The 139279-nt window shown below is 36.1% G+C and overlaps 16 protein-coding genes across 20 annotated transcripts in view; 5 read left to right on the top strand and 11 right to left on the bottom strand.

The window, feature by feature from the left end:
• HEMB2 (Aldolase superfamily protein) overlaps positions 1-1431 on the bottom strand; it is a 3464-nt gene extending 2033 nt beyond the window's left edge. The window contains exons 1-6 of the mRNA XM_086249897.1: positions 1283-1431; positions 895-1207; positions 687-798; positions 513-586; positions 235-303; positions 82-165 (exon numbers count right to left, since the gene is read on the bottom strand). Of these exons, the coding sequence (XP_086106023.1) occupies positions 82-165; positions 235-303; positions 513-586; positions 687-798; positions 895-1179 (624 nt within the window). The 5' untranslated portion in view covers positions 1180-1207; positions 1283-1431. The remainder of the gene's footprint in view (positions 1-81; positions 166-234; positions 304-512; positions 587-686; positions 799-894; positions 1208-1282) is intronic.
• An 8252-nt stretch (positions 1432-9683) lies between these two features.
• Positions 9684-13140, top strand: LOC147279285 (two-component response regulator ARR17-like). Its single transcript, XM_086249552.1, has 5 exons — positions 9684-10095; positions 10479-10600; positions 11900-11980; positions 12422-12489; positions 12653-13140. The coding sequence occupies exons 1-5, from the start codon at positions 9945-9947 to the stop codon at positions 12978-12980; spliced, it is 750 nt and encodes a 249-aa protein (XP_086105678.1). The 5' UTR covers positions 9684-9944; the 3' UTR covers positions 12981-13140.
• A 7556-nt stretch (positions 13141-20696) lies between these two features.
• On the bottom strand, positions 20697-25426 carry PDIL1-1 (PDI-like 1-1). Its single transcript, XM_086250787.1, has 11 exons — positions 25190-25426; positions 24662-24692; positions 24255-24542; positions 23973-24161; positions 23680-23805; positions 23061-23198; positions 22782-22901; positions 22525-22642; positions 21997-22109; positions 21478-21682; positions 20697-21050 (listed from the first exon to the last, which is right to left on the bottom strand). The coding sequence occupies exons 1-10, from the start codon at positions 25360-25362 to the stop codon at positions 21482-21484; spliced, it is 1497 nt and encodes a 498-aa protein (XP_086106913.1). The 5' UTR covers positions 25363-25426; the 3' UTR covers positions 20697-21050; positions 21478-21481.
• Positions 25427-27129: 1703 nt separating this feature from the next.
• LOC147279283 (uncharacterized) lies at positions 27130-33552 on the bottom strand. The gene is made up of 5 exons (XM_086250819.1): positions 33322-33552; positions 31404-33025; positions 30010-30224; positions 29096-29319; positions 27130-28346 (listed from the first exon to the last, which is right to left on the bottom strand). Exons 2-5 carry the CDS (start codon positions 32911-32913, stop codon positions 27545-27547), a joined length of 2751 nt encoding a protein of 916 aa, XP_086106945.1. The 5' UTR covers positions 32914-33025; positions 33322-33552; the 3' UTR covers positions 27130-27544.
• Positions 33553-44283: 10731 nt separating this feature from the next.
• TAPX (thylakoidal ascorbate peroxidase) lies at positions 44284-47551 on the bottom strand. Of its 3 annotated transcripts, none has more exons than XM_086250435.1 (11): positions 47096-47546; positions 46885-47005; positions 46705-46805; positions 46530-46617; positions 46296-46363; positions 46119-46205; positions 45744-45818; positions 45538-45615; positions 45359-45463; positions 44811-44885; positions 44284-44503 (listed from the first exon to the last, which is right to left on the bottom strand). In XM_086250435.1, the coding sequence occupies exons 1-11, from the start codon at positions 47486-47488 to the stop codon at positions 44351-44353; spliced, it is 1344 nt and encodes a 447-aa protein (XP_086106561.1). In that variant the 5' UTR covers positions 47489-47546; the 3' UTR covers positions 44284-44350. The 3 variants fall into 3 exon arrangements, with proteins under 3 accessions (XP_086106561.1, XP_086106562.1, XP_086106563.1); XM_086250436.1 differs by having other exon boundaries at positions 44284-44660; positions 47096-47544; XM_086250437.1 differs by lacking the exons at positions 44811-44885; positions 45359-45463 and having other exon boundaries at positions 47096-47551.
• Positions 47552-52594: 5043 nt separating this feature from the next.
• ALDH3H1 (aldehyde dehydrogenase 3H1) lies at positions 52595-65298 on the top strand. Of its 2 annotated transcripts, none has more exons than XM_086250878.1 (10): positions 52595-52928; positions 61786-61854; positions 61988-62084; positions 62202-62408; positions 63192-63307; positions 63425-63529; positions 63611-63783; positions 63925-64015; positions 64465-64614; positions 64877-65298. In XM_086250878.1, the coding sequence occupies exons 1-10, from the start codon at positions 52698-52700 to the stop codon at positions 65114-65116; spliced, it is 1479 nt and encodes a 492-aa protein (XP_086107004.1). In that variant the 5' UTR covers positions 52595-52697; the 3' UTR covers positions 65117-65298. The 2 variants fall into 2 exon arrangements, with proteins under 2 accessions (XP_086107004.1, XP_086107005.1); XM_086250879.1 differs by lacking the exon at positions 52595-52928 and adding an exon at positions 59488-59983.
• Positions 65299-65441: 143 nt separating this feature from the next.
• Positions 65442-67219, bottom strand: LOC147279280 (uncharacterized). The gene is made up of 3 exons (XM_086252018.1): positions 67070-67219; positions 66349-66725; positions 65442-66135 (listed from the first exon to the last, which is right to left on the bottom strand). Exons 1-3 carry the CDS (start codon positions 67217-67219, stop codon positions 65691-65693), a joined length of 972 nt encoding a protein of 323 aa, XP_086108144.1. The 3' UTR covers positions 65442-65690.
• Positions 67220-68275: 1056 nt separating this feature from the next.
• Positions 68276-72148, top strand: LOC147279279 (aspartic proteinase Asp1-like). Its single transcript, XM_086250880.1, has 9 exons — positions 68276-68670; positions 70039-70156; positions 70249-70475; positions 70731-70958; positions 71055-71193; positions 71280-71474; positions 71599-71671; positions 71783-71870; positions 71955-72148. The coding sequence occupies exons 1-9, from the start codon at positions 68480-68482 to the stop codon at positions 72052-72054; spliced, it is 1359 nt and encodes a 452-aa protein (XP_086107006.1). The 5' UTR covers positions 68276-68479; the 3' UTR covers positions 72055-72148.
• A 177-nt stretch (positions 72149-72325) lies between these two features.
• On the bottom strand, positions 72326-82735 carry LOC147279278 (P-loop containing nucleoside triphosphate hydrolases superfamily protein). The gene is made up of 26 exons (XM_086250876.1): positions 82315-82735; positions 82081-82178; positions 81788-81877; positions 81510-81562; positions 81160-81225; positions 80977-81030; positions 80769-80828; positions 80345-80423; positions 80031-80098; positions 79594-79656; positions 79326-79430; positions 78830-78934; positions 78557-78664; positions 78312-78458; positions 77653-77835; positions 77320-77490; positions 76804-77043; positions 76322-76462; positions 76107-76232; positions 75278-75328; positions 75126-75173; positions 74735-75040; positions 73853-74602; positions 73107-73196; positions 72846-72924; positions 72326-72456 (listed from the first exon to the last, which is right to left on the bottom strand). Exons 1-25 carry the CDS (start codon positions 82536-82538, stop codon positions 72904-72906), a joined length of 3447 nt encoding a protein of 1148 aa, XP_086107002.1. The 5' UTR covers positions 82539-82735; the 3' UTR covers positions 72326-72456; positions 72846-72903.
• An 868-nt stretch (positions 82736-83603) lies between these two features.
• On the top strand, positions 83604-87708 carry LOC147279277 (replication factor C subunit 3). Of its 2 annotated transcripts, none has more exons than XM_086251453.1 (9): positions 83604-83892; positions 84172-84388; positions 84550-84629; positions 84718-84877; positions 85312-85393; positions 86242-86371; positions 86483-86546; positions 86626-86694; positions 87234-87708. In XM_086251453.1, the coding sequence occupies exons 1-9, from the start codon at positions 83703-83705 to the stop codon at positions 87331-87333; spliced, it is 1092 nt and encodes a 363-aa protein (XP_086107579.1). In that variant the 5' UTR covers positions 83604-83702; the 3' UTR covers positions 87334-87708. The 2 variants fall into 2 exon arrangements, with proteins under 2 accessions (XP_086107579.1, XP_086107578.1); XM_086251452.1 differs by having other exon boundaries at positions 84541-84629; positions 87234-87706.
• A 693-nt stretch (positions 87709-88401) lies between these two features.
• On the bottom strand, positions 88402-98135 carry LOC147279276 (CELLULOSE SYNTHASE INTERACTIVE 3). Its single transcript, XM_086250881.1, has 8 exons — positions 97991-98135; positions 97438-97699; positions 96768-96866; positions 93434-96500; positions 90793-93337; positions 89700-90154; positions 89329-89445; positions 88402-88988 (listed from the first exon to the last, which is right to left on the bottom strand). Exons 3-8 carry the CDS (start codon positions 96833-96835, stop codon positions 88827-88829), a joined length of 6414 nt encoding a protein of 2137 aa, XP_086107007.1. The 5' UTR covers positions 96836-96866; positions 97438-97699; positions 97991-98135; the 3' UTR covers positions 88402-88826.
• An 11945-nt stretch (positions 98136-110080) lies between these two features.
• On the bottom strand, positions 110081-112057 carry NAC032 (NAC domain containing protein 32). Its single transcript, XM_086252307.1, has 3 exons — positions 111771-112057; positions 111407-111681; positions 110081-110981 (listed from the first exon to the last, which is right to left on the bottom strand). The coding sequence occupies exons 1-3, from the start codon at positions 111928-111930 to the stop codon at positions 110505-110507; spliced, it is 912 nt and encodes a 303-aa protein (XP_086108433.1). The 5' UTR covers positions 111931-112057; the 3' UTR covers positions 110081-110504.
• An 8439-nt stretch (positions 112058-120496) lies between these two features.
• On the bottom strand, positions 120497-121613 carry LOC147279274 (RING/U-box superfamily protein). The gene has a single exon (XM_086252308.1). It carries the CDS (start codon positions 121333-121335, stop codon positions 120670-120672), a length of 666 nt encoding a protein of 221 aa, XP_086108434.1. The 5' UTR covers positions 121336-121613; the 3' UTR covers positions 120497-120669.
• A 918-nt stretch (positions 121614-122531) lies between these two features.
• LOC147279273 (proteasome subunit beta type-3-A-like) lies at positions 122532-125223 on the bottom strand. The gene is made up of 7 exons (XM_086250423.1): positions 125081-125223; positions 124797-124978; positions 124585-124692; positions 124340-124429; positions 124059-124143; positions 123462-123556; positions 122532-122888 (listed from the first exon to the last, which is right to left on the bottom strand). Exons 1-7 carry the CDS (start codon positions 125084-125086, stop codon positions 122840-122842), a joined length of 615 nt encoding a protein of 204 aa, XP_086106549.1. The 5' UTR covers positions 125087-125223; the 3' UTR covers positions 122532-122839.
• Positions 125224-125775: 552 nt separating this feature from the next.
• BGAL16 (beta-galactosidase 16) lies at positions 125776-135539 on the top strand. The gene is made up of 20 exons (XM_086250902.1): positions 125776-125785; positions 128633-128796; positions 130730-130825; positions 130928-131040; positions 131257-131323; positions 131459-131551; positions 131669-131812; positions 131956-132050; positions 132209-132317; positions 132456-132540; positions 132636-132754; positions 132870-133031; positions 133152-133333; positions 133423-133514; positions 133846-133955; positions 134115-134207; positions 134307-134414; positions 134628-134773; positions 134940-135279; positions 135403-135539. The coding sequence occupies exons 1-20, from the start codon at positions 125776-125778 to the stop codon at positions 135508-135510; spliced, it is 2436 nt and encodes an 811-aa protein (XP_086107028.1). The 3' UTR covers positions 135511-135539.
• A 1031-nt stretch (positions 135540-136570) lies between these two features.
• Positions 136571-138489, bottom strand: OGG1 (8-oxoguanine-DNA glycosylase 1). The gene is made up of 3 exons (XM_086249437.1): positions 137745-138489; positions 137380-137590; positions 136571-137160 (listed from the first exon to the last, which is right to left on the bottom strand). The coding sequence occupies exons 1-3, from the start codon at positions 138401-138403 to the stop codon at positions 136903-136905; spliced, it is 1128 nt and encodes a 375-aa protein (XP_086105563.1). The 5' UTR covers positions 138404-138489; the 3' UTR covers positions 136571-136902.
• Between the last annotated feature and the right edge of the window lie 790 nt (positions 138490-139279).

Below are 139279 nucleotides of genomic sequence, written 5' to 3'. Positions count from 1 at the left end.
AATGACATACTTCCACACATGAAGCACTGAAATGCATAAGGCCAATTTGACTTGAACACCAAATGAAGTGCGTAGACTTACAAGATCAGGGTATTTGTCCTTGAGCAACCGGATTGCTCGGGGCACTAAACCATTGTTGTTGTAGGCTTCATCACCTGTTGAGTTCTAAAAGGCAACAACCAATTACATTACACATCCTACAAAATACTTGAGGAAATGCACGAGAGTAAAAACCTTTAAAGCATCCGGAATTTTGGGGAAGAGCACAATACTATTGACACCAACATCTCGAGCCTTTGAAACCTGCTCCAGACAAGGCTAAATCAGAAACAATGATCCCAAATACCATTGAATAGATTATATTTAGACAATGTAGGAAACTTAAAGCAAACATTCGCGTATGCAATCCACTTAGCAAAGACTTAACACCGCCACCCGGTTACTGAAAGTCGAAAACCTTTGAGCTAGTGCAAAGAAACTTAAACAGAAGCAGATAGAGAGAGCTACTTCACCTCTTCCACAAGTCCATGTCTCCACCCAAGCCTGTAACATCCAGGCATAGCTCCAATAGGCGTGTCTTCCTGACCTGCACGAATTGCACACCATGCAAATTGAGATAAGGTTCATCCATGAACATACAGTAACAGCAAATGGGTCGAAAGCAATACACTATCAAAAGCACAAACCTTCATGAATGAAAAGAGGGTACACAAAATTCGCAGGCGACAAGCTCGTTTCCTGAAATGCTGCTCTGAGTGCAGGTGACCTCCGGTTACGACGAGGTCGGCGACTGAGCGGCTGAGATATAAAAACGACGAAAACCCATCAAAAACGACAACCCAATATCGGCGTTTTGAAAATGTAATAGTGAAAAAGATGTTGGGGGCTACATACAAGCGAAGGCACCACCGGAGTGCCAGCTGGTGCGGCGGGCTTAGGCGTCGCTGGCGGCGCTTGTGGGGCGTTTCCAGCCACTACGGCGGCCTCGCACTCGGCGTCGCTCAGTCGGGTCTTCCCGATGGGTCCATCGCTGCCGTCGCTGGCTCTCACGGTGAAGAGGCGCGGCGGGCAAAACTTGATCTGGGTCCGACCCGAATTCAGTTTTATGGGTTTTGAGGGTCTGAGACCGGCGTAATCCAAACCCTTGATGGGTCCCACGTTAACAAAGGTGGAAGCCATGAAACAGAGTGTATGTTGCGTTTGGTTGCTGAGAAAATTAGAAATTCAGTGTCTTTAGGATCGAATAGAAAGTTTACGAAGAATTCTGACATGAAAGGCTTACCTTGGAAGGGAGGAAGGAGCTGAAGGATGGGGATAGGTGAAAGCCAATGGGAAGAGGGGTGTAGGGGAAAGATGGATATGGACGCTGACAGAGGATCCGTCAATCTCTATCTTCAATCCAAACCCACTCAACAGACAAGACACGTTGAAACATCGTTGTTTAGTTTTATTTTACTTTTTTTTTTTAGGACAATTCTATATGCGCGCGTTAAATTAATATGGCCACCGCCACCTACACAAATGTTTTATTTTGGGTCAAACCAAATCATAAAAAGTCTAGAAGTAAGGATCATTCACAAAATAGTCCACTTCAATCCATAATTTGATCAACTTTAACGCAATTTTCGTCAGGAGTTGGAATGCTCCTAGTCAGTGACATGATGTGATTCGGTGTAAAATTATCATAGTTTTGGAGTTCAAAGTTGTTTTTTCTTTGATTGTATTAATGTATTAATATTGTGAAAAAACATATAACAAAAAATCATTTTAGCAGTTATTATTTTGACGTAATTGTCAAATGTTAAAATGCTCGACATAAAATTCAAATGTTTACTTAAAACAAGATTATGCTGTTCAATTTTTGGAACACTTGTACTATTATGTGCATGATTTCTTTTACAATAAATAATAAAAAAGTTAAGTTTTTCGGTTAATCTAATTTGTCAGAATGAGATAGGGTAATGAATTAAGATTATGATAGGTTCCGAATTCGATTCCCTTTATGTAAAAAAAAAAACAATGATAAAAAGTGTTCACTTAGGACGGCCTATGATAAAATATCTCACCTAAAGTGATTAATGTAAAAAACGTACACCTTTATTTTTAAAAATGTTAAAAAAACTCACGATATAAACATACAGAGTGAGCGCTCCATTACCTTTTGTATTTGTGCAAGGCCGAACACTCGACGGTTCCCTTTTTTTTTTTATTCACTACTGGACGATTAAAACTATTGATTTTGGTGAATATATAATTTGGTTTTTTTTCTTTTTCTACTAAACAGTTTCAACCTTGAAACTATTCAATAATAACATATAAAATTAAGGTGAATGTGATTCTAAAAGATTGAAGTTTTTTTGTTTTTAATTATTTCATTCATTTTTCACATGTATATGTAAAAAAAAAAAAACATAAGACATTTGTGCAAATATCATTTTTATACGACTTCGTATTGAAACTGTTTCATTGCATTGTGATGAAATTGTTCACAAAAACAAAAGGCGTTGATCACTCGATAAATAGTATCGAGCGCACACTCATTAAAAAATAGATTGGCTTAATACCCGCATGTAAACCGTTTTGTCTTTAAAGGTTATGTTTTAGGCTATAAAAATAATGTCCCAAGATTGTAAAAAGTATAAAACACAAGAACTAAATTGGAAAAATTGAAACTATGAGAACCAAATGTGCTTTCGAGTCAAAAACACAGGGACCAAAAGTGTAATTTACCCAAAATAAAAAAAGCCCTTTCTCTTATTTGCACTTATCCATCAATTGTCCTATAAAATTCTTCTTGTTTCTAATTGTAAAGGGCTTACAATTTCTTTTGGATAAGGAAGCATAAAGTTGTGCTATGTTGATCAAATCTTCGGCTGCATTAGAAGCTGCTCCGAATATAAATCCTAAGCTCATTAGGCCTGTTGGAACAAGCCCAAATAATAGAGGGGCACATAACGGATCCAGATTTCATTGGGTACAAACGTGTTCATGACAAATCTCATGGGCCACGCTTGACACATCCACAAATATCATTTGGTTTTCAACTGTGTGTACTCTTCAACGTTGACTTTCAACCAAGTCCCAAAAAAAAAAACACAAATGGTGTGGAAACAAGTAAAAACCATTTGGTTTGAAAAAAAAAAAAAACAGTGCCGAAGCAAGTGATGAAAATAAAGGTTCTGGTTAAGGGTGGGCACGGTGCGGTTCGGCTCAGTTCACCCCGAGAACCATGCACCGCGCTAGAAGTGTTCTCTCGGTGCGGTTCAGTGCTGTAAACTGAAAAAAATGGGGAAAAATCAAACCAAACCAAACAAGACTATTGAAGGGACAGTTTGGTTCGGTGCAACATGCATGGTTTTGGGCCCAAAGGTTTGGGCCTAAGTCCAATTATTTTGTTGGTACTCACATTTGGTTTTTGAACTTTTTGGCCACACAATTAGGTTTTTGAACTACCATTCTACCAATTAAACAAATACAATTTTGAACTTTGCTTAACCTACTTAGTACTTAAAATTTTAAAATAAATACAACCTGCTTAAGTTATAAGTTATAACTATATATATGATTATATATAACTACTATAGAGTAATGAGTATAGTATATATATAACTATATACTACTATAGTATATACTAGTATACTACTATAACTATATATTACTTATATAGTTATATATAACTACTGTAGTATGTATACAACTATATTCTAAGTTACTAACTATATAGTTATATATAACAAACTATATTAAGTTACTAACTATACAGTTATATACTAAGTTTATATATAACTCTATATACATAAAACATTATTATATAGACTATATACTATAGAGTATATAGAAATAGAATATACTAATTTTATTATATAAGATATAACAAAAATTGTATACTAAAACATTATTATATATATATAATATTAAACTTATAGGGTTATATAAAATATATTTTAGGGTCTAAAATAAAAATGTATAAATGTGTATAAAAATGTATAAAATGTGTACAAAAATGTATAAAATGTGCATAAAAATATATAATTATATTTTTCAAAAATTACACGGTGCGGTTTGGGTGGGTTCGGGCAAAGTAAGCATGAAACCGGAACCAGAACAGTCCATATACGGTTTGGTTTGGTTTTCTTTACGGTGTTGACTTTTTTGGTCAACTCGATGTATTTTCGGTTTTTATTCAGTTGGTTTGGTTCAGTGTTTTGGTGCACCGGTTATTATGCCCACCCCTAGTTCTGGTGATGAATGATGATAATGTACCACCAGACTCTTGGCTTGTGTGTGTTTTTTTTTTTGGTCAAATTTGGCTTGTGTGTTTATGTTGAGTTGGTTGCTCTTCAAAATGATTCACCTGCTGTGATGTTCACCATGTGTTTGATGTTTTGCTTCATCAATTTCCTTAACGTGTCCTACTCAATCATTTCCCGGCAATGTTCACCATGTGTTTGTTGCTTTGCTTCATTAATTCTTAGGATGACACCATAAACAGTAGTGGTAGACATCCCACATTTTTATACTACAATTTCATACCACTTTATGTGGCAACTTACATGACATTCATACATTAGACACTACAAAATAAAAATAAAAATCCACAAGGAAAAAGTAAAACATTGTCCAGTAAAATAATGACACGTAAGATGATATAAGAATGTGGTAAATATACCATTATTCCACCATAAAATAGAAGCTCATATATGATTTAGTACTACCAAATGCCCATTTCAAGAATTAGTCGGAGGGAAGGTGAAAGTCTTCAATGGTGCATGCCTATTCAACTGAAAGAGGGAGAGAGTCTCCCATTGGGCATCCCCATTCAAGAATTAGTGAGAGACTATTTAATGAAGCATGTCCATTCAAGAATTAGCCAAAGAGAGGGAGATAGTCTTCCATTGGGCATGCCCCTTTTAAGAATTAGTTGGAGAGAGGGTAATAGTTTTTCACTAGGCATGCCTTATTTATGAATTGGAAAATGCTAGGGAGACCATCTCTTTATATCATCTAGTGTACCATCTCTCTAATAGAGGTGGGCCCCAATTGTATTGATGGGTCACACCTCTATTAGAGAGATGATACACTAGATGGTACAAAAATATGGTCTCCCTGACGCTACCCTTATGAATTAGTCAAAAAGAGTGAGAGGGTCTTCTATTGGGTATACTTATTATGAATTAGTTGGAGGGAAGGAGAGATTTTTCTATTGGGCATGCCCCATTCATGAATTAGGAATTAGTCAATAAAAGGGAGAGAGTCTTCCATTAGTAATGTCCATTGAAGAACTTGTCGGGGAGAGAGAGAGTCTTACATTTGGCATTCTCCATTAAAGAATTAGTCGGAAAGAGGGAGATAGTCTTTCATTGGGTATGCCCATTGAAGAATTAGTCGGAGAGAGGGAGAGATTCCTTTACCCTATTCAAGAATTAATTGGAGAAAAAGCTATTCAAGAATCAAAACAACGTGAATTATAGTTGATGCTTGAAATGAAAAAGAACCATTTGATTTGGTTGTGGTCCAAACCAAGAAACACAGCATGCACGTTTTGGAATTATAGTCTCATCTTTAATTTTTTACCGCTGGAGTGTTGGATTGTAGGATATCATAATTAAAGAAAGAGGCCACGAGGTTTTGATGCATGAGGTGACAGAAGGACCACATCATGAAAACGAAAACAGAGTCTCCTAAGCATATATATTGTGGTTTGTCAAATCTCAAGGACGAAATCTTTATAGGATCATGCATGCGTAACTTGGTAAAAAGCATACTTTGTCCCACAATTGTATGTATATCGAATCTCAGATTTGAAATAAAGTCTGTCCATTAATCCTCCACATCAACAACAACATTCATGCCCTTGCAAATTTGCAAGCTAGCTGTTTTTTTCTCCACCACATTTCATATATACATGACTAGAAGGACTTTATAACACTTAATTAGGGTAAATGTAGTTTGCCAGCAAGCTATGTTGTTAAACTATACTAATCTATATCAACTGAAAATAAATTATTGTCCATTGACCATCATTTAATTAATGACATGTTCATTTAATGATTCTCATTCCAGATTATTTTATTATTTTATTATTTCCAGATAATTCTATGCTTTACTTGCACTAAACTAATCAAAATTCATGTGAGCTTCACATAAAATCAGTATTCTTGTTTGTAATCTTTCTTAAATGAGATCACTAGGGGGACTTTGGGGAATGAGAATGAGCCATTAGAAATCAACATTTTATACCAACATTACCCTTACTCTGTATTTAATATCATTTTGAATGGGAATGAGTCATCAGGGTATTTTAGTAATCAGACTGATTTGCTGTTTGCTGATTGCTGAAAGTTAGAAAACATTTTCATGAAGTTAGTTTCATTTGATTTCCTATTCCAAACATTTAGTTAACGTTTTAATGAAAATTCTCATTTAAATGAATTTACATTCTAATTCATTTCCATTTTAATTCATTTTCATTTTGATTGGAGATAAGTAAACATGCCATAAGCAACACCAAAACAATTAGATTATATATAGAAGACAATTAAGAAAGGCTAGAAGAAGCTTCAATCAAGTAATTTTTGTTGACTAAGAAGCAAGACAAGGGTTGGACCCAAGTGAAAGTTGTATATACCAGTGATGATCCATCACTCCATCATCCCATGAGAAATTTCTTACAAATAAAAAAGTAAACAATTGTGTGGGCCCAGAAGCAAGATCTAGTGAAATCTCAGATGATCTCTGGATGACCTGATTAAGGAAATTCTGGTGAAATGGGCAAGAAGATATTCCTCATTTCTAATGAGAACAGGTCCCACATTGCCTCCTCTTAGTCAAAGCAAACTGGGTACAGTAAAATTTAAAACACCTTTATGAACAGTGTGTGTGTGTGTGCGCTTGCACAATCCTAATTAGTAAGAGAAAACGATGGCCAACAAACACGCTTTGCTTTTTGTGTAAAAAGAAAGGTTTGAATATAAAGATTGTGAGATTTAGGATGACTAATTTCCAGGATGTACAGGGCTGAAGGTATGTATCAGTATAGCTAATTGCTTTATGTTTGTGTGCAGCTCATCAGCTCTAAATTTACTGTGAAAAGATTTTGACAGACTTTTTTTTAGTCTGGAAATTTCAAATGCACAAGTAAATTTGTCTCACCATATTCATCCTTTTATCATCGAGCCATCCATGAGGTTTAGTTGGAGAAAAATATGCCTCCAAGATTCCAATGTAGTACAGAAGAAAGAAATATACTAGAGGATGAGATTTAGGCCAACACAACATGTCACTGCTTTCAATATGTAGTGGGGTCAATTGCACCCCCCAATGAATTATTTTGTCTCAAAGTTTTTGGTGATTTTTTTGTTATGCACGGGGTAAAAACTGTTGGATAAATTGTTTTAAAGAGACTTCTTCGTCTGACCCCCACAAAGACAAATTTCTGACTCCGCCACTGGTTTTGTAGTTTGGTTCCTCTCACTGATGAATTGTTGTTATAAAATGCCAGTGTGATTAATTTACTTAAAAAACATTTACAATGGGATGAGCTGAACTAGTGCATGCTTTGTGAATAGTGACTCAAATACCCAAACTTGAATTTGCAGAAGAGATGGAATTGGTTGTGAGTAAATTACTGTTAGCCCAAGAAGTCATTCATTGTGATTTGAAGCGTATGATAAGGGTTCCATACACATGGTGATTGGTGAGACCGAACAACTCATTCATTGGCAGACAAGCTTGGAGGGCCTACACTACACTCCCAAGTGTGAAAATGTTTTTCAACATTAAATAGCAAAAAACCTTTCTGCTTTGGACACCCTCGATGGGAACAGATTCGAAATTTGGAAGATTTTACAGCACAAGAAAAATGGACCCCCAGTCCCCACAAAAAGATTATATTTGCAAGGCCCACATAAGATCTCCAAAATTTGCTCTGTGGACCCCCCACCAAAAACCTTTATTTATTTCATGTCCCTGGGCCCTCAGGCCCCTCACCCCCACAGAATTGTTGCACCTCATTCATTCCATTTCATGCCTATTGCTGCTGGCCTTCTATTTCATACCTACCTACAAATTCAAATTGCTAATTCATTTGATTAGGAAATTATATTAGAGGCTTTTAACTCCTTATAATTACAAAACGCCACAAAGAAAGTTTCCCAACTCATAAAATTTGCCATAGTTATGAGATTATATTTTTCCCTTTTCGAATTGGGGCTCCAAGCCTCCAAATGTGCTTTAATTACCAATTTCTTAAATATTATAAAGTTAAAAATACTGCATTATCAATTTATCATGAATCAATTGTCGAGAATTTATGCTCCCTTGTATGGGTACGTGTAACATATGCCAGTGATTCGTTTGCTAAATTTGACCAAGTCACATTTAAATGGATTGAATTATTGTGACTGATATTGGCTAAATTTGCTAGCTTGGTGGTTAGAAGCAATAACTCCAACCCCTATTTTAGTATTTTGTGGTCCCTTACTTGCGTACAACATACTATTAATTTGTCAATAATTAATGGTAACATCGTGACATCTTCCACCTTGGGTCACTTTAACCAGAATGCTATATTTAATGTGTTATAACTATTTCTTATGTAACACGTAGATGCTAAAGCCAATGACACCTTGTCTACCAAAAAAACCAAAGACATGATCTTATGTAATCTTTTCTCTCTAGCCATTTAAGTCTCACATCTCGCATTAATACATATTTTTCATTCCACATTAAACAGCAATTGCTTACAGCAAGGACCCTCCTCTTTGATGTTAGAGGTGGTTGTCTGAGGTGTCTCAATATATCCTTGGCTTGCCCCTAGTGTAGTTTTTGTTTGTTTGGTCCTTTGGCCCCCAAATGTACACCTAAAAAAAGAAACCTTCTATATATACATGTAACAAATTAAATTATTTTCCACTAGATAATCTAACATATAATAATTTAGATTGATATAGACTATATAGTTTAAAAATATAACGTGTCAGAGTATCTGTCAAAATAAATAAGGATAAACGTATAAAATGCATAACAATGTACGTGTATTGGCACCCCTCTATTTTATTTTACAAAAAAAAGGAGTATAAACGTATAAAATTAGAGTGTGAAAATCGTCACCCTATATATAATATTATTTTGACATAATGGATAGCGATTTTCGTATATACACATAATTAAGCCATTATTCATGCCAACTTGACACACATACATTCCATGCCAATACACAAGCATTCCATGAATCACATCAAAATAAACAAAGTACTGGCATGCAAGTAGCATGGTGATCATATTTAACTGTTACTTGAAACAAATGCTTCCAACGCCTTAAGATCGAAAAAGAAAAAAGGAAAAAAAAATTACTTTGAACCCAATTTTAGCAAGGCAAAGCTAACCCCTTTTGTCAAGTCCTTAATCAAATCCAATTTGCACCCAAAATCAACTCCTTTTCATCATCTTGATGACCAAATGGGAAAAAAGATCTCCGGATTTTCCTTAGCAATCAAACAAAATCCAAACAGCAAAGAAAAAAAGAAAAAAGGGGGGAGAGAGAGAGAGAGATATGAGTGGTTGTACCAACGCGGTGGAGAGAATCTAGTGAGAGATCACAACATGAGAAAACACATCACACACACATGACAACACAACAATATATATCTCTATTAATTCTCTCCTTACTATATATCCTTCTATCTTGCAAAAAACAGTAGTTCTGCTTCTCACACCTACTTCATTATAAACCTTTGGAATCAATAATCACACACCACCTCTCATTCATTCTTTCATTCCCTTTAGCCAGGCACGCCTCTCTCTCTCTCTCTCTCTCTCTCTCTCTCTCTCAAAAATATAAAAGGGGTGCATATATATTGAGATACAAACTAAAGAAATACACAGCAGCTAGGAGAGCCAAAAATATATTGAAATTCAAAAGGGGTTAATTTCATTCAATATTCATGTCATCAGCTACTCTAAAAATGGAGTTGATGAAGTCAGATATTGTTGCAGACTCCAAACAACAACAACATTTTCATGTCTTGGCTGTGGATGATAGTCTTTTGGACAGGAAGCTCTTGGAGAGGCTCCTTAGAGGTTCCTCATACAAAGGTACATAGTACTACTCCTATATTTGAAGATATATAACTGTCCTTCCTCTCTCAAGTCCCACAATTTTTTTTTTTTAAAATTTAAAAACAGATATATAGAGATATTAGAGCCCATTTATTTAGTTGGATATTTTATCCAACACTGCATGTTATGGTTCTCATTTTTTCCTTTTGAGTACCTTACTTGCTAGCTAGCTTTATGGTTGGTGTCTTTTTAGAAAGAAAATAATTAAATTCCCATTGTTTACTTCTTTGTTCATATAAATAGTTTTTTGATTTTTGGATGTGAACAATTGCATTTAATCTTTTTCTTGCTAGATGTGTGTTAAAAGTCTTACATTTGATTTGATAATAATATATATGTGGGTTTTTTTGTGGTGGCAGTGACTTGTGTGGACTCTGGGGATGAAGCTCTTAAATATCTGGGTTTGGTTGATGACCTAAACCAACACTCTATACCTTGCTCTAATTCATCAACTACTTCCTCCCAGTCATCAGAACTAGAGGTGAGATATATATAATTCTCTTAACAATTATCCTACTCCTCCCAAATTTCAACTACTTAAACCTTTTTTTCCCTATATATATATATATATATATATACATAACAATAATATTGTATAAATTAAAAGATGTAAAGGCCACATTTATTCATTACAAAATAAAAAATATATATGACATTATCCATAACTTAGCCAAGTTGTAACTAATTAATTGAGAAAATTCCCTCGGAAAATTAAATATCCGATATATACCTCTATATTATATATACTGATTAAGTTGTTGAAAGTGTCATATATGATATATGTATGAGAGACCCCAATTGAGCTGAAAACATAGTGTAAATGCTTCTCGAAATCACTTTGGTTTTATTAAGTTGTCTGACAATGGATAGATATATCATATCCAGTACTGAAATTAGTGTGTTAGAGAATAGGGGATGGATGGCCTATCATATATAATTATATGGAAAATGCAAAGGTATGAATTTATGATCCGCATGATGTAGGCAATTTAGTTTTTTTTACGGACATCAGGGGCCAAGTGTTCGGCTGTATATTTTTGCTTCTTCCTCAAGCTTTCGACATTTATTTGTTGATTTTATGTTAGATTTTAACTTTAGAATTTTAGCTCTACAAACTTCATTATACACTCTAAGAAGGTATGAATAGCTAAAAAACAGAGATGTGAAAGCAAGGGGCAAATTCCGAGCACTCTGCGATAGTTATCTGAAAAAATGAGAGTAAAATGTATATATACGCAGCAGCACTTTAATTTGAATAGCTTGCAAATGGGAGTAAAATGGGCCCAACTTTGCATGGTTCTGAATTCTAATACATCATGAACTGCTTGTACCATAAATGCAACATTGAAGATGAGTAGTACTGCCTGCGCTACTTCCCCTTCACAAAATGTATAATGTATTACATGTCATGTCAGGATTTCAGGACCTATATATATATATATATATATATATATGATTGGAATACTGTGCCTGCGGATAAAACCACTCTGTTCATATACAGCATGAATCTTGTGGTCACTTACCATTTGATCAAATCTTATAACCGTGAATATTAATTTTGAATTCAAATACATTTTTATTATACGATATCACAAATTGCTAATACATTAATTCTCACCGTTAGACGAGATCTACCGGTAGGTCATCGATCATGAAATTTCTTGCTCTATGTTAACTGAATGAAGTAATGAACACTCTATACAGAAGCTGATGATGAAGACTTTTAATTATATTGATTTGGGCCCACATACTTATTTCTTAATTGAATATTAAAATGCAGGGATCAAAAGTCATCAACTTGATCATGACAGACTACTGTATGCCCGGAATGAGCGGCTATGATTTGCTGAAAAGGGTCAAGGTCAACCCACCACCACCCACTTTATTATTATTATTTTTTGATTAACCTTAACCCACTTCATTAATTATCTTCTACTGTTCTGAATTTCTTGTCAAAGTGTCCACGAGCTGCCTATAGTCTATACCGTATTAATAATTTAATATGATTAAGGAACCACTTGCACTGCGATTAAGAAAAGAAAAGTTGGCCAAGTAAGTGTTGTCACGAGACCCTGGTCTTGCTAGGCCAACAAGTAACTAAAAAATTCTACCAGGCAAATACGGGTTGACATATAAAATTACAAATATAGTTTTAACTTTTAGATCTTTTCGTTGTTAGATGTGTTTATAAATTATAAATCATATGTGTTTGTATTATAAAAAAAAAAAATTCAAATTTAAAATAAGATAAATATTATATAAATATACGACTCGAATGTAAAATTTTTACTTACTCTTACAGGAATCTTCTTTGAAAGATGTACCAGTCGTAGTCATGTCATCAGAGAACGTTCCTTCAAGAATCAACATGTAGGTTATTTTTTAAATTTCCTTGTCATATATAATTGGGGTTTTTGGTTTTTGGAAAAAGACAGATATATATATATATGTATATATACATGTATAGATATTATATAGAGTGATCTAATGATCAACTGAAATTCAATAATGTGAGTGCATATTATATATGCAGGTGCTTGGAAGGAGGGGCTGAGGAGTTTCTTTTGAAGCCACTTCAGATATCAGATTTGAAGAAGCTTCAGCCTTACCTGCTGAAATCCCAGCTTGAGCATTCTAATTGTAACAACAACAACAACAACAACAATATTGACAATAATACCAATCTCATAGTCAGTGAGGTAATTGGTGACACTAGTATTGACCAAAACAAAAGCAGTACTACTACTGAGAATATTAAGGGTAACATCAACAACAATATTAGTATTAGCAAGAGGAAGGCAGTAGTGTCTCCTCAAACATCAGAGAGAAGGCCCAAGATGGAAGGATTAGCTGTAGTATAACTAGTAGTACTGGTGGTGGATACATATATTTTTTTATTAATCACATCTTTGATCTTTCAATCTATATATATGCACTGTTTTGTGGTAATGGTGTGTATTTTAGTTGACTAGCAGTATATATGGTAACCAAATTCTATTTCTACCCAAAGGATTAAAAGCAGCCTAATTTTTTTCAGGTCAAATTCAATGAATCGAATCAGTGACCTGGAAAGGGCTTGAATGCAACCTAATTCTCATTCTCCATCAGTATCACAAATAGAATGAAACTCAAGAGCCTTGTAGTAAACCAATTATTATTGATGCAATTATAGTACTGTTGCTAACAATTCTATTTCTCAAATAGACCACACACCAGAAGCAAAAACAATGCTTGCTCTGCAAGCAAAGAACCTCTGTGCATGAATAGAGATGAAACCTCTATGAGTGGGTGAACCTATGTATTAATTGTTAAGTAAACTTGGCTTTTCTCCATAGTGGTAGCCTTCCATGTTTGCACAAATCCTTGTGTCTCCATAAACGTCAAAAACTAAACACTCCACTTTTTCCCTCCTTAATCTAAAGTTACACAGTACAATGACTGCTTGCTTCAACAAATGATCGATCTCAATTTCTTTGGGTAGTCCGAGTCATGCAATTGATTTTTCTTCATTTTAATGTATTGTTTAGAGAGAGAGAGAGAGAGAGAGAGAGAGAGAGAGAGAGAGAGAGAGAGAGAGAGAGAGATCTTTATCTTGGATCATTGGAGGCAAAAAAAGTAAGAAAATCTCCTCGATTCACAAGTGTAGAAGTTTATAACTTGATGATTTATTAAGAGGGATTAACCCAATATATATACAGACACAAGCCTAGGATAACTAGGAAACCAATACGTGGTGTGCAAGACATTCAGAACATACAAGGGAAAGACTTATAGTCCTACAAGGAAGAGGAGTCCCTCTGGGCTAAGGCTTCGTGTCTAACAGCCCCCCGCAAACTTGGCGGCCGGGGGAAGACAAGTTTGGACCTTAAGAATAGAAACCGAGCCTTATGAAGCCCTTTAGTGAGAATGTCAGCTGGTTGATCGACAGAAGGCAAGAACTGTACACGATGAGTACCAAGATTGACACGTTCGCGAACAAAGTGATAGTCCAACTCAATATGCTTAGTGCGCGCATGAAAAACAGGGTTGGCGGCCATATAGGTGGTGCTAAGATTGTCACAATACAGAGTAATACCACAAGACAAGGGCTGACGGAGCTCACGAAGCAAATAGGACAGCCACATGGTCTCGGCACACACATGAGCAAGAGCCCGATACTCAGACTCAGCACTGGAACGAGAAACCGTGCGTTGCTTAGTGGAGCACCAGGAAATGAGATTAGCACCATGAAACACAAGGTAGCCGGAAGTGGAACGACGCGTGTCAGGACAACCTGCCCAGTCGGCATCAGAGTAGCCACGAAAAGTTAACACACCTGGAGAAGGGCGAAAAACAATGCCAAGGTCAAGAGAACCTTTGAGGTACCGAAGAATGCGCTTGACTACAATAAGATGAGTGTGGGTAGGAGAGGCCATGAATTGAGCAACATGGTTAACGGCATAAGCAATATCAGGACGGGTGAGGGTGAGATATTGGAGGGAGCCAACTAAATGACGAAACTCCGTAGGATTGGCCAGCAATGGACCATCATGAGTTGACAATTGGCGCTTTGTGGCAATAGGAGTACCACACGGCTTGCAGTTAAGCATGTCATTGCGGCGAAGAAGATCAATGGCATACTTGGCTTGAGAAAGATGAAGACCCGGCTGGAGATCAAGAACTTCAACCCCTAGAAAATAGCGCAAGGGACCAAGATCCTTGATCTCAAACTCGCGACCAAGCCGATCGATGAAGGAGGAAACACAGGATGAATCACTACCTGTAAGCACAATATCATCAACATAAAGTAGCAATACCATGAAATGATTAGCATGAGCATAGATAAACAAGGAGGGATCAGCCAAGCTTTGCCGAAAGCCATGGGTAACAAGGAAGGAGCTGAACCGGTGAAACCAAGCACGGGGTGCTTGTTTGAGCCCATAGATGGCCTTGCGAAGTTTACACACAAAGGTGGGATGAGAGGGATCAATGAACCCAGGAGGCTGCTGCATATAGACCTCTTCATCCAAAAACCCATGCAAGAAAGCATTCTTGACATCCAATTGACGAAGAGACCACCCATTGTTAACAGCAAGACTAAGAACAGTGCGAATGGTAGCAGGTTTAACCACCGGACTAAACGTCTCGTCGTAGTCAAAGCCATGTTGTTGATGAAAGCCCTTGGCCACAAGACGGGCCTTGTACCGCTCAATGGAACCATCGGAACGCCGCTTAATTTTGAAGACCCACTTGCACCCAACGGGAGAGCGAGATGGGGACGGAGGCACAAGGGACCAAGTTTGATTCTTCAAGAGTGCATTAAATTCCTCAGACATAGCATGACGCCACTCAGGAGACTTAGAAGCCTGGGTGAAGCAAGTGGGCTCCACATCAGTGGAAGAGAGAGCAGCGGCGAGTGCAACAGGAAGAGGATAGCGAATGGTACCATCCGTGTGGACCTTGGGCTTGACAATACCAGCCTGGAGCTGAGTAGTCATGGAGTGCCGAGGAGGTGGGGGAAGCTCAGGAGAATCCGGGGCAGAGAGAGAGCCTGTGGAGGAGCTGGGAGAGGAAGGAGGTGAAGGCGGCGGAGACACTGGTGGGGTGGGCTGTGCCGGCTGTAGGAGAGGTGGCTGCTGCAGCAAACGAGGCATAGTAGCCGGCTGGAACACTATTTCCACATATTCAGATTGTGGAGACGAGACCTGTCGAGCAAAAGGGAAAGAAGTCTCATCAAAAATAACATGCCGAGAGATATAAACTCGGTTGGTTACAGGATCCAGGCACCGGTACCCTTTGTGCTGCAGGCTATATCCCAAAAAGACACACTCTAAAGATCGAGGCTGGAGTTTATTAGAAACATATGCACCGAGATAAGGAAAACATGCACAACCAAAAGTACGCAAACGAGAGTAAGAGGGGACACGACCATATAACCGTTCATAGGGAGTGGACCAAGAAAGGACCGAAGAGGGCAAGATATTAATTAAGGCAACAGCAGTCAAGGCAGCCTCAACCCAAAGGGAAAGAGGAGCCTTGGCGGTGTGAAGTAAAATACGAGTGACAGTGGCGATATGGCGATGCTTGCGCTCAGCAAGCCCATTCTGTTGGGGCGTGTGAGGACAAGAGAACCGATGAACAATGCCATGCAATTTGCAAAAAGAGGAAAAAGCATGGTTTGTATACTCAGTGCCACCATCACTCTGGAAAAATTTGATTTGGGTACGAAAGAGATTGGCAACCATAGCACAAAATGAAATAAAAATAGAAAAGACTTCAGATTTACGGCGCATGGGATAAATCCAAGTAAAACGAGAATAATCATCAGTAAGAAGAAGATAATAACGAAAACCAGAACTACTAGAAGTAGAAGCCATCCACACATCAGAATGAATAAGATAAAATGGAAAAGGAGCAGAAACTTTATTAGAAACAAAAGGCAATTTTTTAGATTTCCCAAGAGCACACGGCTTACAAAAAGACGAAGTTTTCCTAAATTTAGAATCGAAAGACAATTGAGAACCTAAGCGAGCAATGACATCAGCCGAAGGATGACCAAGATGATTGTGCCATAACTCTGACGAAGACGCAACTAAAGCTTGAGGGATGGAAGCGGAAATAGGATAAAGTCCATCCTTACATGGGCCCTGAAACAAGCATTTGCCAGAAGACAAGTCAGAGATAGTAAAGCCAGTCGGATCAAAACAAAAACGGACATAATTGTCACGAGTAAAGCGGGCAACAGACAAAAGATTTTTAGTGAGAGTAGGAACATGAAAGACATGATGGAGAGAACAAGAACGAGACCCAAGAGGAAAAGGGACAGTACCAGTATGATGGACAAGAAGAGTATCACCATTACCAACCATAACACCAGAAGTACCAGAGTAAGGAGCGGGATCCTGTAGAGCACCACCGTTGTTAGTCATATGATGAGTAGCACCGGTGTCAGAATACCAAGTGTGGTCCATGGAAGCAGCCGAATAGGGCACCGAAAAAGGCACCGAAGAAGCACCATGAAAGCCAGCAAAAGGAGAGTCAGCAGGGACAGGGCGTTGAGGACACATGGTGGCATGGTGACCCGGAGCCTGGCAGAAAGAGCACCAATAAATGGCCGGAGCAGACCCAAGGAGACCAGCCGCAGCAGAAGGAGGTGGTGGCACAGCAGGTGAACCACCGGAAAAGGACTGGGACTGCCAAGGTTGATGCCAAGGAAGCCAGGGATAGCCGCGACCAGAGCCACGACCACGACCCCAGCCGCGACGACCACGACCGTTGCCACCGCGAGACGAGGAAGGGCCGCCACCGCTGTGATGGCGGGGATGCGAAGAGGAGCTGCCACAACCATGCAAACCACCAGAGATGGGGCGGGGTTGTTGAGTGGCGACAAAGGCGTAGCTAGCCTGGTCAGAGTGTAGACGGGCATTTTGAGCCTCCGCAGACAATAGCCGAGCACGCAGATCAGTGAAGGTGGGAAGAGAAGAAGAATTGAGGACGGCAGTCACAAACATGGCATACTCCGAACCCAAGCCGCGAAGGACGGCGGAGACCAAGTCATCATTAGAAACGGGCTGACCAATAGCAGAGAGAGCATCGGACAGAGACTTGGCAGCCTGAAGGTATTCAGTGACAGTCTTGGAGCCTTTTTGCATACCCAGAAGTTGAAAACGAATGTTCGTAGCATTCGCTAGAGAAATTTGAGAGAAGTGCTGCCGCAAGCATTCCCAAATAGAAGCAGCAGAAGATTTCCCAACAGCAAGAGCAAGAACAGATTCGGAGAGTGTAGATGTAAGATAACTACACACAAGTTGATCCACCTGAAACCAGGAAAGATACGCTGGATTAGGCTGAGCCGGTTGATCACCCGAAGCTGGAAGTTGAGCAGCAGAAGCATGAGAAGAGCCATCAACATACTGAAACAAATTGTGCCCGATAAGGAACGGACTCATCTGGCTCTCCCAAAGGAGATAATTGGTCTCAGTCAGTTTGAGAAAATGGGCAACGTTGGGACCAGGAAGAGAGGAGGAAGAAGAGGCGGCCATGGCTGCAATGGGAAGGCACGGCAAAAAGAAAGAGAGGACAGGGAAGAGAAAAGAAAAACCCTAGTGCGTGAGCACCTCTGATACCATGTAGAAGTTTATAACTTGATGATTTATTAAGAGGGATTAACCCAATATATATACAGACACAAGCCTAGGATAACTAGGAAACCAATACGTGGTGTGCACGACATTCAGAACATACAAGGGAAAGACTTATAGTCCTACAAGGAAGAGGAGTCCCTCTGGGCTAAGGCTTCGTGTCTAACAACAAGGAATGGAGGGACATAAAACAAACCAAAACAGGGCGGTGAAGAAGGGGAATTAAATTATTGTCTGTGACCTTACAACACCACATGAGAAAATCCTTGAAGTATTCAACCATGATAGGTAAGAAAAAAGCTATATCCCGATTCATGTAACAACCATGGTAGGCTACAAAATGTATTACATGTCATCGACCACAACCAAGAGAAGGCAAGAACGAAGCTATATCTTTAAAGGGAAAAGATTTTGTGTCCTATTATGACACAATATATATGTGCCTTAATCTGATTTGACAAAATTATTTTACACATATCACTAGTTATTTGCCACATCATTATTGTTAAATGACTATCTACTCCAATCCAATTCTAATGGCTAGTATTACTACTTAATTAATATATTATTATTTAATATTTTTTCTATTATTCTCACCCTTCAACCTCCAGAAAATCTTTAGTTTTTCTACAAACTTCAACCACATTGTTCATGGCAATATACTTTGGCAGCCTCATGTAAACCTGCAGTCAATCTCTACCTTCAGCCTTCATAAACCAAGTTTTCTCTCATTTTTCAATCCTTTGACATTCAATTTTAAATTCCTTACTGTGACACCATCAACTTTGATCAAGCTAGAGAGCAAAAGGTTGTTGGTTGGTGTATTTGGAATAGATTTTTTGATGGATATCTGATCTGGACAAGTTGAACACTAGAATGTCATGTACTGCAAAGTTCATCAACTGCAGATTATTGTTAATGAAGTACATGAACTGCAGATTGAAAGGATTCAATTTAATCCCAACATTATGAAAATGATAATTTGGTGCACAAAGCTAGATACAGATGCAGAGTGCAGTTTTGGAATGGGCTTGTGCGTAGTGCGTTGTTTCTTTTCTTTTTCTTTTTTTATTTGAAAACTTTAAATTTTGGGAATGAAATTTTTTTTAAAGAGGGTTGCTATTTGCACACCTTTTTTTTTTTTTTTTTTTTGCACATCATTCCTTAAAAAAAAAAAAAAAAAAACTCAAAGAAAAAGACCTTATATCCCATCCCTTTTTCTTTTTGCACACCATTCCTAAACAGAAAAAAAAAAAAACAAAAAAAACATACACAGAGGCACACACACCCTCCCCGACCACCTCCCTCCCCACCTCTCCTCTCTCCGGCACACACCCCATCCCCGACCACGCCGAGCAGCCTACCACCACCGGCGACCACCCCACCCCACCCCTTCCCTGACCTTCTCTCCTCTCTCCTCTCTCCTCTCTCCTCTCTCCCTTTCTCTCTCTTTCCCCACCCCCACTCTCTCTTCTTTTTCTTCCCCCGACCCACCCCCTCTCCTGCCCACTCCACAACTACTCCTCCAGCTAGCTCACCATCGTCGGAGAGAAGAAAACTAAAAAAAAATAAAAAATTGCAGGTGGTTCGGCAGACCAGTGCCGAATCCGGTGGTTTCGTTCTACAAGTACCCACCGAACAATCCTATTCTATTTGGCGGGTACCTGTCAAACGAAACCATCGGGTTCAGCACTGGTCCGTCGAACCTGCAGCAAATTATTTTTTAAAAAAATATTTTGGACCTTTGGCTGTCTGCTTGGGTGAGAGAGAGAGAGAGAGAGGAAGAGAGAGAGAGGAAGAAGGGATTGGGAGGTGGCAAAGAGAGAGGAGTCGGAGAGGAGAGGAGATGAGAGGAGGGGAGGGCTCGGGGGAGGTGGTTGGGGTGGGGGGAAGAAGAATAAGAGAAAGGGTGGGGGTGGGCTTCGACGATGAAGAAGAAAAAAAAAAAAAAAAGATGGAGATGGAGATGGAGATGGAGATGGGGATGGGGATGGGGATGGGGTGTGTAGAGGAGGGGGGGAGATGGGGATGAAGTGTGTGGGTGAGGGAAGGTGAAAGAGAGGCAAAGAGAGGAGGGCCAAAGTGGTTTTTTTTCTTGAATTTTTTTTTTCAGCAAGGGTGTGCAAAAAAAAAAAAAAATGCAAATAACATCCTTCTTTTTGAATCTCTCTTTGTAGTTTAAATTTTACAAAATTTTAAGGTCGGTCAAAATTGTCCTTGTAAAAGCTTACGTGGCAATGCCACATTATTAAGGCACCAATAGGGCACAAATTTTTAGGGCACTCTTATCTTTAAGTTGAGTAAAACTTTCATATAACAAGTGCGTGTCTCTCTCATCACATGAGATAGCAAGTGATGTATACAACCATGATATAAGTTTTTTTTCCTTCAAATCATACAATAATTTATTGCAATATATGATGGAAATTATAAATTTTGGCAGACTGGCACTAGGGATAGATAATCAACTTCAACACTTGTAAATTGAACAATTCCTTCAGAAAGTTTCTTCTACATTAGCAAAACTGCACAATATAACAGTACTCTATGTTATCCCTGAAGCTAGTGTAGCTGACAGAAAACACCTCCCAATTTATTCAAAAGTACAACCCAAAAAAAAAAAAAAAACACATAACTACTACTGAATCTAAGTGATAGCTAGGGAAGGAGGGATATGGGGAGGTAAGTCAGACATTGCTTTTATGCTATACCATTCTCTCTCAAAGACAAAGTGTGTATCAGCAGCCGCCATAATATCCAACTAGGTTTGCCTCAAATGTCTGTGTTCTCCATCCAAGGCTAGCTACCCACCTGTTCAAGACAAACATCATTACTACATTTTAACTCCAAAACACACATCGAGAAGAAACAGTACCGATTCACTTTGCGTGTGTGTTTAGTACAATAAGAATTTCCGAATCATTCTTCTTGCCACAAAAAGATGCATAACAAGGCAACAAATTCAAACAATAATAACTAAACACAGATAACAGATTAGTTTATTTGGAAAATGTTGACCAAATTAGGACTACCAACTTAGAGAAACTTACAAAACCACATAACATGAGAGAAATATGTTCAGACCCAAATTAAATGGTCGACTATTTTTGAAGAAAAAAAGTCTTAAGGGTTAAAAATCAAAGATACCATGAGCAAAACCATCAAATTATGCTTTAGAGAAATTGTGAGAATGAGAAAATAATTTATAATGTAGTTAAATATGAAGAGCAGCGGTCACCTTTTTAGAGCTCATCTTTCCCCGACTCATCCCCTGAATATTGTTTCTCAATTTTATCCCGATTCTTTTCAATGAAAGTAATGAGGCTTTCCTTGGACCTATCATCCTCATCATGCGGCAAGAGTTTTCCACTTGCTGACTTGAAATACAGAGTTGGATAGTACTTGACTTCGAAATCTTTCGGTACATCATTTGCAGTGGCATCCTGGAAAGAGAAAGCAAGAAATGAATAACATCAAGAAGACTCTTTACCAACTGAAAAGATCAACCAAGTATAAAAAAGGCTAATCAGTTTTTCCTTTAATTGTTTATTTTAGATGGGAATGAGATACATGCACAAAAATGCAAAGAAACAGTAGTAGGAGATAATCAGTAAATGTGGGGCAGAATCTTATCGAGACAATTTCAGGTTAGTACATCTATGAATAAGAAAGTGCTGTTAATGATCACCATCTTGCATTATCTGTGTTCACAATGATGATTATAATAAAATCAGCTTTGCAAGGTGATAAATCTTACAAGCTTTGCAATAACAACATCAGAATCTTTTTCATATGAGACAGCAACTTCATCCAATATTGGAGCAAGTTTCTTGCAATGTCCACACCAAGGAGCATAAAACTCTATCAGCACTGCAGAGTAAACAAAATCATATTATACCAATTTCTAGCATTCCCATTGAGCAACCATGTGAAGAGAACAACGGGAAAATTATAGTCACTGAGAAGCTATGTGAACTAACATATGTATAAAGTTTCGGTTTCTTCTTGAATACGTCAACCAGATTACCACTTCAATACAATGCAATTAAAATATTTTAAAGTTTTTTTGGTTTCATCATTGTATGTTGGATGAAACATTTTTAATGCCAGGAAGATGCATGGTGTGATGAACTCCGAAGCAATTTTTGGCTACGTATCAGACGGTTCAGACCATAGTCGATTGTAATTATAAAACTATTGATATATTAAGCAAAATAACATATTATTTTCAGGACAATTAACAATTTCATTATTTTGAATAATGCACCAGTGTCAGTTTGCGTACCATTTTTTCCAGACTTAAAAACAATGTCCTGGAGGCTGTCAGCGACTACTACTTTTACAGGCTCGTTGTTCTGCTCAGGGATGGGTTCAGACTTCTTGTATGGTGATACTTTTCCATCCTGCAGAAAAGTAATTCAGTATATAGGTCTCAACAGGTATAAAGCTTAATTGAACTTCACTAAAGTAATAAAAAAATGGAGAATTTATTATCATCCATTGCAGGACAAGTGCATTACAAGAAAGAAGCAGAAGCCTCACCTTGTATTCCTTCACCCAAGCTACAATATGATCTGGCTCCAAATTTGGTTTCAGAAACTTCTGTCCGTCATTGGTCTGAATGATGATGAGAGGCACTTGTTCCTCTTTTAGTCCAAAATACTGTTCATAAAAACCAATAGAACATTTAACATGCCATTGGATATATACATATATATATATACCAAAAAAAGGAGTCTGGAAAAATTAATAGTTTGCAAAGCTTTATAATCTGAAAACAAGATTATAGATAAAAGACTTGGTAAGTAAAAACATTCTAACCTGGAAGGCACCTTGACTAGCCTCGATATCTCCCAGTAAAAAGCTTATGCCTTCTCCTTTGTATTTCTCAGCAACTTCATGATATTTTGATTTAAAAGCATCAGCAACCTCACTACTGAAGTTCAGAAACAGCATGGCCTACCAAGTTCAAAACTGGAGTTAGAGGACTTTCCATCACATATATTAGAAAACAGATTGGGAAGAAGAGGAAAAACGATATGAGATTGTCCAACAAAGCATCAAAGTTATGATAGAGCATACTGTGGTTTAATCAAAGAACATATGGGAAAAAAAGGTAGGTCGGATCCGGACCCCGTGGTGTACAACCAAGAGATTAATAACATAAACAATTCCAAATTATGAGCACACTCAAAACTGCAGAAACAGCAAACATCAAAACCCATACTAACGTAAATAGAAATATTCTTCATGTTTGGTTTTATCTAAAACACAAGGAAAATGAATATAAACATGGGAATAAAACTTGAGTGACCTCTAAAGAAATGCAGCATCTTAATAAATTTTTTTTTTTTTTTAAATATCCACATTGAACATAAATCACCAACATGCACCATCTTAAGAAAAATAAATAAATCTAAACCAGGACCATATTACATACCTTCTCATTTGGACTATTAAAGAATTTGATAACAAAGGGGTGATTGCTTGGGTCATTGTTGAATTCGGTAACAACTGGCAAACTAGATTCTTCAACAAACTTCTCTAGAGCATCCACATTAAAATCCTGCAAGCACGATTGCCTCATTAATATATCTCACTAATATTTAAACATATGTGTGTTTATAATATGCATGTATGAATATATACATATATATATAGATATATATAAAAATATAATAACACCTCAAAATCAACAAAAATAATATGAACCTAGCAGAAAGTCTGTAATACCTTAGAGTCAACAAAGAGTTCATCAAATGGCTTGAACAGTCGAATTATTGGCCCAGCCACTGATGATTCACCACGTGGAAGGAGCTTGGCATCCAGAGTGTGGCCAAATTCATAATCAGAACGCAATTTCTCAGCTAGAGCCATGTAGTTCTCAAACTCCTCTCCGGAGAACTTTGGGAACACCCCAACCTGCAAATTTATGAAATAATAGTAATTATACCAGCTGAGTCCTCAAAAAGATTAAACCAAATCAGGAAACAAAAACGGAGATGGAACACTTACAACAACTATCTTCTTGTCACCAACAAGACTATTTGCAACATCAACAGTCTTAATTTCAAGAGAAGCCGGACCGCTTTGTTTCTTCAGATAAGCAACAATACCATCGGCATCACGAGGACCCTTGTATTCTTGGATAATCTTCCCACCATTTCTGAGAATCTTAATTGTGGGGAAACCCTTAACCTCATACTCAGAAGCAAGTCCTTTGTTTGCTTCTTCATTGGCATCAACTTTTGCTAGAATGACTGGTGGGTCATTACTACTCAAAATAGACGCAGCTTTCTCAAACTACCCCAACACAAAAAATTAAAAAAAAAAAAACCGTCAGATAAATCAGAAAATACATAGTTTCTCAATAAAAATGCTACATTTGTGGGAAACTAATATTTAATAGCTTCATTTCGTACCTCTGGAGCAAGCTTCTTACAGTGGCCACACCTACAAGGAAACACAGAAATCAAATTAACAAAACTGTAAGCCTGAAAAAACAAAATACAATATTATAATATCAAAAAATTTATTAAAATAAATAAATCAAAAGCCAAAAGCACATCAAGATCCACTTTCTTCAGAGCCGATGAGCGCTTTCCATATGCATGTCACTCTGATTATATGAGTTTAGTATAAACATTTCGCAAAAGAGTAAAAACAACGCCAAATCAAGCATTCAACCACTGCATGCAGTTAGCTGTAACAGTTAAGCATGAACTTGAATGCACAAATACGACATCAATTCGAAACACAAAAGCAAATCCTAAATGTACCACACAAATTCAATATTAAAAAAAAAAAGTCCAAGACCACATGAATTAAGCAAATTTCAGATCCACACAAGGCCAACACAATTAAGCAAGAGCAAGAGCAAACGACGACGATCGGGCAAAGCAAAACGGAATCAACGTCGATAAGGAGAGCGAGATGCGAATTGTAATTACCAGGGGGCGTAGAACTCGACGACGATGAAGTCGTGCTTGCTGACAGTGTCGGAGAAGTTGGTGCTGTCCAGAGTGAGCACGAACTCCTTCGATTCAGCCTCTTCGGCGTAGATCGCAGTGAAGCAGAAAGCGAAGAACAAGCAGAAGCAGAGCGAAAACCTAGATGACGCCATTACCGTAGCTCTGTGAAGCTCTTTTGGTCTTTGGCGGTCTCTGAGAGTCTCACTCTCGCTTGGGGGGTTTTTAAGGGCGAGAAGTAAGGAGTGAGCGTGAGAGATCGGGTAGAGAGAGAACGAGACAAACATGGTGGTCACACGTGACAACGTCTCGGGTATTTTTTGCTTCCGTACTTGCGCGAGTGCTGGTTGGTAGCGTACTCGCTCTACATGTTGTACTGTATACACGTGGAATGCTCTGATTGGATAAACATCGTCACAGGTTTATAATTTGGAAGGTGTGACGCAAATTAGGCAGGTATATCTGATTATTTACGCTCAATTTTGGAATGGAATTAAGTGGCTTTGGTGGTCCCAGATGTAGATTACTGAAAAGTCCTGGCCAATCAGAATGTGACACCTCAGAGAGAGTTTCAGGTCACGTGATATAAGCGTGATATCATGACTAGTCATTCGCTGATTGCGTGGTTCTGTGAGCTCTATTGGATAGGATGCAAAATGGTTTAGATTTTTCCATTTCTTTTTTCTTGGTCAACTTTTTTGCAATTTTTCTTTATTTTTCTTTTTTAACAGCCAGTTAGTAAATGCCTTTAATTCTGTATCTGTAGGAATAAAAGAAAAAAACGGCTTTCTTCATTTTGGATTTGGCATTAAATTTGAGAGTAATTGGCTTATAAAATATATTTTTTTTTTTTTGCCACTTTGGCTTATAAAATCTTAAATTATGAAAAATATTGTCTAACTCAACTCAGTTTCAAAACTCCTAAAATTATAAAACTCATGTTATGTATGTCAAATAGTTGAAAAGATAACATATTAAATATAATTAAGTGATATAATATATTTATTCCTTCGTTATAGATTTTTTTTTTCACATCGTCTACCACCTGATGTCACTTGGACTAATATTGCTTTACAGAATTGTTTTATTCTTATTTATTTTTCAAATAATATTATGTGTTTTGTCTTATTGGCTCCAAAAGCTCTTCAAAATCCCATCAGACTCATTTTGATTTTAAAAAATTTACGACCCACAATCTCTTGAAACCGAAGTTTTAATATATATATTTTTTTTGATAGCCAAGTTTTAATTTTATCCAAAGGTTTAAAAATGTATTCACTGTTATCATAGTGATTGGATGGTAGAATTTTCCATTTATTAGATAACTATGAAACACAAAAAACTTAAAGGGTTAATAAATGAATTGACAATTAGATTATGGGCCATTGATAGTATGAGATGTATAGTAAATCTCTAAAAGAAACGTAGGATGTTTTACTTTTCCATAGTTTGGGCCCCCTTGAATGGACCACGACTGTCTGCATCGCTGCTGGACTGTTGGCTACTATTACTGCACAGACTGCGGACAAAATGAGGTACTTGGCTTTAGCAGTGAGCTGCTTCATGCTTAAACTTCACCAAATAAACAAGCTCAAAAATGAAATCCAAGAAATCACCTAACAATCAAAGGGAAATGGAAAAAATCTGATATGTTATGCTAATAGACTATCAATTTATGCTTTGAATGTGTAATACAAATTAATTATGTTGCAGGGCCTCCCTCAGTTGACCCTACCAAAATTCGAAATCACAATTCGCAGTCTTAAGTTTAAGACTCGAAGCTGAAAGCTCCATGAAAGCTCAGATCCCAAGTTTAATTAATGCGCAAGTTAGGGCAAATTCATCAATGAAAAATGGAGCAAGGCCATGAAGCATAACACATATCCACCAACAATGGACAGCAAGGAAATAGAAATCATTTTCATAATGGAATAATAGCTCATTCAAAATTTTCTACCTTCTCTACTACACCAAGCTGACATCCCCCCATCCCCACATTCCAATAACAGCCAATACATAAGCCACCTAAAAGCCAACCAATCAACCCAATTAAATGAATTTCTGTACAAAATTTGCTATCTGTTAAAGGGGGGTTGTTGCAGAACTAGATTTCAAGTCAAGATGAGAAATGTAGACTCTAAAACCCCCTCTTCTAACCACCTTCTCCGAACTCTCTGTCATGCCTAAAATTCACTTATATAGTTCCCTTTTCTTTTCTCTGCTAATCTACCACTTCTAAATGTATGCAATCTCGAGGAACGGCCTGTACAAATACAGAAGGGCTAAGCTACTTCATAGATCACACGTCTAACTGGTATATATAAAATTATACATTCACTATGAACCTCCGGCATTTTGAAGTCTGACTTGCTCATGAACTTTCAAAGCCTCTGAAGTGAAATTACCCAAAGCCTCAAAAATTGGGACCAAACCCGTTTGCAAACTACTGGAAGCTACATGATTAACCAATTTGATGGCCTCCTTATGCCTCCCTCTCTCCTCAGCTAATTTCTTCCTCATTGAATCCAAATCCACCTTTAGATCATCCAGTGGTGAAACTCCACTGTCAGAAGGAGTCTTTGACATAGCAGTTTTGTCTGATGATGCATCATGGTCATGCTCCATTTTCATCATTTTCATCCTCTCCATGCGCAATTTTCTAAGTCGGTTCTCCAAATCCTTGGAAACATGTTCTGCTTTGATCCTTTGACGCTGCTCCTCATCCTGCCTTTCCCATAACTGGTGTAAGGTTGAAGCAAAATCTTGCAACGCATCTGCCACCCCCTTTTCTGAAACTCTTTCCATTGCTTGGCACCAATCATTGCAGATTATAAAAATGGGTGGAGCTCCAATCCGGCTTGGGGAGAAAGGGGCAACTCCATCCGGAGTTTCCTCAGGTTCACGATTAATGCACCTTAAAAGCCACCCATTTAAGGATTCTACATAGGATTTTTGGGTGCTGACCCAATTGTTAAAGCAGGTGCACCAACTCAGGAGCTCCATTTCAAGTTCAAGAGTAGCTTTCAAACCCGAATCCCTTCGAAGGCCATTCACCTTAAGAGAGCGAATTTTGCTCTCCATAATAGCTTGGAACTGTTTCTGGTGGCATTTAAGCATGGATTTCCACATTCTAATCAATCTGCAGATATGAAGACATTCATAATATTAACAAAAGAATCCTGGGAAATTAAGACCTAGTATATATAAACAATTAACATATAAATTCAGTGTCTCTTTTCAACTCTCCCCCCGAAAAATTTCATCATACAAAGTCCTTGCAAGCTTAAGATATATCATCACCAGCAAGTCTTTAACACTATGTTTGATAGGAGGCAGAAGGTAAAGGGGTATGGAGAAGATAATGGAAAGGTAAGTATCTTAAATACAAGTTACAACATCATAATTTTTTTACCAATGTCAATACACTTTATTAAGAGACATTTTTCCTCCCCTTTATCCTTCCCTCATGATTTACCTTCTCCATCCTTTCACTTTTATATCCTCCTTACCAAAAATAGTGTATATGACCTCACTACAAGCCTAAAGGGGTCATGCAATCAGTGCAGCAGATCCACTTGGACAAGATAAAAGCAGGGCTTGCGAATGTAATATATACCGAGTTTTTTATAAAACGGAAGATAATCATCACCATTGAGCAGGTGGGGGATTATTATGGAAAACTACCAACTTATTGATTTAACTATTAGGAAACCAAACTTTTGCACTATCACCTCATACTTCCATTAAAAGGGCAATAAGATTCAAGAAATGATGGCAGGAGGACATATTGCCAACTATAAGTCATCCCGTATAAATTGTGAGCTGATGCAATAATTACTAGGAAACTTTGTACATTTGCTAGGAAAAGAGGTTGAAGCAATTTGTTACCCATGTATCAATTCCGTGAGTTGGGGCAGCAATTCTTCGTCCCTCAACTTATGTATCCTGCTCGATATGGTATCAACAGCTCTGATACAAACATTAATTTTTGTTAGCAAATTTCGAACAGTAGCCTGGGTGGCTTCAATCTTAGCAGTCTCAGCTCCATGATCATCTAGACTTTTCAATCTCTTGCACTTCTTTTCATAGATAACCCGTAGCTTTTCTTCGTCCTAAGATTAGTGCAACACCAATATGTATCAAACAGAAGTCAACAGGAGCAATTGCACCAAGGCACTTGAAGAATCAACAAAGGTGATTATTGACACATCAGATTTACACCATTACAGAAACAATTTTGAGAGTCAGAAAGACCAAATTAAACAAAGGAACTGTCCAGACAAGCACATATCAATTAACTACAGACTGCATGAGAATCAAGCAAAACACCATTATGAAGGAACATTGAAGAAACATGACCAGCCGCAATTACAGTGTACAACCCAAAACCAATTGCCAATGGCTTGGGATTTTATATATTATGATGCAAGGCTTAGAATTCCGATGTGCGGTTTATATCTCAACAATTACAATGGGAACCCTAGATTGCAAAGATGCATAAAAACAAAGTCCTACTTCCAGGAAGCTTTCTTGCCTTTGTCAATCAAGCCTTTCAGAGATTTCAGCCTTCCAACATTCAGAGACTTTTATAATAGCAGGAGTTATGTGTTTGAATGACATCTAACAGTAAACATTCCAAGTACAGTACAGAAATACAGGTCCTTTGAAAGATGCAAATGCATTGAAGTTGTGTTGCCACATGCTGCAATAAAACTAATATGATGACTATCTGCGCAATATCTAAGAATTTAAAGTCACCATATACCAAATATAAGTTACATACATGAATTATGCAGTCTTACCTTGACTTCCTTGTATAATTTTTGCTCCCATGCATAAAGTTTCTCCAAAGTCGATGAGAGGTTCCCGTACTTCTTGTTGAAATCTTTGTCAGGTTCTCCATGGTAGGCTTTTGCCATTTTTAATGTCTTAGATGCTAATCTTCTTGATGGCCTGGAAGGAGGATGTGAAGACAACATGGAAGGTGCTACAAGGCACATGATCCTGGAAAAGATCACTGCAAAGAGATGCATAAGTTTTAATGAAGCAGAAAGAGTTATGCTTCTTCATAAAGATCACAATAAAATATAATACATAGACAATAATAGAATTTAATTATCAATCCGACAAGTATTCTCCAGTCGAAACAATGAGTAATATTTTTTTTTTTTTCATGAACTTACATTCGGATCTATGTTGGGCTTAATTTTTACTTCAAGGTCATATGTGATATTGGGGAGCTTTCATTTTCCAACATCTAATAGGGAAAAAATTATATTTTAGAAATCTAATTCATCTGAGGAACATATTATATACGTAACAAACCATCACAGGATATGCTCTGAGGCAAGCATAGAGGATTCCAGAGCAGTGTAATGGTCATAGAAAATTCAAGCATGGATAGATTCCTCCTTCTTGTGGTATGACACTATTTGCTCAAAGGTAATCTTTTTCTTAGGAGCATGCATATTCATCATAGAGTATAGCTCTGGTAAATTTCAATCAATTGGACTGACATTGAATAGTGTCACAAAAGCTCTTTCACATGAACCCTGTATTTGGCCCCTATCTCCATCAGATTCACTTAATAACGCACTGGTTTGTAAATTAATGTAAATAAGTCAAACTAGGGTGTACTATTGTCAATTTCAAGGCATTGGACAAGTTCAATTACGAAGCCATATTTAATACTGAGCAACTGAATACAAGGGCAGATAAATGCAAACAAAAGTAAAGCAATATTGTAAGCACATTGCTTTGCAAAGCTTCAAACATTTAGACTCATCTAGCAAAAATGTGGAAAATTTTGTGAGAATCCAAATTTAATTTAATGCAATATTCTGTATTCTAAATATATCCTAATCTACTCACATCTATTCACAGGACTGCAATATTCTGCACTCTCATCTACTCACTGGAAATTGTTCATGTCAGTTCAAAAGGCACAATTCGAAAGCATTTTATGCTACTTGGGTCTATGAGTATACTTTCTAGTTAGGAGAAGCTCCTGTTACAATGAAGCAGCCAAGCAGGGGCACAGTGCGATACACAGACAATTCATAAATTATAATCCCAACAGCATAGACACAAATTTCATGAGGTAAATGTGATCATACAAGATAGTGGAAGTAATCACTGAATAAGTGGATGTATGATAAAATACAAATACAAATACAATCATAGGTTAGACTCCTACCTTTAAGTGCAGCACCTCTAGACTGATAAGGCAGCTTGCCCACCTCAAGCAACACGGCAACCTCTTTCCCATAACTAGAGGCAGTCTCAAACTCATCCCTGATTTCTTTAACAACCTCCTGAAGGTCCCTTGTACCGTGGACAGACAATGTGGTTAAGGTACTCCGTTTAGAAGATACAGCATCCACCGTCGATGCCTCCTCAAACTCAAAGCTCACCCTTTTCTTCTTCGCATACTCTTCCGAGTTTTTTGATGCAATTGTATCAGGACTGCTCTTTACCTCTTTCCCCTGGACAGAGTGTGAGCTCTCACTACTGTGCAAAGGCACTGTTCCTGAACTTCTCTCACTGCTATGCAATGGCACAGTCCCTGAACTTCCCTCACTGCTTGGCTGCTGCAACGGCACAGCCCTTGAAGTCCCTTCACCTGAATTTCTATTCCTATTCACATTACTCTCCCCATTCACCTTCTTCTTCTTCTTCTCCTTCCTAACGTCCTTCAACACTTCTTGCTCTGTTTCGTCCTCCAAATCAGGAATCCCCTCTCTCTCCCTCACTTCCTTCGAGTCAGGACTACTCGTGGTGGATCCATACCCGTACCTAGTCGTCGGATAGTAACCCGGGTAGCCACTATTATCAACATTATCAAAGAAATTAAGGTAATCCCATGTTGAGACCCTCGGCGGCGAAGGCGGTGCCGGTGGAGGACGCGAGGGGCTTGGCTGCAAATTGTACGGATACTCACTAGTCGTCGCCGGCGGTGAACCCATCGGTAACCCAAAGAACCCACCACCCCCATACGGTTGAAAACCCGAAGACGGATCCGGCCAAGCTCCACTTGGGCCCTGATGTCTCTCTGGCTCTTGATAATACACCGTCTGTGCCGGTGTCTCGGACCTTCTCATATAATTCATGTACGAATTCGAAGGATACGAAGGATACGAATTCGGAGGGTATAAATTTGGTGAATACGAATTCGGTGGGTATAAATTTGGAGAATACGAATTTGGAGGGTACGAATAGGGAGGGTAGCTATAAGAAGAAGAAGAGGGTACCTCTGGTTCTGGGCTGTCCTCAATGTGAATGTGACCCGAAGACGAATCCAATTCAGAATCCGACCCAGATGATAAATGAAGGTGAGAGTCCTCAATCTCCTCCTCTTTGGGCGAAACCGAAACCGAGTGCGAAAACGAGGTCGACGACGACGAGTTTTTGTTGTGGACGTCGTCGTTTTGGGGCTTCCTCCTCCTGCTGGGTTTGCCTTCGTCGGAGGGCAATGTGAGAACTGGAGATCCCGGCGACGAAGGGGACCCACCAGAGCCGGCGATCAGGAGGTCTTCGTCGACGAACTTACAGAGCGCGTCGCCGATTTGCTTGAGGGAGTGGAAATAGGTAAGGTGGGCTGCGGCGAGGGCGTAGCGGTGGTCCGACGCCGTTTTGATGAACTCCTTGCGCTCCCTGCAAAGCGTGACTAACGGCAAGTCGTTGACCTTGGATTCACTGCAGCCCATAATATCATCCAACAAACAAGCCCGGAAAAGAGCCCAAAATTACGACCCAATGCCACGCCGCCACCACCTCTGCATTTACCAGTAGTCCTCGTCATGGTCTCCTCCTCCATGCCTGTCCGTACAAACGAAGCATTGTGAACAACCCCAGATACAAAGATGATCTACCGGACACAGAAAACAAACGAATTCAGACCCAAATTCGACATTTAACAGAAAACCCTAGAAGCATTGAGCGCAGAGGAGCATAGATATACATACATACATATACACAGAGAAACACAGAAAGGAGTGAAAACGAGAAAGATATTAAATGGGTATGTCAGTATGTACTGTATGTGTGAAATTAATAGTGAGGGGAGTGAGATTTGGTGCATGGAAATGAGGGATGCGGGAAGAAGCAAATCTGACCGTTGAGATGGATGATGGGGATGAGTAATGTCTGATCATGCGAGGAGGGGACAGAGGGCTCAGAGATACAAAAACAAAACAGTAGTTATGTATACGAGTGTGTTGTGTTGAGTCTCTGCACACAGATTTAAATCTCTATAATAATATTATGTATAAAAACAAGAAACGGGCATTGAAATGCGTGAGGTTAGAGACGCAGAGAGAAGTAGTGCTTGTGCTTCTTGATGGAGTTTTGTTTATTCAGAATTTCAGACTTTGAGAGAGAGAGAGAGAGAGAGAGAGTCTGAATGGTTGCATAGAAAGGTCGTGGAACCCGCCACTGGGCTACAGACCTTTGTCATTATTACCATTTTCGGGCCTCTAGCTTTCTGACTTCTGTTGTGTTTACCGCGTACAAACTGAGTAAATTAAATTCTTCTCCTTTTTTTTCTTTTCTGACAAAAATACCCTCCTCTCTCTTTCAGTGAATTTTTGTACAATACTCCCAACTCAGATTTGATCAAACAGATCGAGATTATAGTCCATATGAAAGGGGTTTTGGGCCAAAGATTTTAAAGAGATCTAAAAGTAATATTCTTTCTTTTGGAATTAAAATAATTGTCTTCATTAAAGTTCATTTTATGAAAGGTAAGTTGGGATGTTTTTACTTTTGCAAGATATTGAATTTTATAAACGTATGAATTTACAATTCATTTCATATTTATCAACTACTTATTATCAATAATAAATTACTTAAGTGAAAGTCGGCAAAATCACATAAACTTAAAAGTTGATACATATACCTCTCATGTGTTGTTATGTTAGCACTTCATTAAAAGATTAAATGAAGTTAAATTTTGAAATTTAACTACAAACTAAACTACATGAATATAATTACGACTTTTTAAACGATAGAAACTTCGAGCTAAAGTACTAGTGCTAAAAATGTAATGTGGCCCTAATTTTAGCTAACTCTTTGTTGGAAGCACTTAACTTCATACATAGATTTACTAATTTTGTACTCCATGCTATTTACAGTGTATGGAATTGAACACTTGCAACTCCATAAATGGTATCTGAGTGACAATTGCTACTTTGAAAGCAATCAATTATTCATTATTTTGTATGCATCTCTAACTTCAAATAAATGTTACTTTTGCTTCTCAAAAGAGAGCAAATTAATTACCTTAGGGTCAAGCCCAACTCAAAGATAAGGTCAAATTTTAGACCTAGAAATGTACTCAAAATTTAATGTAGGTCTAACCAAGGACCTGCTTGTCATGGAGTCTAGTTTTCTTTAATTTTCAGCCATATGATTTTCTACATTTTGATTTGTGTCACTGACTTTGACCTTCTTGAAGGTACAAAGTGTATTGGATTCTTGTGCAAAGAACAACAGTCTTATTTAATGAAGTTTTCAATTGTTAATAGAGTTTTTTTTTTTTTGACCAATAATTGTTAATAGAGTTGATTATTGATTGAATGAGTAGTTAACAATTTAATAACATAAGCAATTGTATGATTATATAATAACAGAAGTATCGTCTTTCTTGTAAGAAGTAACGTACTCTACATAAGCAATAGGGTAGGGTGTAGGGTAGCAAGCCTTTTCATGGCCTCATATTGCATTAACTACTAAGTACTGAATCTTAATTTAAAGCAGCTAAAACTAAAACAGTAGCAAAAACACTACCAATTAAAGCTAGCACATAACTCTGGCCTTTGTAATTTGGCAAGCTCAAAACATTTTACTTTTTCGTTTCCAATTAGATCATATATGTGTTAACTTCGTATAATGATAATAACTTCGTTTCTTGAAATCAGTGTGTTTGGAAATGATAAAACTAGTCATATGGATTTTCAGGGTATAAGCACATGAGACTATGATGTAACCTCATATAATTCAAAATTATAAACTCGTCCAAGGGAATGGGGAAAGTCATATTTTATGAGTATCTCATCCTTATGTAAAAGTCAATCTATTACTAAGGTATATGATGCGGCACATATTGATAACAACTTTTCAGCTTAATTTTTCCCATTTTTGGAACTTCCCTTATGCATTTTAGCTTTTTCTTTGCTCCAATACTTTAGTTTTAGAATTTCTTTTGATGCAAGTACTTTCCTTATTATATTTTTCTTTAGATTTGGGAGTCTTCTCTTGCAAGTAAAGATTTGTCTTTTAATATATTGTAATCTTAGCTAATTTGGTTTTCTTTTCTTTTGCTAGTGGAATAAGGCTTTAGCTTTCTTTATAAAACCCGAGATGTTTATGATTGCAATAGTTGGCTTTTATCATATTTATTAGTACAAATTCAGAGAGTTTTCTCTATCTTTTCCCAATTTTTGGCATTATATGGAATCAACAACCTAATAGAAGCATTTCTTCCGGCTATTCTCATTCTCAAGAGTCAACAAATTAAACATAGTGTGAATCCTATTGCATATATCTACCTGCTATAGTGTGTAAATTAAACATGGACAAACAAATCTCATACTAAATTCCAACAAAACAATGTTATCTAAGAGAGAGAGAGAGAGAGAGACCAATAGAACAATGTAGCCTTTGTATTTCTTTACGAGAGTGGAAATGAGATTTCTCTTTCAATCTACCACCCTCAACAAAATGGTATGAGTATGTATAAAGTATAGTGGATCTTGTGAGCTTGATATACATTATTTGCTCATTCTTTTTTCAGTAAAGTTTTAAAGTCTAATGATTGTCTAATATAGTAGCAAAGCTGTGATTCTAAGAGATTATGAGTTTGAAACCTCCCACTCATGTCCCTTCGAACCGTTGCTAATTCTTGCAATGTGAGACTACACATATCTACATATGTTTATCTCTTCATGTGTGTAAAATGAGATTGCACGTGGTGCGTAAAAAATGATGTTAGCTAAACATACACCGTAACAATATAAATTATTGAGGTTTAGTGGTTACTTCACAAATTTTATGCTGTCAATTGAATGATATTGATAGCTAGTAAAATACTTTCCTCCTATAGAGAGACAGAATCAGAAAAAAATGAAAATCTTAGAAATAAAGTAGGAGGTTGGTTTCCGAAAGGGACAAGGATGATAAAAGCCTAAAAGGGAGTTGTTGGATAACAGATAACTAATCCATTTTCACTTTTTCAGTTAGTTCCTCCTCCCCATCCAACCAGAGACAAACTTCTTCATTTTTTTTCATTTGTTCTTATTTTAATTAATGAGGACTTGGGCTCTTTCTGATCAACCACTTTGGGCTACCCTTCTAAATTAGAAACCCATAAAAAAGTGCTTTAAGCTCGTGGGCCCACCATCCATGGTAATAACTAATAACCCAAATATACCCACCACAAGATTGGTCGACATTTCTTGAGTGGGCCCATTACAAGGTAGGTGGGACTTGGACAGTTGGACGTGGGTCCTACCTAGTTCCCGCCACCCCGTTCAAGCTTCGTTTAGACATTAAGGCGAATAGAATCAAAATATTCAAAACTCAGAAGTTGTCTAAACGTCTCTTTTAGAGAGTATACTTGTATACATACATCAATGGCGTTTGATGTCTTACTCAAAAATAAAATAACATTTGACTTCTGTTCGGAAAAAATAATAGACATCTATTAGGGTCATAATTATCATAATAACCATCATAATTTTTTTTCTTTATGTACAAAAGATAAGTCGTTTTCATTATTTGTTAATTACATACTACTTGTGAATGTTAATACACAACTACAATAATGTAATACTCATAAGTCCAAAGAAGAAAATGTATATTTATAATGTGGATCGGGTTGAATTAAATATAAAATGTATATTTATTTATCATTGGAAAGTGAAAAATGTATATTTATTTATCATTGGAAAGTGTACAATGAATATTTTGATCATTAACTAGAAAAAAGAATAGAAAATTACATTTAAATCAATAAAGCATTTTAATATTACATAATGGCCAATGTGAACTTTTCTTTTTTCATAAATATCAATGAGTTTTGAAATTTTATCCCACTTTAGTTATTAAGCTTAATCTACTTGTTGATATCATGTATTTTGATGCGTTGGAAAATATTAATTTGCCCATTCCATTTTTTTTTTATTACTTATGAGTGTCAAATTATAATGTTGTCTTTGATTTGGTTTAGGGTATAGAAATGAAATATATGATATATAAATGAGGTTTAGAATTTAGAATTAGGGTTTTGGAGTTTATGGCTTAAGGTTATGCTCAAAACCTGAGAGCTAAATTCTAAGCCGTTTTACTGTACACAGTCAAACATAAATTTAATACAAATCTAAATCTGCATAATAATATATGTTTATTGATCTATTATAATTTATCTTTTTTCATTTTGGTCAATGGTGACTAAAATAAAATTTGTAATTTAAATGTGCATTGATTAATCTGTAATTTTGAAAAATTTTATTGATTTATTTGTAATTGACAAAAAAAAAAGTTGCGAATATGAAACTAATAAAATTGCTAATTGTATTGAATTTTAATCCAAATGCCAATGCAATGCTTATCGGTTATTAATTGGTAAGTTAAATTTAATAATCTGAATAAAATAAAATTAGTTGGCCCATTTCTTTAATATATATATAGAAGTGAGATCTATATAAATTTTATATACGTGAGATATGAATTTCACCTCTATTAAAAAAATAATCTATAAAATAGTGAATGAAAGATAATTCAAAAAACATTATTCATCGAATGCCTTGTAAATTCAGTTATTTGATTATAAATAGGGAAAATTTACAAACAGGACACATATTTTGATGATTATTTTATTTCAGGACATTAATTTTTATTTGTGTTAATGAAGAACACATATTTTTATTGTGTCAATTAAGAACCTTATTTTATCTCAATTTTGGCCAAACATTAGACCCATCAAAACTTTACTAAATGTAGCAAACTTATACTTGGTTTAAAGCTATGCATCTCCTCTTTACAACCATATAAAAATCAGTCAAATCAGACATCTATAACTTTAGATAATTGACCCAAAAGTAGGGTACCCGAAACTGTTTAATCGGACCCCTGAAGTTGTAGATATGCAATTTGAGTAATTTTTATATGGTTGTAAAGAGGAGATGCATATTTTTAAACATAGTATAATTTTTTTTGAATTTAGTGGAGTTTTAATAGATCCAATGTCGGGCCAAAGTTGAAATAAAAATTAAAAAAAATATACTACTTAATTAACACAAAATGAAAATACTTATCATTTATTAACACAAATAAAAACAATGTCCTAAAATAAAATAATCATCAAATATACGTAATGTTTGTAAATTTTTCTCATTATTTAATTTGTATTTAATAACGAATCTCCACCCTTTCAAAGCCAAAAAAGGTGAAGCAGGAGCAGAGAATCTCCGTACTCCAGTAACACTAGATTATTCTCGAAACGACGCAAACTTAACTTATTATGTAGGGCCCACCTTGACTTGAATGCCATGGACGTGGAGTTACTGGGGACGTTGGTCCTCTGGCGCCGGATCAGGTACGACGTGTGCACAGAGCAGCAATTAATATGATGGGATCCTACCTATACATGTTCGCCACGTGGATTCCTGTCAGACTTAGAGCAACCTCCTATATGGTGATAGGCGACCGCTCGGTCACTTCACCTGGCATTGTAAGGTTCTCTGTTGTTTTGTTGGGAATTAGGAACTTCGAAATCACGTGGCTAGCTTGAACTTTGAAGGTCTCTCTAGGTTTTGTTTTGGTTTTATAACATATATCTCTAGGTTTGAACTTTGAAATAGCAATAATGTAAGACGTAGGTAAATAGATACAAACATTTATTTTCTTGTCTTGTAAATTGTTATTTTCGCTTCAAAATTGAAATGCATATATAATTCGTCCATATTTTAAAGTTGTTATGATTCTTGTTTTACAATTTTGACCATTCTTCAATTAATATGACAAATAGGGTTTTTATTTTTATTTTTCACTTTTGATAATATTTTTTATATTAGAAAAATAAATATCACCGGACTAACAACTAATTGATAATTATTTTTATATCTAATAGGGATGAAATCGAAACTTTCATTAGAATGATTAATAGAAGTAGTTCATATGGCTGGCTTTCACACATATTTTCCATCATGAAAGTATTAATAAAACTAAAAATATTATTCTTAATTAAGTATGGTTTGTATTTGTGCATTTTAATTCATTCCTTGCTTAGTTGGTACCTTTCTCTTTTTCTTAAATTAATGTTCATTTGTAGTTAGCGGAGCAGGAGTTTATTAGCATTGAAATTAATGTTTAATTTGAAAGACGCAAGAGATCAAATAAAGTCTTAAAGTTTTAAATCTGAACTGTTATGAAAATAATTTTAAATTTATTTTATTTATTTTTAACAAGTTGCATGAATGTGAATGCCAATGAAATTGCTTGAGCGTGCATGGCTTATGCCCTATTGCATCATCGTCCGTACAAATACTTAATTTTTATTGTTTTGATATATAAATATTGGATGAATGTGAAATTCAATGCGCATGGATGGTTGCATCATCGTACGTTATGTTGAATATTGTCAACACCAACCATACCGCGTTGGATTACGTACTTGCCTTTCACAAGAAGTACTAGAAATTGATTAGTCCCATCTCCCATGAATCATAATGTTTATCATATTATATTTGGGTCAGGACAAAACAAAGTAAACCTATTTCATGGCCCAAAAAAAGAAAAGTAAACCTTTTTCAAGCTTACCATCAAAGGATCGGCTCATCTGCCTTTCAAGACTATGCTGTTAGGTGCATTTCATCAAATCTAGTCCCTTCAAGCAATCCAATGGTTAGAGGAGGCCACATCAGCTTATTTAATATTTTAATGAAAATATACCATTTCTACGTTAAACTCTCTTATTAGCACTTGCATCAAAAATAAAAAAACCTCTATATATGTTAAGCATTCGTTGAAACAAACCCATCTCTGTCTTTGTTCTTTCGCTTTGGGAAGAAACTCTCTTGATCAATCTTTCTCACCCCTACATCAATCTCTATACTTTTACCTCCATTACATCCAAAACCATTTTCTTCATCTTTTTTTTTTTTTATGTCATTGTTAGATTTGGACCATTTGGTATTATGCAAGCCACTCAATGAATCAATTGCGTTCAACATTTACTATAAGTCTTTTGTAGTTTTAATGCAGTTTATTAAGTTTTGTTCTTGAATTTTTTTTTTTAAGTTGAAAATATTCAGTTTGAAGTAGGACAACTTTCATTCCGTGCATATTCAAAGCACAAAATGTTCCTCTTTTCTTAACGAAATAAAAAATAAAAACTGGCCAGACAAGAACCTAAAAAAACTCGAAAAATTCTCACATAGAAAAAACAAGATTAATCATTAAACAACATAAGAAAAAAAAAAGATTTATAGAAGAAAGTAAATAAAGACAAATCAAAGCTCAACTCCTTAATTAATTTCAATTATACAAATATGAGAGAGCAATATCTGATTGGCAAAAGAGTGTATCAGTGTGGCTAGACTGGTTGGCATCCCCAACTACCAAGTATTGAATATCAATCCATGGAGGTATACATAGCTAATCGATACTCAGACCTAAAGATGAAGAAGTTAATTTGGATTAACTGGATCTTAGTGACTACTACCATGCCCATGATAGGAATAGGATTGATTAGCATAGGAAGCAAAAACCGTCTTAAATTGCCACTCTTTAAGGCCTCTAATTTGGCCAAAAAAAAAAAAAGGCCTCCAATGATATAAAATTCCCCAACATGTGCACCTCAATTCACCACAAAAACCAACACGGCAACCCACCACTTCTAGCTAGCTCTAGTGATAATAAAATGGGATAAGAAATAGAACTTATTGGGTGTTGGAAAGGGTCACTTACATAGAGTCATGTTTGTGATGCCATATCAGATTTCTCGTCATCATTAAACATATAAAGAGTTAGATCACACATAAAAAATAAATAAATAAATTTAGATCACACATACTAATTAATGTTGAGATTTTTTTAAAATACTTCATACCCGATTAGTTCAATAGTAGCTAAATCGAGAAAATATTGACATGTATAGTGTGTGCATCTGTGAAGGTGTATAATCAAACTCATCCACCAACTTCGTACTACACTACTACATGTGAGATAAATGTTGTGAGATTTATAAAAAAAATTTGTGTGTTGGCGCAAATCTTACACTTAAAAAAAAAAATATTGAAAAATGAGTAAAACCTAAATTTTAAGAGTGAAAAAAGCCTTCATGGCACATCATTAATATCGTTGATGGTGTTTTCACATGGATACATGAATAACCACCATGAAAAGGTACCACATCAAATCATCTCACAATATTTTTCCTCTAGCTCCCTCCATCCCTCGCATGATTTGCTACCTAATAGTTGATTCTCTCTTTTCCCGCGAGAGACGGCTTGATTTGATTCAATCGATCAAACACTATTCAATTACTCTATTAAAATTCCATATAATCGATTTGCTAATCCTGATGAGTGCAGGCCATTAATCAATCATTGAGGGGTTATTTATTGGACCTTTTTAAAAAATGTTAGAAAAAAAAAAATGATGGATATTAAAGAAACATGATAATAAAAGTTATTTTTTCTATTATCAAACAATAAGAAATCGAGAAGGCGTGAATTTGAGAATTAATAATGTATATCAAATTACCATCTTAATCTTAATGCTAAAGGAACATGGGATTCAAAGTAGCAATTAACCATTGCACCATCCAAGGAGGAGAAATAAACGATGCAACTATTTATACATGCTGCCTGGATTTATGATTAAAAAGTTGGGGATAGGATTTGATTATTGAACTTTTACCTTGGGTCCATATGGAAAAAGAGGCACAGCAAGAGCACGAGTCCCATACAAAGACAAACAAGGGTGAAAGCAACTTTCCCATAGGCTTTATCAGAAAAGGGCCAAAAGGCTGATGAAGTTACAAGAACAATATGAGCTCACTCACTCAATAGTAGTCAATACCCATTGAGAGCAATCATTGTGGTTGGACCCTTTGTGCCTCCCATTTGGGAGCACACTGCAGACCTATAATTTCTTTATTTTCCTTACACTTTTGACCCGACTCCCGAGTAACAATGGAAATCGTGAAAAATTTAATTCAGGGTGTTCGACAAGGTGTTAGATTGTTAGTCTTCGCAATGCTTTAAAACATATTCATTGCACCATAGAGTTGGAATAAAATAATGTGATGATAAAGTGCTACACAGAATATAGTAACACAGTGTAATAAAACCTATGGTAGATAATACGGATAAACACAAAAATTGTAAACTTTACAGTGTATCTCAATTTGATTCATTAACTATAAAAAATGTCAATTTAGTTCATAAATTTTTCAAGTTATACCAAAGCAGTACAAACGTTAACTTCCATCAAACAAATTAACAGAAACTGATCATGTGCACAACAAGTAACCACATTTTTAGCGACATTTCTGTCTGTTCATCATATTTTCATGTGACCAATTTCGTTAATTTTCGAATAGAAATTAACGTTTATACTACTTTGATACAACTTGAAAAATTTGTGGACTAAATTGAAAATTAGTGTAAAATTTGTGAATTATTTTTGTATTTAACCCTAGATTATATAATGAGAGAGCCAACACAATGATATATGCATTCGTGATATGATTTATTTTTTTTCCCTCCTCTTGTGGAACTACATCTGCTCCTCCAATTGAGAACTACATTTCTCTCATACCATTCCAACCCTTTGGGCCCTTCACATCAATCCAAGATCCAAATTCTACTGTTTTTCCAATCCTGAAGCCATTCTCCAAAAATCAAACCCATTTTTCCTGTTGTTGGGTTTAAACTTTATCGTTCGGGTGGGGCAATGTTCTACACATAATGAACTGAAGCTGAAAATGCTGTTGCACCAAGACTTTTTAAGTTAAAACCTTCAAACTTATATGAAACTTATGTGATTAAACTGGAAACAATATCGGTATTCCGGTATTCCAGTTTTGGTATGTTGTCTAACGAGGCATCCTTGAAGGCTACAGAGCATTCATGCAAAAGAGAAAAAAGGAAATTAAAAAGATAAACAGAAAGAGGCTCAAGTGAGATTCAAAGTACAAAATTAGATGGGAAAACCCGACAATTAAGAGGAAGGGTTGCTCAGTATTTGCAATTTCAAGTTTGGATGGATCAGTTATATAGGAGTTGGGTCCAATTTTCACTTGGGTTTCGATTAACTGGACCAAGACCACATCCTTTAAGCAGCATCTAGCACATAACTGTATTTGTATTCCACAATTGCAAAAATGATGTTACTACAGAAAAAATAAATTAATGGCAATGGCTTGACCATTTCCATAGTTACAAGTTTATGTTACAAAAACCTGGTAAAATAGCATATAGCCAAATGATAGATTCAGTATTACAAACAACTTCGAATACATTTTCCTTATTGCGGAATAGAGAATAAATAACGCATAACTAGGCGTGGGTAACCAATGGAGCAAAAGAAACCAACCTGAGCTGGGCATCGGAGATCATTTATTGGTCAGAAAATACAATGAATCATTTCATGTCAGCCTGGTTTCACTTTATTCCATTTGGGTGATGTATAGTGTCATAACCTTTAACACAGAAATTTCAATAAACATTCTTCAGTCAAGAGGGAAGAACACAAATTAGTTGGTATTTGGATGTATGAGGTTGAACATCACCTTTAGGTCACCTGAACATAAGTTATCAATAATTGTGCACTTTTTTCAAGAGCTCAACTTGCTCTATTATGTGACAGAAATATGTGTGCACTCTGAGATGTTAAACACATGGAGAGCCATATATTGTATGAACCGCCTTCATATGTGAAACTTAATGCAAATTTCTCACAGGTCAACAATGTTCAAATTTAGGTTTCAAACAGTGAAGAACGTTTGTTTGAAATCATAGATGATATTAAGTAGATCAGATATTAACCCTTGGGCAATGCCTCTATAAGTATGAAGCGCAAAATAACAATGCAATTCTCATTTATAAAAAAATGAAAATAAAAACAAAAGCCCCAAACTTAGTTTCCAAGTAATGATGTCAAAATTGCCAAAACAGCAACCCCAATAATAATATTCAGAAAGTAGTTAGACTGTAGAGGCTTATCTGGGCTCCCACCAACAGCTTGATACTCGGCCCGGATCTTCTGCTTCATAGACTCTGACAGCTCTCTCTGCAATTCACATAGGTAATACTATTGAATTTTATTCCTTTCTTCTTCATTTAAGACTTCCAACTATTAGATGTGAGTTTCACAGGTATTGAAAATTGCTTCATCTTGTATTATTAAAAGAAACGGCACATGAAAACATGATACTCGCTTTTTAATCCTGCAGCAAACCATAGAAAGCAAAAACCATGAAAAATTTGCATACAAAATATTTCCCCCACAATTGTCTTCTATGCTCAAAGATGCAAGGGATTCTTGAAAATTATTGACCAAAACAAATATTGAGGTGTGAGTTTTCCAAGGTTATAACCTTTCCAGATGAGTATTTGGCTGCCACAAACTTTTCTGGTGCAGGTTGTGAAGGACCATCATCAATCACAATACCCTGATCATCAAATATAATTGACAGTCTAAGGTTAATAGGCAAAATACTACAGAAGGAACAAGCATTCATGTGTGTGGCTAAATGCATTTTAGGGTGTCATTTTTAAGTAGCTGGATGGAAATAGCCAGACAGGTCAGATAACAAAGGAAACAGAACAAATCATCTGACTAAAATCAATTTCTTTGAGAACAAGTATAAACTTCCAGAAGAAAATAAGCTTGTTGTGTGCATCTATTATGCGACGAAACTGTGTTAAGTAGGTGCAGTGCAACACTGTGCAGAGTCAAGTTCTTTAAGATAGTTGGCAAATAACCATTTTAGATTGTTTTTTTTTTTAAACAAAAACCAAAGTGAGGATAAGGTTTTCATAGCTCAAGCATTGGCATGCATGCAGCATTATAATAATTAAACTAGCTACATTTAGTTCGAACCCATAACAAAAAATATAAAGGCAAAAATTGAAGGCTTCAAACCTCTGGAGGATCAAATTTGGCTCCCAAGTTGCTGAGTTTAGCATGAGCTTCAGCATAATCCTTGAAGAAGGCTTCTTGATCTTCAGCATATTTCTCAGCGTATACCTGCAAATTATGTAAATTTCCATGTAAAAAAAAATACACCAACAACCGCTTCACACTCAATTTTATCGTCTTACCTTGAATGATGGATCTTCAAAAATAACAGCATCAGTTGGCAACACAAGTAGATCTTCATCCCTTCTTTCCTTGATATCCTAAATAAAACAGTGACAGTAAGCAAAAGGAAAGCCTGTACTAGTCCCCCACTCCATCCAGCCTCCTAGTGGAGTGTGTGCATAGTGCGCATTCACAGAAATAAAGATAGTATTTCCAGATTTCAAACCTTGAAGTAGGAGTTATCAAACTTCAACCATTGTGCTGTCCAGGACTGTCCTCCTGGTTCCCCTGGCCCATCTTTCTGTCATGCAAATAAATGCTAGTTAACTTACAAGCTATTGTATTGAAATTGTTCTTCTTATCATTAGTATATTTATCATAACTGCCGCTACTAAATAATGACTGGATTATTGAGCCACCCTCAATCACAATCCAACAAAAGACGGAATTTGATGTGCCGGGTTTGGTTGGTTGGTCCAAATAACTGTACGGTAACTATATAAAATCTCACAGCCTCAATTGAAATATCGTATGAAAAGTATCCAACTTAAGTCACTCTAACAAAGAAGCAATCTTTCATGAAATAAGATTGATTCCATACCGTATATTTTGTCTCTGGCTTTCCCCAACCACTGCGTTCAGGTCTGGACCTCCCCAGAGTGTGTGCCCCAGACAATGCAACTATTTCCTACAGATCAAACAGCACCATAAGTAAACGTCACATGCACATCATGATGTCCAGAAACCTAGTATACGGCACTTAGGTTAAGTAAGTCACCTTGTCATTTAACCCCATTCTGTAGAAAACCTGTCGTAGATGATCAGCCGGTGAAGGCGGGCCGGCAGCTAAACAAAAACCAGAAAATATATGCAAAATGAGTTGAGAAAATTGAAGCAAAAGGGTATACAGGAAGTGCCAAAACAATTTGAAATTCCCTGTTTATCTAGGCAGGGCATGTTTTTGTCTGCTTAAATCCTAAACCCCATATCAAATTAAACATGTTTGACTAACCAGGAAGCCTCCCTTCTTCTGGGCACTGCTCAGGTCCCGAAACCTCGACTCTCCCATACTTCATTGGGATTTTTGGGCCCCCAGCCTCCTGAAAATCCAAACGAGCTTAGTCAGTCAGTACAATGAGCTTACAAATTTGATTGGTATGAATGTTAGAGAAAGAGTAAAGAATGACCTCGACAGCGCTAGCACTGGCCAATTGGAACAAGTCTGCGTATGTGACACCAGAGTACTTGTCTTTGATAGGCTGAATAAGCTTCAACGCATTCACAAGACCTGAAAAAAACGTGGCAGCTTATTAATCAAAAAAACAAAATCAAAATGCTTTAATTGCAACACTGGGTTCGGTCCTTACCTGCATTTGCTGCATGTTTGAGCTCAATTTCAAACCTCAAGCTTCCATTAGCTCCACCTCTCTGTGGCCACTCCTCAATGTTCTTGTTGTACGTACCAGAATCGTGCCACCCCAAACGAACCTGCCACAAAAAAAGTGAATAAACTTCGTCAGCTTCACTTAAATTAGGTAAATTTTCTAAGTGAAATTAAAAATTCGGCGAGAAAAGTACGAGAATTGGGTGGCAGAACTTGGTCTTGAGGAGCTCCTTGATGTCTTCTTTTGCAAGCTTCAACTGCTCCGGATCGGAAGCGAGGCATTTGGGAGCGGAGGCGACTCCGGCGAAGCCTCGGTTGGCTGCGTGAGCCGCCGCCGGCGAGGGTTTGCGGCCAAGGAAGAGGTGGGAGATGAGCGGAGAGGAGCCGAGGGATTTGAGCGAAGAAGAAGAGGAGGAGGAGGGAGAGAGGGAGAGTCTGGCGGAGGGGAGGAGGCGAGAGGAGGTTGCGACGGTGGCGCCGCCGAAAACGACGGAGGCCATGGTGGTTGAAGTGTTGGTGTTGTGAGCGGGTGAGTGGGAGAGTGATCGTGGTGTTGGCGGTGAGAGAGAGAGTCGGTGTAGTGCCATTTTTAGATCTTCTAGTCTATATTTGCTGCCTCTCCTTTTCTTTCGGATGTGCCTTAAATGGGCCCACTGCCGGCCCAATGCCACACGCCCTCCTTGTTGTGGTTGGTTTTTGTGTCCCTATCCTTACTTCAAAACCCACTACTCCCCAAAATGACAGGGCTATATATATTGCTCAAACCTTAAAAACTTAAAAAAGACAATTTTTATTTAACATTATATTTAAAATAATCGTTTGACTCGTTCAACAAAATTTTGAAAATCTTTGAATAAAATACCAAACAGGCCTTTATTCTTACATAAAAATAGTGAATTTTAGTAATTCACTATCGTCATTAAAGTGATTTATGACCTTAGATTCTTAGAAGACCAAGAATAATAAATAATTATTTAATTTTCAATTATCAAGATCAAAATTACCAAAGTTTTATCTTCGTAGAAGTCCAAAAAAGAAAGACATGATCAAGTCTTTCATAGTAAATGTTTTTACCAATTAAAATAGTAAAATAATGGGAACAATGTTAATGAGACTTTGATGCTATGTATAGCATCTCCCTTAGACATACACTTTTGAATTATTAAAGTGATTGTTGACTTGATTTTTTTCGTTTGCCTCAAGCAACAACAAAGCATATAGCAGATGTTAAATACGAGCCTTTTTCTTTTTGGTTGGTGACTTGGATTTGTCTGTGAGTAGGAAGAGTTGAAAAATTATTTTATTTCATTTTTTTTAATGAGATCTAAATTCTAAACCCTGAAAGTAGATCACATTTCATAGTTGGGAAGTCCTAGATCCTTTCCATACATTCAAAGCCTCGATATACTTTATGCCTTTGGGCTTTATGGACATTTTTTTTTTTCAAAACAAAAAGATAAAAAAAAATCGTTTCATTGAACATAACTCCATCAAGTGGGGATAAAATATAAAAATACAACAATTTAACAAAATTTGAAAAAAGAAAACTATTGCAATAGCCAACTATAATCTCTGAATACACTAAAAAAGAGAGGGGCTAAATTACACTTACAATCATATAGTTTTCACGATTTTTCACTTTATTTTTTTGTAGTTTCAATTTTGATAATAGAAGGCTTGTAGTTTACTTTAACTTGCAATTAATTAAATTTTTTCAATAAATCAACTTAACAATTTAAAAAATGTCATAACTTGCATGTGATAATCATGTGTTGGGGTAAAATTGACCTTTCAAAATGATTGTCGGTGATTATGCAAACTAGGTCATCTTTCAAAATTACAATAACTACAAGAACTACAAGCGTAATTTATAACTTATTGACATACGCAAAAAATAGAAAGAAGAACAAATAAAACTGTAGAAACAAACACAAATATTTCAAACCCCACGATTCAAACTTAAAACTGTAGCCAAAACTCATATAAATTGGTAACCTCGCACGCCACCAATGAACAAGACACTTGTATCAAAAAAAAAAAAAAAAGAATGTACAAAACACAACAACCCATGGGATCCTCAAACATGAAGCCAGTCATCCTCTCTCTGCTCCTCATTAGCATGGTGGTGCTGATGAGCCAAGAGGTGGCTGCAGCCCAAAGGGGGCCCATCATTCACCCTGGAGTTCTTGATCCATGCAAACGACCAGGAAAACCTCACCCGGGTTGTCATCCAAATAAAAAAAGTGGTCATCCTCAACCCGCTAACCCTTATAACCGCGGTTGCTCAAAACATTATCGGTGTCGTAATGGAAATTGATTATATTCTGACCAAGGCTAACTAAACCAAAATGTGGGTTGTGTGGAACAAGATCATTAAGGATTAAGGAATGCTTACTTGCCTTTCGGAAAAATTGGCATTTTGATGTAACTTCTCTAATACACATAATACATCATTGGTTTGTATTGTAACGGGAATAAGGGCAGTTCAAGATGTAAAAATCTTGGTGCTATTTCTATATAGTAATGCATATGTTCTACTTCTATTATTTTCTGTCTATTGTTTTGTTTTTTTTTTCTCTAAACAAAACATGTCAATACTAGACATGGATAATGCATGGAGCCCATCAATATTCATAAAATTTTGACTTTACTTTTATGTCTATGATCCACTAGTAGATATATGCCTTTTGCATCTCTAGTGGATTTGATTATGGCAATAGATATCTAAACATATGTAATGTACTAATGTGACTTCTCTTTGTGAAGATCACTCAAGACGGCCTGAATGAAGCCCAAAAGTTTGAGCCTGAGCTTGGGTTAGGTTGAGTCCATTGGGTTTTTGAATATTTTGGGTCAGGCCTAAAAGAAAATGGAAGGGGCTAAAGCCCAATCTAGTGAGTATGTAAATTTTGATATACATTGTTAGTTTATTCTCTAATAATTTAAATTTTTGAGATTTAGTAGTTATCTAATATTGTATATTTGTATCAGAGTTTTACCTTGCATGAAGTCTTGCGTTCAAAACCTCCAATAATCCATTCTTTACTTTTTTGTTAGTTTGCAATGCGTAAAATGAGAGGCTGCAGGGTTGCACCTGTAAATGTTTTCGATCTAGTCTCCAATTCAATGGCTCTACTGTGTCTGCATGGAGTTAGTTGCACGTGAGGGAGAACTTTAGTTAATTTGATATACATTAATAGTTCATTGATCTCTAACAATTTAAGCCTTTAGAATGTTATGTCCAACACTAAATATGATAATTTTCGGACTTAATTTGACATATCTCTGTGGATAGGCATAGACATACGTATGACACTCCTTAATTTGTAGTCACTCAATTCAATTGAGAGTTGAAGGTTGCGTATATAATTGTTTAGCGTGTGAAGAACTCAAAAACTTAAACAACTAGCTAGTTAGACTTAATTTGTTGTACCGACTTAATTGACAATCTCATCAACACAATGAATGAACTTAATTGCATGAAGGAGGTAGGCAAACGTAATCAACTACCTACGCCACCATAACAGCAAACACCACAATTAGCATGCAGCATGCATAATATTGCTGTTGCGATTGAATAAGTAGTAGGCAGTTGTCTTTGTATTATTGTATACCAGTCCCACCTGCATGGTATAGCAATAAGCAAGCCAAACTAAAATATTAGAGCATTAATTCTATATGTGGTTAATGTCTTGATTCTTCAATTCCTGTACTATTGCTAGACATATAATTAATAAATATGCCTAATTTTTTGTTTTAGTTTATGTAGTTTTAACTATTTTTCACTTTAAGTTCCGTAATTCTAATTTCATCAATTGTGTCATTCTATTTTTATAAGTGTTCAATAAATCAAGGAAAAATTAATAGTTTATGTAGTTATAACTTTGTCTATTATTGAGAGACATAATGACCATGTGCATGTGCTCTACACATAAAAAAGTATAATGAAGTTGTTTTTTCTTGAATAGATGACAGAGCAATTACAAGTGGTCATATATAAAAAAAAAAATTCGCAACATGCACTGTGTGTTGCCGTATAAGTTTTTAATAACGTATTATGTGCACGTTGTGAAATTAAGATTAATAATAGTGTACGACAACGAGCACTTAATTGCACGTTGTTAATGAATGCTTTCAATAATAGACATTCCGCGCGTTGTCTTATTGACATTATCATTTCATGTTTTTGTTGTAGCCGGTTCTTTTAACTAAGTTAGGCTAAATTATAATTTTGACTCTTATAGTTAATTTAGATTATTTTCCACTTTGGTCTCTATAATTTGAATAAGTTTCCATTTAATTGATTCCTAAAATTTGGATTATTTTCCATTTTGGTTGCTTCACGTGCATGACACATTTCCATCTGTAAATTTGGACAAAGTTGCTAATTTGTCATTCATTGAATTTGAAAAACAGAGACATGATTGCCAAAATTTAAATCATATGAACTCATTAAAATGGAAAATAGTACAAATTACACCAAAATCATGATTTAGTCAATAAAAAAATTATTAATTACATTCATCCATTTGTCCACGTGTACATGAATGATTATTAGCTGTCATTGTTGATTATAGTGTGAGGTTTATCAATCGGGTAGAAATCTCCTGTCCTCAAATCCCTTCTTTCTTCATGTCCCTCTCACAGATTTTGAGGGCCTTATTAATCAACCGCTACTATACCCTCACACTATTAATTTTGGCAAAGCAAAGCTGTTAATTAAATGAATATAATCTATTAATTTTCATTTTTCACAGTTTTACTACCATGTGACTATGCAAAAGGGGTTGTAATTAACTTGATTGCTTGCCCAACCCAGACGAGTTCTGAAGTTATATATATTTTCACAATGGCTTTTGGTCCGCTGAAAACATGCATCAACCAAGTCGTTAACCTAATACTATATGTATATACTTCACCAATCTCAAAATCTCAATCAAGTGGCCCAGAAGTTGCAAAGTTGGGTCAACCAACTTTTGGGAAATTGGGAATCATCATCCTAAAAAAAATTATGGGAATCTAACAATTATTTTAAATTAAACACACCCACATTGCACATGGGAATCTAACAATTATCTATAAAAAAAACTCAATTTTCGTTCAAACTGTTTTTTTTATTTCAAATTGGTTTCTTCTGATCCGCATTGCACATGTGACTTTGTAGCCTAGTGGCATATTTTCCTCCTTTTATTTCGACATAGATATTTTCGTTTGAACTTGTTCAAACAAGTTATTTCCCTATCAGAAGCCTTAAAAGAGGTTTAGAAAAAGAAAAAAAAAAGAATTTACACCCTAGTTTCATAGAGAAAAAATGGGTTATTCTACAATATTGACCAATAATAATACATTACTTGTTTATTCACATGCATGTTTCGAGAGAATAAAATTTACTAAAACGTTCCGAGTTGGGACCCACTTACCCTTACTAAAACCCGAATGTGTGTAACACGCTTAAGTTTCAATAAGACATATTTCTATAGGACATCTCTCACAATGAAATAGGTCCCACGTATTATTGGGAGTCTACCATTGAAGCATGCCTCACGAGAGACTCAGTCGTGTAACACTCCCACTAGAGAGACCTACGTCACCTTATCTAACCTGGTGAGAAATCATTTTAAGCCAAAAGCACAAGACAAATAGAGACATATTATGCCTCTCTTGTAACGCTTTGTATTTTGCGTGTGACTTTTATAAGCACATACAGACACACAGACCCGCCCAGACTCTGAGTCTCTCTCATATATCCTCAACTCCCACGCTCTCTAATTCTCGTATCGATCGATCTCTGTGGCGATGGCGGCGGCGACGACGGAGGTGGAGAGAGTGCTGTTCGATACGAAAGACGCGGCGGCGATGGTGGAGGAGCTGAGAGCCACCTTTGGCTCTGGCAAGACCAAGAGCTACGAGTGGAGAGCCTCGCAGCTGAACAACCTCATCAAACTGGCGGACTACCATGAACAAGAGATCGTCGACGCTCTTCGCTCCGACCTCTCCAAGCCTGAATTTGAATCCTTCATTCAAGAGGTTCCATCTCTCTTCTCTCTCTTTTTTTTTTTTTAAATTTATTTTTGCTTTTTGATTAGTTTATTGTGTATGTGATTAGAGGGTTAAGTTGATGATGGGCACGATTTTGATTAGTTTATTGTAATCAGGATTCAGGGCACGATTTTGTCCATCATTTTTGTTGATACAAAGTTAATTAAATCAAGTAAAAAATATAAAATTAAAAGTAAATTACTCTAAAGTCTATTTTATAGTCCTTTCTTAATGATAAACAAACTCACTTAAAAAATTGAAATGATGAATATGTTCACTTTGTATAAATAAAGCTCATGTTATATTTTGTTCCATGTTTTTAGCGCCAATTGCTCGGTGGGTTTAAAAAAAATAAAGAGAAAATTGCCACTCAATTTATAGCTAGGGTGTTTTTAAAATTTAAATACCTACTGTCGCACGGTAACAATGATAGCAACTTCCGAACGTAAAGAGGCATTTTACTGAGCACTTGGTGAATTGTACCGAGTGCTCGATGAAGATGTCGAGTGCTAAAATTAATAATTCTAGTCGTATCGTGTCTAACTTGATAGGGCTTGATATGTGTTTTTGTCAAAAATAACTTGCAAGTCCCGGTGATATATAGGGACTGGTTTCACGGCAGGGAGAGAAAGAGAGAAAGAGAGAAAGATAAAAGAAGGAGAGGAGAGAGAGAGAGAAGAGAGAGAGCCAAATAGCCAATAAGAAGAAAGTGAAAATGTCATCTCTCCCTATTCCAATGATAGAAAAGTTTCTCTCTTTTTGTCAAACCGTGCCCGTGTTATGAAAAAATTATAAGGTATAACCGATGTACCGATATGTGGTATAATCAATCCAACGTGTAAGAGTATTATTGGACGATGTATTTATATTAGTAGGGTATAGTATTAATAAAATTCACTCATACACATAGACTAGTTATATCACGTGTCAATATATAAATTATATAGAATAATTTCTCTGTGTTATGATGTGACCACTGGAACGTGTTTGGATTATTCTAGTGTATATTAGGAGTTTTTGTCTCCTGAAATGTGTGTGAGCAAAATATTTTTGAATTTATAACATTTTTCTGAACATATGTAAAAGTGTGAGTGTCACATTTGGGTATCAGTACCAACCGAAAATCCTATTATAACACACTCTTAAATGATAACTAATTGTATAACATACAAACACAATCGACATACTCATATTTTGTGTACATCTTTTCTCGAACTGGCTCAAGTCTTTGAGGACGTAACGTAGCTTGGGCCATGTGTGTGTGTTAAGAATTTCAGAGAAGCACATGATGATGATTCTCACAAATTATAAGAAATATATGTACTTTAAAACAGATAGAACATGAGTGTACTATGAAAGTAATTAATAATAATTAAATAGGATTCCTAAATAATACGGTACTTTGGTTCCAACCCAAAAGTTCAATAAATGATGTCGTCCATTTTTGATGCCTAGGTGGACCTACACTGATGAGTGATGCATGGCCAGTGAAACTTTAGTACCATCCATTAAAACTTAGTGGACCATATGCCATGTATTAAATATTGATGAGTTCATATTTCTCCAACTAAAATATAGGTTTATCACCGTTAAATGATGTATGATATCAACTTGAATTGTAGATGTTAGTTGCCATTGTTTTATTTAGAGATTTGCTGTGTCAGTGTACGAGGCCTTGCGTCATATACTTACTGCATTGTGAGTGGTGTATGTGCTTCTCTGCTTCATCATAGGTCATAGAAATTATGGAGGAATTGCATGCTAGTTTGCCTTTTCCCACCCCCACAACATTCTCTTGCTCTATACCCTATTTGATTGGAGTTTGGTGGTCTAGTGCGATGGATTTAAATGTTTGTGGTGGCAAAGGGTTTTCACACCTTTAATTTGTTTTTTTACTTAAAACTCTTTTTTTTTTTTTTTTTTTTATATATAGCGCATCATAAGATATAAACTTAAAAACTTATTACTTATTCACTTTATTCAAAATTTATCCCTTATTCACTTTACTTAAAACTTATCATTTATTCATCATATTCTTATTCTAATGCTAATATCACTATATCTCTCATGATAGTGTTTCGTAGTTTAAATTTAGTGTTCGGATGAAACTTGTATTTTTATGTCTGAATTAAGTGAGTTGACGTAAAATTTAATACAAAGAGGTTGTGTGCATATCATGTGTCACATATATTATACATATATTAGAGATTTTATTTATGTAGGCTAGCATGGCATTTCATGATTATGGTACTTGCACCATTTGTTCCTTTCACAGTTTGAAAGTTTAGCCTACCACCATTTAAAATCTATCTTGTCGTAGTCGCAGTCACTTGGTGGGGGTGACTTTGTTAACTAGGAGCAATATGTGTTGTTGGGTTTTGGTTGGCGGTGTGTACCATTTGGGAGAAAATTGCCTCTAATTGGTGGGTGGATTTGTAAGTAGTGATGATGGTGTAGGGAATGACTTGTTCTGAAATGTTGGGTTGACAAGTCTTTTCCTGACCATGTTGGGTTTATTGCAATAACTATGGTTTTGGCCCTTTTGGGGGTTATGAGGGTGTCTTTTCTTTTATTTTTTTTGATGCTATATTGTTTGGCCTTATTAGTTGAAAATTCGTTTGGAAATTATTATTCTCGTGCTGATTTTGTCTTCAGTTTGGCATCACTGATTGAAACTTTGTTTTGTAACTTTTGTTGAACACAAAAAAAAAAAAAATTGTACTAGCCTACTAGGTGAGGGTTGGTGGAAAAATTACTTAGAATTATAATAGTTAAGGGTACCTAAAATAGGTTAGGTTCAAGATATACAACCCGTTCCGGGAAGCTTCTCCTCAAAGTGAATTTTAGAAGCATTTAAAAGGTTGCTTCTTAAAATCGCTGCCAATGGCCTTGGGCTGTAATAAAAAGTTGGAGTGTATTCTTTTACCAAATGGGTTTTGGATAGAAATTATCAAAAAAAGTGATTTTAGGTCCAAAAAAGCAAAACTAGATCAAAACTGAAGAGACAACAGCTTAACATGAGTTTTTTTTTTTAATTATTTTTATTTACCAATGTGGTGGTTATGAATTCACCCAAATTGTCAATAACCATCTGATCTGGTAGCTATCACGTCTTTTCTTCATGAGAGGAGATTTTAAGTTTAAATCTTATATACTATAGTTGATACATATAAAAATAGGTACATTAATTTTAATTATTAAATTTTAATAATTTTTTAATTTAGGTAAAAAAATTAAATAATATTTTAGATTAGGTACTAGTTGAAAAGTTAAATAAAATAATAAAGTAAAAAATATTAAAATTTAAAAATATTACATCACATGCCACTACAATTAAAAATATATATATAATATCACAAATATTATATTAATTTATATTATATTGTATTGAAAAAAAAAATCAATCCAGTCACAACTTAACTGTGACTGTCTTGGTAAATTAAAAGAGACAACTCACACTACTATACTATGTATTATTTTGAATAAAAGTATTGTTTTGACCTCTATTTATACTATATTGTAGTATAATTTCTCTAAAAATAATTCAATTAAGCCACAACTTAACTGTGACTGTCTTACAACTTAGATGTGACTGTCTTACAACTTAGATGTGACTGTCGTTCAGTCACAACTAAATTTAAAGTTGTGAGTGTCGTACAGTTATTACTAAATGTAAAGTTGAGACTACATTAACAAATTTTTAAAATAATATAAAAGCCTTAAGGGTAATTTTTCCAAAACCTTATAAATTTTAACTAACACCCATCATATGTGGGCCAAAGGACAAAAATGTCAAATAGAAAATACTCAAATCAAATGAGTCAACATATTTGTGATATAATCTAAAAAACTACATTTAAATTTAGTAGTTCAATTGAAATATTATATGTTGTTTATGCTATACCAAAAAATTATTGAGATTTAGTATTTAATCCTAATTTTCTATATAAAAATTCACTATATAATTATTAATATTAAAAACCTTTCTAAAAAAAAATTTAAAACCTTAATTTTAAATTAAATATATAATATTGATAATTACACACATGTTATAATTTATGTGAGTCCGTAAGATATGACGATAATTGTCACACAATAATTTTTCTAGGCCTGGGCACTAAAACCAGAAACTGAATTCATCATGTTCTGTGTCAATTTCGTTCCGAAAGATGATACCGGCCATCATCCCGTACCGAATCTCAATGGAATGAGAATGATTTCCACATCTTAATCCTAATTGATTCCATACCGAACGATCATATTTTATTTTATTTTTTATGAAGTGTGAAAAAAAATTATATATATATTCTTTTGGACTTGATATAATAATTAATAATTGCATACCTATTATAGAGAAAACTGAACCCCCTATTATAATTTGTATATGTTTATAAGTTTATTATAGTTTATATTTTATAGTGTATAATACTATATAGTTTATAATTATATATAATAGTATACTACTATACCCTATACCCTATACTTTTACCAAAAAATATATAGGGTATAGAGTATACTAGTATATGGTTTGGACTTTAGAGTATACTAGTATATGATAAAGGGTTTAGACTTTAGAATATACTAATATATGATATATGGTTTAGACTTTAGAGTATATTAGTATAGGGTATAAAGTATAGAATATACTAGTATAGGGTATATAGTTATAATGGAGCATTTAATTGCTATTAGGTGCAAACTTAACAATTTAAAGGGTGTTAGTGTAAAGTAAATGACTTGATCTTATTGGATTATAATAAATATATTTCCTTGTAAAATAATAAACACAAGCAGTTGGTGGCGTGGTGGGCTCCTTTGTGGCTTCTTCTTGGTCCTAGGTTTGAGTATCTTTTTAAGTGTTATTATAAATGTTTTGTTGATAGAGAATTTTGCAATTGGTCCCGATCTCATCCCGAAATTGTTGGTCAAAGATCAGGATGGGATGAGATGACTATTTTCAGACAACCATCCCATGCTCGGTCCTAAATTTTTCTATGTAACTTCAAATTAATTCATCCAGCCTATCGAAAAAAAAAACCCCATCAATCGATTATAGAAATATAAATACCCCATCATAATAGAGAAATTATTCTGTATAACCGCTATATTGACACGTGGTATAACCAGTCTATTTGTTATAATATGAGTGAATGTTATTAATACTATACCCTACTAATATAAACATATCGTCCAGTAATATTCTTACACGTTGGATTGGTTATACAACGTGGCGGTATATCGGTTATATCCTATAATTTTTCATCATAATAATACTAATTCATCAGACAAATTTGTAGTTGTAGAAATATAAATACTCCATCAATTGATTGAGACTTTGAGAGACACAAGAGGACTACCTGGGTCATGATCCCATTAATTTAAATAAATAACAATACTTAATAACGCATATATGTGTTCACTATTGAGTATTGAGGCTCATGTTTCATGCTGTAATCTGACTTGTAAATCAATTTCTATTATGTGAATTAAACTTGGATTCTGTTTTTTTTTTTTTTTTTTTTTTTTTTTTTTTTTTTTTTTTTTTCACACTACTTAACTAGTTTCTAATTAAATAGAATCATGTGATATAGTTTTAGAGACAGGCAGAATATTAGTAAAAAAACGCATCCAAACTAAAATCTAACTATTATTAAAATCTTCTATTTATTTCATAACAGTTAGATGATTAAACAAATTTTGATTAAACAAAACTTCTACCCATACCCTTATTTTTAACAGATGTGAGTAGTGAACATTGATATCATGCTAAGATTCATGGTTTATGCATAAAGATAGTGTTTGGGTGAAGAGAAAATATGTGAGAACATAGAGAGTTCTTAAGACAGAAAAACCAGAGATGTTTTTATTAATCTTGATTAAAAACTAACAGAATGAACAGTAAGCCTTTATACTTGGGCAATACAACCACTAAGCACCGACTTGTGTCACCAATTAACACAGTAACCAAGCTAACTAATCTATAACAAACTAACAGCTAAGCATCCTAGTTAGGAGGCGCCTCCTTTCTTTTAATGGCCTATATATATATATATATATATATATAACTTCTGTTAATTGATCTCTTGAATAAAGCTTAATTAAGGGATTTTTGTGAACCAGCTTCATGTTGTAATTTAATATTCAGATTATCCTTACAAAAAATGTAAAAATAGATGGTTTGAATTATCAAATATGACAGAAGGGACCCTACAAGAGATTTTTAAATAACTTATTAAATAATTATTTTTATTGGTACAATCTCTTTATATTTATTTTGTTGATCAATTAATATTTTTTGATTTATTTGATGATGATTTTTTAATGAAAATTTAAAATATAAACAATTTGAATAATTGAAATCTTATGTAGAGTGAACCCATTGACATATTATATCAAAACTTGTGTTAAAAAAAAATGTCACGAAAAAAAAAATGTCACGGGTATGCCTCCAAATAATAATGTAAAAACGTAGTGTGTAGAAAATGACATGTAAACCAGTTGAAGAGAAAGGAAAGGAAAGGAAAGCGGAGAGCTAAGGAAACCCCCCAAACGAGGAATCAGGCCTCTCCGTCTTTGACAATTACACCAACACCTCCATCATTAAAACTTGTTTGCTCCTCCTCCCAAGTCAAAATCCTTACACTTTCACACTTGTATTGTATTCTGTACTTACATGGTTACATACATATATAAACACACATATATCCCAAGGTCCAACCCACTCAGACTCACCACCACCCTGGCCTAATACACACACAGATACATATATACGTTCTTCTTCTTCTTCTTCTTCTCGGTTCTAGTTTGAAAGACTTGAAATGGCGGTTGTGGAGGAGAGGGTACAAGTTTTCGATGCAGAAGCAGCCTCGGCGCTGGTGAAGGAGCTGAGGGGGAGCTTTGCCTCTTTCAAGACTCGGAGCTACCAGTGGAGAGTGTCGCAGCTCCAGAGCATCCTCAAGCTCATCACCAATCACGACCAAGAGATCGTCGAGGCTCTTCGCTCCGACCTCTCCAAGCCCGAATTCGAGTCCCAAGTCTACGAGGTCCCCCCAATTTTCAGATTCATCGTTAATGCTTTCTTACACGATATATTTATATATATTCTTTTGGTGTTTGTTGTGTGGTATATATCAATAATCTATACCTATATATTAATTTATAAACTGGGTTGTTGTTAGATTTTGCTGTGTAATTATGGGTCTTGATTTTCTTCTTCTTCTCTTCTTCTTCTTCTTTTAGTGTATTTTTCTTGTTTGTTTGTTATATCTGACTGTCAGTTTTGTTGGTTGCTGTATTCTTTGATGAGTAGAAACTAGTATGGTCCTATTAATGGTGTTGATGAAGTTTAACATGACACGCTATAAAACCCTGATTGTCCAGTGAATTGTTCTAATCAGAGCCATAATTTCCAAATTTACTATTAATTAGGTGGGAAGTGTTTGTCACTTGTGGTGGTAAGAAACGCGTTTCTGTCACCCAGAATGATGTATATAATAGGAGGGTATGGGATAGTGAAGCATTAACCACCTACTTGGTTTGTATTCCTGTGGGTGCTGCTCTGATATAGCATAATTTCATTTATTCTTAATTCATATTTGCTTGTTTTGTTGCTTTTGCTTCAGTTTTTTCTTTTTACTGTGGGTTACTAAGGTTCATAGGAGGGTCAGGTGAAAGGGAGTGATAGTTAACTGTACTGTTTTTAGGTGGTTTGTCAAAAATTGGGGTCCGTTAATTATGCTACACAGGAAGAATTTAAGAAGTGGGTGGATCACAGGGATATTTAATGACACCCCAGTTAGCTTTTCATGAGTCAAAGGCTAACCTTACTGTCTTTCTAAGATGTGCTACTTATCTGTGGCAGTGTGGCTTGTGACAGATGTGAAGAGCCCAGAACTTCAAATTTATTGCCATAGAGAAAATGGTGTCTCAGACTACTTTTTGACAGGATGAATTCCCTCCCCTCCATTTGAAGGCAGCCCCTCCTTTTTTCTGAAGGGGGGAAGACCCAGAGGGAAATTGAGGGTTCATTTTTTGCGGGCAGTAATAGCTCTTATAAGTTGAAGAGTACTTTTTTAAGTCTGTTCTGGTGTCATAAATATACATATATCATGAAATTAGGATTTATTTGAGGTTATATGATCAGTCATTTTTCAAAAAAATAAAAAATTGGATATTAAGGTTACAAGCTACATGTGTTATGACTTTATGAAAAGGTAAAGAATGAATGTGCCATTAACAACTTGGGATTAATTTGGGTGCTAAGTTTAACTTTGGGAATTTACTTCGGGTACGAAAAGTTATGTAGGACAAAATGTTGGTTACTATTGAGAAATTTCCAGGTATATAAATGTGACAACAATAAATATGGTGTGGTGTTTTGAGTACATAGTAGACTACAGATGTTTAAAATATTAGTTTACATAGAGATATTAGTCTAGTATAAAATATATTATTTTAAATTTTAGATATCTTATGGATTGGCTTCTATGACCTGGCTCCTCTCCAACTCCATACAAAGATGGAGAGGGTCAGTCTAAATTTGAACTTTGGATTGCATGTGAGGCACAACTGTGGTCCACTCACGAATCAGATGTTTCTGCACCTTGGACGGTTTGGATTGAAGATTTGCCCTCTCCATTTGCTAAACAAATGGAGAGAATCCTTTTCCAGCTACTACTTGTGGTTGTGGACATGATTTGGCTTTGTACATATGTGAAATGTAAAATTGTTGAAAAAACCACTTATCTACCGAATACAGTCATCCAGCCTTGTAAAGGCCTCGTCTAATAATGATCTTTTATTTGTTACTTACCCCCTGAATTGATATATATGGTTTGTTATGCAGATAGCTATGTTAAAGAACTCATGTAAAGAGACACTTAAGGAACTGAAACGGTGGATGAAGCCAGAAAAGGTATATTTTGTCTGAAACTCTCTAATGAATGGCAACTTTTAGCTGTCATATTGTCTTGACAGGGAGTTTAATTGACATTTGCATTAAACATTTATTTTGATTTTTATGAGTAACATTTTTCCTTTAACTTCAGGTCAAAACTTCAATAACCACTTTCCCTTCATCAGCGGAAATAGTGTCTGAACCTCTTGGTGTAGTGCTAGCAATTTCTGCATGGAATTATCCTTTCTGTACGTTACTATCAAACATGTATTTTTATATTTGAGCACTGAGCTCATATATCTTACTCACTGGCCCTAATGTCTCTGTCTTCAAACAATAATACTTACGTAATATTGGTTTTCCAGTGTTGTCTCTTGATCCAGTTGTTGGAGCCATTGCAGCAGGTAATGCTGTAGTTCTAAAACCATCAGAACTTTCTCCAGCCACCTCGTCATTGCTTGCAAAACTATTAGGGGAATATATGGATAGCTCTGCTGTAAGAGTTGTCGAGGGGGCTGTTTCTGAAACATCTGCACTATTAGAACAAAAGTGGGACAAAATATGTTACACAGGTTCTTACGCATTTCCTCTCTTTTCAGTCTGATATTTCATTTTCCTCATTTTACAGTGATAATAAAATATTGAAGATTTTGATTAGGTGATATTTCAATAAATAACTATTACTCTGTGGTAGATCTCCTTGTGTATGATATAAAGATCCACTGGTATTTTGTAAAGATGAAAACAGAATTCTCTTTCAATGTTAAGCAAGGGAGAGGATGAAATTTTTAGCTCAAGTTAGAGGGATCTGTGTTTCAGCTACTATAGGAGATAGCTTTAACAGGGTACCATAAGGTCCTTGCATAATCTAGTGAGAGGGTGCTTTGGTGCTCAGCTCTTCATTTGAGGTGGCATTTTTAACTTTTGTCTGTATGAAGAGTTTCCATTACAAACCTAATGTGGATAAATTTATGAGTACAAGTGGCCTTTATTTTTGGTTTGTAAAAGGAGGATGCAGAGTAAGATGAGAAGACCATCTGATGTCCTGTTGAATGGCATCTGTACTCTTTAGTTAATATTATTTTTTCTAAATCTGAATTGTGTTTAGTTATAGGTCAACTATGTTTTCCTTATCATTCTCACTAGGATGTCTCCTCTGTGTCTCAAATGGTGTTTCTAAAGAGAATGAAATTTTTTTTAGGGATGATTGTAGTCTTGCATCTGAAGTTGATTTTGGTGCTTTAGGCACTGAAGTTGAACAGTATCATTTTGTACTTCATTGAGATTGAACAATATCATTGTTTGTACTTCAAATTAAAGATTTGACTAAAAAACAAACATTGTTAAATTTGTAGGCAATGGAAGAGTGGGACGCATAGTGTTGGCTAGTGCTGCAAAGCACCTTACACCTGTTCTTTTGGAGCTTGGAGGAAAATCTCCTGTTATTGTTGATTCTTCCATCAACTTACAAGTATGGAGATCATCTTCCTTGCATAGTCTCAGTAATTTGTCATTTCATTTTACTTGCTGCTATGTGATTTTCAGCTCCTGTCTTATATAGAAACTTCTGTTATTCTGTTTTTCCTAGGTTGCAACTAGGCGAATAATTGTAGGAAAGTGGGGGTGTAATAATGGACAGGCTTGCATCTCCCCTGATTACATTCTTACAACAAAAGATTTTGCTCCTAAGTTGGTAAGATTACCTTCATATACCATTGGAGATCTGAATTTGTTTTCTGTTTGTTTCATCTTCTCTCATGTCTCTTGTTCTCAGGTGGATGCACTGAAACAGGAATTGGAGAAGTTTTACGGGAAGAATCCACTAGAATCAAAAGATTTGTCTCGTATTGTGAATTCTAATCACTTTTCTCGTTTGGCAAAGCTATTGGATGAGGATAAGGTTTCTGGTAAGATCGTCCATGGAGGTGAAAGGGACATAACCAACTTGTAGGTTTTTACTATCTCTGATTGTTATCTTCTTAGCTCTCTCTCTCTCTCTCTCTCTCTCTCTCTCTCTCTCTCTCTCTCTCTGAATAGGCTTGATAATGTATCTTTGATGCAATTAATGCTTCTTTCTTTTGATCACAGGAGGATAGCTCCCACCATCTTGCTAGATGTCCCTACAGACTCTCGGATCATGACTGAGGAAATATTTGGTCCTTTGCTTCCCATTGTCACGGTAGGAACCAAATCCATGAGTTTTTTCTCAATGAAAAGAATTTGCAATAAAATAATAGATAGTGTATCATAATTAATTTAAATAGTCTGGCAACAGTGTTGCATGCTCCTCTGCACACTGAACAAAAGCTACAGAATCGTTCCTCAAACTGTAACTAGTAACAGAAAATCTAACATGGTGCTCTTTTGGGAATAAATACAAAGGGAAAAAGTACAGCTACCTTCATGTGCGCACAAAAGCAGCTAATTTAAAAGGTGGCAATCTGTTTTAGGAACCACTTCTATTTTCTGGACCAATGGCACTGAAATTGATGTAGGGTAATTGTTGCAGAGCTTTAGTTGTGGGTACTTTTTGAGAGAGAAGACTATTTATCATTGAATTTTTTTTCTGCTTTTATTTGTACGCAACACTAGAGATCAATGCAATATATTCCCTTTTGTTTATAACAGGTTAATAAGTTGGAAGACAGTTTTGATTTTATAAACTCTGGAACAAAGCCCCTTGCTGCATACTTATTTACCAACAACAAGAAGCTGAAGGAGCAGTTTGTAATGAACGTCTCTGCAGGGGGTTTGGTTGTCAATGACACTACCATACATGTAATAATTCTCCCTCTAACTTCTTGAATGAATCCACATGTACATCCATGCATGCATGCCAAATACTCATATATGTTGGTGTTATTGTGGATATATGAATACTGAAACATGAGATTGGAGTACAGTTATGCATTTATATAGCATTACTACATAAATTATAGCATTTCCATCTGTCCATGCACATATATATGCACAAATTATTCTATTTCATTTTCTGAATATATTTAGAATCTAATTATATAATATGTATTTGATGGTACAGCTTGCTGTTCCTACCTTACCGTTTGGAGGAGTTGGGGAAAGTGGAATGGGTTCATACCATGGGAAATTCTCTTTTGAGGCTTTTAGCCATAAGAAGGCAGTTGTTTATCGAGGTTTTGCTGGGGATGCTCCTGTGAGGTACCCACCATACACAAAGGGCAAGCTAACACTTTTGAAGGCTCTGATGGGTGGTAGTATATTGGGCATACTCCGAGCTCTATTTGGATGGTCTAAGGCTTAAAAGATATGAGGATCTGGCTGTGATACATGTGATCTCTTCTTTCTTCATATTTGTGGAAGTCTTTGTATAATGTGACAATTCGGTTCTGATTTCAATTTAAACAAGGTTTGGTTACTTTTGAAAAGGGAAAAAGAACATGAAAAATGTAAAAACTGTTGATAAATATCATAGATTTTTACATTTCAATGTGTCAATATTTTGTTTTTGCTTAGAGGCTTGGGACGGTGTTGTATAAAACCGTTTTATACAACCTTCTCTTACATTCAACATACATGTTAACCCGAGTGACTAGTTTTGTGAGAAGAAAGTTGTATCCAATGGTCATATATATACACGATTTTTAGGTGAAAATTTGTTTTATATAGTGCAAAATTGTGTTCAATTTGAAAGCTAACACTCTTTCTTTAATATACACTTTTTAATGTACAGTTAGCCATGCAATATACAAAGATCCAATCTATTCTGTTTTGGGTGATAAAACACTATCTTATGAAAGCTTCTTCTACCTATCTTTTTACACAAAACATGAAAAAAAAAAAAAAAAAAGACTGAAGAGGACTGAAGCCACTGAATATCAATAAGAATCCTCTAAAATAGCAAGAGTCTCTGATCTTTGCTGATCAGTGAGAGAGGAAGGAAACTCAACCAGGAATGTGACTCTCAAATTTCCTCTTTTTCCTTGCTCTTTAGAGATTGCCATACCTTGTCCAGGAATCACCTTTTCATAGCCAGGATATATGATATCATCAATTTTCAACTTCATGGTCTCTCCACCCAATAGAGGGATTGAGAGTTTGCAACCAATGAGAGCCTCCACCAAAGGAATTCCTAGAGCCAACTCCAAATCATCTCCTTCTCTTCTAAACAAAGGGTTGAATTTCTCAGCAATCACAAAAATTATGTCAGCTGGGTATGCACCTGGTCTCTCATTCCCCAACCCTTGAAATGTTATCTTGGTTCCTTTTCTCCAACCTGGCTTCACTTCTATCGTTATCAATTCCTCTTTTTGAGACATCTCTCTGTAAAAAAATGACAGAGTAAGAAGCTGAATTAATTTCTTGATTTGATTTCAACCGACATGCATGTGTTAGGTAAATGAACATTTTATCTACCACATTTGCTGATTACATTATTAATTATCTCTTACGAAGTGAAACCATTTTGCATGAGAAAGTCTCATGCAGGTTCCACCTAGCTCGATAACATGTACTATTTGGACCATCTCAACTTACCCGGAATCTTTAACGACAGCTCTTGTGACCTTCATTTTCTTGGTGCATCCAAAGCACAACTCCTCCAACGTGCACTCGAGCTGCTTCTCAATGGGAGGGGGTTTCAACGTCCCGGAGGAGTTGGAAAACATGATCGGGGTGGGGCCCCTCCGGCTGCTTCCGCTCTTCGAGAGACCGGAGGGAGAATCCACGGTTGTTTCCGAGGGATGAGAAGACATGCAGTTGAGCAAACTGTCGACACTCGGATTCTTCAAGCCGCCTTCTTTGCTGCGTCGCGATCTCTGCCGGCTCATGCATCTTGGGAAGCTATGACATCCATTCATCATATTCATACTTCTCGGTTTCTTCAGTTTTGGTCTATCAACACTACCCTCCTCCTGAATGTGTACGTAAATTACAATGAATTAATGTTGTTGCAATTCTAAGAAATTCAATGCATGCATGCATGGTTCTCGTTTTTTGAAACTTTGATCATTAATTTTGTATACGAATATTAATCATGGCTCATGGAAGAAAACTTTTAAACTATCGAAGACTCTGGATTTGCTAATTAAAATGTACGTTCTTTGGCTAGGACCTTTTTCATCAATTTTAATTTAAACATTGTTATGTAACAAATTATCAATCTTAACTATCGATTAACATATTTTTCATGTCAGATAGTAACAAATTGTGAAATCGTAACATTATATGTGTGTGATAAAAAGAAGTATATATGTACCTCACGGGTTTCATTGATGCCTAATTGATCAACTTTGGCTTCCTTTGAAGAAGATTTCTTGGTTCGGCAATGGCGCCATTGTTTGATGATGGATCTACTAGCTGCTCTATAGAGTTTCCGAACCCAAGCGGTTTCCCCAAGAACACGCATGGGTAAGATCCACCATGAGAGATGGTCACAGAGCAACAGATTAATAAGGGGAAGAAGAAGAAGGATAACAAATTAAGTGAGAGAAAAATAAATTATTGACTACATCCACATAAAAAAAAAATATGTGTACGTATCTAGTCATGTTGTTGTTTTACCAAATATGATTGTGTTTTACAAGCTGCCTTTCAATTTTTAGTACAATATCCGTTAATCAACAGCACACATGGCAGGGGATATTGCTGTTCTCTGTTTTACTTTCCTTTATTGTTACAAACTTACATATGGTTGAGATATCTAACCATCATTAGCCATGTAATGCTTAATAAACCTTAATTAATATCACATTAGTTCATTTGAAATCAAATTCTTGTGTAAGTTGGTTCTTGTACATGCATAAGTTGGTCTAGTTATCCATTTTACTTGCACACAATTCAGATAAAACTTTTTGTATCATACATCTTTAACAAGAATGAGACTCATAAACTAACCTTTACTGCTCTAGAATAGATTTCTTGTTTAGAGCATCTCCACTCGAAAGTGTCAAATAGGCGGAGCTGCTAATGATAATTTAAACAAAAATTAACACTCTTGTTACAACATTAAAGCTGAGTTGGGACGCCAATTTTATCTTTTGATTTTCTTATTTGGATTACATTGGAAATAATTGAACCTTATATGGATCCTCCCTCTAACAAGAGTGTTAATTTTAATATCTGTGCTTACCCAAAAATTAACAAAAATTGATTTTCTTATTTGGATTACATTGGAAATAAATTCCAGAAGATTTGACTAAAAGAAAAACATTTTATTCTTTAAGGATTTGACCAAAAAGGGCCTTGACATAAGTCATCTTTTAGAAATATATTAAAAGGAAAGGAGCATCTGACTATCTGAGGACCTTTTACTGAAATACCAAAAAGACTCTTTCAAGTTTCAATGTTTCATCCACAACTCATGCAAACATTTAAGGGGTAATTTCGACCTTTTACAGCACCTCACATAGACAAGCATTCCGCGTTTTCGACGCGGGTGTTTTGTTCTCTCTCGCAGTGAAACTTCCAAATCTCCAATTCCCAACGAACGCCAAAAAGCCTTCGAAGCTGACACGCCAGTAGACTTGTTGTACTGCTACAAAGTCTTACTGCTTTCTGGTTTTCTGGGCTTCTTCGATAAAACAGCTCTAGTCCTTCCTTTGAGTTTTTGATTTTGATCCAACCGAAACAATAAAAAAGGAGAATTGGACTGTGACTCAACTCAGAGATGGGTGGTGGTGATGATAAAAGGAGCAATAGATTGGCCGCATTGACGGCCTTGTTCATTCTGGGTCTGTCTGCTGCAACTTTTCCATGCTGTTTCTCAGCAGCCAATCAGCCCCAGACCAAGAAAAATTCGGCCCATAGCTTCGGTTCTTCAGCCGTTTTTCCTATTCAGGGAAACGTTTATCCTCATGGGTATGATTTTTGGCATCTCCTTCGGATTTTTGGTGTTGGGTCTTTGAAATCTTGTTCCTTTATCTTTTTTTAATTGCATTATCAAATCTTTTTAGTAGTTTGTTTTATTGTTTTGTTTTGGATTTTGTTGAATTTCTCTGATTGGTTCTTGGGGTGATTATGGGTTCTTGGACTTAGTTTCGGATTAAGCTTTAACCTTTCATATATTGATTAAACAATTTTTGTTTTTGTTTTGGTTGGACTTCTTGAGAAGTTCTGGACCCACCGTTTCATATTCAACTGCTCTGCATTCTTCTTTCATTTGATTCCCCTTGTTTTTTTTTCCTCAATTCTCTATGAATTCTCTGGGATTTATTTATTTTTTTAATTTAGATTTTTGGTATTTTGGGTTTTCTTGGTTTGATGAGCACTTTGCTCAATCTTTACAATTTATTAATTTATTGAAGGCCAATGCTATTCAGACCACCCTAAATTACTAAGTTGACCACCCTATTTTAATATTCCAACTTTACCCTTAAAACAAAAAAAATTCAATTTTGTTCGTTGGGTCATTCGACAGTTATCTACCGAAATATTTATGATTATTCGACAGTTATCTGCTGAACATTGGTGGATTATTCGGTGGATAACTACCGAATGGAAATGAAAAAGGCATTCGACAGTTATCTGCCGAAATATTTGTATTTATTCGACACTTATCTGCCGAACATTGGTGGATATTTCAATAGATGACCACCGAATGGATCTGGGTGATTTTATCATGTTTTTGCAATAAAGGGTAAAATAGGAAAAAAGTTGAAAAAAATTTATTAGGGTGGTCAATTCAGCACAAAAGGGTGGTTTGCATAGCCTCCCTCTTTATTGAATACTCAACTCAGTTTCTGTGCTTACCCTTTGAATACTCTTTTCCAATATCTGATTTTTTATTACCTGAACTTTCTATGGGTCCTCTCTCTATCTTCTAGAAGTTTAACCTTATAATCAAGAAAAAATATATCCTTCCTCAGTCACTTTAGAAACGGTGAAAAACTGCCTCTCGACCCCTTTTTTTCTTTTCTTTTCTGTATGTAATTCATTTTGCCATCATAGTAGAATTCCTGTGCTACCCATATCCCAGAATTACAATTTTAATCTGTTTATTGTTTTCCACCTGTTGCATGTTTATTTTCTTTGATATTTGATGCTTCCTTTTTCTAAATCATTAATTTTGATGCTTTCTTTTTTTAGTTTGTGTAATGTTTAAGATTCAGTAGATACTATGACTTGGTATTCTGTCTTTTCCTTTTTCCTTTCCATTTTATCTGGCCCCCTTTTTTGATGTGTGGTGAATGAAATTCTACAAGATATGATTGTACTTTCACTCTGCAGGTACTACACTGTGTCCCTGAGCATAGGTCACCCAGCCAAGCGTTTTGATCTTGATATTGACACTGGCAGTGACCTCACTTGGGTCCAATGTGATGCTCCTTGTACCGGCTGTACCAAGGTAAAACTTTTTTATAGATAGTGAGACTGAGACTATGATTGTAATGACCCTGTTCTCACCTAGTGCTTGTGTCCGTGTGTGTGCATTTGTAGCCCCGTGAACATCTTTATAAACCCAACAAAAACCTTCTCCAATGCGAAGACCCTCTTTGTGTTGCATTCCACTCACCAGCAAACTATCCATGCAAGACCCCAACTGACCAATGTGACTATGAGGTCGAGTATGCTGATCAAGGAGCATCTCTTGGTGTGCTGGTCAAGGATTACTTTCCCCTAAAATTCACCAATGGCTCTCAACTTGGTCCTCGTTTGGCCTTCGGGTGGGTATTCAGTGTTTTCTTTTTCCATATCAACTAACAGCATTATAGATTTTGATATGGAGCGTGCTAATTTTTAATTTGAAATCTTAAGAGTTTTGGTTTGTTTTGTTAACCTTTTCATCTTATAAACTTCAGGTGGTTTGGTGCAAGAATGCAAATAAATCAAACTTATGTAATGCCTTGCAACTAAACTGCCATATCACCTTTTGTTTCCAAGTTAAATCATATAATTTTTTCTGTTTGTGTTGTCTGCAGGTGTGGATATAATCAACAATATTCTGGCCAAAACTCACCTCCTGCCACTGCTGGAGTCCTTGGCCTTGGCAAGGGCAAAGCCAGCATTGTGTCACAACTAAATCGCCTGGGTTTAACACGAAATGTGGTGGGTCACTGTCTAAATGGGCAAGGAGGAGGGTATCTTTTCTTTGGGGATGATCTTGTCCCTTCTTCAGGAGTCATATGGACACCAATGTCACGCAGGGAGTGAGTAGTCCCCATTTATCATATAACATTTGCATATAGCCTGATTAGTTGTTTCTAATTTGTATATAATTCAATCCATCTTTTCCAATTTCATAGAAATCACTACTCATCTGGACCAGCAGAACTTGTCTTTGGTGGAAAGCCTACCGGTATAAAGAGCCTTCAACTGGTTTTTGACAGTGGGAGCTCCTACACTTACTTCAGTTCCCAAGCTTACCAGGCACTACTTAATCTGGTGAGAAGGAAACAAAGGAGAGCATCCTTCTTTAGTTAATTGTTGATAACATGTATAGAAAACTAACCATCAATTCATGTGATCAGTTGAGAGATGATTTAAAGGGAAAGCCTCTGAAGGATGCACCTGAGGATAAATCCCTTCCAGTCTGCTGGAAAAGCAGCAAGCCTTTCAAATCGGTTGCTGACACAAAGAACCATTTCAAGCCCTTAGTACTGAGCTTTACTAATGCTAAGAATGTTCAGCTGCAATTATCACCAGAAACCTATCTTATAGTTACAGTAAGCACCCCCATATTCTTTCCTCTATTTTTATTTTTTATTTTTCATTTTTTCCCCCTTTGGTTAGTAGTTGAGGTAAGAAAATACTTGAAAAGTCATATTTTAACAAGATCTTTATTTTCAGAAATATGGCAATGTGTGCTTGGGGATTTTGAATGGCAGTGAAGTAGGACTGGCAAATCTGAATATCATCGGAGGTAACAAAAGACAGAACAACAGCCTTCTTGACTCTCTTTTTCTCCCTCTTTTTTCTCTTTCATTTTCATTTATGGACAAAATCTGATCTTTTACTTCCTTTCTATTCACAGATATTACTATGCAAGACAAAATCTTGATATATGACAACGAAAACCAGCGAATTGGATGGGCTCCTGCAAATTGCAATAGGCTTCCCAAGTTCTAAACCCTTCTCTCATAATTTTTTTTCCCTTTCACATGTATGTGATGGGGACTTTCTCACCAATAAACTCTCTTTTTCAGTGTGGATCGGGGATATAGTGAAGGCATTTGTCAGCCTCATGTAGCCAATTTTGGTATCTTGGAAGAGCATTGTCCTGCTTATGATTCCCATGATCAATAAGGCCTACAGGGAAGCTCCAAGACCAAAGACCAAAAAATACTAAAAAGCAAAAGCATAAATAGCCTTTTGCGATTATATGTGGCAGATACATACAACTTTTTGGTCACAGGAGTTACAGTAATTTTGTCTGATACTCTAGCAAGAAAAAAAGAAAAGAAAAAAAAGAAGCTAAAGTTTGTCTGTTCTAGGACTTACAAGGTGGGAAATGTAAGTGGGAATATCTCAGCACTCGATAATACATACATATATAGATAAATTCATGTATAACAATGCCCTAGATCCATCTCTGCTGCTAGTTAGTCGCATTAAGTTACAAGAAAATTGTATCTCCTTGGCTACATCGCTTCCTAAGCCTTAAATTAATCTGGTTGCTGTTTCCATTCTGTACAAAATACATTACACCTGCAAGAAGAGCAAAAGGGGTATGACTCATCAGTACTGTTTTCATGACTTAAGAAATGAGGATGTCAAAATAGGCAACATGATTGTTACACCAACTATGTCTTAAGAATTATATATGACAAGGTTCCAGTATGCAACTAATGGATAATTAGTTAAAGAGGGCATATGCATATCTACATCAAAATGCAACTTTGAGGCTTTGACTGAGAAGTTGATGGACGCAAATTAGTCCTCATTTACATTATGAGGCTCGTATTCATGGTTTTTATAAACAAGAAATTTGGAGCCAACGTCTTTCGAAATTTCATAAAATTCACTATAAAAATATAGGGGCAATATGAACAATAGAGCAATGCCCGTTGGCTAATGAACCGTGGAACAAAACTAACCTCAAATATCTAACTCCGAGTACCCGGAGATTCTGTATGATAGGTTGAGCTCAGCGTGCTATAAGACATGATTTGCACACTGCATATTACAAACACCCATTATTATTAATATTAAGGATTGGAAGGAATCCTGAAAACATTTTGACACAAACGTAAAAACAAGGAAAAAAAAAAGGCCAAGTTAAGGCAAGCAAAAATTATAAGTCATCTTAATGCAAGTATGCACCAAGCTCATCAAAAGAAAGCAAACTGAGGAATCACCTTTGCATGGCAAATCTTCGTTATAGCCTCAACATGAAGGTTCTGCAGTTCTTCAAGAGTCGTGACATCCAGACCAGCAACATCTTCACCCTGAAAATTAATAATATTTTAAACTCTTTTGATCTATACTTCAATTACAGTGGCTCAATTGGGGACTTAATGATGCAAATGAGATTATCTTCACCCTGTGGTTTAGTTTTTGACATTTAACCCTTTGTGGTTTCATCTATCAGTCAGGTATGTGTAAAGTAAACAAAAAATAGATCACATGCTCACACTTCATCCCATAGCTGTTGCAGCCAGTGAATAATACTTTTGTTATGACCATTTCATCCTTTCCCTCGTTTTTGCTCCATAAGTGGACAAAGCCAAGTACTCTCTTATAATTAAAGGCCTTTATCTTGCTTGTTTCTCTCTGAACCCACTTAAAATCTGAAAGTCTGAATAGCAAAATGTCATCCTCCTCCTATACTCCTTCATAAGAGGTAAAGTCTGCCATTGCGGCCTGACATTTCCCATAAGCTCTCTTTTCTGGTTTAATGAGCTCCTTTTGAATGAACTCATCAAATTATATTATGGTAAAAAAACCATTTTACAACTGCTATTAATGGTGTCAATAAGATGAATACTTTCTGAAATCACAGGGGAACGTGTCACAAAATAAACCACAGGATCATTCATGAAAATGCGGTAACCACAGATGCCTATCTGTACTTTCCCCAAAGATTAATCGATGAAGTACATACCTTCAATCTAGAAATATAGCACTCTAGCTCTTTGCATCTTCTCCTTTCTTTCTGATAGCTGGCTCTTAAATCTTCTAATGTACCCATCTCATTCAGGTTTTCACGGATTTCATTGTCTTTGAACATAGTATATGAGTGAACATTAGATGGCAGAAACCCATTTCTAATTCTTGTATGTGAACTTTCAGATACAGAAGCCCCTTGAAGTGACACATCCTCAGCATTAATGCCAGACTTTCTCAATTTTGCAACCAGCACCCACATATTTGTCAGCTCATTTTCCAAATCAACTTCACGTTGTTTAACTTTGTCTAATGTTCTTCGTAAATCACCTTCTATCTCATCTCTCTCAGATAGTTCCTTTTGCAGAGCAGCTTCTCTTTGGTATCTTACACTAAGTTCCTTCTGCAGCTCCTCAACCAGAACTCCATCCTCTGGCTTTTTATGGCATCCATTAGCTCGAGCACCATTGATGCTATTTTGCTTGAAACCATATGAAGCAGACCTCTGACAACAATTTGATCGGCACTGAACCTCTTTTGCAGCAGCCAGGTCACCAGTCAGCTTCGCGTTTTCATAAGAAAGCTTGGTTACTTCTTCAGCCAAGTTTCTAAGCTCAACTGCTGCAGCTGCAGCCAACTCTTTGGCATATGAAGCTTCTTCTGAAAGTTTCTGATTCTGAACTTCAAGCCCCTCCTTTTCCTCAGACAGTATCACCTTCTCTTGCTTTAAATCCTCTATTTCAGAAGCCTAAGGAAATAAAATAAAAGGCATTGGTGACAATGTAGCAATATAAACATATCATTCCATCAAGTAAAATCACAAAGTTCAAATGGATTGAGTTTCCTAGTGCTGAAGATGCCAAGAAAGAACAGGAGTAACCTGTACATGGATTTGGGAATTCAAAAATGTATCTTTGTTGCACTGTCTCGAGTCCTCAAGGGAAAGGATTCTGTTTAAGCTCATCACACTGGTTGGTGTATTTTCATCAGCATAAGTTTCTTCACACGAACCAATCCTATCTCTTTCTTCAGTGTTCTTTTCCACTTGTTCCTTAGAACATGTCTCAAGTCGGGTAGCCTCACTACCAGCAATATGTTGTGAGTTACAATAGCCTTTACCTGCTAATAAATTGAGCTGTTGTCTTAGCAGAAGAATCGTCTCTTGCATTTCTGCATTCTCTGATATCTGTAAAAGGTAACAAGATGATTAAAAAAATTAAAGAAAAAAATGCAAGGACATGAAAAGAGATCACGTATCTTTATAATTTTACCTTCATCTGTAGTTGCTCTTGAAGTATCCTATTGTCTGCTGTCTTAATCTTGAATGATCATCCCAAAACAAAAAAGGGATCAACTTAGTATAATATTTTAGCATTTCTAACTGAAATATCATCCTTGTTATGAAGATCTTAGGATAACAAACCTCAAGTTCAAAAGTTTTCTCATTTAGCTGTGTAGTAATTTGGGACAAAGCCTGCATGACAATGTAATGATCAGAAAGCACATATAGTGCATTACTAAAAAACTGGAAACCAGCGATGCTTTATGAGGCATAATGTTAAGAAACCAAATAAATGACAGTCAAGGCAGCCAATATAGAAATCTAAGACTACAAAGGCCAAAAACTGATTGAGTATTATATAAAGATAAAGGATTGTAGGACATTAAAATAAAAGTTAATTAGGCTAAAGTCCTAAACCTGACTTTTTTGGGTAAAAGTACAACAATTGTTTTTCTACATTAGGTCCCCTGCATAATTTACCTTGTTATATTTAATCCCTCAACTAATGATCTGTGCTCCACTTTCCTTTTTTGTTATTTTAAAATAATTCAACCAAGTGAAATGAAAATGACCGGAGGACCTTATGATAAGACGTGACATGTACCAGGGGGCCATTCTCTGCTGAAATGGTACTAGAAAGTTAATTGACATAACATTCACTCAGAGTAGAATGTGAAACAGAGAAGAAGAATGTCCCTTTTGTATTTTCAATTTTGAAGAGCCCTGAATTGTTATCAGATTATCATCCATCAATCTAAAACTTTTCTTGTATTTATTGATCACTTATACAGTAAAATTAGTTCATCCAGCATCATTAAAATCCATCTTAGAGGATGCATAGTTTACCTGAGACATTTCTCTGTTATCAGATTATCATTCATCAATCTCATACTTTATTGATCACTTATACAGTAAAATTAGTTCATCCAGCTTCATTAAAATCCATCTTCTTAGAGGATGCATAGTTTACCTGAGAAATTTCTCTGTTATTTGACATATGTGGAGTCATCTCAAGTGATCCAATCATGCGTTGTTCCAAAACACGTATCTGAAGCTTCTTTTCACTAATTTCATCCTTCAACTTTTGCATTTGTTCCTATTTTAACCAATATTACCATTAAAAGTCACACAGGAATACCAATCAGATTTAGACATTTGTTCTAAAAATTAAAAGAGATATCTCACCCTAAGCTGTGAATCTTCAGGGTTGGTAGCCGCTTGCTCCGATAGTCTTTTCAGAGAACTTGTACACAATGCCACTTCCCCAGCTAACATTTTCACTTGCTCACGAAGAAGATCCATTTGATCTCTAATTGTGGACCCAGTCTGCAAAAGAGTAGTTATAGCAAACAGTTAACATTATATCTTCATGCTACACTGAAATACCTGCATATGCTAATTCTTAGAAATACACATAAACAAGTTAAGAAGTATCAACTAAGAGAAAGTAGAAGAGAAAAATAATATTTTTACATGTGCTAATTTATTATAATTTGTTCCCCATCACATACCCTACAAGGGAAATATCTTAACTGATGTCAAATACCCAAGCATGCACACACACACCTAAAAGTCCTTTCTCTATTGCATATGCATGTATTCACTTGGATCAGATGTTTATCTACTTAAAGCAAACACTAGATATAAGTTAATAGAATTCCACTCACCGGAGGCAAACGGCGACCTCCACACGCTGCACCAAACAAATCACCCGCTTGGGTTCTTTCTGGAAATGAGTCAATAATGGTATAATCATCTCCCCTTCTACTGACAGACTTTCTACATCCATCCTTCAAATCATTAAAGTTTACTTTTTTTTTGGAAGAACTTGAGGAAGGTGCTGGTGACCCACTTGCAGAGCTCTCACTATCAGCACTTGGTGATAATCCAACAAGATTCTCGGGTTTCTGTTGAGAAAGCATTTAAACTTCGTCTAGGTGAATTCAATCAGTAGAATACTAATGAAAAACCGGTGTAGTAGTGTATATGACAAAAAATATAATGAATATATAGTTATATACAGATGGTGCCATAATTAACTATTGTTTGAAACTTTAAATCTTTTTCTTTAAAAACCAAGATTACATGGTTTTACAAAATCTGGGTTTTTGTTTTTAACCATCTAACAATTATTTACTTACTTCCATTCAAGTCATGCACTAAAGGAAAAAATGGGAACTTACTTTTAGTTTAAACCATCCAAGCATTCCACGTCTTCTGTTTCTTTTGTAATCTTTAACAAACTCGTCTAGATTAGTGACATCATCTCTTCCTTCCAATGAAAGCTCGGAAGCATAACTTCCAGCATCATCATCAATCACATATTCCCGTTTTTTATCTGGCAGATATGCAAGCTGCATAAAAAATGGGTCAATTGGTAATCTAACGAGGAAGATATTGCCAATAGTTTACAATTTCTAGTTTGAGACATCCATATCATAAAACAAGTTATCACTCAGAATACAATTAAATGAATCTGCAACCATCTTAACTGCTGAAAATACTAAATCACACACCTCATCTTCCCCAAAAGAATGCCTCCGTCTATAGCTAGGTCGTTCAGATATGCTTGGTGGGATAGCATTTTTCGTGGAAACTAAGATTAGTTTAGTCAATCGTTGTATCCTTCCCATTAAAGCTGCCTTGGCTTCTTCCTCCTCTTCCAATCTTGACCGCAATTTCACCTGACCAGCTTCCAGCTTTTACATAATGAAACAATACTTATTAGGAGCAAACAACAAACAACAAAATCCAGAATGAAATTTAGCTGTTTCTATGTCTAGAGAACAAAGAAAACTGTTTTCAACAAGGGACAAGTAGATGACATCAGGTATTTGTAACATTCTGTAACTTGCAAGCCAAGGGAATTGTAACATTGCAATCAAACCTAGATTATAATATTGTTCTATATATATTTAGGTATATCCTAAGGTCCTTCAATGTGGTTCTATTTCTCAGCCGTTTGATCAAATATGGACAGCTGAAATGCATATTTAAATACCAATTAAGATGCATCTTGACCGTCCATATCTAAACTAACAATTAAGAAACAATGAAATATGACCTAGTTTAAATACTTTATTTAAGGACCTTAGAGGGAAACTTTTATTGATTTCTACCCAAAGCCTTTGGAAACAATATAGAGGAAAGCATCTCCCCATGTAACAGCACAAACCTGAAGCTTCAAATTAACCAGGTCTTCCTGATTAGATACAGCCATATTTGGATTCTCCATCATGCCACTTTTTAATTGCTGAAGTTCTTGCTTTAAACTGGAAATTTCCTTCTGATATTTTTTGATTAGAGACTTCTCATCTATAATCTATAAGAGCATCAAGAAGAAAAAATGTGATGAACTGGAAACCATTAAAAATTATGCATAATGCCACTTCACATGTAAACAATAAATTTAAGGTTCACCTTATTTTGGGAAGCCTTGATTTCCACATGCTTGCTCCGATGTGCAAACTTCAGTGTGTTATGTGTCTCCTCACTATTGCTAGACGCAGGGGTCAGAGTGCAAATGAGCTAAAATGACCATAACAAGAACATCCTCTTGAATCAGTAACCACATCACTATTCGCAAAATAGATACCTTACATGACAACTAAATAGATACCATCCTCTTTGAATAGTTGCAATGAGAAATATGATCACATGAACACTGGATAAAAAGTGTTGTATTGAACTTACAGATACACGTCCATGACCACTGAGGGATGACTGCAACAAACGGGTGAGTTTCGAATCTCGATAGGGAATATGAGTTGCCTTGCCATCAGTCAATTTAGAAATCACCTGCAATAAGCAACTATTATTAGATTAAAAAAACTCACATGTCAGGCTGAGAAATGGCGAGGAGGATATCTTATAAGTCAGTGCAACCATATAGGCACATAAAAATCTCAAGCTCTACATAACAGCATTTTATCCAGAGTCAATCAATTCTCCAACATCATGTCATGATAAGTAAGTGAAGAACAACCATGACCAAGTTAATTATTTTCATATCTTGAGATCATTTGTAAACAAAACATGCTATATTATTATAATACCACTTAAAATTTTCAAGTAATTAATTGCAGCATAAAGGGTATAATTATGGTAATAGGTGGAATTCTGGTAATTTCTTTTATTTTAAATAGTACAACCGAAAGTCAAAGAAAACGTAAAATAAGCATTAGCTTACAGTTCCAAGTGTAAGTAAGCTTTTATTGATGTATGAACCCTCCTTTCTCCGCAACCCAGTTGTTTCAGTTTTAGAACTTTCAGATCCTGCAAGATCAATTAAATGCTGCCAAGGAAATTGGAATCATATAAGGCTTGGTCAAGATTGTAATGAAAATAATACTATAACTTGTAATTAAATCCACCAGACTGTAGGGCCAGATTGACCAAAGTACTAAACTATTGAGGGCAACTCAAATTTTAAATTCAAAGATGACCAAGGGCATTACCAACTGGGACAATGTGACATCTTCTTCACCATGATTTTCACCTCGTGGACTGCTTTCAATAGTCTGATGAATTGTAATATATTAGCAAAAGTGGAATGAAAAGCAATGAGATTGATACAAGAATGAGTAGCCACTTCATCAAGACCTGATAAGTTCAACAACATAAACCACCATCGCTTCGGCTTTGCAATGAAAATGCTTAGCATATGAACAAATTACTACAACCAGATAGTACGTTCAGAATACCAGTAAACAAGATGTATCATTGATGTTGGTGAGTACATTTTTCTCAATCGGTTGTTTTGAGTAAATTAGATATTTAGAAAAGACTCATGGAGATGAGTGATTGGGTGAAAAGGGCTACAACAAAACAGATCCTGGCTTTGTATAACAGCATAGATTACCACCTTTAACACATAGTAATTAAAGATAGTTACCAATGTGAATATAGTGTGGCTGCGACTGCTAAGTAGATTGAAATTATTAGAACCAACGTGCCTATGCTCTGCATCAAAGGAAAAAAGAATGTTAAAGGTACTCAGCTGCACAAACGGTGGCTGGCAAAGATACAGAGAATAAGAGGATGCGGGGGTGGGGGCGGGGAAGCAACTACAAGATATGGAAAATGCAAAAGAGATTATAGGGTTCATCCATGCTTATGATATTGTAATATTTGATTCAGACACAACATTAAGTAGAGACGACAAAATTTTCACCCACATCATGCAGACAAAAGTACTTGCTTTCATACCTTCTCCAGTTGCTATCAAGGAAAGAGCATGAGCAGGAGATAAAACAACTTCCTCTTTGATTCCATCGACATAAGTTCCCTGCTCGAGAAGATAACACTGTCAACTGATAAGATTTAAGACTTGGAAAATGCTTATGACTTGGAACTGTCTCTTTCTTGTTGAACATATTTTAAAACTCATCTCTATCCAAAGGCCATATTTTAGATGATTTCTAGAGTATAAATATGTGGTTCAAAATCCTCCAATTGGCCAAAGACTATACTCCAATTAGTAGCATTCAAAATTTCCAGTATGTAAGTTTACGGAAAAGAAAAGCATGCAGGAGAAAAATCTCTGAAGAGCTATGTTTGAGACTTTGAGCAAAAAATAGAAAGAGACAAGTAGAAAAAAATAAGGTCTTAATTCCTTTATTAATATAAACACCTGAGCATCCTCTCTTATTCGTAGATTCTGTCCTGTCGGATCAAGTAAGTCGTTTATGACCTGGAAAAACAAAAGGACAAATTAACAATGTCTAGCTCATTCTGGTATATTAATATAACCTAATGAAATTATACTTCAAAAGAGTATATAACACTATGACAGCGTTTAAATTGTAGACTTCACTTAAAGGAACTGAGATAAGACTGACCTCATTATAAATTTCAAGATATGAAACACGAAGAAGAAATTCCCTCCCAGGTGTCTGACACATGATAAAAAGGTGATGTAAAACAAACATCTATATAGAGAGAGTGACAAAGAGAGAGAGAGAGAGAGAGAGAGAGAGAGAGAGAGAGAAGATTACTAACTAATTATGAAACACATCCATTACCTCTTGTATAATTCCAAAAACATCCTTCACTGCCAGTGGAATAATTCCAGGTGACTTTTGCTCTCCCTGAAAAGTAAGAGGTTGGCCAAAAAAAAAAGAGAGTAAGAAGCCATCTCAATTTGTTTTCAAAGGAATTCCCCTTCAATGCGGTGAATGTAAATAAAACACAACTAAGAGGCAACTTATGGCATGGACCCTGTTTCAAATGGAAACAATCTAAGGAAGCTCTAGATAGCAGGTGCAATCTATGAACATTTAGTAGTCATGAATTCACTAATGAACTAGTGAAAATGTTGGCCCAGAAACGGGAAAGAGAAAAAAGATAGATAATGTAGGCTCCACCAACTTACATGCATTGTATGAGTCTTCCCGCTACTAGTAACACCATATGCAAATACAGTACCTGCATAGTAACAGAGCAAGGTTTAGCTAGCAGCAAGTTATACACCACCGTATAGATATACCTTCGTATATATATATATATATATATATATATATATATATACCTGCAATTGCTATGTATTCGATTTGAAAGTTATAATTGAGGCATGAATAAACAAAATGACAGCAAAAGCCTGTAAATATCAATAATAAGTTAATAACAATCAAAGTTTAGTAGACTATTTACCATTGATCCCTTGCATGACACCACTGACAACATGCTGCGCAGCAACATCGTAGACATGGCGTGTGGTTGTTGCCGGACCAAAAACCTTATCTGCAGCACCCCCCATCACGAATGTCGAAAATTCAAACCACTTTAAGATAAATAATTGAATAAATAAAGCAATGTATGCCAAAAGCTGTAACCTCAAAAATTCAAAATGCAGCTTATGGGTTTGCATATATAAGAATTGAATCAAAAAAATGCGAAAATTTGTAAAAAAAAAAAAAAAAAAAAAAAAAAAAAAAAACACTAACCAAAGCCATAAGCAATGGAAGAATTGTACTCGTTCCTCACTGTGTTATCTCCATCTGCGTACCACGCTATCTCGTCCCCTTTGTTAATCTCCCGAGCACTGGTCAAAAGCCAAAACCCCACATTTTCAAGTAAAGTTCAAATTTTTATAGCAAAAGAATTAAGAATAAGCACACCGGCGGTGACGGGGCAGTAGGTGACAGAGCAATCGGCGGGAGACAGGGGAGATGGAGTACCTGAGGGGGCGAAACCTGACGGTGACGGTGACATTCTCCTTGGCCTTGGAGATATCGGGCGGAGAAGGGGAGGGGTTGGATGGGGGTCGAGACGACGTCGTAGAGGACGGAGTGGTGGGCCGGGCCATGGACTTGGTGGTGGGCCCCGAAGGCGGCTTTCGGGAGCGGAAAGGCGAGATGGAGGATCTCTGGGACCTTGAGCTTGAGGTGCTGCTGGAGAACATTGGTGTTGGTGGTGGGTGTGGGTGTGGAGAGCAAAAAGTGAGGTTTAGAGAGAGAGAGAGAGAGAGAGAGAGATGGAGTTGAGGTCACATGGAAAATGGGAGGAGAGAGAAGGGGCGTCGGGTCCGGCAGCTGAGCCTGAGCTGGTTTGGTTTGGTTTGGGTTTGCCTCCCCCTCAGTCCTCCCTCCAAAACAAAGACTTTGGACTGCCTATTGCTTCTTTGAAATTTGCTCTGCGCCGTGTTGGTTGTTTTTTGACTTCGGAAATGTCCTAAATGCCCCCTCAGATGATTCTTCTCTTTTTCTCTAAATTCTAAAAATTCAATCAACTTTTGTCTTTCCCGAATTGGCCTCGGGGATCTACAATCACGTCCTTTTCCTCTTTTTCTTTTCATAGACCCTTTCTTTTTTAATTTAACTTTTATAAAGGGTTAGTATTTAGTGGTTAACATTTAACCGATTAAAACATTTGAGAAAATTTAATACGGATTTTACACACACAAAAATTTATTGGTTTATACTCTGAACTAAAGCATTATTTTATAACTTCAAAATATTGGAAGAGTTTGTTCGAAAGTGTAGTTGTAAACTCAAACACCCGAATTCAAATCTTCAGTTAAACTCTTGCTCAGGACACCTTGGATTATCAAAAAAATATTATTTTAAAATAACTTATTTATTATTTTATACACAAAAGCAAATAGCTTTTTTGCAGGCTATAAACAGTTTGAAATATTTGTAAATTTCCTAAATCAAATTAAATTGAATATAATTTTTTTAATATAGTATGAGGAAAAAAATCAATTAAACATTTTAAATTTAGTTTGTGATTTTTGGGCAAACATCGAATCAATCCGAACCGGCACAGCCGCACAGCACTCACCCCTAACTTAGCATATTTAATTCAATAATAAAAATTGACTAAAAAAAAATTCAACAATAAATTGCTCTTATATATATAATATATTTAAGAATTAGTGCCATTCATAATATTTTCTGTGTTTTTTTGTCTTTAAAAAATGTAAATTGGCTGTTACTTGTTAGCAACTTAGCAAAAACGTAAAATTTCATTTTCAATAAGAAAAAAAAAAATCCCGCTCTGAAAACCAAGTTGGCGCCATCGCTGGGGTCACTGAGAAGAAGAGCTAAGAGAGAGTTGGGCGAACATGGCGGAGGTAATCACTCTCATGGACATCGACGGCGACGATAACAACCCCTCTCAAAAACCCAACAACAACAAGGGCAAAAACGTCGTCGTCGCCGCCCCCTCCCACGGCAAAGCCACCCCGTGGGTCGAGAAGTACCGTCCTCAGTCCCTCGCCGATGTCGCCGCTCACCGCGACATCGTCGACACCAGTAAGCAATTCCTTCTCCCTAGTTTCTTGGGTTTCTGCTTTTATAGGGTTTATGTTGATTTTGCTATTGGGTCCCTCTCTGTCATTTACTATCTGTACTGTAACGTTTGGTTGGCGAGAAAATAAAATGTGCCTAGGGTTTCTGCATGAGTTCATTGAGTTGTAGCAACTATAATGAGCATGAATATGGATCATTTTTATGCTTATGAGTTATAATCCCCTTTTGTTGTTTACTGAAATCTTCTCAATTTCATTGTTTTTGTGTTGTGGGGTTAAATAGTTGATAGGCTCACTAGTGAGAACAGATTGCCACACCTCCTATTGTATGGCCCTCCTGGCACTGGCAAAACTTCAACTATTCTTGCAGTGGCACGCAAGCTCTATGGGGCACAATACCACAATATGATTCTCGAGTTGAACGCGTCGGATGATAGAGGAATTGATGTTGTGCGACAACAGATCCAAGATTTTGCTAGCACACAGAGTTTCTCATTTGGGTAAAACTTATTTTGATTCTGACTTTGCATATCACAGAATAAGACCTTTCCTTCTTCTTTGATATTTGTAATTGCCAAGACAATTTGCTTTCTGGCTTAAAAATCACCGGATATGTTGCACCTTGTTACATAACTGATTACCAAGGTTTCAGGGTTGACAGTGCAAAGTCGTCTGTAAAGTTGGTCTTGCTGGATGAGGCAGATGCTATGACAAAGGATGCTCAATTTGCTTTGCGAAGAGGTACAAATTGTTTCTAGTCACTGTATTTTATTAGTTCCAAGTTGTTTCACTGATTCTTTTTTCTTCTCTACTTTTGTTTTTTATGTAGTGATTGAGAAATACACAAAGAACACTAGGTTTTCACTGATCTGTAATCATGTCAACAAGATTATTCCGGCATTACAGTCAAGATGTACTCGATTCCGATTTGCTCCACTTGATGCTTTTCATGTCACAGAGCGACTCAAACATGTTATAGAAACTGAAGGGTGAGTACTGTGCTTTTATTAAATTCTTTTTTTGGGGGCGTGGTGAGGTGGTTGTGGGGATTTTCATTAATTTGGATGTTGGTTTTTACATCGTTCTTTAGAGGAAGAAAATCATATCTGGCTGTATTTGACCCTTGGTTCTGTATAATAGATTTACTAAAATGCATGAAAGGTTCTCCTTTGTAACAGTTAACTATCTATCCATTTTGTCAAAAGTCAAACTTAAGTGGGAAGAGGTGTACTTCTTGTTTTGTATTTTTTTGGCTTACTCATCTCAGAAATGTGAGGGGATTTAAATGTGATTCACTAGTTAATGGGATTAAAATATAAAAATGCGGTTCACTAGTAAGACAGGACAATTTGTAGCTTTGTTATTTGGCTTTCAGTTAGAAATATGTTGATAAGCTGGCTTTTACATCTATGGATTGGACTAGGCTTGATGTGTCTGAGAGCGGCTTAGCAGCAGTTGTACGGCTCAGCAATGGTGACATGAGAAAGGCTCTGAACATTTTGCAGGTTATTAGATCTCTACTCAGATGTTGCTCGTCTGTGCATTTGTCTATTCCTCTTTTTCTTTTTCCGTGCAAAATCTGTCTGTGTGCTATGTATCGATTTATAGAATTGCGGGTTAGAGAATTGACTGGTGTATTTTTTTAATATGTTAGAATCTTATGAAATTATTTATTCCCAAATTAGTAAATACATGTTACTTGATGCCTCGATTTGTCATTGTAATTAGTCTCTTGTATTGTCAAAGTGATTGAGTAGAACTGTAGAAGTATAAAATATGTTGTAACAAAACTTAAATTACCTGTGGTATCAGATACTTTCTGAATATCTTGCTTGTAGAGGGTGTATAATATTTCCAAAGTTTTCTACTTTTACATCCTCTAATCAATTTACCTCAGCGGCAATATGTGTGAACATTTAAGAACAAAATTGCATTAATTTTTATATATTCAGTGCTTTATGAGGCTGGTCCATCTTTTGGGACTCGACTATAATCTGAGTGAAAAAAAAAAAAAGGAATAAATTCCAGGAATAGAGCAAGCATATATGCTTAATGTGGCTTTGATTTCTCATTGCATGCAATAATCTCCATCACATAAAGAAAACACTATACTGATTGTTGAAGAATGGAAATCTCTTATAATCACATGGTTCAGTTCCTCTGGAGTGCCTGCATGGGGGACCTGTCAACATTTTTACATATTGCTGGCTTAAAATTATTTTTTGATATTAAGATGATTTTGAATTAATCTTGCACAGGACGGTTTTAATAATGGAATTGATGATTTTAGAAATCTATCTTTCTTCATGATGGATCTTAAATGACACTGTCAATCCTATTTCAATGTATGCAGTCAACTCATATGGCTTCACAGCAGATAACGGAAGAAGCAGTATATCTTTGCACAGGAAATCCATTGCCCAAAGACATTGAGCAAATATCTTACTGGCTTTTGAATGAATTATTTGCAGAGAGTTTCAAAAGTATTCAACTACCTTATTTATTTATTTATAATGCTATTCTTACTGGCAGGAACTCTATGCTATTTTGAAAAATTATTCTAGTGTTTACTTTTTATACTTTATTTATTGCAGGAATATCTGATATTAAAACAAGGAAAGGATTGGCTTTGGTAGATATTGTAAGAGAAGTGACGATGTAAGTGTTATACATTTTGCTACATTTCCTCTTGGTATTTTATTTGCTTAATCTCATCTACACTGCTTTGTTTGAGCAGGTTCGTTTTTAAGATTAAGATGCCATCAGATGTTCGAGTTCAGTTGATTAATGATTTAGCTGACATAGAGTATGTATTTATGTCTTACTTTCTTTTCATTTGCTTATTATTGTTCCTTCATTCTGGACTTTACAAATAGGGTGATTAAATTTATTGTGTGGTAATGTTTGTACATGTGCACAACATAATATAATAAGCGTAGAGATGTGGGTATCAATTTGCTTCAGAAAGGTACAGCTTAACTTAGGTGCCATTTCACTGGAGAAGCAATAATCTTCATTTCTGAACTGGTGGAGACTGGAGAGGGAAATAATTCATTGGCAGAAATTAATGCTGCCTTGAAGGCTTGAATCCGTTTTGGGGTGGGGTTAGGATAGGTTTTAAATTCCAATCTTACTGATGAAAAGAAAGAACAGTATATGAGTGGATCAAAGCATTGCTTGTTAAATATGCTTGGCATATATCATTGTTCTTCCTCTATTTAATTTATATACTTTCGATTTTGTTTTAGGAGTTTGTTAAACATGCCAATTGAGAATGAGATTAAAGTTGGAACTGGCTGAGATTGAGATTCAGTTGCATTAATCAGTCCAAGTTTACATTTTCAGGTACAGGTTGACTTTTGGGTGCAATGATAAGTTGCAACTTGGATCAATGATAGCTTCTTTTACGCGAGCTCGAGCTGCACTTGTTTCTGCTGCGAAGTAGTTATGCTTTTCTGATGTGTGGGCTTTGATTTCTGTTGCCAATTTACTTATGAGGCAAATGTTTTGTTTCATTACTCCATTAATGCACAAGTAGAGAGGATGTCAAGATGTTATTTTTCCTAATGTTGGTTTTGGAAACCCTAAGGAAATGATTAGGAAGTATAGGGCTACAAGGCCTCCTGCTTGTGTCATTCGCAAGTTGCGAGAAGTCTACGAATGTGAAGATGTTAGTTCTTTAGAGTGTTAACGTTTATGATTTAACCCTTCCCTGTATCTGGTAGTGGTTTTCAGTCTAGATGCATCTCCCTCTACAGCATTGATATATTTATTTTGCTTCATCTTTTGTTCAGTCAATTAAGCTCACCCTGATAATCTATTCCATCATATTTGATTGATGCAAGTTTTATGCATGATATGGGAGCATTTAGTAACACATCATTTCTTTTTAATCATTTAATCAAATAGAAGACCAAGGGAATAGTGGACTTGTTGCGTAGACAATAATATATTAATTGCAACTTGGCACATAGCAGTTTTAAGATCCCAAGTTTGAATTTAGGCTACAGCAGGGATGAATGAGATTTCACTGGAATAAGGTTACTAGTTATCATGCATACTTATCGAATGTAATTTATGCCATCTTCCTCTGCTTTCCCTTTCCCTAACTCAATATATTTTATAAAAGAATGCAAGCTGCAGAAACTCATTTGTACTGTTCCCTTTGACAAATGTGCTTAAGGAGCTGGTTGAATCAACACAAATGTTCTTATCAAAAAAAAATCCACACAAAATGAGCATCAATCAAATTATGTCCACCATGCCTAATGGCTAAGAATAATGCTAGAAAGACCAAGTTTGTTCAACAAATGATGTGTCAATGCATATATCAATCTCTTGTTCAAGACAAATAAGGTACAAAGTGGACTCCAATTTCAATAAATGAACACCGTCATGCTATCTAATTAAAGAAAACGTGGTCAGTGTAGCAATAGTCCAACTCTAATTAAAGAAAACAATACAGAATTTTATTATAACATTTTAATAGTTAGAAAAGCTTTTAACAGACTAAATTATGTGGTGGCTATATAAATAAAAATGTTGCCAGGTAACACAATACCAGTACATGTACAGCCCATATCGGCATCTGGAAGGCAGCACTTGCTGCAAAAAGCTATAAAAAGCTATTCCAACTTTTCAAGAAATTCAAATGCCAATCCTTTTCTTATCTTTAAATTGCTAGCACCTACAGACTGACCTGTACAAACTTCTAACCAGCTTTTAAATTCCCTTATAACGTGGGGACACCTTTCCTCATCCCCGCAAATTTTAAATATAATTTACACTTACCTCAAGCAGCTTAATATTTCAGACTACAAAACTGGACCTTCAAAACATAAAATTAATTACAAGCAAACCAACCTCCTCCCCATTGGGATAATTATTTGGCATTCTCAGCTTTATGAGGAGATTGCTGCACCTCAACTTTGTACTTGTTCATGTTTCATCATTGGACATTCTGTTGGACCAGATAATCTCAATTTCAAGTGTACGGGAAGGTCCATCTTTGTTGCTGTCATGATTTAGGCTGAATAATCCACTGTATACTCCTTCAGTCACAACTTTGTCAATTTGGATAGTCACTTTTCCCAGAGTTGTCTGAAAAAAAAGAAAACAGAAAAACCCACTTGTCACAATCACAAAATGGAAAGCAAAACTGAGGGGATACCACTCCTCATATATGTGTCAGGCTTACAGTTGTCACCCTTCTCTTTTGTTTGGCACGATCTAAATTCAAGGCCCACCCTTTTACGGCTACAGGTCAAGGGTCAAAAGCTTTACAGGAATCAACTCTTAATACCTTTTTTTTCAGTGAAATGGAGAGAATACACATTGTTTGATGATAAGCAGAACAAAGAAATCCATGATCACAATAATTGAATGATTAGCTCATCCTACTAGCAAAGATTTGGAAATCTATAAATGGAAAACTAATTACCTTTCCAAAGGTATTTTTGCTTTTGCAAATGATGTGGAGCTTTTGTCCCTTTGGAGGCACATCAAATGCCCATGTAAACCCTTCTTTCCATTCTGGAGAGGTGCTGTGGCTCACTACCTAATGACAAAACAACATTTTAGTATAACATAAAGCTGTAAGCAGGAAGAAAGAAAATAATAAATGAACAATATGAAACTTCTTCATTAAAGAAGCCTTCTGAAACACAGTGATTTTGCAGTTTCTCCAACAATATATGTTGACAGATTCAAAGGCAATGTAAATAATAAATTTGTAATTAAATCCACAATGCTCACATTTTTCGTGAAATAGACAATTTGTTTTTGTACATAACTAGTCTATAGAAATATTACCTTGGTTTGTCGAGGAGGACCATTGCCTATTGTCAATCGGCAAAAAGCATTTGTGCCTCCCATAGCCTGTTTAAGGTTGTTCCCACGCTTAATTGTAACAGTCAAACAACCTGGTAAACAATGCAATAGGCTGTCTGCTCTCTCATGGAAACTTGGTGGGCAGGTTTTCATGAGCATTTGTAGAATGGGAATGGCTTCAGCGGCAATCACAGCCTGAGACTTTGCAGTATCTATTGGCATGGTTGACCAAGAATGTCTCAACAAGCAAAGAGTGTCCAAGACGATTTCCTGAGCCACCTCACTACCAGATTTAAGAGCTCCAATCAGATTGGGAATGCAGAGAGTAGATGCCTCAGAAATATGGAGCTTAGGGAAGTTGATGAATATCATATGCAAGGCTCTCAAGACCTCTTCATTAATAGTTGCACTGGACCACAACTCTCTCTCTAATGCGGCTGCAAGACACAGCAATCATTGCATCCAAAATATCAATGGCAAAGCAAGTATGAAAGAAAGAAAGAGTATTTCAACACACACACCCACACACACTAGGCTCTTCGCAACCTTGAAAGAACAAATATAAAGATGGACTTTATCAGGTTTGCATTGTGTACATGTCCTACCAACACACTGTTTTGACACAATCTTCCTCATAATTATTTTCTAAAGATTTTTAAAGATTAAACATTGCAATTACAAATGCTTTATAGAAATATCAAAGGTTCCACTGAAATATGTTCTTTCTTCTCAGGCTCATAAAATTTTGGAAAAGAGTAATAAACTTCCAAGACTTGACAGAACTCGTTGAATCCCACATGTACATTGCAAGAAAACAACAAAAGAAATCAATTTTTAGAATTCAGGAAGCTTGAGAATTATGGAAGAATAAGTAAAATTCTCAATAAGACAAACTAGTAACAAGTCGTGTCTCTACTAATTAACCAGGAGGCCAAATAAGACTCAGGTACATATTAATTAAGTTCCACAAATCAAGCATCACCAACTTCAGCCTCCTCATCAACTGTTTTAGTCTATTAGTTTATAGAGAACAAATTTGCATTTGAAACCAAAGAGTACAGAAATTGTGAATTACCTGTCAAAGACCTGATCAGCTCATTTGATACATATTCTTGCAGTGTGTGATTAGAAAACAAAAATTTGATAAGCAATGCTGCCTGCCCAGCAACTTCTGCATTGAGAGACAGTAGTAGTTCTTGAATAATCAGTATGCCCCCTGCTTCTGCAACAGCTCGCCGATTCGTTCTGCTGTTCATGACAAAGTTTTGCAAAGCACAAATTGCCACCATTGTCATCTCTTCTGTCGGCTGATCTTCAAGCAAGCTTACCAATGCACGACATGCAGAAACAGAATCACTGGCTCTAGCGAGCCCTTCATGTTGAGAAAGGTCTCCAAGAGCTAGAGCAGCAAGAAGTTTTCCAGACTGTGAACTGGTTTGTGGATCCAACAGGTATTGCGACAAAGGTGCTATTGCATACTTGGAAACCTTCATTGCTCGTATCCTGACATTGTTAAATAAAGCTTCAAGTAATCTTCCAGATGCTTCCTCACACTGATGAGATCTTAAAAGGTCCAACAAAGCATCTATAGCACCAGCTTCAGTCATCTGTTCAGCACTTAAATTATCACTTCTTTCATGAACAAGTAACGCATTGAGAGCCACCATGATAGTGCTTTCCACTGTTGAATGCAACATTTTAACAAGAACCACCACAGGAACCTTAAAATAGAACTCAGCATTGAAGCGTAGAACATTTGAGAGAACTAAAGCCGCTGATTCCCACAGTTCATGAGGTGGCTGAGGGTCATCTTGAATAATAACCTTCCCAAGCTCAAATATACCTCCAGCATCAGAAACTGCCTTTGGCCAGCTTGTGGAGATTTTTTCCAATGCCTTTATTGCTGTTTGCTGTAAGTTTAATATTCCAATTCCTGCAAGCTGCACAAGAGGAACAACTGCATTCTTTGTTGTAATATCTTGTTGAAAATGTTCTTGTGCAAGAAGATGAGATAGCAATTCTGTTCCAAGCTGCTGGATGGCTTGAGATGGGGATTCTAGAAATGAAATAAGAGGCTCGATGACTTGGCTAGGTGTAAGTTTTAAAGTTGCAAGGCTTTGTGGCTTCTCCAAAATATTTACTAGTGCTTGCAATGCACTGTGCTGTCCCCACAAACTGAAATCTGGACGGAGTAAGACTAGGAAAAGGGGTTCTACTATTTTTGCAGCACCCAAACTTCTAGCAATTGCATTACTATTTGTTAAAATACGGAACAACTCAGCAATCGAAGAGCATAATGAACTGGGTGCAACAGGGAGTAGCTCAAGACATTTATCAATGATGCCAGCATTAACCATATCCAATTTGCATGGGGTCCGGTCTTTCCCCAACTTTATGAGAGAACAGAGGCTGGCCTCAATGAGCTGATTGCTTGTACCAGAAACTAATCCAACAAGGAGATCCACAACAGCATAGGCTGCTGCAAGCTCCACCTGGTGTTCATCATCCAACAGTTTTTCAAAAGCACAAACCCCGGCTTCTACAGCTATACTTGTATCAGAATGCATCAGTGATATAAGTGGCTCTATGCATTCGGAGGCAATTGGATTTCCTCTGACTTTGGTATTATCAAACAGAACAGAACAGAGCTGTGCAGCATTTCTCTTCAATTCCAAGGATGAAGCAGAGGACAGTATTTTGTATAAACTCTCCAGTGGATTTCCCTCCACATCGGTAAACAAAGCTGCTTTAGAAGAATTTCCTGAAGTCAATTTAATTAACGCAACAAGAGCAGCTCCTTGCTCACTCTCTGATGCAGCGTTAAGCATGTCAACCAATGGCTGAACAGATTGCCTGGCCAAATCGGAATCTCTGATGTTCTCAGCATCAAATAGTTCATGAAGAGCTCTAGCAGCACTATATCTAGCATTTCTTGACCCCAGACGCAAAACAGCTATGAGTTGATTCAACGAACTAGCTGATGCTTCGTATCGAATCAGATCAGGATTGCTAAATAATATTCTGAATAGTTCAGATATTGTGGCTTCGGTGGAGTCTTGAGGGCTCAGAGACAGGTACTTTGTCAGCGCATCCAAAGCTCCAGCTTCAGCCATAATTAATTTGTTTGTATCACTTCCATCAGCAATACGGGTCAAGAGTTTAACAGCAATTGGAGGGGCACCGGGCCTATCTGCCATTGGTCTCAAGAGATCCACCAAGAGAGGTATAGATTTACGTGCTGTGGATCGAACTCTTACATCTTCAAAATCAAAAAGGTACTCCAAAACAACTTGATCAGGGTTTCGCACCAGAGAAAACTCTTCTGATAAAGTAACAAGGTTAGGCATATCGGACTCTAAGTAACCAATTAGGGTTACCAATCCAGAAACAGCACCTGAATTTGCAATGGCAAGAATTATTCCCTTACTACCATTACATACAAGACTGGCCATTGACTGGGCCGCAAAGAACCTATCAATCACCTCATCCGATCTCAAAAGAAGAGCAAGCGAAGGTATGATGCGCATTGTTGCAGGAGACAAAACAACATTTGCATCTTGGAACAGGATAGCCAGGAGCAGGGCACTAATCCATATACTTTCTGTATCCTCATATTCTGCCTGTTCATAAAGATGACCAATTAAGTAAGCTACCAAATTTTATAACTGTGGATTGGAGAGAGAGGGAGAGAGAGTGAAAAATCTATTACTTTATACCTGTGGATTGGAAGTGTAACTTGCAAGCTTGTCAGAGAGAGCTTCAAGAGCACCAGCTTCCATAATGGTGAGTTTGCTCTTTGCATGGAAGGAACCAATTATGCATAGCAACCACAAGGCAACAGTTCCCCCCAAGACAGTGGCTGGATCAAGGACATCAAACTCATCCCCTTCATGGAATGCAGTTCTTTCCATAAAACCTCTAGGAGTTCTGACTTCAATTTCTAAAGAAGAGCAGCTAGAATTTTGCTTCATCATGTCCACTAAAGCATACAATAATGGTTTTAAATATCCTGACACATCAAGTACTTCCATTGACTGCTGTTTGTGCTCTTTTGCTGCACAAATGAGTAATGCAGTTCCTCCAACTCTGACTTCTAAACTAGATGAGTTCATTATTCTGTTAGCTAGTGAACCAAGGGATCTTGATCTTGCAACCAATAGATCACCAAGAACAACTGGTTGCTCCCCACAAAGCCTAGACAAAATTTCTATTGCCTTATCCTGAAGCAAAGGAGGCCCTTCAGCCAGGCAGCGAACTAGAGGTTCTGAGCTTGATGGACCTTCCGCAAGGGCAGACCATGGAGGGTATGTTAAGTTCACACCCTGTTTGGTTCTAGCCAAAAGTGCTAGTACTTCTAAAGCATCCGCAGCATCAGTCCCATCCATATCCAATGCATTTAAGGAATCAACGACAGCAAGAACAGCAAAACGACACTGAGCATTTCCTGTGAGTACATCACCAACTGGAAAATGCTTCAGTAATTGATGAAGGGCACGGGATGCATTCTTCTTACCTTCTGAAGTTCCATCTCCCAGTACTCTTATCAGAGCTGAAACAACATCTTCCGCCAGGGCTTCTGCAGCAATCTGTGGATCAGAGAGAAGATTGGCAAGTGCAGCGACTGCAGTTTCAGCAGCATCAATGGAAGAAGTTTTAGCCAGTTTGATGAGGGGCATGACATCCCCTTCTGCAATATAAGACATCTTGCCCGTTGTTTTGGTGTTCATAGGACGGGAAAGAGCACCCAATGCTCGAGCTGACTGTGTTGCAACATTTTGAGTGCTGCTGGTCAAAAGCTTCATGCAAGGATGCACAATCTCATCAGTTGCAAGAGTATCACAAATATCTTGTCTTGTGCTGAATAGATCAGCTAGGGCAGAAGCGGCATACTCTTGAGTTTCTTCATTTGATGAGTTGAGAACCTGGACAAGAGACCTCAGCCCTTTATTAGCTGCTGAACCCTTATGCACAAGATCCTTGTGTGATGCCATTGTGAGTACATGACCCAACACCCTGATAGTATGGGCCTTTGAGCTTGGAGAGTCACCTAGGAGCAAAGCTAACAACTGATTAATGGTAGAAGAATCGGCTGTTCGGACAAGCTTCATTAGTGCCATAGCTGATGCTTCCTGCCCCCTTGATCCACCACTTTTTAATAGCCATAAAAATGCTGGGATGGCTCCTGCACTTTCAACACATGAACGAATATCTTCACTATGACAGCACAAATTCCACAACACATGAGCGGCGTCCTCCTTGGCCTTCTGAGATCCTGTCTCTAACAACTGCACCAGCAGAGGAATCCCACCGGCAGCAGTAATAGCCCACTTGCTGTCATCAACCTGGTCAGTTAAAATCGCCAGCAACTGAACAGCATGTTCTTGATGCTGCTCACTGGATAAGCCGAGCAACGAAATAAGTAATTGAATTCCTTCTCTCTTGCCAATGGACTCCCAGATTCCAACACCATCACAGCATAAGCTTGTCACAGAGAGTATTAGATACTCTTGCACATCAGCAGAAGCCATTGTTATAAGTCCAATAAGCACCTTCTTTGCTTCTGCATAATTGAGCCATCTTGAGAGATGGTTGTTACCATATAGACTAGCCATGGCCTCAAGGACACGCTCTTGAACGAGCTTATTATCACGAGGCTTTAGTAGCATTACTAGAATATCCTCTATCTTTGTTACACTAAAAGATTCCTCATCAACGCCAGATTTTTGCTCGAAAACCATCAGAGTGTATGCAAGAGCTCCAATAATATCAGCAACTGGGGCAGCTAGGCGAGGTGACTGTGAAAGTTCTCCAAGATATAATATTAAAGCAGACATTCCACCACAAGTATTTGCTAAAGCCTGTGTTGCATGCTCCTGCAGAGCCTGCCCACACTCACCTTGCATGCACTCTTTAGATGGAGCAACTATAGCCCCTATGAGAACTGGAAGACCATCTGCATCAACAATAGCTTTCTTAGCCCCAGTTGACTTTGAAGATAGAGATTCCAAAGCATCAGCAGCACTCGCACGAACAGAAACATCATTTTCCTGACCCACTAGCCGAAGCAAAGCTTTGACAGCCCCAGAATCTATTACTTTGGGGATGCTATCACTGAAAGCCAACATGAGACGGGCCAAAAGGGAGGCAGCATTGGACTGGGCAGCAGCATTGTCAGAAGACAGAAGACCCACAATGATATCTACTCCACCAGCCTCAAGTGTTGCTCTCCAGTAGCCATCTTTGTCACCACAAAGATTTCTCAAAGCCCCTGTAACAAATCCTTCTACAACTTTGTCCTGATTGCCCTTTGAATTGAGTTGATTCCATAAGTTTGGTACAACACCTTCTGTAATAAATATTTTCATGCCAACATGATCATCTGAAAGCCCACCAGAGGAAACTTCATATATAGCTTCTGCTGCAGCCTTCCTAGCCTCAGTTGATTCAGACTTCAAAAGTGCGAGTAATGGCGGGATGCACCCGCCTAGAAGTACTTTAAGACGCATGTCTTCATCTTTACACAGGACACTCAGAGTTGCAGCGACATTAACTTTTGCCACAGGGGTGCCACTCCTGAGTATGTTTATGAACAATGGCATTGCCTGGGAATGCGAACCAATAATTGTTCTTGCATCCTTTCTTGCTTTGGCAATACCTAACAAACGTGCTGTAATAAGTTCTTTTTCATGTGGTGAAGACTTGCTTGCATGTAGTTGCTCGACAAATTGAGCAATTGTTGCCATTGTACCTTCTGCATCATCCATTGCTGTCCCATTTAAATCCCTGGGGGTAACATGAACTCATTTGAATATCTTGAAAAATAAAACTCAACATTTTATGTTATTTATTGTTTATGTAATTAAAAAGTTTAAAAAGCACACTGAAATGGCTTCTCCTTTTGTTTTCTTCAGTTTAATTTTAGATATTGGTGTAAAAATCTATATGAACCACTTCAGTACATATTTCATCAATGAAGCGTCCACTTTCTGAACTCAATATACCAATTTGTCACCACAGTTAAAGAGACCAAGCAAATAGAACATTGCTAACCTAGATCGAGAAATAGAAGAAGATATGGTTTCCCTTGGTTCAGGGGAGGGAGACTTTGACATTTGCATCAACGCCACTTTTTGATTTCTCCTTGGCCACCTGAAAATCAAAATAAGCATTCCATTTTACTAAACTACCCAGATTGATAGACAATTTGCTCACAAATTAATAATTTCACTTCAAATAGCAATAGTGGAACCCAACCACAATTAAACCAACTTTTGAATTTTCATTTTCAATCGTTCATCGACTAATCAAAACCTAAAATTGAATGACCAAAAGCTGCAAATACTTGACATCCTTTCATCAAAAATATGGTACCGTTTTTTTTTTTTAGTTAAAGAGAGAGGGAAGAAGAAGAGGAGATGGAGAGAGGAGAAATATTAAAAACACAAAAACTAAAAACAACTTAAAAGGTTTTTAATTTTAATTCATTCTATTCTTTGCTCTCTTCCTCCCCCTCTCTTCTCTCCTTTCTTTCCTCTCTCTTCCCCCCCTCTTTTTTATTGTTCCCTTTAACAGACAACAATTTCTTCATGGCCCTAAAAGATCACTCCGGAATTTTCAAATACAGGCACATTGACGAAAAGTACATTGGAAAAAAAAAAAAAAAAAAAAAAAAACATATAAAGCAGAAATAAATACAACTTATGGAGATTAAAGAATATACCTCGCCGATCATGCAAATGCAGAAGAACTCCCCTTCTTCTGGCTACCTCGAAACCCAGCTTCTCCACCCGAGTAGCATCACAACTTCAGCTCCTCACCATCCAATCCAGTTATCATCTATCAACTTACACACACACACACACACACACACATACACGAGCAAACAACCAAACAAACCAGCACTGTTCAAAAGGGTACTGATGCTACAGTGCGAGCTCACACAATGCAGAACTTCCTTCCCTGTCCAAATCAAACCCAACACTCTGCACAGCAACCAGCAATCGAAATTGAATCAAAATCAGATCTTTATGCACATACATCACAATTAGACACAATTACCAATCTGATTAAGTAAAATTCAGTACTAACAATGCAGCTAATTACAAATTTACACGAACACACTCAAATAAACAATTAAGGAAAATCCCCGAAATGAGATCAGAGCAGCATCACAGAATCTAGGGCAAGAGAAACGTCCATTCCCAACTGTCATCAAAATCATACAAATTCTCCAGAAAATTGTATAAAAAAAGACATGTCCGAAACAAAAATACCTTGAAATTGAAGCAATTCACAGTCCGATAACGACCTGACTGAGAGAGCTACGTGAAGGAGGAGGAGGAGGCAGAGCCGGAGCCGGAGCCGGAGGTAGCAGACAGAGAGAGAGAGAGTGAGTGTGAGAACGAAGGGCTGACAGAGTGAGAGAGAGAGCGAGAGAGAGTCCGAGTCTTTTCGTTTCCTTTCCATGTGTGTGTGCATTTTGTTTGCTTTGTTTTTCTTTCTCTCTGTCTTTTTCCAATTTTAGTTTTTATTTTTTTATCCTTATTAAATTTATTTATTTTATTTTATTATATTTTTGTCCCGTTTTTTATTTATTTACGTGGGAGTGAATCGGCGTGAGTTGGAAGAGAAGGAAGCCAATTGGCTCGGGGCCACAGCTCGCTGAGCCACGTCTTGGCTTCCCCCTCGGGATTTGTGCTTGTTAGTTTTTTGTTGGTAAATAATTTGCTCTATTTATCTTTATTTATTTTTCATTTTTGATGGGGATTTTTTGTTTTCAACTGCCATATTATTGTTCCCTTTTTTTAAAACTGCCATATTATTGTCACGTAGCGAATTTGGTTTTGGGTCACCGACATGGTAAATTGATCGCTTCAGGTTGTGCGACAAGGATAAAATGGTAATTAACAACATTGTAGGATTTAGGGTGATCAAATTTGCTGATGCGTCATGGCCAACAAAAAAAATAGAAATAATGAGCAATTTCTCATTAGAGAAAATTATAACAATGGTCATTGTAATTTATTTCGAGTACCACTTTAGTTCATAAAATTATTTTTTGAATTATATAGTTCACGAACTTTCACCTTTGTATCACTTTAGTCAATTCCATCACTTTCATCTGCATTTTTTCATCAATTTTAATCACTTATATTACATTAGAGGAAGAAAAATGAGGTTGGTTATTATTTTTACCTTTCAAAATGGGCTTACATACTTAACACCTGACTAAGATTGACAGAAAAAATGGATGAAATTGACAGAGTTAACTTAAGTGATACACAGGTGAAAGTTTGCGGATTATAGAATTCAAAAAATAAGTTCGTTGACCAAAGTGATATTAAGAGTAAAATTCAAGAACCATTGTTATAATTTGATCCTCATTATTTAAATTTAAATATATGTTTACATTTCATTTATTTCTAATATATGTAAAATTCAAGAACCATTGTTATAATTTGATCCATTTCATTTAAATTTAAATATATGTTTACATTTCATTTATTTAAATTTCTTATTTCATTTATTTGATATTAATAATACTGACATATTATTTTTAAGAGAAAATTTGCATGTAATTGGTGTATACACCATTGTTCTTACAATAAATGGTCACATAACTAAGGCCCCATTTGAGATTGTTGTGGAGGACCCAAAAGCTGCTGTGGATGATAATTCTCAATCACTCACAGTAATTTTGTTGTTTGGTAAAAAAATGAAAAAGTTTTTTGTCCCACAATTCTCAATTCCCCACAGCAAAAATAGAAAGCAAGTTTGTAGGTGCTTTTGAAAGTTGCAGTGAATCACAGCAACAATGAAAATTTTATTTTACCCATAATACCCTCATTTTAGTAATTATAAATAGTCACAACAGTTTTACATTACAATTTACCAAACGCCTTCATACTGTTTTTTGTACTCACAGCACTTTTGAAAATATAGTTTACCAAACACTCAACTGTTTTACTTCACAGCTGACTTTACTTCACAGCTGCTTTACTTCACAGCTATTTTTTCTCACAGCAATCTCAAACTAAGCCTAAATGTGAAAAGATGTTGTGGAAGTGTGGGTATATACACCAGTTATATGCAAGTTTTTCTCTATTTTTAAACAAATTTAGTAATCTCAACATTAAATATATGAGCTAAAGTATTCCCTAGATTTAGTCCATAGGTTAAAGATTCGGCTTTATTCAATATAACCAAAAGTATATCTTAGTTTAAAGTATATCCTGAGCTTTTTCTTCTTGAAGCTCTTTTGATGACCAGGAAAGTGTTTTCTACATTTTATTACAAAGATACCCAATGATATTTGATTTTAGGCTTTTTTGCAAAAATATCATTCAGATTATGAGGTTTGTGCGCAAACACTATACAAATTGTCATCCAATCTTACTTTCACGTGACAATGTACCATCTGCCGTCACATTTCATCCATTCATCCGTTAAAATTATGGGCATTTTTGTTAATTTATATCATAGAATATTTAATAAATATATAAAATATAATATTTAATAAAATAAGAAAAAAAATTTTGTTTGGCAAAAAAACATTAAAATTTAAGAAAATATCATATCCCCCACCCACCCAGACGTCGCCCTCCCTCCCCTCCCTCTCTCTCTCTCTCTCCCCCTCTCAAACCCACATATTGAAACTAAAACAAACGTCAAAACTTTAAACACTAATAGAAAATAAAAAATAAAAAATTAAGAATCTATAACCCAGGAGATCCAAACCGAATCATAATTGGCAGAGAGGGAGATAGAAATTTGCTTGGGCTCGAAACCTTTAATGCGGCAGAGGACTCAGGGGTCGAAGTTGGGCAAATCGACGGCGTTTCCGCGCAAATTGACATCGAATTGAATGGTGACGGGCTCGAACGGGCCACCAAAGTGGTGGGAATTTAGGGCTCGACCACGCGAACCAAGCAGAGGGAGGGAGGGAGGGAGGGAGGGATGGAAGAAGAGGGCCGGTGGCTGGGTACTTGTTTTTATTTTTAATTTTTAGTATTTTTATGTTTAATTAGATTTACATAAAAAGGTTGGTTGAATTTTTTTAAAATTTTACCAATGGATAAAATTGGAAGTTTGAGAAAAAAAATTCTGATTTAACAGAAAATTAAACGGTAGTGCCACATTAGCTCCATTTTTTTAAAGATTGGATAGCAAATGAGAAAAAGTTTTAGTTTGAATAGTGTTTGTGCACATACCTTATAGTCTTGATGGTATTTATGCAATAAAGCCTTGATTTTATAAGCGTAAGATGATAAAAACTATGGTCCCCCCTACCTTCAGTACGGACTAATGATGTGGGATAGATGGGTTGTAGTCATATAGATTATAGTTTCCTTGTACGTAATGTGAGAGTTGATTTTGACCCACCCAAATTTAAAATTGCAATAATTATATACGTTGGTACTGGTTTCATTACTATTTAAAAAGTCATTAAGATTTGGATCCTCAATTCACTAATGAGTTAAACCAATCGACTTTCTAACATGTTTATTGGGAAATTTGTACTGAGACAATTTTTTATATAGAGTAATGTGTTCTTGTCAAACAGTCAATCAATCTAGAGTTCAAAACTACATACTTATATAAGATTTCACCTGATTTAATGATATTGTTTGATGAGAAAGTTGGATCAGTCAGTAAGAAAGTTTTTTGTTTTTTATTATTATAATTAAACATTTGGACATAAAATTTACACAAACTAGTTATTAATTTCATCGTACTTCTTTTCACTATTTTGAAAAAGATTATGGCTTATTTACATATTTGCCCCTTGACTTTTAGGTTTTTTCTCACTTTACCCCCTCATATTTATTTGTATCATATAACCCCCTGAACTTTTATATCGTGTCCCACATTGCCCGATTCCGTCAACTCCGTTTTAACGTTCGTTACAGATACTGACGTGGCGGAGTAATATCGTCTTTTCAGCCATAAAATATAGTTAAAATTATATTTAAATTAATAAAATAATAAAACTTAAAATTAGAATAATATTTTAAATATAAAATCTTAAAATTTCATTAAATATAAATTTAAAAAAAAAAAACCCAATGCCCTCCCCCCACCCACTGCATATGCCGACCAAACCCTTCCCCCACACCCTCCCCCACCCAGCCCATCCCCTTCCCCTCCAACACAACCCCAGCCCGATCCACCTCTCCCCCCACCCCAGCCCCTCTCATTTTCTCTCCCTCTCTTTCTTTTTTTCTATCTTTCCCTCTCCTCCCTGTCTCTTTCTCTCTCTTCGCAGCCATGGCCGCAACGAAATCGGGTCGGGTTGGACCTTGATTTGGTGTGGCACGGATGCAGCCATGGTATTCTGGCTTCGCACGTCGATTGGGTTTCACACCCTGTGCCTCGCATCTCTCTGTTTTGTATTTCCCTTTTGATTTTTTGTTTAAATTTTAAGTTTTAAATTTTTATTTTTCAGTTGTGATCAAATTGATGGATTCTATTTAGTGGTCGAATTTTGGTTCTATAGTGGTTTTGGAGCTGTAATTTTGATTGAGGTTTTGGTGGATTGGTGGTTTTGCTGATTTGAGCATGATAACCCAGAAAAAAACCAAAAAATGCTCATTAACCAGTGAGCATTTGGTGATTTGAATCATCAAGATGCAGAGCAGAGACCGAGATGAGAACAGAGGGAGGGATGAGGAGAGAGAGAGAGAGAGAGAGAGAGAGAGAGAGAGAAGGAAAGAAATGGGAGGAGGTGCGCGGCTGACGAGGATGGTGGTCCAGCTGATGGGGGAGGGAGGGAGGGTGAAGATGGTGGTGGTGGGTTGCTGTCGGTGGTGGAAGGGAAGCAAGAGAGGGGTGGATGTGTTTTGATGATTTTTTGTTTATTTTGTTTATTTATTTTGTGTTAATAATTTTTTAGTTTTATTTTTATTATTTAAAATGTGGAAGGATTGCCAACATGGAGTGTTGGGTCCCACAAATCCACAACATGGCACAAACATAGCAAATGATGGTCTTATGTGGGTGAAAAGACGATATTACCCTGCCACGTCAGCATCTGTAACGGAAGTTAAGACGGAGTTGACGAAATCGGGTAATGTAGGACACGACATAAAAGTTCAGGGGGTTATATGATACAAATAAATATGATGGGGCAAAGTGAGAAAAAACCTAAAAATCAAGGGGCAAATGTGCAAATAAGCCAACGATTATAAAGGAAATCAGCCATACAAACTTATTCAAACGAAAGTAAGTTCTTATTTAAAGCTCTCCATCAACCTTAAAGATTTTTTTCTTTAATTTATTACTTAATTGACATATTTATCTGCAGCATTCAATTAGCTTGACGTTTATTTAATTAGCACAATGACTAAATTATTAAAAATTTTGTATACTATATTTATTTAATTTGTTCATTAAAGAATGCGACAGTTTTTTACTTATTTAAAATCTAATCAGTTCAAAGTCTTATTATTTTTAACAAATTATAAACTCTATTATTATTTTGTTTACGAAAAAGAAATGACTTTTTTAAGCATGCATTTAACTAGATTAAGATGTGGGATTAAGTTGCCAATCAATCTAAAGGGTGGATTAATTGTAGGCCTGGACTTGAGTCGATAACCAAATTGAAAGCCCACAACTGAACACCGTCTGATTTCGATTGGTATGCTAAAATGGACATCAATACTGATTCGAGGAATGTCGGTTTACTGACAGTCGGTTGTACCGACCACCTGTTCGGTAAAGGTTATTTAATGAGTTGTCCGACTGTAATTAAATGGACCCAAATTTGTAATTTTTTAAGGATTTAGGCCCAAATTGGCAATTTTAAAGGAATTAGGCCACAAAACCAGAATCTCATTTTTCCTTATGATATCCTTGGCACAAAATATAAATCATAAATCACAAACTAAAGTACAAACCTAAATATCTAATTATTACATAACCAAATTATCCAAATCAGTGAAATCAGTCATCATTTGATGGCTACATTACAAACTAAATTACATAACCTTATACTAATTATTACATAACCCAATCAAAAACCTTATACAAATCTTATACAAATCAAATCACAAACCACATGTCAACCAAATCAAATTAAAATGATATAAGCAAATTACACAAATCCCAAACCAAATTTCAACTAAGAATAAATCAAGTACTCAAACTCAATCATGTTCTATAGAGAGCAATATATAGAGTAATATGTACTCATGGATTCATGGCAGTGATCCTATGTGAATAAGTGAAACACAACATGCTTTTTATTTTCTTAGATTTCTCAAGAAACACAACACACACAGAAACACAAAACTATATATCACTGCATTCTCAAACCAGCAATCCAGAAACAGAATTAGCTAAATGAGTCAATGAGACTTACCAAATTTTGAAGCCTGCAATGTACTAATGTAGCCTACTGTTGTGCAGCCTGCAATCTAGAAATGAACAAATTCATATTAGATTAACCTAAATTTATGGGGAGGTCTCGAGTAGTGGTTGGCGGTGGAGATCGCAGGTGGTGGTGAGTTAGTTCTCGGGTGGTGGTGACCAATTCTGAATGAGAGTGAGAGTCGAGAGAGATTGAGAGTGAGAGTGAGAGAGATGCAGACTGAGAGGGAGAATCGAGAATCGAGAGAGACCGAGAGAGATGCAAATTGAGAAATTGAGATGATGACTAAGAGGGATTTTCGAGAGAGACTGTGAGGGTCCATAGGAAGATTCGAGAGATTCGAGAGATTGAGAAAGAGGGATGAGTGTTTTAGGTTTTTTTATTTTAGGGTGATGGGGTGTGGTAGAGGTGTCAAACGGGTCGGGTCGGCCCGAGCACGACACGGCATAGCACGATTAAAATAGGCACGGTACGGTACGATTAAATGGGCAGGGCTGGACCGAAGTTTTTAGCCTATCGGGTACGGCACGACATGGGCCAAGCACGGCACGAGCACAGGCACGAAATGGGTCTGAATTAGACACGACTATTTTAACATTGTTTTTTTATAGTTTTAGAGAAATTTTCAACAAAAATATTCAATTTTTATGTAAAATAATGTTAATATTTAATTATAGATAAGAAAAAATATCATAAGATTAGTTTTATCACCATAAAAAATAAAAATAAAAAAAAGTCTGTGGGCCGGCCCGTTTAAGGCACGGCACGAGCACGAATGGCCCGCGGGCCGTGGGCCGTGCCGGGCTTAGGTCTTAACTATATGGGCCGGCCCGAGTACGGCACGAAAGCACGATGGGCTCAACTTAAACGGGCCAGATTGGGCCGGGCCGGGCAGGCCCGTTTGACACCTCTAGGGTGTGGTATGGTGCATGATAATCAAACGATCCATAATGTGCTACGTCTTTAAAAATAATAATGAAAAACACCGGTCGGTCAGTTCGGTCAGTATCTTAGTTTCACGATCCCCCAAAATCAATTTGACCACCGACAAGTGTCGGTCGATATTAAATACCGACTAAATACCGCTTAACAACCAAAACCAAGAAAAATTGACCCATCGACTGGTTCGGTTCGGTTGATTTTCCAATTTTTCAGTTCAAAATCTCACTACTTGGTCATTAACAAAGGTTTCTTCTCCACTTTAACAACGAATTTATTGCATTTAATAGTGTTGTCCAAGTGCCATAAACCTGCATTATGCACGCCAAGATGCAATGTAGGACAAGCTTGTGGTCTACCACCTTATTTAACTATTATGGAGATTGGTGAAAAATAAAATGGTCTGCATGTCTGTCACATTTATTTAATTAAATTATTTCAGTTAGATTCAAGTATATATATATATATATATATATGTAATATAATAATATAATAATTAAATATATATTATTATATTATTATATATTCAAAGTGTGACAGAAACAAAATCCTGATTTTATGGAAATGAATCTTGGTGATGTTTAGTGAAAACAATGTCTCTGTATTAGATATCTATATGACGTATAAAAATCTTATATGATGTGGATATAGATTAACCACCCATTTGGTCAAGCATTAGGTGGACCCAATCTAGCGAGTTGAATATAATCTTGAACAAAGAATCCATGAGCCATCGATGGATCTTGAACATTAACAATTCATTATATTATTGTTTAATACTTAACTTTCTTTTTTCATATATCCCACATTTAGAGAGTAACTTTCTTTTTGCTAAACAATTTTACATGTTATATGTTGTTGAACTATAATCATGACGTGATTAGGTAAGATTGTATCAAAATTGTTTGTTCTGAATGATCGAATTACACCCATATCAACATGTAATAAAAGATTTGTTAGTCTCCTCTTCTAACTATGCATAAATATCTAGTAAGATATTAATTTGATAAAAATATAGAAGGACAACTTAAACAACAACATAATGTGTGCAGTTAGTAGGCAGCCTAGTTGGAATGGTGGTAGCGTTTGTCCCTCTGCACCCAAGTTCAATTCTCCCGCGCCCTAAATGTAAAAAAAAAAAAAAAAAAAAAACAACAACATAATATCATACTATTAATGAAACAAAAAGAATATTTCCCCGTATTGAAAAGGCTATTCCATTGCACTATTTGGATCAAACATTTTATATGGATTTATGAAATGGCTGGTAATAAGGAATATATATATATATATATATAAGACATGGGTGACATGCTTAATTTGCATAAGAATGGTTAATTGGGGAAGGTTAATTATCAGATGGAACAAATATTACATGTGGTTGGAAGGCAGCTGAGCACAGATCTTTGAATTAATAAATTTATTAAGTTGCAGAGGGGTTATATAAACAAAAAGGGGAGGAGTGGAGGACTGTTATTTATATAGTAACTTAATCAATATAAAGATCTATTTGCCACCTAATCAATTTGTTATTTTGTTTTACTCACACAAGCAAATCTGCAATCTCTTGAAACATCATAATCAAACAGTAGTTGCAGAAAATGTATTAGGGCAGACCCCCACACCCTGATATTTAGTTTTACACTTTTACACATGTGGCTATGTCTGATATTCAACCTCTCACATCAAGAGAGGTTTGGTTGGACACTTGGACTTTAGAGGAAATTAAAAGAAAAAAGTGGAATTACACATTTTTCATTCCATTTAATTTCATTCATGGAATCTGATGTCAATTTTGGGCCGGTTTGGTGCCCATATTAAAAACAATTTTTTATTTTTAAAATCACAAAATCAATTTTAATATTAATCGTTTGGCAGCGTATTTTTAAAAATAAAAATCTAAAAAATTTGTTGGATATCAAACAGGGCCTTACATTTTTTATTTATGGAGTTTAATCTTAATTTAATCTATATAGTTTAAAGCTTAACAAATGTATTCTTGTTTTTTTTTTTTCCTGATTCAAAGGAAACTTAAGGTTTAAAAAAGTGAAAGACTCCATCATGATATGATAATAAGAAATTTTCTGTTAATCCATGACCCTTTGGTCTAATGATATTTTTTTAACAGTTGAAAAATGTCTCATGTTCAAATATCATTGATTTGAGTTTATTATTTATTTATTTATTGAATTAAGTTATAAGTTTTTGTCTTTATAACTTTTGAAATCAAGTCAAATTAGGTAAAACTCCATAATCATAAACAAAAGTTGGCAATTCGTGTTCGGTTAATAAAAATGGACGAAATATCTAATTTGGACCGACAAAGATGATTTTATAAAAAATGAAAAATCTTCTTCATTTCTACTGTAGTAATAAAGTGGAATCCTAACAAAAGAAAGCATGTATTATGGCTGATGAATCAAGTGATGTTTAGTGGGAAGTACAGTACAATTAGCTTAATCAATCTACTTTGGTTCATTCAAAATCAAGTCCATCAATCATACCACTAAAACATAGTGTGCAAGTTGCAATTTAGAGTTTAGAGAATTGGATGTTCAATAAAGTCACTCTTATAGTCTTATCTAATTATGTGGAAACTTTGTGGGGTTAGCCCCTACTTTATGATTTTTATCATTGACTTAATTAAGTCGAGAACTTTTATACCTTCCTAAGTTAAGCACTGAATATTTTTGGAAATTCAGTAAAGTAACTCACCAAAAGTTATGCTTTTCATTAAAGGTTTCTTTATGGCAAAAGAATAGTTCTCCTTTACCAAATATAAAATATCTAAAGAAATTAATACGAAATTCTATTCAGACCCTCTTTTTCCTCACTATTGGCGGCTAGCCTTTCCTTTTCAATCAAGTTGTACATGTCTAAGGCTCCGTTTGGCTCCGTTTGGGATTACGTTGCAATACTCAAAAATTACTGTGGATGACAATTTTCAATCAGTTGTAGTTTTGGTGTTTGGTAAAAAAATAAAAAAAGAGAAAGTTGGTTGTTAGGTACTTTTGACAATTCTCAATCACCCACAATTCTCAACTCTCTACAGCAAAAATAGAAAGCAAATTGCTAGATGCTTTTGAAAGGTGCAGTGACTCACATCAATAATGAATATTTTATTTTACCCATAATACCCTCATTAATTTCTATAATTTTTATTTTTTTATTTTAAATTAAAAAATATGATCATTGTTAGTTATATTTTATATTGTGATAATTAATTATGATATTTTATTTATACGATTAAAATTATAATATACCTAAAAAAATAATATGCATACTTATTTAATAATGTTGTTCTTAGAAAAATTAATGCTAATAAAAATTTGTAGCAAAAAATTTCAAAAACAAGTAAAAAAAAAAATATTTTATTTTTACTAAACAAATAAGTGAAATGCACTTTTAGCATCATGTTCATTTTAGTAACTATACACAATCACATCATTTTTATATTAACATTTACCAAACACTTTGATACTGTTTTTTGCACTCACAGCACTTTTAAAAATATAGTTTACCAAACACTCAATTGCTTTACTTTACAGTAGACTTTACTTCACAGCTGTTTTTTTTCACAACAATACCAAACTGGCCCTAAATTCATTTGGATCAATAGTTTTGATTTATTTGTCTCATAATATAACATTTCTTTTTAAGTTACATAGAGTGATAAAGAGAATCGAATCTTATATAGCATAGCCATCACCCTACCCTCCCTCCCTAACCATTTGGGCTATTTCAAAGGCTTGAATAACATAGCATTCCATCACACAATGCGAAAGGTTAGATAAGGTTAGATAACATAGCATTCCCTAACCTTTAAACCGTTTATCTCATCAACGGTTTATAGATAAGTTCTTATTTAAGAATCTATTACTTATATAGCATTATATGAAAACTTATTTACCAAAGGAATACAATGCGAAAACCACAAGGTACATACCAAAAGAATAAGAGTTTATTATACTTCATCCACCTGAACGTTGAACTTAATCTTACTTCACCACCTAAAATAAAAAATTATGTCAATTTATTACCCGAATTAAAAATTTGTTTTAATGTACCACATTGGACTCCTTCGGTCTAAACTTATGTTGAAAATAAGGGCATTTTGATATTTTCAAGTCAGTTTTCTATTGTATCAAAATGAGTAAAATGTAAAAAAAATAAAAAAAATAAAAAATAAGAACTTGAAAAAGACCGAAACACCCTTATTTTTTAACAAAAATCTGGACAAAATGAGCCGGATTTGGTACATTACCATAAATTTTTAATTCTGGTGATAAATTAGTACAATTTTTTTTTAAGTGATGAAGTGAGATAGAGCATAAAGTTCAGGTGAATAAAATGTAAAAAAACCAAAGAATAAATAAAAACCACAAGGTAGCTGGGTTAAATAAAAGCCCAACTAAATTAAAGTTTGGCCCAAAAAAGTGATTTTGGGCCAAATATTCAAACAGAACAAAGCAGGTTGAGGTTCGGCCCAGAACTATTTGACCTACTGGTCATCTGAGGCATATAAGCCCAAGGCTAAGTAGCCAACAAATGTGGCCAGCAAGACCCAACACAATGTGATGCAAGAACGCTGTCAAGGGAAGATGATGAACACCTACACCCAAATGACACTGAATAAACACTTGTGGACTTTGATTAATCGACCTTTTTCACACTTCTCATCATTTTTCTCAACCATTTCTTCGAAATTTTATCGATATTTTTGTGTTTTCAAATCGAAAGAAATTTTTGTCACTACCGATATATATTTTGATTGGAAGTGATCAGATGAATACTTTTAAAAAAAGTTCAATGAGTAAATCACATACGGAGTGATCAAATGAAACCTTATCTTTACACAATGAAGGTAGTTTGGTGAGTCAATATGCTGAATTCAATGGTATGGACCAAACAAATTTGGGTTTTTTTATTTTATTAGATTTAGGGGAAGAAAGAATCGAATTTAGGTGTAGAATTGGAACTAGGAAACCCACCAATTGTAAACTAATATGAATTTGTTTTGTTTTACGACAAAAGGGAGTGTTCGAACCACGTGTGTAAGAAGAGAGCTTTTGCCCCCGGCCATTTAGGCAAACCCCAACTAATATGGCTCATGAACCTTCTAAACAAATAAAGGTATACATTGACATGAAGAAAAAAAACACTTGATTCTACATTTCTACTACCATAAAATAAAAATATTAGAATTTAGCTGGGCCCACAATGGCCATAGACCCCCATCATCAAAATCATCATGTGAACAACACATCTATACCTATATCTACATGCTGTACACATTAACATGATATGCTATGCCCCATCTCTCTATCATTCATCAACGCTTCCGGTTCACCCTCGGACCCAAATGCTGGACCCCACATGTGAAATCTCAACCGTCGATTAATTAGAGTTCACAGAAGGTACAGTCATTGACTTCCGTCTCCTTGTGCCATGTGATGCAACAATGCGTCGTCGTATCATCAATAAGGCTTCTGCAGGAACATGAACATATCCTGCAGCGGCGACATCTGATTGATCGCCCCCTGGAGCTGCGACCCGAACCCGTTGTCGTTGTTGTTGTTGTTGTTGTCCACGGTGGCATCCATGTAATTGTAGGGAAAATCAAGGGCCTTCTCCCACTCCTTCCACTTGGGCTCGCTCTGCACCTCGCTCGTGAACTCCGGCGACACCACGTGCTCCGAGCAGCTCGAGTCCGTGTGCAGCCTCGGTACCGAGTCCGACGTGTCAAAGTACACGTAGTCGTTCGGTCGCGTGGCACCCACCGTTGCCGCCGCTGGCACCGGACACGTCAGGTTCTCCGGCTTCCTGTCCTCGAACTCCGACCCGCTCGTCATCATTATCTTCCGGCTCGCAGCTTCTTGTTGTTGTTGTTGCTGCTGCTTCTTCTCTACGGTCCCCTTTTTGTTGTATATGCGGCACAGAACCCAATCGTCCAACTGCAAAATCCAGACCGTTCATCAATCACATTGAACAATAATTGTTGATTAAATAAAATCAGGACCGCACATAAACTCCTATAAATATCAGTCTTATCTTTTAGGAATATTTCCTGATATAGAAACTAATAAATTAATTATTCTAGCGGGTGCTTCTGTCACCATCGCAAAAAAGTAAATTAATTTTTTTTTTGTCCGATTAAAAATCAGAATAAATCTCCACCGTTGGTTTCAGAAAGATTCTTTAAAACCTCAGCGTTCACACTATGCCGCCAAATCATAACAACGACATGTCAGATGTGGGACCCAATCCCATTTCTAGTCAAAACCACTATTAGGACGACGTCGTGTCAGCTATCATGCAAAGAAGATTATCTAATTTTACTGTTTTAACCCTAATCTGATGAGTGAAATTAGGTTTATACCCTCAAGTTGTTCTTCTTTCGAGGCGTGCGGTCCACGTCGGCGAGGCGATACTCGTGCATAATCCAATTGGTTTTCTCTCCTCTGGGGGCTTTTCCGGCATAAAATACCAAAGCCTTTTTAATTCCGACCGGCTTCGGATGCCCGATTGGCTTATCGGCTCCGGTCGCCTTCCAGTAACCGCTCCCGGCCGCCCGGTTCGGCCTCGAACCGTTCGGGTACTTCCGGTCCCTCGGCGAAAAGAAATACCACTCCTTCTCTCCGTACATAGCCAAACCTGCAACACAAAAATGAAATAAATTTTAAAAAAAAATCAACAAAATAAAGAAAATTCAATTTCGAAATTTTGCGGGAATTGAAATTTACCAGGGAGTTCCCAGGGATCGTATTTGTAAAGATCGATTTCGGCGATTATGGGGACAGCAATCGGCTGCGACTGACATTTACAGCAGAGATAGTGTTTCACGAGCTCCTCATCCGTCGGATGGAACCTGAAGCCTGGGGGTAACTGTAAATCCGACGTCATTTGAGCACCGTCTGATTATTTTCTCTCTCGCTTGATTGCTCTATCACTCGCTTTTCCTCCCTCGATCGCTCTGTAGATTACTATCTCTTGTTCTTGGGCTGAGAATTTACTCGGCGCTTGAAACTTAAAACGCAAGGGAATGCGATGAATATATAGAGGATGGGAGGGGACACGTGGCAGAGGGAACGGGTTGTTTCTAGAATACACGTGGGCGATAGGATTTTTTTTTTTGGCTTGGGGCAGTCCGTGTGAGGACTGGTTTGGGTGCTGACCGCAGCCGGACACGTGTTGAGCGTCGAAGTACGGTGATAGGGCTCATGGGGGTTCGCGATGCGGTCACTGCTTACGCCACCTGTTTTGGACGGTTGCGCCAGTCGGTCCTGGGGATCCGAATGCAGTCGGCGGGTCAGTGACTCAGTGACCCGAGCCGACAACTTTTCACGGTGAGATAGTGGTTACACGTCAGCGCTGTCGTCGTACACGTGTGCGGGGATTTGTCAAACGAAGGAAACCGCATGATAATCATGAAAAAAATTTATGTGGGGGAATGGCGAAGACCACAGTATAGCTGTTTACTAAATTACACATGTTTTAATTTTTGTGAATGAGATTATTATTTGGACTATAAATTCTGCTCAGGAATGTATTTTATATCAACTTCTAATTTTTTGGCCATATATCAACTTCTAATTTAAACAAGAAAAATATATCAAGTGCTAAAATTTCCTACAGCGATAAATTATTATTTATTTGTTAAAAGAAAATAAGGTAAAACATATTAATTAAAGTTGTTAATTGCCATCCAATCATCCTCAAGCAGTTTGGTAGCTTCAGAAGAGCATATCTAAGAGATTCTTAAAAAATATAGTCTTTCAATTTTGCTGGCCTATATGACAATTTAAAAAGTTAAAATTATTTATTTTAATAGACTCTTTAAATTTAAACAAAATTTAACTTTTTCTTTTTAAATTAATATTTTAATAATAAATTTAATTTGAAGAGCTTAATTTGATTAGTTGATCTTGGATCTCTATTTTGAAAAATTCACTTGAAAAGTTGTTGGAATACATTTTTCTTATATAGCACAGCAAATGGAGCATCCAAAACCAATGATATAGCCAAAATTTAAAACTCGAGTGGGCTAACTTTTTTGATGATTTTTTTCCTCGTAAAAAAAAAAACATAAAATGCCTAATATTAGATATAACTATGTTAGGTTAATAACTTAATTGACAAAACAAAAAGGGTTAATAACTTTAAAAGAAATTCCTTTTGACTTTTCGAATCCTTTATTTTAAATTATATAAGTCAGCCTTAATTTTCTTCCATAGCTACTGGGCTTTTATATGTTATATATATAATCACCTTTTTTAGCATAATTCTTGGCTGACTATAGCCCAGCTAGTCATGTGTTTGTCATGTATTCTTGAAGAGTACATTAGAGTACGTATCCATTAAACCATTTTTCCTTTATGACATGTATTTGTATAAATTTGATATGCGTTTTGCACCCTATAAAATACAGAAAATATCTGGTTTATCCACTACATGTGAGGTATTCACTTTTTGGCCCTTTGAGGTTTCAAAGGGTACACCATTTTCATAGTAGTGTATAATTTCTCATTATTAGATGGTGCATGTATAACATGCAGTCAATGTTTCATAATTAAACTTGAAAAACATTGAAGAACAATCAAACTAAATGTAATCTTGTTTTTACGAGATTGACCATGAGATTAATCATGTGTATCTTTGGTATTCATCACGTGTACTTTTGATATTGAACATTCTTACTTTTGGTATTCATCATTCATATTTTTGGTATTCGATCACCATATATTTGTATATTTGGTAACAGTCATACCGTTAGTATTCAACATATGTACATTGAGTATTCCCTATTCATAAATTTGGTTTTCACTATTCATATATTTAGTATTCACAATTAATTCATACATTTTGTATTCACAATTTGTATATTTAATATTTAACGTTTGTGCATTTAGTATTTACTATATCTACCTTTTTGTATTTTGACTATTCTCCATTCGTACATAATATTCACCCTTTATATATTTAATGTTCATTATTCGTACAATCATACATTTTGCATTCAACATTTTTAGCTTGAGGTGTTTATCATTCAAGACACAATGGTCAAAATTCATATCCTTTTACTAAATCTTTTTATTTATGGAAAATAAGTTGTTTTTGCGTATAAAATTCTTCACAAAGAAAATCTTGGAAATGTATTTATTTGACTATCTTGTATATTTATCACAAAAAATAATAACGTGTCAATGGGTTAGGAGGACAGGACCAGCGAAGGTAGCATGTAGTGCCCGCCGAGCCAAAACTGCCAAATAACATTACTTCCACGCTCACTTTCTCTGATTCAGTGATTCCTCATAAAGTTTTTGTCCACTACGATAAAGACAGTCACCAAAAATGCCAAAAGGACGTGGCAGTATCAGATCTCCGCTTTCGGTGGCCGTTAATGGCTATTATTGCGCCAAAGACACGCTCACGAACCCCGAGCTAACTTCCTGACAGATGAGTGCCACGTCATCCATTACTCAAAAAGTTTAGATGGGAGCTGTTTGGACACGCATGGAGAGGAAAGTGACCTTATAAAATGGTGTACATATATGGGCTAGATGGCTGCCCATATGACCATATATTATATAATTGATATAGTTATTACCTATTTACCTTCTACTATCCAACCACTAATATATTTAATAAGAAAGATATTAAAATACTAACTTAATCTAGAAAACAATTCATACGCAGCCCTCAATGTAAACTAAACCACTGAGCAGTTCGATATTTTTGCCGACTCTTCGGCAATTGCATATGCATTTTTGAATTGCATTTGCTAGATTTTTTTCTTGATTTTATACTTGAATATTTGTGGGGGCTGATTAAGTTTTTTATACTATGTTTTAAGAGATTTATTTGTTAAAGAATTTAAAATTAGTGTTTTTTATTAGAATATATAATACAGCTACAATATTGTAACTACAAATGCAATAGCCGAGCGCTTGACTATCTTTTTAATAATGCAAATGGCTATGTTTTTAAGTAAGAAGTTTAGTTGAAATCTCTTTTAAGACTCGTTTGGTTCAAGTTTTAGAGGTCTGAGAATGAGAAATCAATCTTATTTCTATGTTTGGTAAGTACAAGGGAAACCAATTCTTGGCCCAAAGGAATCTGATACCCTTATGGTGTGTTTGGATGGAAAAAAAACTTGAAATTTAAACAAAACTCAGCATTTAAGAAATTACATGCTCTAATTTCCTTTTTTGGGTCCATAAATATAGAATTTTGTAAATTATATGTGAAAAAAAACTTGGGATTTGAAGGCTGTAAATTCCAAGTTTAAATTCCACATAAACTGGTGTCATTTTCAAAATTCTAATTTATATAAAATAAAAAAAAAAGTTGTGTCCACCCATCACCTTGCAAATTAATTACTATACCACCACCACTACCACCATGCCGCCACTACCACCACCACCATCGTCACCACCACTGCCACCCACCACCGCCACCACCACCTCCACCATCATCACCACAACCACCGACACCACCTCCGCCGCCACCACCACCACCACCTCTACCACCACTACAACTTACACCGTCGCCACCATCACCACCAACATCGACACCGCCACTACCACTACCCGCTGCCACCACCACCGACACCACCTTCGCTGCTACAACCACAGCCGCCATTATTGCCACCACTGTCACCACCATTGACACTGACACTGACACCGCCACCACCACCGACATCGCCGCCGCCGCCGCCTCCATCACCAGTGCCATCACCACCACCATCGCCGTTGTCGTCGCCACCACCATCGCCGTTGTCGTCGCCACCACCATCACCATCACCGCAAATGTCGCCGTTGCCGCCACCTCCAATACCCCAATTTTTGCCACCACCATTTCTCCCACCGCCAGTGGGCTATCACCCCTACTACCATCGTCAACTTACCACAAACATCATTTTTATTGTTGCCACATCACCATCACTCTTTTATAAAACTAGAATAATGCTATACTTACCACATTCTTATACCACATTTTTATACCATCTCACGTGTCATTCCTTTATTGGATAAAGTTTTTATTTTTATTTTTGGGTTTTTATTTTTATTTTTTAGTATTCAGTGTATAAATGCCATGTAAGTTGCCACATAAGGTGGTATGAAATTATGGTATAAAAATGTGGTATAGCTAGCACTACTGATAAAACTATTATAAATTTCGTATTTAAATTCTATTATGATTACATTTATCCAAATAACAGAATTTACAAATTATAGAATTTTAAATCACGTCATTTTTAATTCCGTCATTTGTGAATTCCTTAGTAGTTTCAAATTACTTCATCCAAACACATCATTATTGAGGGGAAAATGAAACTCTTGGGAAAACATTTATTGTTTCATTTTGGACAAAACTAACTCTGCTATTATTTCAAAATAAATAATAGATTATGGTACAATTGAAAAACTGACCAAACACAATATTTATTGCTATCAATTTCTAATTTATTTTTCTAAGCTTACCAAACATCAAAAAAGAATTTTACATTCCCTTCCTCTTAGAATCAATTTTGTGAACCAAACAAGCGCTTACAGTAAAGTATTCTAAATTATAATTTGAGGCGCAGTATAAATTATTATTTATTTACTTGATCCGGCCCATCGCCGACCTTATATCAGTATAAATTATTATTTATTTACTTGGTGTGACCAGGAGGCTATGACCCCATGACCCTATATGGGTCTATTTGAGTCTATGATGGTGTTACGGTCAATTCAATAAAAAAAAGGGATGTCTCTAATTTGGATTTGGACCCATCTTATGTCAAAATTAACTCCGATGATTTCTTGCGGTGGGAACAAAACAAATTGTAGGACTAGGTGGTCAAAACATGATGGGTTAAGGAGTGGTTGGCCAATTATTAAATATTTTTTTGTGGAATTCTTTGTTTTTCCTTTGGTTTGAAAATAGATGATTTTATTAAAATTCAAGCTAAATAATGAGAGCAATAGGAGGGTGTGTGGGATTCAAATATAGGATGTAAGACGGTAAGAGCGCTCTAATGTATTAATTTTGTATCGAAGAAAAAATTAGAAAAATATAGTTATTTTCTTCATATTTAAAGAAAAATGAAAATTAACTTAAAACAGATCCCTTTTTCAACTCTAGAGTTAGTGGGGTATCTTTACTTAAATTTTTAAATCGATACTTGGTAATATTATCAACAATATAAGAAAAACAGAGGAAACTTTGTCTGGGGTGTGAACCCAGAAGATCAATGTGGCCTAGAAACATCGAATCATGTCCTGAAAGCACTATAATCTAATATTACTTTAAAGGCAAGTTAGTGATAATTAAACTTTGTCATACACGTGTGGATAAATTGGTTAAGTGACCAAGTGAATTGAACACATTTTTTTTTTTGTTAAAATATCTGACTCTAGCAACCCTATTGAAAAAGGGTCATGGATCCACTAAAGTCAGCCGCCAATTTGTCCCATACTTCATTTTCTTCCACAACTCCAAAATGGTCATAAATCACAAAACTTAGCCCATGGCTAATCGTACAATATTGAACTTGATAATGGAGAGTTGGAGACAGCAGAAATTTTAACTTTGTTAGTTGTGTTATTTTTACATTTCTTTCCTTCTCATTAGGCTTATTTATCTATTTATCATCTAAAACTGTAACTCATTTCTATATTGCCACCTGCAAGTTTGGTTGTTCTAAATTACCACCTATAACTTACATCTATATCACATTTTATCTTGTTTCGTCAACAATTACTTTAAAAATGCTGACTTGGCCGTTATTGCTGATGTGGCGTGCTGGATGTGCGCCACGTGTCACATTTTTTCTTGTATTTTCTTATTTTTATATTTTTATATTTTTATAAACTTTAAAAATAGATCCGAATTCAAAAAAATACACAGAAAATTCTTACGAACTCGTTTTGACTAATACTAATTTACTATGGGTCAAAATACCAATTTTTCCTCTAAAAATTTTCAGAAAATTTGGGAAGTCCAAATTTATTTCTAGAAAATTAAAATATTCTAGATTCTTTGGAAATTCATAGAATAATCTCCCGAACTCCAAAAAATATGAGGTCTGCACCGTTAGTCTTCTAAAAACTAACAATACATTTCTTGTGAACACTTGCTACCCAAAATATCTCTCGGTCTTAGAGGAAAACAAATTTCCCTCTATAAAATAAATTCTAGAAAAATTCTAAAATTTCTGTAAAGTTTCGAAATAATTCTCTAAAATAGACTTTTATTAATTTCCAAAATATTTTTGAAAATTCGTTCAAGAGTTTATGAAAATTCTAAAATTTCTTTAATAGAGGGAGATTTATTTTAATTTTCTAGAAATAAATTTGGACTTCCCAAATTTTATGAAACTTTTTAGAGGAAAAATTGGTATTTTGATTCCATAGTAAATTTGTACTAGTTAAGACAAATCCGTAGGAATTTTTTGTGTATTTTCTAAGTTTGGAGCTACTTTTAATTAATTTCTAAAGTTTATAAAAGTAGGAAAATAAAAAAATCTGAAAACAAAAGCAAAGATGTGACACGTTGCGCACATCCAGCGTGCCACAGCATTAATGGCCAAGTCAATATTTTTAACAAAATTTTTGACGGAATAAGGTAAAATGGGATACAGATGTAAGTTACAGGTGGTAAACTGAGACAAAAAATCTTTCAGGTGGTAATAGGAGAATAAGTTACAATTTTAGGTGGTAAATCGATAATTAAACCTTATCATTATTCAGCTATATTTTCTGGGTAGGCATTATATAGCCATTTGAACCTTGTTGTTTCTTTGAGTCATTCTTATCCAAGAGCACGTGGAGGGTTGTTAGTTGGTTAGATAGCCGTTGAATTTCAAAATCAAGTTAATTAAGAAATCAACCCAACTCTTGAGAATATATATTAAGCTAACTCTTTCTCAACCGCTCACGTGCAATCTACTCACTTTACACAAGGAGAGGCTGACAGATGGAAGGAGAGAGACAAATGTATAAATAGACAAATAGTTAAATACAATTCCACCATACATGATACACCTTAGAATTTGTAAATGAACCAAAAAAAAAAAAAATTGGGAAATGAAGATCAGAGGTTTCGAGTCAGAAAACTTATCCATATTATATAAGACAAATACTGGATCCCAAAACATAAATTATTAAACAATGAGCCAATAGTGATATCAAATTCTTAGTTAATATATATAGGCCTTTTCTAGTGAGGAATTTTTTAAATAAGTTTATTTAAGGAGTCTTTTGTAGAATTCAATTCATATAAAATTTTAATGATCATAATTGTTTTTTTTTAATTTATTAAAAGATCGTCTTTGTAAAAAATTAAGTTCATCGAAAACTATTTGACCGTTGATTAAACGATTACCATTTCAAATGTTTATTGAAAATATTACATTTGTTTATTTATTTGATTAAAATTTAATAGCTTAATGATTTTCGATTTGTCTAATTTTTTACAAAAATAATTTTTTAATATAAATCTAAAAAATAGATGATTTAAATTGTTAAAATATTATATAAAGTGAACCTTATAAGACATCTCTTAAATAATATTATTTAAAAATTCCCTTAATACAAGAAATCTATATATATATATATATATAAACTTCACTCACACAATAACCGTTTGTCAATATAAATAAATTTTTTTATAATATAGACTGTTAACAATCATTCATTCGTATTATTAACTCCTTTTCTTATCATGCGAAAGGGTAATTGTCCAACCAATCAATCAATCAATCATCAGCGTGCAGCAAGAAAAGGACAAGACTTTTTACACTTCCATGCTTCATGCTTTTGTTTTACTTTATATATTAATTGTATATAGCTGCGTCAAATTAATTTATTGCATATTGGGGTCTGCCAAATTATCAAATTAGCCAATGTTGACCAATTAAAGTTTACATTTATTTTTGACAATGGCGCAAGAGGACAAAATAAGACCTGCTCGGAGACCAATCCAACCAAAGACGGCGCCATATGTGGAATTTTGAAGCTTTTTAACTTGTAATTTTTCTCAAGAGTCTTCTGTTCTTGCTTGTGTTGTGTGGTTTATACACTTTTATATGGCAATTTATTGGTATATTAATTGTTTAATGTTTAGGTTCTTCTGTACAAGATAAGAAAGGCACCTTGACAATTGACATTGTGCTGCTTTTCTTGCTCATCAAGTTTTTGATTTTTTAATTGTTCAATGTTTTCTTATTCTAATGCAACTCATCTGGCATGCACTATAAGGTGCGTGCTAATTAAATTTGTCATGCAGTAGCAGCTAGAAGTAGACCAGAGCCTTCCCATACAATCTGCAAAGTCAAAAATTAATTTGTGTGTGGAATAAGATTGGAAGGGACCACCTTTTGGAATCATCAAAATATGAAAACAATATGTGACTATAGGCCTAATTCTTACCAGTTATTGTGAAAGAAATTTGTGTATGCACTCGTCGTTATATGTAAATTTTTTTCAAATTACAGATAAAGTATGCTAGCTATATATGATGTTTTATTAATTCCTTCCATCTTCATTTCTAATTAGTTACATAGAATCAAGAACAGACACCTTGTACAATCGCAAACTTTACAAGCAGACCCAGTAAATAAAATAAAATTAATGCATATTCCTAATTAAAAAACAGTTATACATTCTTGGTCTTGGGTGATGAAACTTCTGTGCTGCAAATTGGGCAACTGTTTTTAATCTGAAGCCACCTGCTTATACACTCCCAATGATAAGGGTGTTCACAAGGCAATGCAACCAGCTGAGCTTGATCACCGCCATCTTCATCATCATACTCAAGCTGACATATTACACACCTATCAATGGTGGTCTTGCTATCAACTGCTGATGATGATGATGATTTGCATGTGTAGGGGTGCAAACATGTAGAAATTTCATTGCTGGGCAGCCCTCTTTTCTCTTCCCCTATGAACTCTCCCAATGCAATCAATTCCTCATAAGTCAGTTCATCCACATCCAAATCAAAATCATCAAAACCATCATCATCTTCCTCCATTTCTTGGTCACTGCTGCTGCTGCCACTGTTTTCTTCCTCAAGAAAATCAAAGAAAGCAGCATCATCTTGATGATGATCAATTTCATTAAGGGAAGCATCATCATCATCATCATCATCACTTTGATCATCTTCTTCTTCTTCTTCAGTATCACTTTCAATGGTTTCTAGCATTGTATATGCATGCTCTTGTTCTTGCATAGCAATTGCTAGAATGAAATCTGAGCTGACTTGGTTGAGTTCTGTGAATGGGACTCTCCGGGAAGGCGGTTTGGCCTCTTCTCCTTCCATTGGAGCCTATCAATTTGGTCTTCAAGCACAGTGCCAAAAACCCAATTCATTTGAGGTATATGAGGGGAATTGTGGAGGTGTTATTTTATGAGGTTTCTTTGGAGAAGAAGCAACTTCCATGGAAAGCAATGGGAAATCAATTCTCTTGGATTTCTGTATTCCAGATTCCTAGTTCAAAGTCTTGTGCCACAGAAAATAATGACCCAAAAGTTACAACCTCTTATTCCAAAACGTAAACTCCTAGATTAAGACTTGTACGTACCCTCCACAATTGCCTCACCTCTAGGCAATCCCTGTCAACTTCCACATAGAACACATTCATGGTTTAATTATGGGCTTACCACATAAAGCATGATAAAAGTATTTAATCACATAAAGCATGCTAAAAGTATTTAATCACATAAAGAGGTAATTTCATGTTTTCTTTTTCTCCTGCTATATGATCATATTAGAATCTTTTTTTTACTTTTCAAATAGTTCGACATGTGATGTTGTCCAATTGTGAATCACAATTGTTGATGAGGTGGAATCAAGATATGATTACTCATAATAACTTTCTTATATCTAGCTTGACTTCCTTAAATGAGCATTTCTATAATCCATCGGTGAGATGGTGACCTCCTCATTCCTTGGCCCTTCATCATAATATATTAATATTTTTCTTCACTTGTTTGAAACTCTTTGATATCACTCGTGTGTTCTTGGTTCATATTTTAAGCAAATGAATTGCCTGATCCAAAAGGAAGTGCAGCAGAACTCCCATGTACAAGTGGGTTGCCACTTGCTATTTTGATAACCGGCCGACACTTAGTATTGTTGGGCCTGAGCTCACGAATCCAAGCCCAATCCCAAGCCCAAGTGGGTATGGATGGCAGGAAGCAATGCTTCACATGATGATGGGAAATTGAGCACCACGGCACTAACCATGTTTGTGTTAGTTGCAGCTGGAAATTAAGTTCAAGTCATATGCTAGCAACCTTCTGACTTGCATTCCAAACCAGTTCTTCATCATTAAATAGAAGGAACTGGTTAGCCATTTGGAAGAGTTATTGAGAAGACATATCCATTCACCCATATCCTACCTCTTGGGTTAAATGGTCATTAGAAATCTGGTTATAATTTCAATTAATTCATCTTTGCTACTGGACAACAAAACTGTGGAAGCTGTCAAAAAGAAGGACCAGATGAAACAAAACTTTAAACAGAAACAAATACATTTGGATAAAGGTGTACTTTCATTTGGAAACATTCACGATCATACTAATTGATTAACTTAAAGCACATCTGAATTCCCAATATTTCCTCAATCTGGCCTAATATAAATCAAATGATCCAACTTAATATATTCATCAAAGAACATCAACTTTAGTCGAGACATAACTAGGGGCCTTCAATCGTCAAGAAAGCTTATGGTTGCCCATTCAAGTCAAGCACACATAGAGATAAGAGGGAACACTACAGCTGAAAGAAATTTAGAAGGATTCGCTAAGGGCATGCAGCAAGGTCAATCCATTCTTCCCTTCAAGATCCTCTCCGTCACTTCAGTTGGTGTTCTGCAGCAAAGTGAAAACACATTTTAAACGGTAGAAATTACCTCACACATAAAAGGAGGGAAACAAAAGACCCTAATAAAAATTACTAACAACCCTATTTCATCACCGACAGAAAGATAACTTAATGCATGGATGGTAAAAGTATCCATTGTTAAATTTTTGTCTCTTCTCCTTTCTAGGCAGCTCCACAGCAGTCACAAGAAGCATTACAACAATGTGGCTTCAGGAGAAACGACATTCTCAGCTTCTTACAAAAATATTAAACATATCATGGTATCACAGAATTATACTGTCAGAGTTATTGCATTGACATTGTTTTCCTTATATTCTATCTAGCAGAAACAGACATAGCCTACTTGCTCCTTGGAAGCTAAGAAGATGGAAGAAAAGAATTCAGAATCTAACACCTGCTTAATTCTAAGTATGAATGACAACAGTAAAACTTAAATCTTAAAATGCCTCCAGAAACTATCTCTCCCCTTCCCTCCTTCCTTTGTACATACCTATTTTGATAAATAACACAGTTCGTATAGATATTGCTTAGTAAGAATAAAGGAGTATCAAAAGGCTTACACAACGTAGATATGGCCTCCCCATCCGCTCAGACAGTCGCGATCTACTGATGATAACAATGCTTGAGAGACGGTCTCAAACAATTCCTCTGGTCCCTGAGTGACAATTAGTAAATATACTTTGGTCAGAGTTGCTTCCATTGGTAAGAAAATAAACGAGGCGATGGCCAATTTAGCAGCAATCACCAACACCATAAATTCTAACATGAGTTAAGCCCCCCAATCCTGTGAACCATTATTGAAGCTCAAATGGTGATGGGGCCAACTGTTTATCTCCACATATGTTTTTGTTTATGTAGCACTTGGCTTCTTACAAGATCGAAAAAAGAGGAGTATAACTATTAATAGGTGATTACTTAGCTTGTTTTTTCTTGACGTTTATAGTCCCTTTATCTACTACTTTCAGTGGAAATGGACACATATTTATATAATTAAAATATGAATCAAAATGGCCTGTGACTGCGTGGAGTAGTCAAGTGCCTTGACTCTTAATTATATTGAGCATATACGATTTTCCAGAATATCTAAAGCATCTAAGACTGAAAATCCCATGAAAAAACCATGGAAAAGGTAGTGCAAGTTGAATATAGAAACAAACCATATCAGGCTTGAACATTGCCTCACAAGCACCATAAAGGGACTCAGATGCAGTACCAGCAACAACAAAATCTTTTGCTAGTTCCCTGAATATACATAACACAAAATAACATCACTATAAGATGCAATACGCATATGTTTATATATAACCAAAAAAGTAGTAAGCAAGCAGGCATATTTATTCTATTTAGGAAGGTTGAAGAATAAATTTTGAAGTCCTGAGCATCTGGGCATCTCTAAAATTGTGAGAAATTTAGGAAAGGAAAAAAGAGAAAAACTTACTTGGCTCCAATTGAATCCATAGTGCAGATGAATGGCTTGTCTTCATCTCCCAATCCAGCAATTACAGGCTGACAGAAGTATGGACCAAACCTATATCACAAAAACGAAGAAAACAATTGTAATTACTCATATGTTATTAACATGATTGTACAGACCTTACCATTCATATTAAACTGCCATATCTATTACCCATCAAATTGCTTGAGAATATACAAAAAGAGGTTCAAATTGGAGCAAAGTTCAACCTTTTCTCGTAAAGAACAGCCGAGACGAGGCTGGCAAAAGTCTCAGGCTTCATATCCCTCTCTTCGCGAAGCTGGTAGAGCTTGTGCCGGAACATAAGCCTCTGATACCTTCACACCATAAAACCCAAAACCCAGAATAAAAAACAATCACACACAGAAGAAAGTAATAGCAATAAAGCGAGAAAGGGTGAGCAATCAAAGGAGGAACATACAGAGTCTGAGCATCGGTGGCGAGGCCGGCGAGGCCGAGGAAGAGCCTGTCGTGGACTTTGCTGATTTTCTGGAAGTCAGTGGCGATTGTCTGGAGCTGAACGCCGAGGCGGCGATCGCTGGCGATGGCGAAGCAGTTCTTCCCCACCATTGCGACCAGTGCACTTCCATTGTACTCGAAGATCTGCACACCCATTTTGAACAAAAAAAGAAAATTAAATCCCCATTTGGGTATGTAACCCTAGAAATCTGTGTGTGTGTGTGTGTAATGCAAGGTTCGACTTACCGACATCGGAGTTTAGTCTCTGCTCGAATTGCTTTGACTGAACAGAACAGAGAGAGCGTTTTGTGCGAATGGCTTTGAGTTTTGAACAACAGCACAAGAAAGAAAGAAACTAATAATACGTTGCCTGATTTCTTCGGCGTCACTCCAGCTCTTCCGGTCTTCTAATTTTTTCTATTTTTTCGTTTTTTCTCCAGTTTGTATTGGGCCAAAACTCTAAATATGGGCTGGGCCAATTTCTTAGATCCAAATTTAAAATTGGGCTACTCAAGGACCAGGTCCATCAAATTGTTTGTGTTTTGGGCCTTTGGCTAGTTCCCTTAAAAAATTTATTTTTTTATAAATAGAAAATGTGAGTTATTAAATTGCAAGAGTATAATAGGTACTTTGTAATTCAATGGTTCACATTTTTTTTTGTTACTAACTTACTACATAACTATCGTCCATAAAATTTGAACTTAATACCTTCTCCCATGAAAGAGAGACAGTGACACTCGACCAAATGCCAATAATGTTTATATATGTTTATTTTTTGATATGACTCTCTTCATGTTTATTTATGTTCATTTTTTTTCAGGAGAAATTGTCGTTCGTCCTTTATTTGTTAGATTCTAGAAAAAAAGAATACCCTGATTTTTCCCTATATACACTCCCATAATGTGTATGCATGGTGGTGGGTGGGCATCACATTAAGAACAATGGGCCTGAGTAACTTTTTCTTGGACCCAGTCCTTCAAGACTCTGGGCCTTTGGTCTCTCTCTTGCTCGCTGGAAGTTTGTCTAACTTGTTGAGGCCCATGATAAAGTCCAAAGTTCAAGCACACCTCAATACCTCATATGTTTCTAAGCAGAAATGGACCAAATGGTCTTTGCAAACATAGTTTATCACAATTTTAAATGCATATATTAAAAAATAATCCGTCATTATTTTTTTGGTCAGGGAAAAAAATTAATAATAATCCATCATATATATAGAGAGAGTCAGAGACTCAAGTTTCTTTCATTGCATGTCCATATATGGATGGCTGACTCCTGCAATTGTTATGGGACTGATTTACATTTACTCAGGGTTTTATGTAAGGGAATCTCTAGTGGATATCCTATATCTAAACATGAGTTTACTCTTTTTGACTTATTTTTATAAAAATTTATAAACAATAATGCTGAGAGTCCAAACTTTTTTTTCCAACCTTATGTGTTATTACTTTATTGAACATGATATTTCATTTTCTTTTTAAGTTTTATTTTTTAGTGAGTATGAATGTTATAAGTTGGAAAATAAAAGTTAAAATTTCTAGTACTACTGATTTATAAAACATATCCTTTTGGCTGGTGAAAAAACTTGAATAGCCTCGTGATCGATAGGAAAATAAAAACCAAACACAGACAATATATTTTTCGAGCATAAGTGAGTAATTTATTATCTATTGGGATTGTCGCATGCATATTCAAGTCAAGCCATAAACACACATAATATCTTTTGAGTATAAGATCGATAACTCGATCAAATATCGACCTTATGCTTGACCACAATGATATTTGGCCCTTTCACATATAAAAAGAGTCAATATTGTAATTAAAAAAAACGAATAAAAAGAATAAATTGATGAAAATTCAGTTGAATATATATATATCTACTCTTTGTGAGTTGAAAGTTGAAACAAGCAGATCTAGAAGATAGCCGTGCCTTAAAACTGAGGGCTGGGGATGTTTCACGTTTTTGTGCCTCAAAACAAGCGGAAGGTACCCCTGCCGTGTTACAACGTAGCACTACTTCATACTTCATGTACAATCCAAGTGACAGTTAATTTGCAAAAATTCATAAAAAACCTTTATCTTAATCAAAATGTGTTATTTAATTTCTTTGGTTAATTAGCCCAATTTTCCAGGGCAATAAACGTTTTAATTAATTAGAGGCAATCCAACTCTGTGCTTCAGTCAATCACCTACAAGATTTTTATTTTGACTTTAGATTTTAGGAGTTTAATTATTATAAGAAAAGTGTTTCAAGCATCTTAATTTGTGTCTTGGATGTTCTGTATAGGTTTGTTTGATTCCCTTTATTCAGGAACAATTTCATATATATGTCTTCATGTTCATTAATTTATATAGGCATGTCATTATCTCCAAAGAACGTAGTTAATGTCTTGAAAATATTTATGTAATAGGTGCTTATTATTAGCTTAGAAAGTTTCGGTGAGCCCTCACAAACCAAAGTCAGTTAAACTGTTTAACAGAAAATTAAATTAAATTAATCTTAACAATAAATTTGAAGATTGTTAAGATATCGACCATTCTTGCCTTTATCAATTAATATTGTTTCAGTTATATTTATAATCTATTTTTTTGAATTAAATTAACAAAGCTAGCTAGATAGTAATTAGTTAGTTTCAGAAAATGATAAAGGTTAAGTTAAAGAGTAGTTTTTTGTTCAAAGAAAGGACAGAGAGTTTAAGTTTTGACACAAGATGTCGAGATAAATAATCTTTACCACTAGAGTTATAAGTCAATGATCACCCTAAATAATTGAGTAATTAGTTACATGCCGGTGGTGCAATGATGCAAATAGAAAACTTAAATAGTGCATGGAGTATATGTAAATTAAGACATAATTTTAGGCAATTAAGGGTAACCATGAATTCATGTAATTATTGTAGTGATAGAGTCAGTTAACAACTACAGCTCATCAGTTTTGTTTCCTTGTTTGGACTCACACTTATAGAACCGCCAAACCCACACAATGCAAAACCAAGTTAGCGTGCAACACACCATGTATATGCCTTTATCTCTAACGACTTTTTACACTCGTCTAAGAAAACTTCTTCAATTGGTATAAGCAAAAAAATTGAAAAAAGAAATCTTCAATAATAATCCTGAGGGACTCACACACACACACACACACACATATATATATATGACATTTGAATTAATATTGTCTAAGTTCATTTTTTATTACTGAATGTGTAGTACTACTGTCTAGTTTGAATTAATTTGAATTAATATTGTCTAGTTTATACTTTATATTCACATATAATCTGATAACCAACTTGTACAATTACTGTACCTTTTTCACTTGTTTATTTTTGAACACTAATTAATTTAGTACCATAAAACTGGTGATTCTTGATTCCATATCAAAGAGAGTCAGAGAGCACCAAATCCAAAAAGATTTGGTAGTTAATGAAATTGAATTAGCTAGAAAAGCAATTTTGGTAACTTAATTTGAGGCCAAAACATTACCATATATACATGATGGAATTAGAACTATTGAAGAGACAAGTAGCAGCTGATAAGTAGGAATAGTGGAGTTGATGAAGGAGAGATCGAGCTCAAAAGGCATGGAGATGGTGAAGGGTCAAAGTAATTAAAGTCCCTAATCGATCTAATCATATATATATATATATATATATATAGGCCAGAGACCCTGATCTACTAAAGCAATTCAGTTTGGTGAGAGAGATCAGAGAGAGAGAGAGACCCAACTTTTTTTTATTCTTCTTGTCATCTTTGCATTGAGAGAGAGAGAGAGAGAGAGAGAGAGAGAGAGAGAGAGAGAGATGGTGTTGTGGTTTGTTGTGTGTAGTTTTGCTTTGTTGCTTACTACCACCTCTCACGCCACCACCGGAAATGTCACGTACGACGGGACATCTTTGATCATCGATGGTCAACACAAAATTCTCTTCTCTGGTTCTATTCATTATCCTCGAAGCACTCCTCAGGTACTTAATTATTAATTATTATTCTATACATAATACATCCTTCTTCTTCTTTTCTTTCTAATTTTATTCTCTTCTTTTTTTCCCTTATTATGACAATTCAAATTCTGGTTTTTTCCGTGGAGGCTTTTAGCTCCAGTGATAGAAGTTTGATTTTTTACCTTCTCCTTCCCGAATAAAAAAAAAATCTGGGGTTTTGCTTAATTTGTGATGAAATGGAGAGGAAGGAGGAGTACTCAATGATCTATATATGCTAATCAACTTTGGTTTTACATTAAAAGTGAGAATAAAATGAGTTTCTTTTTTGTGTGTTGAATAAAAGTCATGCATGCATCTTCAATTTCTGATCGGAAAATTAAAGAAGAGATTTGAAAGGAGTAGAGAAAAAGAAATCTATCATGCTTTCCTCATTGTCTTAGGTAGGTAAGAACAAGATATTCTTTGCGGAGAAAAAATCACAGCAACAGTTAACACTGCATGGTTTGTGGAATTACATGCATAAACGAGAAACCTTCACAAAATAAAATTAATTCCTTCCTATGTTGGTCTACAGATATTAGACTATTAGTCAATTGCGAAATGTGACAAATTACATAATTGTCCTCCACTACAATTATTATGGTAAGCAATAAAAGTTGAATTTATGGGTCCGTCCTTCCATATTAAATTTATTTGAAAAATAGGCCTAATATTATATGCTTCAAGTATTTTTTTTTTAATTTCTTATGCCTTCAAGTCATAATTTTCTTGTAGAGACTATTATTACCGCACATTTATTGTAGACAAACGAGTAATGCTAGAGTGCTTATAATCTATATTAGTCGAAGACATTATTTAATAGTGCAAGTTGTTTTTTAGAGTTATTTATACTTACAATCTCTGAGGTTTATAATCTTTTCACATATACTCTTTGGAGTTTTAAAAATTACACATATATCTTTTAAGGTTTCAAAACTATTATATATAATCTCTACAAGAGAAAACAATAAATAAACAAAAAAAAAATATTTGTATTGAGGTTGGACCTTACCCCTTGAGTAATCATATTAGACCATTCCACTTATATTAGTCTATATTAGTCGAACACATTATTTAACAGTGCAAGTTTTTTCTTTAAGCATATCATCTATCACATAATGTCATATAATGTAATTAAAATATATGGTAAGGGTAGCCTTACTTGTAGATAAGTGAAAAAAAACACATTGTGCTACCAACCATCCAATCCTTCACGAGATCATGCAAGTCGACCATGGTTGTATGCTCTCTTTTGTTCTTTTTGTTTTGTTTGTTTTTGTCAACTAACATTGCGCCATCCTTACTCTAACAGTCTAACTTGTACATGTACAACAAAATCTTCTAACAAACCCAATCCTTGTGTTTTGGCTCCTAGTAATTAAGCAATAAAGAGACAAGACAACACCATCTGGGCCCAAGCAGATGAACTCTTTTTTTTTGGTAAGAAAACGCCTCGCAATCTGCTCATTGGGATCATTGGGCTCATGCTCAAAATTGGGCCTAAATCACGTTTGGAGGAATGAAATTTTAGGATTATGAGATTCTTTAATATACTTATGTGTGTTCTTATTTCAAATAAGATTTACACAAGCAAGATTTACAGTTTACTAGTGGCAGTCGTATCATAAACGTGGTATGACTAACCTTTTTAAAACTTTTTTTCTATGTTTTATATTCAAATAACCTATTGTAAATTTGTAAGACAAAGTTGAAGAAAATCTCTCTTTTTTTTTTTTTTTTGTTCTTTTTATGCCTTCAAACACATACATGTCAATTTTTTATGGTTCTACAATATTTAATTATTTTTTGTTACAAGGGGAATTGAACCTATAATTTACCTTTCGACTCACCCCATTAATGCCACTTGAGTTGGAACCTTTTGTAGCTCATAATTAAATGCATTTTCATGCCATTTCAGATGTGGCCATCTTTGATAGCCAAAGCCAAAGAGGGAGGAATAGATGTGATACAAACATATGTGTTTTGGAACCTTCATGAACCCCAGAAAGGACAAGTGAGAATTTTACTTCCTACCATCTTTCTTATTTTGTTTACTTATAAGCTAATGCTGTAATGCCTATTGGTTCTGGTTTTCTGGGTTATCATTGTTTTGCAGTATGATTTTAGTGGAGGAAATGATATAGTAAGCTTTATCAAGGAAGTCCAAAGACAAGGCCTATATGTGTGCCTTAGGATTGGACCCTTCATTGAGAGTGAATGGTCCTACGGGTAAAACCACTCCTAAACACTAAGTTAAATACATTATTTGTAGGAGTTATAATCTTTTGCCAGCATATTATGTTGTGAGATTGACAATCTAGACTATACATTCAATTAAAAAACTGGTTCAAATTAATAGTTTGACAACATAATATATTAAACTGTTCAACGTAACATAAGAATGTTCCACGGAGTTTCATGTTAATGAATGTTATGATGGTGCAGGGGTCTGCCAATTTGGTTACTGGACATTCCGGGCATTGTCTACCGATCTGATAATGAACCATTCAAGGTATTAACTTCCATTGTCGAAGGGGTTTACCTCTTTGACATTTCTTTAATCATGCAACTCTTTGTAGTTAGATATTGTATGGGATGAAAGTCTGCTATACTAAGCTAAACACTGTTATATTTGTGTAAATGACAGACTGAAATGCAAAGGTTCACAACGAAAATAGTAACCTTGATGAAATCAGAGAGACTCTATGCTTCACAAGGAGGACCGATTATATTGTCGCAGGTTAGTTAATTAATAAGTCCATAACAGAAACCTATATATGCATGTATGTTTGATCATTTGCAATATGATCATTTGTATGTATTAAAAGGAGTACTGTATCTGTATACATATATGTAGATTGAGAACGAGTACAAAATGGTAGAACCAGCTTTTCATGAAAAAGGACCCCCTTATGTTCGTTGGGCCGCATCAATGGCAGTGGGGCTTCAAACTGGTGTGCCCTGGGTTATGTGTAAGCAAGATGATGCTCCTGACCCTGTGGTTAGTCTTAGTTTTCTTTCCTTTTCAAACTTTTGCGGGCACTTGTCAAGTTTGCTAGACAGTTTGACATGTTATATTGTCATACTATTATCGATTTGAGCCATTAGATTTTATACTAATTCTTTGAATCCGGCAATCTGCAGATCAATGCATGTAATGGGATGAAGTGTGGAGAAACTTTTGCTGGTCCTAACTCCCCTAATAAGCCTGCAATTTGGACAGAGAACTGGACAAGCCAGTATGTCTTCAATCTTCATGATATGCATGTTTTATCATACTTTTTCTCATTGACTTCGATATAGTAATCTCAGAAACTTTTTTTTTTTTTTCGGAATGAGGTAGGTAGGCAATATTGTATACCCAACTAATGCGTAGATTTTGTTTTTGATTTTGCAGATACCAAGTATATGGTGAGGAACCATACATAAGATCAGCTCAAGAAATTGCTTTCCAAGTTGCACTGTTTATTGCAAAGAATAAAGGAAGCTATGTAAATTATTATATGGTATGTCCATCTTGTTTCTGACATAACATCTACTAGCATTGACATAGTGTTAAAGTAATCAATGATGAGTCAATTTTCTTACTAAAAATCAAATTAATCCAACATCATATTATCACTCACACTATGGTTCTGATCTAGTATCATGGAGGAACCAATTTTGGAAGATCAGCTTCTGCATTTGTGGTGACTAGTTATTATGATGAAGCTCCTCTTGATGAGTATGGTAGGATTTTGTACACTTTTTTTTTTTTTTTTTCTCAGCACACATTTGCATGATTTGGTATTGAGATTTGACTATTTATCTGATGAGTTCCTAAGGTTTCAAAAAGCAACCAAAATGGGGTCATCTTAAGGAATTGCATGCTGCAGTAAAGTTATCCTCCAATCCTCTACTTTCTGGAGAGCAAACTAATGTCACTTTGGGTGAACTACAAGTTGTAAGTACACTGATGAGAACTTCTGAGCATTTTCTTTCCCAATCATTAATTTCTTTCAAGCAACTTAACCAATTGAGTGAAGTAATATATCCCGGTTTCGATGTTTTTCCACTAGGCCTATGTTTTCAAAGCAAAGTCCGGAGCATGTGCTGCTTTCTTGGTGAACAATGACCCCAAAGATGTCACTGTCCTCTTTCAAAAAGCTTCATACCAGTTGCCTCAAAAGTCGATTAGTATCCTACCAGACTGCAAAACGATAGCCTTCAACACTGCAAAGGTATGCACACTGTCACAAAATCAAACCATGTTATAGATACGCCTTACCTTTCATAGAATTTCACATACAGCAGCAATTATTTCATAAATTTGTTGGTTACTCAAATGGCTCCTTCAACAGGTAAGCACACAACATGATACAAGATCATGGCTCTTAAGTCAAAAATTTGATTCCATTGGGAACTGGGAAGAGTACAGAGAAGCTATTCCTAATGTTGAAAACACCTCAATGCGAGCAAACGCATTATTAGACCAAATGAGCACAGCAAAAGATAAATCTGATTATCTTTGGTACACTTTCAGGTAAACCATCAACTAGACTGAGGAGTTGGCTGGACTTGACTGAACCATGTCATTTACTGATATCCTTTCAATTTACTGTGTAAATGCAGCTTTCAGCATGATTCGCCTAATGCTCAATCCATATTAAACGTGCAATCGTTTGGACATGTCTTGCATACCTTTGTAAATGGAGTGTTTGTAGGTAAATTTTGAATCTCATTATAGATAGTCTTTTATTGATGGTTGAAAGTGGATTATATATCCATTCCTCCTTCCTATCCACACCTATCGCTCAGATTAGGTAGGCATCATCCAAAGGGGGAACTATATATTTGGTCAACTCTTTTGAAGATTTTGGGAAAGAAGTGGAAAATCCCTTCTGTTCAAACTGTATTAGATACAATCTGTAGTGAGAATGCCATATAACAAGTTTTCGAAGTATTCTACCAAAACTTTCTAGGTATTCCATGGTTTCTTTTCTCATTTATCACCAATTCCACATAATTATTTGGAAATGCCTCCCTATTTTTTAGGATCTGCACATGGAAGTCACAGGAATACAAGTTTTTCCTTGGAGAATAAGGTTACTCTGAACAAGGGGAAGAACTACATCTCCTTACTTAGTGTAATGGTTGGATTGCCGGTATTTTTTCAATCTCAATTCTCTGATTATTTTTTTCCCATCACCTTTTTTTCAATTATCATAGCAAAGAAACACACACACAATGTAAGGTCATAATTATATTTGTAACTTGTGATTGTTTTCTGCATGCAAGAACTCAAATTTACTTTTTATGTGAAGGATAATGGAGCTTATCTAGAGCGTAAAGTTGCTGGAGTGCATAGTGTAAGCATTCAAGAGAAAGATTTCAACAAAGACTCATGGGGCTATCAGGTGATTTTATCTTCAGCATCTTATCTTTGTAAGCAAAGGTTCAACTTGCTTATCCTTACAAATGACTCTTTCATAAATTTTAAATTGTATTTTATGAAGGTTGGGTTGTTTGGAGAGAAGTCACAAATCTATACAGATCTTGGATCAAAGAAAGTTCAATGGAGTAAATTGGGAAGCTCTGCTCATCAACCACTCACCTGGTACAAGGTAGGAATACTGGTTTATATTAATGTTGTGTCACTATATGTTCTGCAAAATGTGCTAACAAATACAATGTTAATAAAAATGCAATGTACAAGAACCAATTCCTTCAAATTTTGCACAAATAATTGAAATATATCTTAGACTTGGTTATTATAGATGTTTCTAAGTTATTGTCTCTACTTTGCATAATCTCTTTGATTCATGGCTGATTGGCAGATTCTATTCGATGCACCAGCCGGAGATGACCCTGTTGCATTAAATCTTGCTTCCATGGGAAAGGGTGAAGCTTGGGTCAATGGCCATAGCATTGGTCGATATTGGGTCTCCTTCCACACCCCGAAAGGGAATCCTTCACAGACAATGTATGTAGTTCATCAATTAAATTACATGATCACGTTTGTGAACCACATTGTAGACTGCATCTCTAGTAAAGGTTTAACCCACCTCTATTAATAGTGATATGGTCTATAATATGGTCCATGTTTGGTACTTTGTACACGCAACATAACTGGAACCCTTTAATTCTAGGTACAATGTACCTCGATCCTTCCTCAAGCCAACTGGCAACCTATTAGTCCTCCTGGAAGAAGAAAATGGCGACCCACTAGGGATTTCTCTGAACAAAGTTTCTGTAACACAATTATGTGGGCATGTCTCTGAAACACATCCACCCCCAGTTACCGCATGGGCGGTTCAGAAGACTCAGAACCAAAATAAAAACAGAATGCCAACCGTTCAACTCAGTTGTCCTCCAAACAGGAACATCTCCAAGGTCTTTTTTGCAAGCTTTGGCAACCCTTCTGGTGACTGTAAAAATTATGCCACTGGAAGCTGCCACTCATCTAATTCTAAAGCAATTGTAGAGCAGGTTAGCATCTCTTTTCCTTTTTCTGCTTAGTTTTAGTGCTCATTTGGTTGCCAAAAACACTTAAATTCGTCTTGATCTTTTCCATATTGAATTATATGTTCTGATCATAATTTATATTGTCAGGCTTGTCTAGGGAAGAGGAGATGCTCCATCTCTTTATCAAAGCAAAAGTTTGGTGATCCATGCCCAAGCATCAGTAAAACTTTGTTGGTTCATGCACAATGCACATGATGTGGGTGTAGTTTTGGATCATCCATTGCATAGAGGAGTCAATTGTTGTCTTTATGTCATCATATATTACTTGCAATAAAAGCTTCTCGTTCAAAAATATGTCAAATAATAGTAGCAGTGAACTCCAAAGTCCAACCTCCATTTATTGTCTATACCTGATAGTCTATCACCGTCTTATTAGTTGTTTGACATGTGTCATATACAGTAATCATAATTAACATAGTTAACTATAATTAACTATTAAATAAAATAACATTTTACTCATATTTTATCTTTTAAAAATATTAATGATTGTTAAAATAATATTTTCTCATATTTCCGGCAACCACTGTTGCCTCCTGCTCCACGATAACAACCCAAACAAACCAACCCAAAATCCATCCATTGCTTCTTCTCCACCTTCCTCTCCAAAGAAGACTCCATCGTCCCTCTCTAATCGGACCCACGTCGTCCGTCCCTCTCGTTCTCTTGGCGCCGCCGCAATCCACCCAGAACTCGAACTCGAACTCGAACTCAAACCCAAAACCAACACCTCCCTCCTCCCTCCTCCTTGCTGGTCGCACGACGAGACCGTTGCTCTCATCGACGAGATATGGGTTTGGTTTGGATTTCGGATCTGTTTCATACAAGCCATTGTGTTTGGATTTTGAAAATAAGAGAGTAAATAAAAGTAATTTAAGAATGAAAAAATGAAAAAAGAGAGAAGGGAAGAATGGTAGTCGGAAATGTGAGGAGGGGCCGTCAGAAAGCTTGGAGGGGGAGGGATGGGTCGGTGGTGGTCGCTGCATTAATGTTGGGGAAGTGATGGGTATTTTTTATTTTAATTTTTACCATATGTGACATGTGGAAAACACATAATAAGGTGTTGAGCAAATTTGCTATCGTTAAAAATAATGGAGAACAGGGTTGTCAATACATCTACTCTGCCTTAAAAAACAAATGAATATAATTGAAGATATGTCTAAGAAATCCAAACTTAGAAATGGGGAAAACATAGACACTTGATTCATAAAATAATGCGAGTACAGTATCTGGAAACTCTTGATTGAGATACAAAGAATGTTCCAACAAGCATCAATTGCAATCTACTGATCTAGTGATTCCGAACAGTATGACCCACTTACAAATAAATGTTCACAATGGACAAATCGAAGCAGTGATGATACAAATGAAAGAGCAGGGGAGGACACGAATGAGAAGGGGTACATCCAGCAGTGTATATACTACTATCATTCACCTTTCAGAGTCCTGATCTGTGAAAAGCTCATACAGTTGGTGATTGAGCTTCACAACTGTAGTTTTTAGAATTTAAAGATTTTGCTCCAAAATTAGTGTGATGCTATCACCAAACCAGAAGGTTTTAACTCAAACATCCAGATTCGAAATATCAAGTCAGCAATCATCTGTTGAAGTATCCACTACAGTGTGCGATCCACGACCCTTTCCCTTTGCAGATTTATTCTCTTTGGCATTTGAAAAATGTGATGGTAGAAGGGCTTTTTGTGACGGCAATTCAGCAATAAAAAGCAGAGTTTGAGCCCATCCAGCATATTTCCCATATTTATTCACGAATGCCTCCGACACACGGCTGCAGAGCTTGGGTGTCAAACGGGCACCTGCTAGCTCAGGTATGAGGTATCTTGTAGCAATCTACTCAGCCCCAACAATAAAACATCAGCACTCGATGAATTTTTTACACACAACATTAGCAAAAGAACCCCCAAACTAAAGAGTTGTGTGCTAGATCAACAAGTCACCAAGAAGCTATTATATATCATCAATATCACCATCATGATAACGACATTGTATAGCAGCATATCAAACATTTGTCATTTGCAAAATAGAAACGTTGAGAAGTGAATATCATACCTTCCACACATGTGTATCAACAGGAATGGCATGATGTTGATCAAGCGAAAATAGAGCTATACATGCTGCCACCTTGGGACCAACTCCAGGAAACGTGGAAAGAGCATCAATCACCTCTTCAAGGTCCAGTTTACGCAGAGACAAAAGCCATTCTGCACCTCCACTAGGTTTTGACTGCAAAGCCTTTACAGTTCCAGTGATGTACTTGGCCCTGCCCATCCACACCAACCCAACAAACCAAACCTCAATATTTTGAGCTTTACAGCAACAGTTATGAGTTAAACCCAGTATATGCAGATTATGTATGTATATATATTATGCATACTATACAAACAATATAAATAAATAGAGTGATAGTAACAGACCTGTAGCCAAAACCAGCCTTTCTGAGCTCTTCCTCTGAGACCATTGACAAGCGCTCCAAAGATGGAAATTCATGGAACTCAAAACCTCCAACAGACCCCAAATAGTTCCCCAACGAAGATACAAAATCGACCATTTTGGTAATTCTCTGAATGTTGTTATTAGACGAACAAAGAAACTGAATCAAACACTCAACTGGGTCTTGCCTGAGCACTCGTGCGCCACCCAAATAGCTCGCGAGCTCGGCAAACCTCGAATCGGAAGCCGAAAACACCTCCCAAATGCCGGCCAGAGAAATACCGACGTTGAGAAAATCGAGCAAAGCCAGCTTGGCATTGGATTCGGAGGGTGTGTGGTGAAGGCAATACGAAACGTCGCCGTTCGGGAGGTGCTTGAGGGAAACCAGGTGGGACCCAACAACGCCGGTGTACTGAAGAGGACCAGTCTGTCTCCACCGGAAGGTTTGGCCGGTGGGGAAGGTGAGGGGCAACGAGAGCTCGGACTGGGAGAGGTCGAGAGGGCCCCACTTGGTGGGTTTGAGGAGGGTTTTGGGTCTTTTGGGGTTTAGGGTTTGTGGGGTTGGAGGGGTTAAAGGAGGAGATTGAATGGGTCTTTGCCTCTTCTTCATGATTGAGAGGGTTCTGAGTTGCAGTGAGAGCATGAAATGCTTGGTAGGAAATTGGAATGTCAGGTCTGACTCCCCCCTCCAACACACAGAGAGGGAAAGAGGGGAGGGGTAAGAAGGGAAATTTGACATTGGGGAAATGGGCTTGGGCTTGGGCTTCATCCAGGGTTATTGTTTGTTACATACTTACATGTGTGCTATAATTTAATTTTGATTGATTATTAATGTTGAAAAGTGAGGATTTTCGCATCATTCTGAATTCCTGACTAGTTTTACTTTTATGGCTCGATTTCATTCTTAAGCGAAAGCCAAATTGGTAACTTGGTTTCTAATTTTCTTTCAATTCTTTCAATCTGGTCTACTACAGTGAGTGAGTGAGAAGCCTATGACAGTGTATGTCAGTTTATTACTTTATTCTCAACATGAAAACATGACAGAATGAATGTTGGTGTATGTTGAGCGTTTGCAGCCACCTCCAACCCACTGAGAGGGAAAGCGGGAGGGGTAAGAAGGGAAATTTGACATTTGGGCAATGGGCTTGCCTTCATCAACATGCATTACATGGGCCAAGGCCATGCCTGAATCAGAACATGCTTCGGCCCATTCTGTAACTCAGGCTGTTCTCAAATAATACCCACTTACTGATATGAAAGATTTTGGTCGAACTTATTTTGAGCCTAGAGGTGTACATCGGGCCGGGCCGGCCTGAGTTTGGTACGAACATGGCCCGTTTAAAGTCGGCCCGGTCCATCATTAAGCAACCTGGCCTGTACTTATGGGCCGAGCCGAGCCAAGGTTTTCTATTCCGTTGGGCCGGCTCGACACGAGCTCATTTTGGGTTGGGTCGGCCCATCACGAGCCCGTTTTGGGTTGGGTTGGGTTGGGTTGGTTCGAGCCCGTTACAGGCCGGGC

Source organism: Dryas octopetala, chromosome 7, assembly GCF_963921425.1.
Source record: "Dryas octopetala chromosome 7, drDryOcto1.1, whole genome shotgun sequence".
NCBI lineage: Eukaryota > Viridiplantae > Streptophyta > Magnoliopsida > Rosales > Rosaceae > Dryas > Dryas octopetala.
This window is presented reverse-complemented; position numbering and strand designations above follow the sequence as displayed.

What these genes read in the sequence shown, in the direction of transcription:
- LOC147279285 (XM_086249552.1), top strand. Translation starts at nt 9,945, where the DNA reads ATGTCATCAGCTACTCTAAAAATGGAGTTGATGAAGTCAGATATTGTT. An exon ending in ATTTGCTGAAAAGGGTCAAG is followed by an intron (nt 11,981 to 12,421) that starts GTCAACCCACCA and finishes TTACTCTTACAG; the next exon opens with GAATCTTCTTTGAAAGATGT. An exon ending in GTTCCTTCAAGAATCAACAT is followed by an intron (nt 12,490 to 12,652) that starts GTAGGTTATTTT and finishes TTATATATGCAG; the next exon opens with GTGCTTGGAAGGAGGGGCTG.
- PDIL1-1 (XM_086250787.1), bottom strand. Translation starts at nt 25,362, where the DNA reads ATGGCGTCATCTAGGTTTTCGCTCTGCTTCTGCTTGTTCTTCGCTTTC. An exon ending in TTAATAGTCCAAATGAGAAG is followed by an intron (nt 23,199 to 23,679) that starts GTATGTAATATG and finishes TGAACTTGGTAG; the next exon opens with GCCATGCTGTTTCTGAACTT. An exon ending in TTTTAAGTCTGGAAAAAATG is followed by an intron (nt 22,110 to 22,524) that starts GTACGCAAACTG and finishes TTTACTCTGCAG; the next exon opens with TGCTGATAGAGTTTTATGCT.
- LOC147279283 (XM_086250819.1), bottom strand. Translation starts at nt 32,913, where the DNA reads ATGGGCTGCAGTGAATCCAAGGTCAACGACTTGCCGTTAGTCACGCTT. An exon ending in TAGAGGTGCTGCACTTAAAG is followed by an intron (nt 30,225 to 31,403) that starts GTAGGAGTCTAA and finishes ATCTCTTTGCAG; the next exon opens with TGATCTTTTCCAGGATCATG. An exon ending in AATTATACAAGGAAGTCAAG is followed by an intron (nt 29,320 to 30,009) that starts GTAAGACTGCAT and finishes CACTAATCTTAG; the next exon opens with GACGAAGAAAAGCTACGGGT.
- TAPX (XM_086250435.1), bottom strand. Translation starts at nt 47,488, where the DNA reads ATGGCACTACACCGACTCTCTCTCTCACCGCCAACACCACGATCACTC. An exon ending in GAATGGGGTTAAATGACAAG is followed by an intron (nt 46,206 to 46,295) that starts GTGACTTACTTA and finishes TTTGATCTGTAG; the next exon opens with GAAATAGTTGCATTGTCTGG. An exon ending in TTGAAGATCCATCATTCAAG is followed by an intron (nt 45,464 to 45,537) that starts GTAAGACGATAA and finishes CATAATTTGCAG; the next exon opens with GTATACGCTGAGAAATATGC.
- ALDH3H1 (XM_086250878.1), top strand. Translation starts at nt 52,698, where the DNA reads ATGGCGGCGGCGACGACGGAGGTGGAGAGAGTGCTGTTCGATACGAAA. An exon ending in TGCATGGAATTATCCTTTCT is followed by an intron (nt 62,085 to 62,201) that starts GTACGTTACTAT and finishes TTGGTTTTCCAG; the next exon opens with TGTTGTCTCTTGATCCAGTT. An exon ending in GAAAGGGACATAACCAACTT is followed by an intron (nt 63,784 to 63,924) that starts GTAGGTTTTTAC and finishes TTTTGATCACAG; the next exon opens with GAGGATAGCTCCCACCATCT.
- LOC147279280 (XM_086252018.1), bottom strand. Translation starts at nt 67,219, where the DNA reads ATGCGTGTTCTTGGGGAAACCGCTTGGGTTCGGAAACTCTATAGAGCA. An exon ending in GCATCAATGAAACCCGTGAG is followed by an intron (nt 66,726 to 67,069) that starts GTACATATATAC and finishes GTACACATTCAG; the next exon opens with GAGGAGGGTAGTGTTGATAG. An exon ending in GCTGTCGTTAAAGATTCCGG is followed by an intron (nt 66,136 to 66,348) that starts GTAAGTTGAGAT and finishes ATTTTTTTACAG; the next exon opens with AGAGATGTCTCAAAAAGAGG.
- LOC147279279 (XM_086250880.1), top strand. Translation starts at nt 68,480, where the DNA reads ATGGGTGGTGGTGATGATAAAAGGAGCAATAGATTGGCCGCATTGACG. An exon ending in GGTCCTCGTTTGGCCTTCGG is followed by an intron (nt 70,476 to 70,730) that starts GTGGGTATTCAG and finishes TGTTGTCTGCAG; the next exon opens with GTGTGGATATAATCAACAAT. An exon ending in AATTGCAATAGGCTTCCCAA is followed by an intron (nt 71,871 to 71,954) that starts GTTCTAAACCCT and finishes TCTCTTTTTCAG; the next exon opens with TGTGGATCGGGGATATAGTG.
- LOC147279278 (XM_086250876.1), bottom strand. Translation starts at nt 82,538, where the DNA reads ATGTTCTCCAGCAGCACCTCAAGCTCAAGGTCCCAGAGATCCTCCATC. An exon ending in GCCACACTATATTCACATTG is followed by an intron (nt 79,657 to 80,030) that starts GTAACTATCTTT and finishes ACAATTCATCAG; the next exon opens with ACTATTGAAAGCAGTCCACG. An exon ending in TTGGATGGTTTAAACTAAAA is followed by an intron (nt 77,044 to 77,319) that starts GTAAGTTCCCAT and finishes CTTTCTCAACAG; the next exon opens with AAACCCGAGAATCTTGTTGG.
- LOC147279277 (XM_086251452.1), top strand. Translation starts at nt 83,703, where the DNA reads ATGGCGGAGGTAATCACTCTCATGGACATCGACGGCGACGATAACAAC. An exon ending in CCGCGACATCGTCGACACCA is followed by an intron (nt 83,893 to 84,171) that starts GTAAGCAATTCC and finishes GGGGTTAAATAG; the next exon opens with TTGATAGGCTCACTAGTGAG. An exon ending in AATGATTTAGCTGACATAGA is followed by an intron (nt 86,695 to 87,233) that starts GTATGTATTTAT and finishes TTACATTTTCAG; the next exon opens with GTACAGGTTGACTTTTGGGT.
- LOC147279276 (XM_086250881.1), bottom strand. Translation starts at nt 96,835, where the DNA reads ATGCAAATGTCAAAGTCTCCCTCCCCTGAACCAAGGGAAACCATATCT. An exon ending in GTTACACTTCCAATCCACAG is followed by an intron (nt 93,338 to 93,433) that starts GTATAAAGTAAT and finishes CTTTATGAACAG; the next exon opens with GCAGAATATGAGGATACAGA. An exon ending in GTCCTCCTCGACAAACCAAG is followed by an intron (nt 89,446 to 89,699) that starts GTAATATTTCTA and finishes TTTTGTCATTAG; the next exon opens with GTAGTGAGCCACAGCACCTC.
- NAC032 (XM_086252307.1), bottom strand. Translation starts at nt 111,930, where the DNA reads ATGACGTCGGATTTACAGTTACCCCCAGGCTTCAGGTTCCATCCGACG. An exon ending in CGATCCCTGGGAACTCCCTG is followed by an intron (nt 111,682 to 111,770) that starts GTAAATTTCAAT and finishes TTTGTGTTGCAG; the next exon opens with GTTTGGCTATGTACGGAGAG. An exon ending in GAAAGAAGAACAACTTGAGG is followed by an intron (nt 110,982 to 111,406) that starts GTATAAACCTAA and finishes TGGATTTTGCAG; the next exon opens with TTGGACGATTGGGTTCTGTG.
- LOC147279274 (XM_086252308.1), bottom strand. Translation starts at nt 121,335, where the DNA reads ATGGAAGGAGAAGAGGCCAAACCGCCTTCCCGGAGAGTCCCATTCACA.
- LOC147279273 (XM_086250423.1), bottom strand. An exon ending in ATGGATTCAATTGGAGCCAA is followed by an intron (nt 124,144 to 124,339) that starts GTAAGTTTTTCT and finishes ATGTATATTCAG; the next exon opens with GGAACTAGCAAAAGATTTTG. An exon ending in GGAGGCCATATCTACGTTGT is followed by an intron (nt 122,889 to 123,461) that starts GTAAGCCTTTTG and finishes ACTTTGCTGCAG; the next exon opens with AACACCAACTGAAGTGACGG.
- BGAL16 (XM_086250902.1), top strand. An exon ending in CTGATAATGAACCATTCAAG is followed by an intron (nt 131,324 to 131,458) that starts GTATTAACTTCC and finishes TGTAAATGACAG; the next exon opens with ACTGAAATGCAAAGGTTCAC. An exon ending in TATCTTTGGTACACTTTCAG is followed by an intron (nt 133,334 to 133,422) that starts GTAAACCATCAA and finishes GTGTAAATGCAG; the next exon opens with CTTTCAGCATGATTCGCCTA.
- OGG1 (XM_086249437.1), bottom strand. Translation starts at nt 138,403, where the DNA reads ATGCTCTCACTGCAACTCAGAACCCTCTCAATCATGAAGAAGAGGCAA. An exon ending in AAGGCTGGTTTTGGCTACAG is followed by an intron (nt 137,591 to 137,744) that starts GTCTGTTACTAT and finishes GTGGATGGGCAG; the next exon opens with GGCCAAGTACATCACTGGAA. An exon ending in TTGATACACATGTGTGGAAG is followed by an intron (nt 137,161 to 137,379) that starts GTATGATATTCA and finishes GGGGCTGAGTAG; the next exon opens with ATTGCTACAAGATACCTCAT.